At 41.6% G+C, this 119,031-nt stretch overlaps 1 protein-coding gene across 1 annotated transcript; it reads left to right on the forward strand.

Moving 5' to 3' along the window:
• Positions 1-2,673: 2,673 nt before the first annotated feature.
• On the forward strand, positions 2,674-117,513 carry TOP1 (DNA topoisomerase I). Its single transcript, XM_045980696.1, has 22 exons — positions 2,674-2,806; positions 20,313-20,615; positions 20,937-20,961; positions 55,298-55,400; positions 68,846-68,969; positions 70,796-70,851; positions 73,821-73,916; positions 74,862-74,937; positions 78,595-78,707; positions 86,995-87,110; positions 91,141-91,262; positions 92,196-92,318; positions 94,588-94,775; positions 95,055-95,199; positions 107,063-107,206; positions 108,001-108,186; positions 109,245-109,313; positions 109,865-109,979; positions 111,342-111,469; positions 114,422-114,516; positions 114,743-114,892; positions 116,216-117,513. The coding sequence occupies exons 1-22, from the start codon at positions 2,702-2,704 to the stop codon at positions 116,316-116,318; spliced, it is 2,685 nt and encodes an 894-aa protein (XP_045836652.1). The 5' UTR covers positions 2,674-2,701; the 3' UTR covers positions 116,319-117,513.
• Positions 117,514-119,031: the final 1,518 nt, after the last annotated feature.

Consider the following 119,031-nt stretch of genomic DNA (forward strand, 5'->3'; position numbering starts at 1 on the left):
TTCAGTGAAATTAAGTCCATTCACACTGTTGTGTAACTATCACCACCATCTATGTCTCTTTTTTAAAAAGATTTTATTTGATTATTTGAGAGAGAGAGAGTGTGTGTGTGTGTGTATGTGTGAGTGAGAGAGAGCAGGCGCAGGGAGGAGGGGCAGAGGCAGAGGGAGAAGCAACTCCCCTCAGAGCAAGGAGCCAAACACGTGGGGCTGGATCCCAGGACCCCGAGATGATGACCTGAGCCAAAGGCTGGGCCACCCAGGTGTCCCCACTACCATCTATTTCCAGAACTTTACTCATTCTTTTTTTTTTTTTAAGATTTTTTTATTTATTTGACAGATAGAGAGCACAAGTAGGCAGAGAGGCAGGCAGAGAAAGAGGGAAGCAGACTCCCTGCTGAGCAGAGAGCCCGACGCGGGGCTCGATCCCAGGACCCTGAGATCATGACCTGAGCCGAAGGCAGAGGTTTAACCCACTGAGCCACCCAGGTGCCCTGTTTGTTTGTTTTTTTTTTAAGTAGGTTCCAAGGCAGAGTTCGAACTCATGACCTGAGTCATGACATCAAGACCCGAGCTAAGATCGGGAGTCAGACATTTAACCAACAGAGCCCCCAGGTGCCCCATAACTCACTCCTTTTTTTATTGCTGAGTACTATTTTATCATATGCCTGGGTCACAGTTTGTTAATCCATTCACTTATTGAGAGATGATTTGTTTTTATATATATTTTTAAGATTTTATTTATTTATGTGCCAGAGAGAACGAACACATGAGCAGGGGGGAGCAGCAGGCAGAGGGAAAAGCAGGCTCCCTGCTGAGCTAGGAGCCCGATGCAGGACTCGATCCCAGGAACCCTCCAGGATCATGACCCGAGCCAAGGCAGATGCTTAACCCACTGAGCCACCCAGGCACCCTAAGAGATTATTTACTTTTAAATAAGACCACTGGGGGTGCCTGGGTGGCTCAGTGGGTTAAAGCCTCTGCCTTCAGCTTGGGTCGTGATCCCAGAGTCCTGGGATGGAGCCCCACATCGGGCTCTCTACTCCGCGGGGAGCCTGCTTCCTCCTCTCTCTCTGCCTGCCTCTCTGCCTACTTGTGATTTCTCTCTGTCAAATTAATAAAATATAAAAAATAAATAAATAAATAAATAAATAAATAAGACCACTGGTGGCACCTGGATGGCTTAGTCAGTTAAGCATCTGCCTTTGGCTTGGGTCGTGATCCCAGGGTCCTGGAATGGAGTCGCACGTAGGGCTCCATGCTCAGCGGGAAGCCTGCCTCTCCCTCTCCCTCTGCCACTCCCCCTTGCTCATGCTCGTTCTCTCTCTCTCTCTCTCTCTAATAAATAAATAAAATCTAAAAAAAAAAAAGATAATTAGAAAAATCACAAAATGTTTAAAATAAATAAGACCACTGGCTGCCATGCGGAGGGCTAAGAATGGGGGCAGGGAAGCTGGGGAAATGGTTAATGTTGTCGTCAGGGAGAAGGAGGAGTTAGGGATGAGGTCCTGCTTTCCAGCTTGGGTGACTGGTAGGAAAGGAGTAGTGTAGCTCACTGAGATAAGGAAATGAAAAAGGAAGGACGAGCTCGAGAGAAGACCGCAAGCTCAGCTTTGGAGCTGCTGTTTTGAGTTCCAAGTGTCTGCTAGATGTCCCAGTAGAAATGGGAAGTGGCGCATTGAACATATGGGTCTAGAGCTCAGACCTCTTCCCTCTTCTTACCAAACAATCCAGCCAACTGGCCTTAATTCTATTCCTGAAGAGGCCAAGTTTCCTCCAGCCTCATGCCCATGGTGTTGCTGTCCCCGCTGCCTGGGACACTTCCCCTGAGATGCTTTACACTTAGCTCCTTCTTAACATCCCTATCTCTGGTCAAGGATCACCTGATCAGAGAATCCTGCCTCAGAGCAGAGCTCAAGTCAGAGTAAGGAGTGGGCTAGAGATCCACATCATTGTAGGTTTTGCTGCAACAGTGCTCCACCAAAAACAACTACCAGGGACTCCATGCTTTCTTTTTTATTTTTTTAAGATTTTATTTATTTATTTGACAGAGAGAGAGGTCACAAGTAGGCAGAGAGGCAGGCAGAGAGAGAGGGGGAAGCAGGCTCCCCACTGAGCAGAGAGCCCGATGCGGGGCTCGATCCCAGGACCCTGAGATCATGACCTGAGCCGAAGGCAGAGGTTTAACCCACTGAGCCACCCAGGTGCCCCAAGACTCAATGCTTTCTGAGAAACATTCATTTCTCACCCAGGGGTCTGTGGGTCGGCTGGGGTTCATCAGAGCTCCCCAAGTTGAGCTGGGCTGGGCTCCAGGCTCCTTCACGTGTCTTCTCACTCTGAGTCTGGATTGGAGGAGACCCCACTGCCTGGAGCTCCTATTTCTCAGGGCCAACGACAGCTGCTCAAGATGGGTGAATGGAAACCCTCTGTGTCTCGGGGCTGGCCTCTTCCACGCATACTCCGTTAGCTAAAATAAGTCATGTGGCTAAGCCCAATATCAACAGAGTGCGGAAGTATATTCTTCCCACACTGAAGAGGGATGGAGGAAGTAAATATTTGCTGAATAATAACACAATCTACGTAGGACCCAACTCTTTATCTCCCTAGATGGCCATGTCTACTGAGTAATCCCCTCACACTCCTACAAAACAAGAGTGTGTATATATGAATGAACGACTTAATGGAAGAATGGATGAATGAATGAATGAGGAACTGTACCTTCCAACGCAGAAGATTCTCCTTCCTCAGTGAGGAACCTGAGGCTCAGAGAAGGGAAGTGATTTGCCCAAGGTCACAGAAACCACCTGTGGTAAGCCCAGCCTGGCTGGCTGCTTAGGCTCAGTTCCCCATACAGAGGGAGGTGCTATTCTCAGGGTGGGGTGGGTACCCCTTCTGTCCTGTTGCTGAGTCTTGCTTGACAGGCACATAATGAGGGGGCAAATACACCAGAGGGCCTTGCTGATTCAATCTCAATTCTCTCTCTGAAGCCAAGGAGGACCTTGATTCGTCATTTCCGGGTCCCAGAGTCCCGAATGGTAAATGCGTGCTGAGAGAATGAGTCATCGGTACGATGGTGGCGTTAATTGCTGATTAAGTGTTCCGTGAAATTCTGTGTCCCGCCCCAACTGTGCCCGCCCCTAAGGTACAGACAGTCATCTCCATTCTGCGGGGGCCCTGTAGTGTCTAACACGGAGTGGGCGCCCCAGCGGAACTCAAAAACTAGGTGTGGCCGTAGGAAAAGTCTGGAAGGCACCTCTTTTGAAGCAAGATTCCTTAGGACTTTCAACTCTTCTGCCTTATATCTTTATGTAACGTTTGGACAGGTCACAGTGAGAATAAGTTTCTTCTGTAATCGGAGAGAGGGGAAGAAAAGAGTCTGGAAATATTTTAAGTCCACACTAGCGTGCAAAAAGCCATCCCTTGCTGGTTGGTTGGGAAACTCCTAAAAACCATCTTCCTTCAGAATCCTAATCCCACACATTGTCAGAAGCCTGTTTTCAGAAACACTGAGTCAATTCCCAATCCCTCCGCCTGTTGGCAAACCCGTGGGCGCCTACCACACATGGAGGGCTGAGTGAGCCCCCAGGGTGACTGGTGACAGCCTGGGGAACAGGTGACAGCCAGAGTCAGCAAGCTCTGTGGTCATGCCTACCGTAGCTGCCACAGACAGAGCTGGCCCAGGGGCCAGGCACTGTGCTAAGTGTCCCACATGGATTAGCACGTTTAATCCGAGCAACAAGTCAATGGGGTAGGAGCTATTATTAACCTGTTTTACAGCTGTGGAAAGTAAAGTGCAGAGAGGCAAAGGAACTCACCCAAGGTCATATAACAAGCAGATGGTGGAACTGACATTTGATTCCAGAGCCTGTGCTCCAAAGAACTACCCCACACCGCCTCTCACTAGGAACCTGCCCAAATTCCTCGGACAGGAGGTGGCAGTCAGAATCCAAACCAATCAGGGTTCAGTCAGCCCCCGAAACATATGCTCTCTTTTTTTATTTTTTAAAGTTTATTTATTTAATGTTAAAGTTTAAAGTTTATTTATTGTGTAATCTCTACAGCCAATGTAGAGCTCTGACTCATGACCCCAAGATCAAGAAACCATCCTGAGCCATCCAGGTGCCCCAAAAGATACACTCTTAATTACTAGGATGGCCTTTCCTTCCTTCCACCTTTCCCCATTTCTGGATCCAACGCCAACATGCTGGTGACTTGGGTCACCTCCCTGAGCCTGGAAATGGGAAGAACATTGCTTACCCTGGGGAGCTGGAGAGGCTCGTGCAAGAGGACAGTTCCTCTTGTGGAACGTGGTAGGCACTCAGCTAAGATAAACCTGTGTCCTGCCTGCTTTCCAGGAGTTCTGTGCAGTTGGCCAAGTAAACATGGGAACAAGCCTGTCTTGTGAGCCCCATGACCAATGGATGCATAGGTGCTGTGGGGCCAGAGGCTGGGCACTGGATGAAAAGTCAAGGGTTACTGTGTGTCCAGAAAACTCAGCTGAGGAAAAACTGGAATAAACAAGCCCCACAAGGAGGGGGGTTTTTTCGTCATCCTTCCTGTTTTCCCAGCCTGGCCCAGTCCCAAAGCCTCTTCTTAATCTTGTCAGGATTTTGGCCCTTTGCCCCAGGAAGGAGCCGCCAGGAGGCCTACGGCGAGCCAAGTCTTCAAGGAAGTGATTATCTTCTGTGGGTCAAGAGAAGGAAAGAGGCTTTCTGGGAGCAAGAAGGCAGGGACAGAACCAGGGGAGGGTTCAGCTGATAGGCCTCTCCTTGAACCCATGAAGAGACTGAGGCTTAGCACAGAGCAAGGTTTATTGGTTTGCTGGGCAGGGCGGGAGCCAGGAGGCAGCGCAGTCTTCATTTCACACTACTGACTGCTCACTCCCTTTCAACTTTAGGGCCACCCAGGGAGGGAGAGACACCTTCACTCCCCCTGCCCACAGCTTTTTCCAGCAACAGCTCTCCATCGCTGTGAGGGAAACTTCATATACACAGGTGTGGGCCTGTGGATACTCGAGGACCAAACGGGAGGGGTGAAGATCCTGGGGGGTTGATCTCGTAGGAAATGGGCATGATAGACTCTCTGAAACAAAGAATCAGCCCTCTCTGACCACTTCCTGCGAGTTGGGAACGTGCAATGCCCGGCACATTCGACAGGCTACACCTCTCTGGGAAGTGCATCCCTTCCCCACTTTGCAGACCAGAAACCTGAGGCTCACAGGGGAGATGTTCCCTGTCAACCCTCCTTCACCATGGAACTCTTCTCTGAGCTCAGCCCTGGATATCCACTTTGCCTTGGACATCCCAAACTTCTCAAACTCCACTGGAATGATCCTAAACTCACCATCCTCCCTTTCCAAAGACTTCTGTGTTCCCATCCCAGCCTCACACCTCAGAAACTAGGGGATCAACCTTGACTCCACCCTCTCCCCTGGTCCCAACAGGTAGCAGCCTGGACCAGTGGTCCCCACTCTGAATCTATCTCCCAGACACTGAGTTTCTGCAATTTCAGGGTTTGCGGCACAATCCAAACCTTTTTCATCTCCCTCCTAGATAATTCCAGTAGCTTCAGAATCAGTCATTCTGCCTCCAATCTGTCTCTACACCCATCTATGTCCCCTCCTCACATCAGGGGGATCTTTTTAAAATGCAAATCTTCCTAGTCTCACCCAACCGAAAACCTTTCAGTGGCTTCTCAGTGTTCTCAAAAGAAACCCCTTACTACAGCTTCCCAGGTCCCCCAAATCTTGGCCCTTGCTGCCCTCTCTGGTCTCATGTTGGGTCCCTCCCTAGCCTCTTCCCGCATGCCTCAGGCATCCTGGAATACCCACAGTTCCTCTTTCACGTCAAGTTCTTGGCACATGCTATTTTTGCTGCCTTCCCCGGGCTAACTCCCTCTCATCTTTCAGGTCTCGGCTTAGTCACCACTTCCTGACCACCCCCCCACCCAGTTTCATGAGCTGCCCCTTCAATGAATTCCCACAGTTCCCCTGTACTTCCTCCATGACGCTACCAGCCCCTCCCCCACATGTGCCCCTGGGTAGGCCCAGGAAACCTTCCTGACCCGCAGCACTCTCCAGCGGAAATATAATGCACACTGCATGGATAACGATGCCGTTTCCAATAGTCACATTTTCCAAAGGAAAAAGAAACAGATTGAATTAATTTTAATAATACATTTCAACCTGATGTTTCAAAAAGAGTCTCATTCCCCTGTATACTCAATATAAAGTTATCGATGTTTTTATTTTCTTTTTTGTACAAGGACACTGAAATCTGGTGTATGTTGGACACTCCCAGCACATGTCAGTTTGGCCTAGCCACATGTCAGTATCCCCATGTGCAGGAGACTGCCAGGTTGGACAGGGCAGTCTTGGAGGAGGCTTAGAGCTCCCTGGCCTGTGTCCTATTCTGGGGGACACTGATCCTCAGAAATAGTCATAGGTATTCTATAGAAAAAGGATTCTAAGTCACGTAAGTCTTGAAGACACTGACCAAGTGAAATGGGGTTTTTATTCGCCAGGATCTCCCAGAGTCTTATCTGAGCTAAAGTAAGACATGATGCTAGAAACAGATCAGGGAGCATCTAGCATTTACCCAACTCATTTGAGCTCAGAGCTCCATTTTCATAAAGTATTTCTGAGGATTAGCATCCACTAGAATGTTCCTTGGTAAATGCCCTTGGTAAATGCCCTGACTCAGTAAATCCCAGGATCCCCACAGAAAGAACTCGGAGTGCTGGGAGCCCACCTCCTGTGCCCCTGAGCCTAGCACAGAGAGAGCACCCAAAACCTGATTACTGAATTGTTTAATTCTGGGAGGCTACAGAAAGCAGAGCTAGAATCCATGAGCAAAACCTGCAGTGTATTTGACCTCAAACAAGAAAGTTTTCCAGGTGTGTGTGTGTGTGTGTGTGTGTTTAAACAGTTTGAAACTAACTTGTCTGATCTGCCTGGAAAATGTAATAGTTAGTCTTTTGGGATCATGATTTCTCCACCACTAGGAGTGATCAAGGCTGGAGTTCTGGAGGACAGAGTGCTTTCTAGAGTCTCTAATTTCCCTCTTTCAGAACAAAACAGAAAAAAAGAAAAAGAGCAACAGTGGGCATGAGAACTTGAACTGCAGAGGAAGTGATCAGATGTGCATGCAGACATATGTGGAGAACACACTTGGAGGGGCCCCTCAGTGGCTCAGTCATTAAGCATCTGCCTTTGGGTCAGGTCATGATCCCCAGGGTCCTGGGATCGAGCCCCACATCAGGCTCAGTGGAGAGTCTGCCTTGGCCTCTGGCCCTCCCCCTGTTCATGCTCTGTCTCTCTCTCTCTCTCAAGTAAATAAATAAAAATCTTTAAAGAAAAATAAAAAAGAACATACTGAGATTTGGACCCCCTGTAGAGGGTCAGTTTTTAGCTAAAGCCCTTTGGAGTCCCTTGGTTCAATTCAGAAGTTCTTTTTTTTTTTTTTTTAAGATTGATTGATTGATTTCTTTAGGCAGGGAGGGGCAGAGTGAGAGGGAGAATCCCAAGCAAACTCCCCACTGAGTGCAGAGTCCAACGCGGGGGCTCCATCTCACGATGCTGAGATCATGCCCTGAGCTGGAATCACAAGTCCGATGCTTACCCGACCGAGCCACCCAGGCCCTCCTCAGTTCGTAACATTCTTGATCCATTTTGTATACAGTCAACATCTTGTCTGAATCCATCGGTCCTCAACCAATCAGAATGTATGCCTGGAGAGTGACCAAGAGGATGGCCCATTTCATTCATTCATTTTGCTTATTTTTATAGATTATTTATTTATTTGACAGCGAGAGAGAGAGAGAGAAGGAACAAAAGCAGGGGGAGTGGGAAAGGAGAAGCAGGCTTCTTACTGAGCAGGGAGTCCGACATGGGGGCTCCATACCAGAACCCTGAAATCATGACCTGAGCCAAAGGCAGATGCTTAATGACTGAGCCACCCAAGCGCCCCAGTCCCTTTCTTTTTTTTTTTTTTTTAATATTTTATTTATTTATTTAGCAGAGAGAGAGAGAGATCACAAGTAGGCAGAGAGGCCGGCAGAGAGAGGAGGAAGCAGGCTCCCCGATGAGCAGAGAGCCCGATGCGGGGATCAATCCCAGGATCCTGAGACCATGACCTGAGCCAAAGGCAGAGGCTTAACCCACTGAGCCACCCAGGCACCCCTGCCAGTCCCTTTCTTTTAAAAGTGCTTTTGTGTGGGGCAGCTGGGTGGCTCAGTCGGTTAAGTGTCCAACTCTTGATTCCGGGTGAGATCACGATTTCAGGGTTGTAGGCTCGAACCCCAATGTCTGGCCCAGTGTGGAGTCGGCTTGAGATTCTCTCCTTCTTCCACTGCCCAACCCCCCAACTCGAGCACGCTCTCACTCTCGAATCAGTAAATAAAATCCAAGAAATAAATAATACAATTGCTTTTGTGGACAAAACCAGGCAAGACAAATGTGTGCTGTTAGAAGTCATCAGGATAGTGGTTACCTTGGGGTAATGGCACCGGGAAGGAAGCACTAGGGGGGTGTGCGGTGCTGGCCAGCTCAGCTGCTTGATTAGGTGCAGGTTACACAGAGGTTCAGTCGGTGAAATTCATCAAACTGCATAGTTTTGATAGTTGTGCTTTTCTGTATGTACACTGGCCTTCGATAAATAGTTTTAGAAATTGCTTTTGTGATGATATACAACTTTATCACACTAAGAACAAAAGTGGGACTATGATTAACACAACTGAAATTATCCGGCTGGTCTGAGATTTGAGTTGAGGAGGAAGATGTTCATCAACAGCCAGGTGTTTCTCAGGTCGGGTTTGAGCAGCACTTTTGCTGGCCCAGCTGGCAGCTGGATGCTATCCATGCTGGAGAGAGACCCTTAACCCTCCAGAGGCAGGCAGCAGATGGACTGCGACCGATCATCTTAGAGCCTCCAGGTGTCGTTCGGTAGGATACCTGGCAGGATCTGGAAGCTGGGGCCTTTACAGGTTCTCTGTCCCCATGCCAAACATGGGCCTGCTACAAAGTCGTGATCAATCCACGTCCTCTCCCTTCCTCTTACCTGGATTTCAGGTGTGGCAGTCCCAAAATTTCCAAGGCCTTCTGCCAGAGTGGCTATGGTGCCCAATTGAGGGCCAGCAAGGATCACAGAGGCTGGCACAGCTGGGCTGAGAGTGGGAGGGGGAAATGAAACCTTTTTCATGGCTCACATGTGCTCAAGCAACTGCAAAGAAGCCACCTGTGGTCAGTTGAAGCCGTGGATGGGGGAGAGAGAGGGAGCTTCAGAGGGCTAAGGGAGGTGATTAAAAAAGGCGCATTTCAGGAGGTGAAGATGGGGAGGTTAAAAAAACACACACAGTAGTTAACAATAACATGCAAGGCACCATGGGGTCGGGAGTCGAGGCAGTCTTCACATGGTAGAGATGGGAAGGTCAAAGCAAACAGCAGTTCATAACAAACAGGCTACACACCATGGGGCAGAGAAAAGAAACCACGGACTTAGAGCTCTGTGGGAGCATGGCAAACCACGTGACCAGCAGTTCTTTCATCTGTAAAGATGGAACAATAATAGTTCCTTCCTCTTGGGGTTGTTGAGAGGGTGGAATCAGGTGATGCGTGAAAAATGTTCAAATCTTGTAGCTGCTGTTAATAACAATAACGGCATTGGTAATAATATGGTAGGGAGAAGTTTCTGCTTCCGTAAAGAGACCAGTTAGATTGATTCGGAAGTCAATGACAACCAGAAATCTAGAGTGGAGGGGACAAGGACAAGAGAGACTGTCTAGAGGAGTTGTTCTTAATTGGGGTGCACTCGAACACTTATACAAAATGCTGCATTTAGGAGTATCTGTGTTTTTTTGGAGGGAGAGGGCCCATAGCCCACATCAGGTTCTTAAAGGGGTCTATGACCCCTCCCGCACAGTTGTTTAAGAATTACTGATCTAGAGAAGGTGAAGCAGGTGGGGAAGAGGCCCACAATCCTCCATGGATGGACAACCCATTTCCATGAAGCTAAGCCGTGCGTTTAGGTGATGGAGAAGAATCTAGAAAGAAGCAAAGGAGAGACTCAGAGAACCTATTGAACTCACATTGGGGTGGGAGTGGGGTAGGCATTTGGCTCAGTTAACCACGTGGCCTGGAGAAGATTTGCAGAGGCTATTGGCTGAAGGCCAGTTGAGTGGATGAATGGGCAGGTAGCCCAACCCAGCAGTGATGTTGGGGGAAATAGTGGGGCAGACTACAGATGTGGGGTGTAGGAGGTGGAACCAAGAGACTTTGACTGTGCATGTGGGGAACTGCAGAGGGATTAAGTGGAGAAATACTTTCTATTTGCTTGGTGTGATGGGGAAAAACGATCAGCCCATGTACAGTGTTCTCCACCTGAAATATTTCCGGTTCTGTGGATAAGGATGTACAAGGCAGGCACTCTGCCATGGGAAGGGAACTTAGCTGTTCTGCAGCTCTCTTAGGGACAATCCAGGGTAGAGTCAGGGTGAACAGAGACCTTACCATCTAACAGTTGGTGGTTTGTGTCCTGATTTCATTCAGGCATGCAACAAATATTTCTTGAACATCTACTATGTGCCCAACGCTCTACTAGGTGCTGGAGATGCAAAAATCATTAAGAGATGGTCCTTGACCTCAAAAGTCTTACATCTACCTGGGTAAAATGGTCCATGACAATGCGGAATGAGAGGTACTGGGGACAAGTACAGGTTGCTATGGGAACAGAGAGGCAGGACACTCATACTTCTCCCAGCTTCTGTCTTCTCATCTGCAAAATGACAATGGTGTTGCTCACTACAAGGAATTTCGTGGCACATTCCAGGCCCCTGTTTGACACACGCCAGGAACTCATTGCAGCCAGGATTAATTAACTGATTCAACAAATATTAATTGGGTACCCTATGTATGCCAGGCACTGCTGTGGATGCTAGAGATTTAGCACTAAACTAAGCAAACAAAAATCCCTGCCTTCGTCAAGATTATATTCTAGAAGGAAGAAAAGAAATAATAAACAAATAAGTCAAATATTTGGTAGGTTAAAGGGTGACGAGTGTCTTGGTGGCAAATAAAGGAGAGATTAAAGGTCAGAAGTGATGAGGGGAGGGGGTTGCGATTTTAAACAGCAGTGGGAAAAAGCCTTACTGGAAAGGAGATATTTTAGTAAGGATCTGAAAGAGATGTCTGAGGGAAGGATGTTGCAAACAGATCCTCAAATGCAAAGGTACTGAAACGGGAGGGTGAGCTGTATGTGATAGGCACTGTAAACAGGCCAGTGTGGCTGGAGAGGGGCGGTCAAGATGAAGGGCACTACCGGATGACATCAAGGGGTCAGGGAAAGGGGCATGGCGGGGTTGGGGCCTTGGGGGCCAACCTAAGTTTCTCTGGTGTCTACCTAGAGTAACATGGGAGCCACTGGAGAAGTTTGAGCTGTGCAGAGACAGGCTCTCACATTTTAAGAGGATCAGTTGTGCTGAGGATGTCCCATGGAAAGATGATATGGAGACAAGGATATCAGTTAGAAGGCTCCTGACCTAAACCAGTGGAGGTGGTGAAGACTTGGCAGAGGGAACGAGGAGAGATGTGGAGCATCTGGATATCTGAAGGCAGTATCCACTCAATTGGCTAACAGATCGGAGATGGGGGTAGGCGGGCAATAGGAAGTCAAGGATGACTCTGAAGGCTTGGCCTGAACCATTAGCTGTGATGGGGGAGGCCCAGGGATGGGCAGGTTTGGGAAGAAAGGCAGAAGTTTGGTTTGAGGTATGTGTTTACAAAGCCCATTGGAAATCCAAACAGCGGGGCTGCGTCTGTTGCTGGATATACAAGTCCAAGGTGGCCAGGGTGGGGTGGGGTGGGAACCTGCAGGGAAGGTCCTGATTACAGATAGGAACTTAAGACTTCTCTGTATATAATTGCTATTTAAAGCCCCAGGAATGGGTGAGGCAGTGAATGAAGGGAATGAAGAAGTGTGAGGATTGAGCTCAGGGGCCTTCCAACAGCAAGCAAGGGTGGCCTCTCCTGCTCTTAATGTGGGGGTTCCAAGGCTAGGCTTGGACATTCTGAAAGGTTTTGTGCAAATATTTTCCCAATGTTCTGTCTCCCAGGTCTGAAGGCACAATGCTCACCAAAAATGAAAAAGTGTGCAGAGGAAAAAAAATCAATTTGGAAATAGATTGTGTTGCCATTTCTCCCAAAATAATAGGAAAGTCAGGGTCAGGGATGGTAGAGGCATTTCAAGTTTTCCACTTTCTGCCATCAAACCTTTGAGGCCAGGCTCCCACACAAGAGTTTGCAGCCCCAAGGGCCACCTCACAAAGCTCTCAGAGCACTGTCTCTGATGGACGCTTTACTGACACATCTTGTCTTCTGGACTGTGGTTCCTACAGTCCATCACAGCACCACCAGGGCCCAGCACCAAACAGGCATCAGGAAATGTTAGTAGAACTTGACAGCATCGGGGGGCCTGGGTGGCTCAGTGGGTTGGGGCCTCTGCTTTTGGCTCAGGTCATGATCCCAGGGTCCTGGGATCCAGCCCCACATTGGGCTCCCTGCTGAGCAGGGAGCTTGCTTACTCCTCTCTCGCTCTACCTGCCTCTCTGCCTACTTGTGATCTCTGTCTGTCAAATAAATAAATAAAGTCTTAAAAAAAAGAACCTGACAGCATCATCAGAGAATCTGAGGAGGAACGTCCATCCCCTGAACTGTGGGTCTATTTCTCCAGCTCATCACCAGAGCTGGTATCTGGCAGACCACTTCCTTAGCACCTGCAGTGGAGTCCTGGAAAGACAGAGACAGAGCCTGCACAACTGGGCTTTGGGAGGAGACGATCCCCAGGGGCCTGGGTGAGCCATCCTGAGAAACAAGTTCTCTGAGTTAATCCTCGAGTGAGTTCCGGTGGGAAAGTCTCCAGAATATTGGAGGTGAGGTTTGGAGCAGGTCCCTCCAAAGGGACCTGCCTCCTGATCTCACCTAGAAAGGTAAGGAGGCCTATCAGTTCAATTGTGCTAGTATTTTTTTTTTTTATCAAAGTGGTTGGGATGATTCAAAAGACCCTGAACTAGAAATCAACAGACTCTTTTGTTAGATATAAGTGTGCCTCGCCCATCATAAAACAGACAGACAGGGACGCCTGGGTGGCTCATTCAGTTAAGCGTCCAACTCTTGGTTCCAGCTCAGGTCACAATCTCAGGAGCCTGAGATTCATGTCAGGCTCTGGCTCAATGTGAAGCTGTCTTGAGATTCTCTGCTTCTCCGGTTCCTTGCCCCCAACCCTCACCCTGTTCCTCCTCCTGTGCTCTCTCAAACAAACAAATAAACAAACAAATTAAAAACCAACAAAACCCCTCTTAACCCCAGGTTATTCTAATTCCTGCATTATGTTCCTCCTCCTGTTTATAGCTAAATCTCTTGAACAACTTGCCTAAACTTGCTAAGTTCTACTTCCTCACCTGCTCTTCATTTCCTAACTTGGGCCTGTCTCTAAAATAAGGCTTTCCTTCCAGGCCCTTCCAGATGATCTCATCTAGTCTGATGACCTCAGGTATCACCCCTATGCTGACATTCCCCTGAACTCCAAACCCATATATCCAAATATATATATACATATATATATTTGTGTATATATAATGTGTATATATACACATATATATGTGTGTGTGTGTATTTATATATATATATCTCCAAGATGTCTACTAGACATCTTGACTTGGCTAACCTCAGAGTTAATGTACAGAGCTGAACTTACCACGTTTCCCCCCACCAGGTCACCCCCAAGTGTTCCCTGCCTTTGTGAATGACATCTTCATCCATATCCTTGACCTGCCCTTCCCCCTTTCTCTTACATGTATAGTCATTTGTTGATACATCAGCCATCTGTCCTGAATATCCCTCAAATGCATACACTTCTCTTTGTCTTCATGGTTTTTTGGATCAGAACCATTCTCACTATCATTTTTGCCTGGATGGCAATATCAACCTTCTTACTCATGGCTTAATAACTCTAATCTTGACTACTTCATATCCATTTCTTAATATTGTAGGTTATAGTCCCTAAAATGCATATTGACTATGAATCTCTATTGCCTAAAACTCATCAGTGGTTCCCTATCTCTCTCGGGATAAATTCCAAACTCCTTAACCAATACAAAACACCCTGCATTAGTTAGGCCTTGCTTAATTAACCCTCCAGTCTCATTTCTCACCACCCTGCCCTACTCTGCCCCTCAGCCATCCTGAATTGCTAAAACCTCCCCCCAGTGAACCATCCTCCGCCCGATTTCCAAGTCTTTGTTCATCTGATGTTCCTCGACCTCCAGTGCTCATCTCCACTTGCCTTCTTTATCCTCCCTAACCTTCACCTGGCCAACTTCTGGTCCCACTTTCAGGCCTCTGTTTAAATGTCATCTCCACTGAGAAGCCTTGCCTGTCTCCTCAATTCTGGGATGACAGCTCCTCTAACGGGCTCCCACAGCAAACATACTGTTTTATCCCCAATGCACTTATCATAGTAGATGGCAATTACTTGTCCTCTTGTCTGTCCCACTTACCAGGCCCTTGAGGGTCAGGACCACATTTGTCTAGTTCATGGCTAAATCCCTAGCACTAGGCAGAGTACCTGGCTTGTAGTTGGAGTGTGTGTCTGTGTGAAAGAGAGAGAGAGAGAGAAATCCAGTGAAGGGGTAGATGCCAAGAGAATCCTAGGGAGTGAGAAACAAATAATTACAGGTCTTGGCCAACTCTCAGAGGTTGTAGCATTAATAGGACGTGGAGGACAGGATCAACTCAAGAGGTTCCCAGGATTTGAGCCTATACAACTGGAAGCAGGTGGAGCTATTTCACCAAGCAGTGACCATAGAAGGGAAAGTTAAGTTCAGGGAAGAGTTGAACTCAGGGGCATGGGACCTGGAGGGGGGGGGCATCAAGCAGACATATACAATAGGCAGATGGGTAGATTTTTCTGTAGCTCCAAACAGAAGTCAAGATGAGAGACTCCCATTTGAGAGATTATCTACAGGAGTCAATATGGAATCTGTAAAACTTCCAGGAGGGTAGAGAGAGAAGAGATTGATGGCAGAAAACTTGGGGATGTTTGCAAAGTGCTGGGAGATGAGGAAGAGGGCAGAGAATGGCATTTGCAGAGGTAGGAGGAAAACCAAGAGAGTTCGTGGTCATTGGAGCCAAATGGAATGGGCCCAGAGAATGTGCCCATCCACATCACTGAGTGCTGCAAGGAGGTAGAGGAGAATAAGGGTGTTCTATTTTGAAAATAGGAAGTCTCTGATTAGAATGGAAGTCAGATCAACAGTATTTAAGGGATGGGAAATAAGACAGAAAGCAAATTTGATTTGGGGAGACGCTTGGGTGGCTCAGTCAGTTAAGCATACCACTCTTGATTTCAGCTCAGGTCATGATCTCAGGGTCGGTCGTGGGATTGAACCCTGCGCTGGGCTCTGTGCTCAGTGGGGAGTCTGCTCAAGACTCTCTTTCTCCTCCTCTCCCTCTGCCCCTCCCCCCCATGCAAACTCACTCACTCTCTCTTGCTCATAAACAAATAAATCTTAAAGAAAACAAACAAACAAATCATGGGTCCCCTCGGTGGCTCCGTCATTAAGCATCTGCCTCTGGCTTAGGTCATGATTCCAGGGTCCTGGGATTGAGCCCCACTCCGGCTCCCAGCTCAGGGAGAAGATTGCTTCTTCCTGAAGTACGTGAAAGTGGGCTCTCCGCCTTGCCCTGAGCCACATGGCCAGGCTCCTACATTCTTGTTGCTGTCCTATCATTCCATGGCTCAGGGGTTGCCACGTTTCCTGTTCTTTTCTTTTTATTCCACAAATGTCAACTTTGTTGTTTAATTACAGCGGCCAGAGGATGTTTCTGGTTGTTACTGGAATCGCTAATCTGAGTCTCCTTTCTGGGGTGTCCAAAACCTCAAAAGGGCAGCAGGTCCTTAGACAAGGTGCTACAGGCGGGGAGGACTTCCAGAAGCTACTGCTGCCCAAGAATTGGCAGAGTTGAGACCGTGCCAGCATCCAGGGTCAAAATGTAGGGAAGGGCATCCAGGTGCCCTAATATCAGGGGCCCAGAGCTGAGGCCAAAGGGTGACAGGCCTTGAAGAGTACCTAGGAGTCAGGTGTAGATTAGGACTGAGTATTACCCAGAGCTCCTGGTCTCAAGCAACCCACCGGAGTTTAATTGAGTAAAAGGGGGAATTCACTTAAAGGTACAGAAACAGGAGTGAAATAAGGCCTGAGTACATAGTAGGAACCAAAACCCTGAACTCCATCAAGGCCTTCTCTTCTCCTCCTCCTCCTTCTCTCCCCCTTCCCCAGTTTTCTCTGGCCCACCAGGGCAGCTCCCCAAGTGTACATACTCTAGATCCATCCACAGAACTGAAACTAAACCACTCTCTCCTTCCCAGTTCCAAAGTCTCAAGGAAGTTGATCTGAGTGACTCATCTTGAGTCAGCCTGGCCCAAACAACTGTAGCCGGAGGGACAGCAGCATCTTTGTACACATGTGTACAATGAGCAGAAGGGACAGTTCCCTGAAAAGCCAGAGCTTGTTTAGACAACCTTCTCGGTGTTCAGCTCTGGAAGCCAAGAGTTGGGCCAAGGTGATAAGAACAATCCTAACAGACTCAGAATCAAATGAATGCAGGCTGGTTCTTGGGTGACAACCTAGAGCAGGTGGCATGAGGTCTGGTCTTTCCACAGAGCCCCATCTCAAAAGGTAGTGTGGAAACAAGGCCTTCTGAGCGCGCATATGTTTCGGAGATGTTGCATGCCGTGTCCTTCTCTTTAAGATTCGTATATGTATTAGCGTATTCACAAATCTGAGAAGTCCTATGAGAAAAGACCTGTTTTGCTTTAAATCATAACAGTATGTGTGTGTACGGAGCCCTCCTTTTACTGGAATAGCTATAAATCATCCACCTTTCAGAGTACATACTTTGGAAACAGGCCTACAACATCAGCTGTCATCTGCTAGTTATTTTTACAGGGGCTGGGACAGTCCATGAGTGAGCAGCCTTGATTTAAAGAGAGTTTTCCCAAGCCTCGTTTATTTGCCTATGACCTTCCTGGAGTTTGTCTTATATGTTCCCTCTGCGATATTATTTGATATTTTTATTTAAATCAATCAACTAACTTTAACTTTTTTTATTTTTAAAAAGATTTTATTTATTTTTTTATTTGAGAGAGAGAGCAAGTGTGAGAGAGAGAGCACACAAATGGGGTGAGAGGCAGAAGGAGAAGCAGACTTTCCACTGAGCAGGGAGCCTGATGTAGGGCTTGATGTGGGGCTTGATCTCCAGGCTCCGGGATCATGACCCAAGCTGAAGGCAGATGCTTAGCTAATTGAACCACCCAGGCATCCCTCAACAAACCAATTTTTTAAAAAGATTTTATTTATTTATTTGCCAGAGAGAGAGCAAGCGCGCGAGCACACATGCAAAGCAGGGAGAGCAGTAGGCAGAGGCAGAGGGAGAAGCAGGCTCCCTGCTAAGCAAGGAGCCCGATTCAGGACTCGATCCCAGGACCCTGGGACCATGACCTGAGCTGAAGGCAGATGCTTAACCAACTGAGCCACCCAAGTGTCCCAATCAACCAACTTTTTAAAAGCCTCATTCTAAACAGTTATATCCTTAAAATCATGGATCTGATGTGGTGGCTAAATATTTTTATCTCATACACATGGAAATATACATTTAACAATTAAAGTAAAAGTATTTGTCTATGCACTATCTATAATTTTCTCAAGGGCTAGGGGACACTGGTATGAGGTGTTAAGAATCAGAGTGGCCATGTGAGCTTGGGTAAGCAAATCAACCTCTGTGTACTGCCAGGCATGCATGCTGGCAGAGAAATTCAACCTATGATAAGATGTCTATACACCTCCAGGTTTGGGCATGGGACCACACTTGCTATGCCATTTTGGAGTCTGTGATCTGTTTCTATGCCTACCCAGATCTTCCTTGGAGGGACCTGGAAATTAAATGCAGATTCTCGCTGGGCTTTGGGGACTGGAAGTAAAGCAGTCCTAGGAGGCCCTGTTATTCCCTAAGGCAGTCCTTGAATTCTCTTGGCCTAGCTGCAACAAACAGATAGAATCAAAATGCCTCACCTGTCGGCCTAGGATTGATCCTGAGGTGGGAAGTCTACCTAAAGACACCATTAGCAAGGTGAAACTGGTTCTGGCAGATTGCTTGAGAGAAAGAACAAAGCTTTGGAGTCAGGGAAACCCGAGTTTAAATCCAAAATTCAGTACCTACTAGCTGTGTGTTCTCGAGAAACTTTTTTTTTTTTGATAGTCGAATAAAATTCCACCATTATCATCATTGTCCAGAGAAGGAAACTGGGGCTCAGAGAAGTTAATCAACCTGCCTGAGGTTATACAATTAATAAACAGCAGAGCAGAATTCACAACTAGATTGACTTGACTTCCGTGTGTGTGCTCCTGACCACTGTATTACTCTGCTTTCATTCATTAGTGATAGCATGTCTCCTCTGTAGAATCTGTTGCTGGGTGCTGGAGATGAAGCATCAACCAAGAGTAACCTTGGTTCAGTAGGGGAGATAGACATAAAATCACTCATTACCCCCTTGAGTAACTTAATAACAATTGTGATAAGTATTACAAAGAAAAAGACACTCTAGGTGGGGCACTTGATCTGGGTGAGGAAAGACGGAGTCAGAGAATGTGGGAGGGGGGATCACTTTGAGAAAGTGATATTAAAGTTGAATTTTGAAGCATTCACAAGAATTAACCCCAAAGTGCTCACCACTAGATGCGATAAGAGACGATTTCAATGGTCCATGGATGGACACTTTTCGTATTTATCTATGAACAATTTCATAGCCATTATTATTTCATAGATATTATTATTTAGGAGGAAGCTAAGTAAAGAGGGGGATCAATTAAAATATTAAGTATAATAGTGGAAGTAGTTAATAGATTTGGCAAAATTCACAAAGGCCACACTTGAATGAAACAGGTTATAGAGTAGGCCCCTGGTGGCTACTTTAAGAATTCTGAACTTTATACCAGCGTGATGGGAAGTATTGTGGGAAGGGGATAAGTTAGATCCGCAAGTTGAAAAGTTGACTAAGGGGGAAAAAAAAAGAAAAAGAAAAGTTCACTTTTGCTACTGTTGGCTAGCAGCTTGTGAGAAGGCCACAGCCGAAGCAGGGACCCTTGTTAGGAGTATATATTATGATAATCCAAGCAGGAGATAATGCAGATTTTGACTGATGTGTGGGCAGAAGAGGTAGATGGGTTTAAGAGATGCAATCAGCTGGACTAATGAGAAAGGAAGGAGGAAGATGTCCAGGGTGGAGCTTTTCTAGCTGGGTGGAGGAAGATGGGGAATTCGGCCCTGGAGAAGCTTGTGAGGTATCCACTTATAGATGTCAGACAGGAGGTTGTAGGTCACTTATCTCTGACATAGTGTAATAAAATAGCCCCACAGAGCTACCCTGTAGATTCAGAGCAGAGAACACAGTAAGAGCTCTATAAAGGGCAATTCTTTGTCGTACTCATCTCACTTCTGCCCCATAGCGTGCCAAGAATACAGCCATGGACCGTGCCAGGTTCTGTTTACCCTGAGGTCCCATTGCATTTGGCCTTTTTGTATCAACCCCCTTTTCAGCACAGTTCCTGGCTCACAGTAGATGCTCGATGTTTGTGGAATGAACGAATGAAGTCAGCACTCCCGTGACCCAGGACTACATGTACCCGGCTGAAAACTGGAGCTAAACCAGACCTTTGGTTGGTTAAAAAATTAAAGTTAATTTTAAGAGGTGGAGAGAAACCATCCAGAATGTTGGAAGGCCTGGACAAAGACTAGGAGGGAGCTCCTGCCTCCAGGTGGCCTAAGGGTCCGTTTAGCGAGCGAAAAGGAGATGGTGAAAGGTCTGGGGTTCCTGCGGCCAAGGTATTTTCAGCTGCAAAGAGATGCAAAAGCCGGACAGCAGTTCAGCCCAGGGCTGCCGCAGTCCCGCCGCGGCCTTTAAAGGCCCACCACGTGGCCGCGCTGCCGGCCGGGGTCCGGGGGCGGTGTCCCGGCTGCGCCTGCGCACTGCCTGGCAGAGGAGTACGAGTTCCGAGAAAAGGCGCCGGGAGAGGAAGGCAAGGTTGCTCTGGGTGGGCGGACGTGGGAGGAGTCGGCTCCTTATGCAAATCACAGCGGCTAGCAAGGACTGGGGGGCGGGGCTTGCGATGCAAAGTCGGTCCCCCTTTGGAAGCGCGAGGTGGGCGGGCCCCGCAACCCTCGGCCTCTTTCCGCGAGTCCCTGACGTCGCCGACGTCTCGTTTAAAAGCGGCCGCGCAGGCGCAGTGAGCCGAAATGCGAACTTAGGCTGTTACACAACTGCTGGGGTCCGCTCTCGCCGCCCGCCCGGCAGTCAGTCAGCCTCGCCGCCGCTGTCGCCGTCGCAGCCGTTCCGGGAGTCTCAGGCCCGCAGCCGCCGCCGCCTACCCGCGCCTCCGGAAGCTTCCGGGAGCCCCCGTCCGCCCGCACAGGCCGGTCCCGACCGTCTGCGCCTCCTCGGGGCCCCTCGCCGCCTGCCGCGCTCGCAGCTCCGGCCGACATGAGTGGGGACCATCTCCACAACGATTCCCAGGTACGGCTCGGCCGAGTCCTCCCGGCGCCCCAGCCCCGCCCCGGCCCTCCGCGACCCCCGGCGCAGGCCCCAGCCCCGGCCCGGCCGCTTTGACAGGCCGGAGCCCCCGGCCAGAGGCGGCCGGCCGGCGGAGCTGAGCGCCCTAGGCCTCGGGCGTAAGCCGCGAAGTTACACACTGGGTGGATGTTGCCCCTTACGGCCGTTCCCGGGGTCCCCTTATCCCCGGGGCTCAGGGTGGGCTAGGCCCCCGGCCCCGCGCGCTCGCCTCCCGCGGGGTGAAAGGAGCCTGTTTGTTCATATTCCCTCGTTTTCTCTCTCCAGATTGAAGCGGATTTCCGATTGAATGGTGAGTGTGCCCCCCGCCCCGACCCCGGGTCCCCCAGCTGCCGGCCGCCTACCCCGCGCCCGGCCGGAGCCGGGCAGAGGACAGACATGGCGTCCCAGAGACTAAGTCCCGGCTCCTCGCTCACCGGCCCCATTGTTCCCATCGGGCCGCCTCTGGACCCCCTTTCCGGGCGCCCCAGCCCCCCCAGATCGCGGCCATCCCAAGAGGGGGCAACGGAGACCCGGCGTCGCCCGCCGCCGGGCTTCGGGCAGCCTTTCCCGGCCCGGATTCCTCCCGGGAAAGTCGCCTTGTCGACAGTCGGGACTTAGTCTCTGCGCCATTTTCTTTTTCTCTCTCCTCTCCTTTCTGTGCCTGTGTCTCTTTCTCTCCCTCCCTCGGCTCCTTCCTTGAGCTGCCCAGAAAGAGCTTTCTGCAGAGCAAAGCCGTATAAATCACAGACCTCACCAGAGAGGGAAGGGTGGGAGACGGGATTGTTACTATTTTTTCCAAGGAGAACTTTATTTGGGGGGTTATTCTCTTTCTGCTTCTTGTTTGTTTCCTTTTCTGTTTTCCAGAATGAAAGATACCTCTCGGCAACTGTTGATTTGTGGGGGGTTGAGGGGGTGGGGAGGGGGGGTGTAAGATGTTTATGGTGGGAATTACGGCTCTAAAACTAAAGCCACCCTTTGTGGAGTTTATCATATTTTGAGGTTGTTTTTCCCAAGTTGTGTTCTTTGCAAAGGTAGTAGTAGTACCTCCCTTCAGAAAGTTTGCAAGTTCTCTGTGGGCCCTCCAACGTGAATGTTTGACGCGGGCATATAGATTAAAAAAAAAAAAAAATTTAAAAGTATTCCTGACTAGAACTTTTCATGGTGGCTGAGGTTCCTAATGCACTGTTTTGTTTTTGTTTTTTTGTTTTGTTTTTTTTTTTTTAACCGCAGCTTAGTGTACTTGTCAGGAGGAAAGGTTGTTGAGCCTCTCATCTGGACCTGGTGTGTTGGCCTTTCTTTTGGGCTGTGGGGAAGAAAAAAAAAAAGATTTTATTTATTGAAACAGTAGCCAGCACCCACCCCTGTTTCCTGTTCTTTTTTAGAAGCCGCTGTTTTTCAGGAATCAAGAGCTAGCTTGCCTTTCCCAGATCTTTACGTTTTTGACCCCTTTTCGGCCAAATTAAGGCATTTATTCTTTGAGTATTTCCACTTCAGTTATTCAGTGAAGATTCCCCCAATAAAAAGCCCACCCTGTGGGCTTTTCAAGAGTCTTTTTGAAGGAGAAGGTATCCTCTGTAGTGTGCTGGGAATTCCCACTGATTCTGATGGTACATAATCCTGCTCAATTGAATTCGGGTTCCGGGAACCTCTCCAATGGGAGAAGCTGATGAGTAGGTTTTCTGATGTTGTAATCAGCAGTCTATCCTGTTAGCCTGCTCTACTGAGAGCAGCCCTGTGTTCAGATTTGTAGTGGGGCATCTAACAAGAGATGTGACTCTGCTAGGAAGAATTGTTAAAGCATAACATTTCTTGAGCACCTAATATGTGCCAAACTGTGTGTAGTGCTAGAGCTGAACCTTTGGTCACAGTGCTTCTCACCCTCAATCTAGTGTATTGGGAGAGACATAAATTAGTTAATTATAAGGTAGGTGCTGAGGTGTATGTATACCCAAAATGCTTTGAGAAACTAGGGGACTTAATTTTGTCTGCGGGTGGGGAAATTTCTCAGAGGAGGTGACTTCTGAGGTGAGTGTTGTGCAAGACTAGGTGCTGAGTGTCAGGAGTTGGAGTATTTCTTAACTATGTTTAGCTAACCTGTCAGGATTTTAAAAGGGTGATGAGTCCCCTGCAGTTGAGAAAACTGCAGAAAGTAATAGATGTTTCTTTGGGACGTGGGAGCAAAGAAAGGATGTGGCAGATGAGGATGCAAAGAGTCTTGCAAGACCTCTCTTGGAGAAAGGTAGGAGCTTAACCCATGAAAAGTGTTCTTTTGACTTTAAGATTCAGCTGAATTCGTCGTGTATTTAGTAAGGAAAAAAAGTTTAGTCCTTTCTCTTCAGAAAGTTAATCTCCATGGTTCTCACTTAAAATATGCAAAGGAATTATTGAATATGTGATGATTGTAGGCTGGGTAAATTATTGATCTTTGATGGCATTTTTACAGAAACCGAAGTAAACTGAGTATATTGACTTTTAGAATGTGATCATTTGTAATTGTAGTAATTGTTAATATTTATTGAATACTCAGTGTCTGCCTGGCACAATCTCCCAGTCTTTCCATGGGTTGCCTAATTTGATTTAATCCTCGAAGGACCCTATGAGTTAAGTACTATTAACTCTATTTTATAGATGAGGAAACTGAGGCTTAGGTATGTTTATTAGCTTGCTCACAGGCAGGTGAGTCTGGCATTCCAAAGCTCCCAAGCTTAGCCAGTATGCCATATATATATATATATATATATATATATATATGTATATATATATGATTGCAGTATGAGGAAATTAAAAGCTGCACATCTCTACTTTCTTACAAAGCTGATAAATATGAGAGGGAAGGATTTGTTATTTGCTTACTTTTTGACTAAAGCTACTCCTTCAAGAGAAAAAGCACTTTTAACTGCCTCTCCACCATCCTGAGTGTCTGACACTGGAATAGTGATCTTTTCAAATGTTGTCGAGAAGGATGTAGTGTTAGTAACTGTGTGCTTGCTCTATTAACTAATACCCTGGTAACCAGTGATTGATCTATGTAACTATGAAAGACAATTTTTAAAAAATAAAAATCAGTGTTTAATGATACTGAGACATGTCATTATTGATCTTTGTATTAAGAAGAGTTTGCTTAAGCATGATCTTAAGTGGACTTAACCAACTTACAGATTAACTGTATAAGTTTATATATACAAACATCCCTAATTCTGCCTGCCCTCATCCTTTAAGATCTAAAAGACTTTTTGCGGTTTGGAGCTCAGTCTTTTTTTTTTTTTGGAGCTCATTCTTTACAGCAATTAAAACTGTTGCTCTTCGTTTGGAATTTAGAAGGTTCTGACCCATACTCAACTGCTAGGAAAAATCTGTAACTTGTGAAGTGCGTTTGTATTTAAAGTATTGATGGTGAGCTTGGAGTTTTAGGAGCAGAAACTGTACATAATCTTTTACCTACCTCTTTCCTTTCTGAGTGTTGGTAGCACTAACCATAGTGGGGCTGAGTCATTATTATAGTACTGTGCAGATTGCCGAGCTGTCTGTGGAGTTGATAATAGTAACGTCATGTTAGGGTTTAGTGATCCTTCTGCTGTTTCAAGGACTTAAAGTTTTTGCCTCTCTACTGTGGATTTGTGGGGTTCCTCCCTCCCAGGGATGAGCAAAGTATAAGATTTAATTAAATTAGTGACTAGTTAGTCTAAGTAATGTTATATGGGATCATAGTTTGACATCCTGTTGTTTTGATTCTGGTTAGCTTAATGGATTCAGATTGTATGGAGGAATTAAATATAAATTGTTTCTGATGGTAACAAATAGTTGTATTTCCGTGCATTAGTTGCAGATTGAGGTGGGAAGATTGATGATGTGGCTATCTGGAAATTCCCATCACATTTATTTATTTATTTATTTGACAGCGAGAGAGAGAGATCACAAATAGGCAGAGAGGCAGGCAGAGAGAGAGGGAAGCAGGCTCCCTGCCAAGCAGAGAGCCCGATGTGGGACTCGATCCCAGGACCCTGAGACCATGACCTGAGCTGAAGGCAGCGGCTTAATCCACTGAGCCACCCAGGTGCCCTCCCATCACATTTTTAAAGTTGCAAACTGATGGTATCTTCAAATGAAATCTGGCACATCTTCCTGCCCAATCCAGAAACACTTAAAACATTGGGCTCTGGTGTTTTCTTTCCTTCTACAACCAAACTCCTTGGGGCACCTTTTCAGAATTAGTGCCTGATGTGGACTTTTTATACTACACTTAGACATGAAACAAAGTTGCTTGTCAACATGTGCTTTTTAGATTACTAGCATATCAGAGCTCTCAAACAAATTTTAGATTCTGATGTTTCTGGTAAAACTAGAATATCCAGGAGTTATTAAAGAAACAGAAATACCTCATAGTTTGAAAGGTGGAAACTAGGTGATATTGATGTCTCCAGCTCATACTTTTCTTTGGTAAGTAGATAAAATGGAAAGTAGAAATCCAGAGTCAGTTCCCAAATCTCATTTTAACCAATAGCAGCAAAAAAAAAAAAAAAAAAAGAATTGTCTGGCTTTTTTCTTTAACAAACATCAGCATAAAAATGAGGAATTGTGAGAGTTTGAAAGAGTGATTCATTAATTTGTTCTGGGTCTTAGTAAATTGGTATCCATTCATACAGTATACAAGAGCCAGGGATTCTTAACATGTCTTAAATCTTATATTCCAAAATTAGGCCATGGGGATTTTTTGATTGTTTCTTTTCAGCGTGAGGGACGGATGCGAAAACAGCCTTTTAAATCTAAATGTTTGAGAAAGGTTTGTGTGTATACTAATCATAGTAACAGTTATTCTCTACTGGTAAGGGTATGGAAAGTGATTCTTTTGTACTTTATGGATAGGTTTCATTTTAGGAGCCTTTGGATTATAATGAAATTGTGTGTATTATTTCATATTAGTTGGGTATGAATGCATATATATGTTATGAGTCTTTAACAAAATTTTGCTGTACTTGCAGTGCAAAATAAAATTAATTTTTTTGAAACCCAAAGTTCTTACCACAGAAGTATGTTTTTGTGAGGGGTTTCATACTTACCATGTGAAACTATGTTGAACTCCAGTAAAGTTCTGGCTTTATTTGGAAAAATGGATTAAAATGTAATTGTTTACTTTTGAATGAGGCAATGGAAATGTTTTAAATGAATATTTGATGTGGGACCCTGAGATTTAAAAAAAGCCCTTTTGAAAGAATGTTAAAATATAGTCAATTCATTGCATATGTATGGGGGAGAGTCATTTGAGTGACTTTTCTGTGTCCTGTGATTTAGATAATCTCCTTAATAATTTTGAACATTAACTTTGCATAATAAGGGCATTTGGGCAAACTGTTGAGAATATCGCTTTTTAAGGTAAAAAGGTTGGGATGGGAGAAGTTCCTAAATGGCCTTTAAGAAGTGAATGAGGTATTGTGTTTAAAAGGAAGTTTTCAGATTGTGTTTGAACTTTGAGTAGTAAGAGTTGGAACAAGTCTTTTCTCTGTATTTCCATGCCTTGTAAATGAATTTTGAGATACAGCCTTCCTTTCTGTGGCTCCAGGCCAGTTACTGATGTAGGAAATCTAACGAGGCAAGGAATAATTAGCATTTCACCAGCCCCTGCCCTTCCCCCCAACAACCTGCCTATCTTCGTGTGTGTTGTATGCTCTGAGTTGATAGCACCAATGCCTGGGTACTGTAGGGGGGGGATAAAGATTGGGGGTAGGGAGAGCTGGTATCTTGGTAGCCTAGGCTTTATTATTAAGTGGGAAAAAGCTTATAAAATATATTAGATATTAATGGTATTTTTGGTAAGGCTATAGGAAATGATAGTTTGCTGAAATTGTTGCAAATGGATATTGTTTAACGATTTTTATTCTGTATGTTCAAGAAAGAGTCTTAAGTATTTTTCATACTGGGAGAGAAGTGATTTTATTGATTATCTCAAGTATATCTTTATAGTTTGTAATACCATCAAGCTAGAACCCTGTTTATCTACCTTTATCTGTCATTTATTTAGTCTCTAAATTTTAGTAGAGAAACTAAGGGAGAAGAACAACTTAAGTTTTAAATTTCTTTTTTGGATGGCATTCATTTTCAATTTGTTGGCTTAAGTTTTTATATCTATTCAGTTATCTCCCTGCTGCCTTTACCTTTGTGTACTGTTATTAAGAGTTTTCCTGAAATTTATAGTAGATATTTTTATTTACATCTCCCTCATGCCCTCTCCATTAGATTTAGGGTAAAGATGTATCTCTACCAGGCTGTTAATTCCCCTCTGAGTCTTTGAAGTTAACTTTGTTTATGTAGACTTAAGGACCCAGAGAACTCCCATTCATTAGCATTCCTGAGATACACATAGATAGGCTCCAACAAAAGGTGTTAAAGCAGTCAGCATTATGGGGGTCTTTAATTCTCTTGGTCTTTCTTGTTGAGAACAAGTTTCATAGATCCCTGGGTATTCTGACATTTTCCTATGTTTTAAGAACAAAAATCTGCCAACTCTTGGACTCAGTAGTCTTTGTATTTTTTCTTAGCACAGTCTAGCAAAGACAGATGCCTGGGATCTTTTCTTGGAGGAGATATCCTTGGCTGTTTGGAGTTTATCCACCCCCCACCCCAGATGTTTTAAGTGAAGGTTAGTCCTACGATGGAGTACACTAGAAATGTACTCTTTTGCCGCTTCTTAAAAGTCCATATTTTAATCTTGTTGCTGTATATGAATGCCCAGATTGATAAAGGTTTATAAGCAGAATACCGGTTGGGCAGAAGACGTAAACTTGCAGGTTTCAGGATCAGTAAATTAGGGGATCTCACTGGCTAAGACCTTACTTTATCCAGCTCTCCTGTAAGGTAGCTTCTTCATTTGTACTCTGTTACCTGATCTCCTGCTACAGAGTAGAAGGGGAAGTGGGAGGAAAGGAACAAATTTTGAGAGCTTAGTAGACATCACATTTTTGTATTCATTAAATCTAAATTTAACGGGAATAGTACAGATTGCATAGGTTTATGGGCGAACCTGAGACCAAGAAAGGAAAACTTTGCCATTTACACCTTCTCAGCTCCCCTTTTTGGTAGCATACTGCCTGGTCTAGATTCCAGAAATCCCAGACTGTAATTGGTAAGCTTCTAGTGAGAGATGTCACAGCCTGCCCTTAATTATGTGCTGGTAGAGATAGTTAAGACCCCTGGCATCTGGGGAGCTAGGTCTTAAAAGAGATGCTTTGGAGTTAAGGCTGTGGAACCAGATTGATATTAAAGGGTAAAAGTGATGAAGAGGGAGGCTGTGGGAAGATAATGATCTTGAGCAGCTGTGGTAAGTAGAAAATTGGAGTAGAAAAATCTAAATAATTCCCTATTCTTAGTATGAAACTTAACCCTGGCTGCTAAAGCTTGTTTTGTCATGTATAGATGGGGATGATATTTCTATGCTTCACAAACTATTGAAATTTAATTAAGTATATAGAGAGCCTCTTTTTTTTTTTTTTTTTTTTAAAAGATTGTATTTATTTGACATCACAAGTAGGCAGAGAGAGAGGAGGAAGCAGGCTCCCCCACGAGCAGAGAGCCCGATGTGGGCTCCATCCCAGGACCCTGTGACCATGACCCGAGCCAAAGGCAGAGGCTTAACCCACTGAGCCACCCAGGTGCCCCTATAGAGAGCCTCTTTGCTCACATTTTTAAAATTTAAACTTCAGTCAGACAGCTTCTATTCTGAACTGGATCTTTATTTTGAATGTTCGGATTCAGGTACTGATGTTGGCTCCTTCCTTCACTAGTATTCCGTAATAACGTTTTAAATCTTCATAGTGTACAGTAGCATATAACTAGAGTTGGTTGAGTCTTTACCTCCATAAACTTCACAAGCATACACTGATCTCTTCTGATTATTAAACAACCACTATAAAAGGAAAGGTGGTGTTATCTGTATCTAGGTTTAGGCTAAGTAGGAGCCAAACGTGTACCTGGTTCCTACTTTTCTAAGAATAAGACAAGATTGTCATTGCTGAAAGAGCTTCTTTTTCAGAGGGGATGGACTTAGAAATGAAGAAACTATATTGCTGTGGCTAATTTCTCAGCCTTTTAATAGAACTATGGATTTTCTTTTAAAGAAACCCAGAACTTAAATGTGAATTATATCTCAATTTTTAAAAAGGTACCCAGAACTTTGTCTTTATTAGATGCATTTAGTAAGTGAAATGCCAAGTTCATTATTTGTAATTTTTTATTTAAACGACAGAACTCCGTATGTCTTGTGTCACCATGTTTTTTTAAAGGCCACTATTTTCTTCTCCCCGTAAAACATGTTTATTTTCCCCCCCTAAGACATTTTTTAAAGATTTTATTCATTCATTTATTATTTATTTATTTGACAGAGATCACAAGTAGGAAGAGAGGCAGGCGGGGGGGGGGGGGGGGTAGATGCAGGCTCCCTGTTGAGCAGAGAGCCTGACACAGGGAGGGCTCAGTCGCAGGACCCTGGAATTGTGACCTGAGCTGAAGGCAGAGGCTTACCCACTGAGCCACCCAGTGCCCCCCTCCAAAACATTTTTTTTCTTTTCAAAGATTTTATTTATTTATTTGACAGAGAGAGATCACAAGTAGGCAGAGAGGCAGGCAGAGAGAGAGGAGAAAGCAGGTCCCCTGCCGAGCAGAGAGCCCAACTCGGGGCTCAATCCCAGGACCCCGGGACCATGGCCCGAGCCGAAGGCAGAGGTCTTAACCCACTGAGCCACCCAGGCACCCCATCCTCCAAAACATTTTTAAACTGTGAAGACTCAAAGCATCTGAGAGTTACCTTAATTTTTCATTTATTTATATATTGCTTAAAGGGACCAACTCAACTTCCTGTGAAATAGTAATTCTTGGCAACAAGAATGCCTTAAGTAATAAAGCTTAGGAATAAGCATTTAAATGGGAAACTCCATGTTAGTAGTTATGCATGAGTATAAGGCATTTGGGAGATTTTGTGAAAAAATTTGGTAAGCAGAAATTTCAGTAATGGCTCATAAGTCTAGCTAATGGTGAGTGCTACTTAAAAGAAAAATAAGCCAAAATCATTTGTGGGATATGTTTACTAATGTCCATTAGATTAAGCGGGTGGATCTTAGTAGATACACCATTGATCAAAAGGATTATCATAGCAGCATCACAACAGGAGCAAACTTCTAACACAGTATTCACTTAAAGGTGGGCTAGTGAAAATAATTTCATAGGAGAGAAATTACAAAATTGGGTCTAATTTTAAAGAGTCTCCAAAGGTAAAGTTTTCAAAAGATAAACATCTCAGGAATATCTGGTTTGTAAAGTATACGGAGAAAAATATCTTGCAGGAAAGTGATTATTTAATACTGCATGGCTATATTGCCCTCATTGTATGAGAATGTCCAGAATTGAATTTAAAGTCTTCAGAACTTAGGCCTCTTTCTCATCTTTTTTTCTCTGATTCAGAATGTGAATGGTCGCATGCGTGTGCGTTTTTGTGTTGGTGTGTGTGTGTGTGTCCCTGTCCGTGTGTGTGTCCCAGCCAAACCAACCGTGATAGAGTGGAAGGGACAGATACTGAGTCAAGGGGATTTGAATTTGAGTTCTTGTGCTTCTGCTCAGTAGTGAGAAGTTAATCTCCAAGCCTTAGTTCTTTACCTGTAAACTAGGTCTAATACTTAACTCACAAGATTGAGGATTAAAGAGCATGTGAGGATCACTGTCGGAAAGGTGGAGCTTAGTACAGAATTTTGAGTTCCTTACCAGTCCTTAAAAAAAAAAACAAAACCAAAAACCTTATTCAGAGATTGCTTTTTTAGGGTTTTTTTTTTTTTTAATTTATTCATTTGACAGCACATGAAGGGGGAGCAGAGGGAGAGGGAGAAACAGGCTCCCTGCTCAGCAAGGACACAGGCTCGATCCCAGGACCCTGGGATTTTACCTGAGCTGAAGGCAGATGCTTAACTGACTGAGCCATCCAGGTGCCCTGCTTTTTTAGTCTTGTACAAAGGGAACAACTTTAATTTTTGAATTTATGTATTGTGAGATTTTACCCAAGGGAGAGGGTCACTAGGGAGCTTTGAATATGATAACTATTGCTGTGGATCCAGACAGGGGAGGCTCAAGATGGGTAAGACTTTGTGACTGTGTACAAACCACTCTGTTTCTCACAGTTAAATTACAGTTTAAGAGTCTTTGGCAGCCAGTAACTTTTCCCCGTTTGTGCTTGGGATGGTGTAATATTTATAGATCTACTCAGGAAAGTAAAAAATTTCATGTTTAATTGCAAATGGAAAATTTAAGCTGCCATATTTATTCATTCAAACATTGAGAAAGTAAATACCACTAACGACTAGATATAGATCAACAAGACAAGTCCATATGGTTCCCAGAACGAACATTTTGAAGTTAGTACTTGTAGGTCTATAACTCACTTCCTCTGTTGATATTACATATTTTTCATTGGGCATCAGTATAGAGGCTCCTGACATACCAGATTGAATAGAGATGGAAGGTTCTTTCTGGCAGTTAATACTTTACATCAGTGAAAGAGTGATGTCTCCATTCATTGCCAGTCTAAAACGTTTTTGGCTTGTTCCCCCTCCCCCCCTTGCAAAAATTGGAAGCCTAGGACCTTATTTTAATTCCAAAGATGTCCATTTCACCTGGAATAGAATTTTAAAGTACTGTGTATTTCCCATATCTTTCTGAATCAGCAGTATTACATAAGATTTAGAAAAGTAGTTTTCAGGTTTTCCTGAATAGGTAGATTTGTCAGTGACTAGAAATGTTCACATTCTGTTTGAGAAATCATGTGACAATAGCTAATTCAGGTATTTGCTTGAAATGGTTTAAATCCTTGAACTGAATTGCCTGAAATAGAGTATAAAATCACTATCTTCATAAATTTGAAGAACTAAAATCTTAGAGATTAGACTCAGTACTTAAAGTCCTGGGAAACTAATTTTGTGGAGCAGTTTAAATATATTAGTATTGTTACTGCTTCCAGTCCATGAAAGTGTCTTGATATGAAAGCTGTTAAACTCCTCAGAGAAAGGTTCAGAGTATGTAGTGGGATTACTTACAATGATTTGAATATGGAAAAGTGATCGAGACTAATGTTAGACTGAACATGCCTTACTATAATCAGTGCGTTTTCACAAGAATGAATGCAGTGTCACTAGTTCTTGCTGTTTAACATCAGAAATAAGGAAACAAGAATCTCTCAGGGAATTGATCATACCTCAGGATCTATTTCATAATTTTTCATGGTTCCAGTTAACCAGGAAAGAAAACAAAAGCAGGGACGAAGAACATGTGTTGTCTAGTCTTTGTAACTGCTGGCTTGTTACACGACTTCCAGGCAGAAAGCTCTCTAAGGCCAGATGCCCCCACCTCCCCTCCCCCCAGCGCCAGCTCTGAGAGGTCTCTGGGTTAGTGCCCTCTGTGCATGTTCAGCTGGTGGTGCTTTGACCATAATTACTGCTTTTTCCCCCCTTAAAAATCAAATCACCTCCCTTCTCCCTTGAATGCAGTGTGATCTAAAAATAGGAACTTCAGCAGAACTTTATAGTCCTTTACAAATGTTTACACCTTCCTAATCTCAGAATGTCGGGAAAGTTGTCTATTAGCAGAAGTAGTATGCTTGTTTGCTCTGTAGAAAATTGGGATTCTAGTTGGGCAAACAAGAAGCCAAAATTTTTCCTCTTTCCTGAAAATACTATAGAACTTCTTTAGGACTGGAGCTAATCTGTGGAATTTATGTCAGATAGTGTTTGTATTGAGCTCCAGTTTTTAGGGCAATAGTTTAAAGTTATAGTTCAGTATGATTCAGTTGGATCCGTAAGTGACTGAAAACAGTAGAAATGTTGGTATAAGACTACCAGAGTATTGGGATGCCTGGGTGGCTCAGTGGGTTAAGCCTCTGCCTTCAGCTCAGGTCATGATCTCAGGGTCCTGGGATCGAGCCCCGCATTAGGCTCTTCGCTCAGTGGGGAGCCTGCTCCCCCCTCTCTCTCTGCCTGCCTCTCTGCCTACTTGTGATCTCTCTCTCTGTCAAATAAATAAATAAAAATCTTTAAAAAAAAAAAAAAAAGGGTCCTTCTGCAGCAGCTCTATCTTCCAGGAATAAAGTTCAGTGTGTATTCTTCTCCCACAAGTCTGCAGTCCTGTTTTGCTCTGTTCAAGTATTCCTTTTTACTCTGGAATATCTCTTAGTCTTTAGAATTTGGTACAGTTTGCATAAGTATGCCTGGCACTTCTCCATTTTACGATTTATTTAGGAAGGCACTAAGTATTGTAAACTCCTTTAGGATTAGCAACAGCTCAGAGCCTGTTTCCACACTGAAGGCATAGTTATGGATATTCCCCTTCCATTTTCCTGAAATCTGTCTGCAATCATCATTAATCCCAAGTCAGAAGCAACCACTCTTCCTGGCTTTGAGCTTCTCTTGTCCTCTTCTTCCAATTTTTCATTCTGGACTGGAGAAATTTACATGTTTTGCTTATTTACTATGTATGAAGTGTAAAAGAACACTGTCTCATCCTGTATGGATAGTACAGATGCTTTCAACAAATGTTTAAATTATGGGATGGGAACCCCTCTCTCTTCTAGCTCATTAGCTGGTTGAAAATCAAGTGAGAAAAAGTGAGAGCTCTATCCTAAGTTTTCTTTCTTTTTAAGATTTTATTTTTAATTAGTCGTCTACACCCAGTATGGGGCTCCAGCTCACAACCCTGAGATCAAGAGTCACACACTCCACCAACAGCCAGTCAGGAGTCCCTACACTATTGTTTGCAAGCTAATATGCTTAAGAATCACCTGGGAGGGGCACCTGGGTGGCTCAGTGGGTTAAAGCCTCTGCCTTCGACTCAGGTCATGAACCCAGCGTCCTGGGATGGAGCCCCGCGTCGGGCTCTCTGCTCAGTGGAGAGCCTGCTTCCCTTCCTCTATCTCTCTGCCTGCCTCTCTGCCTGCTTGTGATCTCTGTCTGTCAAATAAATAAATAAAGTCTTTAAAAAAAAAAAAAAAGAATCACCTGGGAGCACTTGGTAAAAAGACCTATTCCTAGGACTCTTAAGTTGATTCCTTAGTGGCACAGGCTGAGTTTTTTGTTTTGTTTTGTTTTGTTTTAAAGAGTGAGAGCACTCCGGGATGGGGATGGCCAGAGGGGGACAGAATCTTAAGCAGGTTTCATGCTAGGTGTGGAGGAGCTTGATCTCATATCATGACCCATAGCCAAAGTCAGAAGAGTCAGACCCTCAACTGACTGAGCCACCCAGCTGCCCCAGAAATCTGCATTTTTAAATATTTATTTAACAGTCCTGGCTGATTCTGATTAATACAGCTGACCACAAATTATCTTTGGAGAAAATGAGCCATCTGGACTTCACTATCTTACTTGACAAAGATTCGTGTTTTGCTTTGTTTGGTTAAGGTACTCTGTTGGTTAAGCTATTCAGTTTATGGTTGGTTTTGTTTTTGTTTTTGAAGGACCAGAACAGTGGTTTTCAGTATGTTTATAGAAGCTTAATATTTATCCTCAATATCTTCTACCTTTCAGTGAGCATTTACCTAAATAGTAGAGATAGTTAACTGCTTTTGCAGCTGTTTTACTATGTATCTCATCAGAGTCCTAATCCTTTCTCCTCCTTCATGTTTAACAAGCCATTATTTGATCCTGATGTCATCTTTTAGAATTGGGTGACTAAACAGAGCACAAAGAGCAGCAAGAGGTTGTTTTCGTACTGATATCCCTAGAATGGCTAAGGCAGAGCATTAGCAGGTAAGTGGAGTTATTGGCACAGTTTAGTGGCATGCTGAAGATCTTATCTATGGTGGTCACTACCTGCAGAGATTAAATTAGGGGTCTTTAGATACTGATGGCACTGATTGACATGGGAGGATTTGAATGGAACAGTAGTTTTTATGTGTTTTCCTGATGAGCAGTCTGAGAACTTGTTGGAAATGCAAATTCTTGGGCTCATCCAGACTTACAGGCCCAAACTCTGAGTGGGGTCTTAGTTAGTGATGTTTTAACAAGTGAGCCAGGTGATGTGATGCACACTAATGTTTCAGAACCAGTGGAATAATGTAAGTTTTGAAGTTCACCTTTTCCTGTTGAGCGTCACATTTTTATTTTATTTTTTTAGTTTTAATTTTTTTTTGAGCCTCACATTTTTAGTAGGAAAAAAAGAAAGTGGACAAAAAGTCCACTTGCTTACCATTGAAATAGAGACTTCAGAGCTAGATAAACTTGGTTAGCTGGTGGCCCTAAGCAGGTTATAACTCTGATCCTAGTTTCTCATCTATAAAAGTAGAGGGATAATAGCTATCTCAGAGTCCTATAAAAGAGCACCTAATAGTACCTGGTACTACTATATCCCCAACATCAAATAATTGACAAAAATAAGATAAATTGATCAGAATAAGCTTCTGGTCAATTCTTTCGTCCTGACATACATATGAAACTTAGAACTAGTTTTGTAGTAATTCAACATCTCAAGCAGTTATTGCTTGTTTTGTTTTGTTGTTGTTTTATTTTTTTACAAGGCCCATGGCTAGACCTCAGTTCTTGTTCAATTACGTATTCTTCCTTACAGTTTTGAAGTTGGAGTAATTCATAATTGGAGCATAAAAAGGAGTCTGTTATATGACTAGGACGAGAAAGGCTTCTGAAGAACATATATGTGTTCAGGCTTACTCTTTCTCCAGCTAGTTGCCCCGGAAATGGCCTGTGCATTTCAAGTACCATCAGTAGTGATAACTCTAGGCAAAGAGGGCCCTTTAGTTGAATTGGTAATAGGATGCATGAGACAGTGCATCAACACCCTTGACTCCTGTCTGGCCAAACATGGTATAAACTTGGGGGCATTTTGAGGTCCAGGCTCTGTTGAAAACAAGGGCGACTTAGGTTGAGCTGTGGATGTCTGTGTAGCATAGACAGGAGATTTGTAGTCACTTTCACTGTTTCCCAGGTATTAAGGGCTCACTTAATAGAAGCAAAGGAGGACAAGCCTGCAGGAATGGGCCTGTCCTAATTGAGCTGGCCTGAGAAGGTACATTTTCAGGTTAGACAAGTCCTTTTTTCCTTTTAAGTTCTGCCTCCTGGGAAAGAAGTAGCATTTTCGCTCAGGGATGTCCTTCTGAAAATATGACTCACTGCTGAAGAGTATACGAAATGTAAATGTCCATTTTAAGGGTCTTGTAACAGGTTAATGACTCTGAGAGGCAGGAGTAAAACATTCTACCTTTGTCTTGTATTTAGAGAACAAAGTGAGTTCGTTGAATGGGATTTGTTTGCCATACTTGTTTTTTTCTTTTTTAAGATTTTATTTGAGAGAGAGCGAGAGACAGAGATAGAGAGTGCATGAGCAACTGGGGAGGAGAGAGAGAAGCATCCTCTCTGCTAAGCAGGGAGCCCGATTTGGGGCTTGATCCCAGGACCCTGAGATCATGACTTGAGCAGAAAACAGTTGCTTAACTGACTGAGCCACCCAGGCGCCTGTTTGCCATACTTGGGATGCTTAAAATAATTGCTCTATCTAGGTTTGACTTCTGCCTCAGTGGACTAATACCTTAGTTGAAATGTTCTCTGGGAAGCCCTCATTGAGGCTCTGATTTTCCAGGGACTCTGTGCAAGAGTGGCCTGCTTTTGAGATTGCCATTTTAGCCAGGAAAACTTTTGGCCGGCCTTAAGGAATTACACAGCATAGTGCCTTGCCATGTAGGGAAAAGGTCCTTGACTGGCTTCCAGCAGGGGAGTTGGTGGTGGAGTGGAGCGTCAGGACAAGGGAGTCTTACTCCTTGGTTTGCCAGTTGTGACCAGAATGAATCATATAACATAGTGCCTCATGCCCTCCCTACCAGTGAAAGGAAGATGTTGACCTGGATCCAAGCTTTTCAGTCAGTGCTGTCCTGGTAGAACCTTCTTTCATAATGAAAATGTTCTGTATCTGTGCTGTCCTATGTGGTAGCTACCAGCCAGATGAGAGTATTGAGCCCTTGAAATGTGGCTAGTGTGACCAAAGAACTTAAAATTTTTATTTTACTTAAAGTAGCTACATGTATAATTGGACAGCATACCTCTAGATTAAATTTAGATAAGAGCAGAGAGATTTAGGTTTAGATTTTGCTTGGAATATGTGTGGTTGGGATACTTGGAACTTAAAAAAAAAATCCAAAAGAGGTGTGAATTTGGTGAGTCTGAATAGTAGTCTTCCTTCTGTATAGTCCTGTATATTGTACATTGCCTTATCCTGCTAAGAGGACTTAGAACTGGTAGGCACAGTGGTGTTTTTAAGAGCAGGTGGAAGTTTTGACAGTTTTCCATTTTACTTGACCACTTTAGTATTGCACAGAGGTGAGCATGTAAGGTCCTTGGGCTTGAATAAATTCTCATTTCATCTCAGCAGCTCTGTGAGATAAATCATGTCTGTTCTGTAGTTGACAAAACAGATTAGCTTATATTTATGTACACCTTTATGGACTTTTATCCTTTAAGATGATTGGAATTTGTCTTCATTTGAAATTGCAAATTTTTAGCATGTTGCCATAACAAGATATTAATTTGTATTTGTTAAATAGTAGTCAATAATAAGTGAATATCTGACCATAAGTGGTAGAAAATCTGAAATTGTATAGGAAGCGGCACCTGGCTGGGGCAGTCAGTAAAGAATGTGACTCTTGATATACTGGGGTTGTAAGTTTGAACTCCACATTGGGGGTAGAGTTTACTTTAAAAAAAATTGTGAGGTGCCTGGGTGGCTCAGTGGGTTAGGCCTCTGCCTTCAGCTCAGGTCATGACCTCAGGGTCATGGGATTGAGCCCCACCTCAGGCTCTCCGCTCAGCGGGAAGCCTGCTTCCCCCTATCTCTCTGCCTGCCTCTCTGCCTACTTGTGATCTCTCTCTCTGTCAAATAAATAAATTAAATCTTTAAAAAAAAAAGTTGTATAGGTAGACAAATAACACCCGAGAGGTTAACTCATCTCAAAGTGTTGCTTACAGTAAAAGCAGATCAGAACTCATTTTCTACAACTTACGTGAGGTCCTCCTCTCATTTGCATATTTGCATGCTCATAGTGAATGTCGACTGCATCTCACTTATAAGTACTGTGGTCCACAGTTAGCTAGACAGTATTCGTCTAATGGCCTAAAATGGGACTGTAGCCTTGGCTACTGTGAGGACCACTGACATAGTGGACATGTGAAGTCTCAGAGAACAACTTGGGTGAATTGTTTAAAGGCCAGGAACAAATTCGTTTTTCTCCAGCTTTAGCTACAAATTGTGGTCATTTATTTTAGAGGTGGTAAGAGGCAGTGGACTAGGGATAAAATAAGGGGCGCCTGGGTGGCTCAGTGGGTTAAGCCTCTGCCTTCAGCTTGGGTCATGGCCTCAGGGTCCTGGGATCAAGCCACGCATCAGGCTTTCTGCTCATTGGGGAGCCTGCTTCCCCTCTCTTTGCCTGCCTCTCTGCCTACTTGTGATCTCTCTCTCTGTCAAATAAATAAATAAAATCTTAAAAAGAAAAAGATTTAGGGATAAACAAATAGCAGATATTTGAACATTTACTATTTCCACTTTACTTTTGAAGAAACTGAGACTCAAGGCTGTGTAGTTTGTATGAAAACCACAGACCTGGAAGACCAATCTAGGCCTATCTGATGCAACATCCTAAGTTCTTAAAGGTGACACAGGACAAGATAAAGGCAAACCTGGGTGATTCAGTTGCCTCTTGGGAATTGTGGGCTATAGCAGAGCTGCCCATATAGTATCAGACTAAAGGCTGTCAGAGCACTCACCTTCATTTACAGTGGATCTTTACCAGACTAGTAGGCTCTGCTGAAATTTATTTATTTATTTTTTAAGATTTTGTTTATTTATTTGTCAGAGGATACAAGCAGGGGGAGCGGCAGGCAGAGGGAGAAGCAGACTCCCTGCAGAGTAGGCAGCCTGATGATGGGACTCAGTTCCAGAACTCTGGGATCATGACCTGAGCCGAAGGCAGGCGCTTAACTGACTGAGCCACCCAGGCGCGCCCCTCTGTTGAAATTTAAACTAATATGTAATCCTTTCCCTATTAAGGGAAGTCTGACTGCCTGTGTAAAGACCCCAGAGTAATTTATTTTTTAGCAGTTCAACTTGTACTTGGAGCCACTTATTCCTGAAATCAGTAAAACCTCCTTTTATCTGAGTACTCAAGAAGAAGGATCTTGTTAACCAGGGATTAACTAGGCCCTCCCACCCTCTTGTTTTAGAAGGATCTCTGAAGTCTGCTTGTTTATTAAGGAATTTCATCAGCGTTGTTTAGCAGTATGTGAACAAGTACAATGTTGTTCCCACCTCAAGGGGGATAAATAATAAATTTAGCTAGCTTGCTAATTAAGAAGCTGAAATAGCAGTGGGCTCTGCATTGGCCTCCCCTTCAAATTTATCATTCATATGATTTACTTTATCTAGTTAGATTAGGAGTAAATTTTAACTACTTTTAAATTATGTTAATTAATGACCATTTGTGGGCTCTTTGAAGGAAGGAAAGTGGTGGGAGCTGGGCTTAGTGTGAATATCGTTTAGGAGAAAGCTTTGGAATGAAAGAGGAGCCATAGGAACAGGTAAAGCAGGGGGAATATTCTTCATTAACACACTGAGCTTGAGAATGACACCTGTCTTCACAGGGTACATTGGGGATAGTTTCAAAAAGAATGTTACTAAATACACCAGAAACTAATGTTATATGTCAGTTATACCTTGGTTTTAAAAGGAGGTTATTTCGGGGTTCCTGGGTGATCAGTGGGTTAAAACCTCTGCCTTTGGCTCAGGTCATGTTCTCAGGGTCTTGGGATCGAGCCCCTCATCCAGCTCCCTGCTCAGTGGGGAGCCTGCCTCCCCGCTGAGCCCCATCTCTCTGCCTGCCTCTCTGCCTACTTGTGATCTCTCTCTGTCAAATAAATAAATAAAATCTTAATCATGACACAGGAAAATTGCATGAAATTCAAATTTCAGTGTCCATAATTAAAATTTTACTGCAGTGTAGCCATGCTCATTCCTTTAAATATAATCTGTGGCTGCTTTTCTGCTACAGTGGCCGTTGAGTACCTGCTACAGAAATCGTATGGGCTGTAAAGCCTGAACTACTTACTACCTGTCCCTTTACGGAAAAATGTTGTTAACCCTTGAATTGGTAAGTAGTGCCAGGTGCTTACCTGACTGAGTGGCGCTTGTATCTGTCACAGGAAACTCACAAGACTCTCTTCATATTACTTGGTAGCCTGTAGCTCGCAAAGGAATCTGTATAAGAAAAATGCCAAAAGTTTAAGTTTGCAGTTTCATTGAGTCTTTAATCCATTTTTTTTTTTCTTATTCATTTTCCCAACAGAGTCCTACTGGCTGGACTCAAGTTACCTGTCTCTAAGCATGGCTCTGCCCACTGGATGTGCAAACAACAAAGAAAATTTATATTTGAAAGAACTTGACTGCCGTACTCCTTACTTAAACTATGTTACCTCTTACGTAGTTCTTCCTTCTTTCTCTCAAACAGGCTGTGAGAGAGCAGGTGAAAACAACCTCTTTACTTCCTCAATTGTAGAGACTTAGCATTCTCAGCTGTACGAAATAAATAAATATGTAAAGTCACCAGGGACTGACTCAGCACCTTGTGCCTGCCTTTTAAAGGAATGGAGACTCGGGGCGCCTGGGTGGCTCAGTGGGTTTAAAGCCTCTGCCTTCAGCTCAGGTCATGATCCCAGGGTCCTCGGATCGAACCCCACATCGGATCGAGCCCCACATCGGGCTCTCTGCTCAGCAAGGAGCCTGCTTCCTCCTCTCTCTCTGCCTGCCTCTCTGCCTGCTTGTGATCTCTGTCTGTCAAATAAAATCTTTAAAACTGGCGATTCACAGACCTGTACCCCTGGGGCTAAAAATACATTATATATTTATAAAAAAATAAGAAATAAATTAAAAATTTAAAAAAATTCTTTAAAAAAAATAAAGGAATGGAGACCCAATTGAGATAGAAACTGGAAATAAAATCAGTAGCATGTCCATTATTGCAGGTGGCTGGTATTTGGTATTAATTATTGCTCAGAGGATCAAGAAACAAGGTGGAGTCCAAAATACGATTCTGGACAATGTAGATTATGGTCACCTGGAGAGTTAAAATAGACATATCTAGGGTTGATCTAAGCCGCAGGTGTAAGGGAAGTTTCAGAACCACTAGTATCAAGGATTTAAATTTTTTTTTTTTTTTAATATTTTATTTATTTGACAGAGAGAAATCACAAGTAGGCAGAGAGACAGGCAGGGAGAGAGGAGGAAGCAGGTTCCCTGCAGAGCAGAGAGCCCGATGCGGGGCTCGATCCCAGGACCCTGGGATCATGACCCGAGCCGAAGGCAGAGGCTTTAACCCACTGAGCCACCCAGGCGCCCCTTTTTTTTTTTTTTTAACTTTAATCTGTTTTAACTCTGAATTAAAACAAGCTGGTTTTTTTTTCCTAGATTTTATTTGGTTGAGGGGAGGGAAGGGAGAGGAAGACTCCCCACTGAGCCCAGAACTCGAGGCAGGGCTCAAAGCAGGGCACCCCTAAGACAAAATTTTTAAAAAGATTTTATTTAATTTTTTGTAAGAATGAAAGCGAGATTGTGAACAGGGAGAGGGGCAGAGGGGGGAAGGAGAAGGCAAGAGATGCTGAAGCTGTCTCTGTGCTGAGGGTGGAGCTTGATGGAGGGCTGGATCCCACGATGTTGAGATCATGACCTGAGCTGAAACCAAGAGCCAGATGCTTAACCAACTGAGCCACCCAGGTGTCCCTGAGTAAACAATTTCTAAGGTCATAGGATTCTTTTGACTAGAAGTGTAGGTGTCAATAGAGGTAATCTTACAGATTGGAAAAAACAGACTAGATCAGAGAAATAAATTAACCAAATTCCCCATCAGGACTCTGCATAAAAGACTCAGTTGCTTTAAGGACTTGACTTAAAATATGTTGCTTAGTTCTGGGATGATAATATAACAGTGAACAGCCTGTTCTGGACCCTAATTGTGTCTACAAACTACAGCTCAAAAGACCTTATATTAAATTAGGTAACATATATTTTTTTGAAGACCATTTGGTGGTCCCATCACTGAAATCTGAGTTCTTTTTAAAAATTTTAATGTAATTAGGGGCGCCTGGGTGGCTCAGTGGATTAAGCCGCTGCCTTCGGCTCGGGTCATGATCTCAGGGTCCTGGGATCGAGCCCCGCATCGGGCTCTCTGCTCCGCAGGGAGCCTGCTTCCTCCTCTCTCTCTGCCTGCCTTTCTGCATACTTCTGATCTCTCTCTCTGTCAAATAAATAAATAAAATCTTCAAAAAAAAAAAATTTTAATGTAATTAATTAGTCCCTGGGAATGAGAACCAGAGGAAGATGAACTTGAATTTAAGGAGCATAATGGAAGGAGCAGGATGGGAGAGAAGGTTGTAAAGAAAGTTAACATAGGGTGCATAGACAGGAAGAGGCTGAAAAGACAGATTAAGGTAATTGTAGTGTTGTAAAAGCATAAAAGAAGTCCAAGAAATTGAAATGCGGAAGTAGACTGACTGGAAGAGAAAACCCTCTGACCATTTAACCCTTTTTTTGTGTGTGGGACTAAGACCTAAAGCAAACCAGCTGGCTGCTTCATTTGTGTCTTTCATGACAAGGTCCTTAAAGACAATGTCTGGTCACTCCTTTCACAGAGTTGCTGATGTGTAAGAACCATAGTAAGTTCTCGTAAGGATTTTTAAGTCAATTTGTACTGTCTCTCCTGAACTTGTAGACACTTTGGAAAAATGTGACCGTTGTTAGAAATTTGAAGTTGTGTTGCAAAGTTGATAAAAAAATTGGGGGGCGCCTGGGTGGCTCAGTGGGTTAAAGCCTCTGCCTTGCGCCCAGATCATGATCCCAGGGTCCTGGGATTGAGCCCCACATTGGGCTCTTTGCTCGGCGGGGAGCCTGCTTCCTCTCTCTCTCTGCCTGCCTCTCTGCCTAATTGTGATCTCTGTCTATCAAATACATTTAAAAAAAAAAAAAAAACAACTTGAAAAATTTTTTTGAAAATCCCAGGCTTCTGTCTTTGAGCAACTCTATGTTTTTCTAATGCAGTGTACTTATAAGTTTCTGATGTTGAAGTTTTTACCAAGTATTGAATTGAAGAGAAAGACTCAAGCAATTTGCAGAATAATTGGCAAGTTTCATTTGATTAAAGTTGACCCTTTCTTTTCCTTGGCCTCAATAACTTACTGTGAAGGTCGTCTCCAACTGTTAGGGAGACCCTTTTACCTCCTCCCTTTCCACAGTTACTCATTTAACAGCTACTGGTGTTGGGTGGAGTTAGGGTGGTTATTATGCCCTTTATGCAACTTTATGAGGGCAGAGACTTGGTATTGTTTGCTGCTCTATTTCCACACCTAGAACAATGTCTGACACAGAGTTGACCTTTGATATATATGCAAATGAATGAATACTGTGAACCCCAACTGCCTTAAGGAGGGAAGAAGAGATACACTTCCATCTGCCATCTTCTCAGCTGGAGTTGGTTTTTGTTTTATCAACTTGAGAATACTAGGTCCCTAATGGGAGAACCCCATTAGTTACAGTAATAAATGAGTCAGTGACAAGAGGTCTTTTTTATATATAGCACACATCTGGGGAGAACAAATGATAATTTTGACTTCAAAAATTAGAAATGTTACTAGTCCCTTCCCTCATTCTGGATTTTCTTTAGAGCTGAATCCTCCCAGCAGTTTTCTTTTAAATTCCAGAGCTCTTTGAGCTTTTAGCCAGGATACCATCTGTCCTGCTTGCTTTGAAAGGCTGTTAACTATGACCTGGAATTTTGGAAATATGGTTATTGAGAATCGCTGTAAAATAGTGATAAGGACTATTTGATGGGCTGCAGATTGAAATTGGCCGCCATTAGGATGCATCACAGTTTCCTAGATTGAAACCAGTCACATTTGGTAAAGTCCAAATTCAGACACCTGTGGTAGGGGAGAAGGAAGGGTAGAATTCTTGCATTCCTCAATCAATTTCTCGTCCACTTACGGGCTTTGAGCCTTCCTAACTGCTTTTTTTTTTTTTTAAAGATTTTATTTATTTATTTGACAGAGATCACAAGTAGGCAGAGAGGCAGGCAGAGAGAGAGGAGGAAGCAGGCTCCCCATGGAGCAGAGAGCCTGATGCGGGGCTCGATCCCAGGACCCTGAGATCATGACCTGAGCCGAAGGCAGCGGCTTAATCCACTGAGCCACCCAGGCGCCCCCCTAACTGCTTTTAGTTTGGCTTTGAATTCCTGGGGAGATTAACATAGCCCCGATACTGACCACACTCCCAGGTGCCAGTCTTTATCACCAAAACCAGCTTGTTATCTGTCCTAGACAAAAACAGTCTTAAAGTGTTAGAACCTACTGAGTATAGAGGGTTTTTTTTTGTTTGTTTTTGTTTTTTAAGATTTTATTTACTTGACAGAGACAGACACTGCAAGAGAGGGAACAGCATCCCTCCCACTGAGCAGGGGGCCCGATGCGGGGCTCGAACCCAGGACCCCGGGATCACGACCTGAGTTGCCCAACGATTGAGCCACCCAGGTGCCCCGGGTATAGAGTATTAAGTGTTGATTCTGTTCAGACTCCAGCTTCTGGGGATTTGGTATCCATGGGTTTGAAAGTCAGGGAGCAAGGATAAGATGCAAGGATTTATCCCAGTAAGCATTTAATAAATGAGCAGCAGGTGGTGAATATCTTCTTTAGAAAATTAATTTCTTCATCCAGGGCTTTTACCCAAATGATTCCCATGCCCACCTTCCTAATGCAGTGGTTGTATATTGATATTCAGAGATGAGCAGAGGTTATCTTTGACAAAGTTGCCTCCTTGGGGAAGACAGGCAGCTTTTGGTGGATAACTGTTCCTCACCCCCATCTTTCATAAACTTGATTATCTTTGGAGGAGCCCATCATATCATACAGCTGTTCTAAGTCTTAAAACTCGTCATCAGAGGTCACTGTAAATGAGGTCTGGCTCAAAACATGGCACAGAGCTCTTCTTTTATATCAGAAAAATCTCTACTTTTGTTTACACAGAAGCAGAGGATTCTTCTCTTCTGCCCTGATCTGATTACTCTAATAGTTTAGGAGAGTGATGGAGTGCCAAAATGCTTTAAGATCATGGAATAGTTGATAAAATAATCAGTAATCTTTGCCAGTTCCATAGCCTATTCTCAAAGTGTAAATGTTCATGCCGGGGTTAAATAGCAGTTGCATTAGAGACCCTGAGTAGAATAAGCTTGGCAGTACTATTAGCCACCTTGATTGCAGCTAACCTTATGCAAATATTTCTATGGGGATGGTGTTAACTGGTGTTATCAGTACATCCCTTAAAACTTGTAGGTAGGTTTTTTAGGCTTCTGGGTATAGGATTGTAGAGCAAGCCAGTTTCACTTACTTGTAAGTGCTTTTCTTTCCTGTATCTGTGGACAGGTAAGAAAATCAGATAGCCTTTTAACCATCATTGGCTTGTTGGGCAAGGTGAATTGGCTTGGTTGCTGTCTTAAGTGCATGTATAGAACCTGAGCTCTGAGTTATTTGGAGTTATTGGGTAGGCTTGATATAGTTTTATGTAAATTAGTCATGAAGAGGGATCAATAATAGTTGTACTTTATTGACAATTTGTAATTTTGTGGAGATAGCCAGGAATTCCATTACAACCATACACAAGGATTTTGACTGCATTTTGAAAGAAAATTCTTTAAGGTCACTTACATATTCTGAGCCCAGGTTTCTTCATCTGTAAGAGAGGTGAGCTTACTGAGGTCACAGGTATCTAAGTTGATGAACAGAGATTTGAAGCTCTGAATCACTGACCTGCACTGCTGCCTTATAGATCCAATAGTTAAGTGACTTCTAACCCAGTATCATACAGTAAGTGAACAAGGATTCGAGTCAGGTATTTTTTGCTCTGTTGCGCCAGAGTGAAACTTCCTTCGGCATCCTTCAGAAGTCTTTTCCACCTTCCCTGCTACTTTGTAATAATGTCTGTAATTGGCGTTAGGGTTTAGCCATGATATTTTGTGCTAACTGCATCATTCTTGAACATAATTTTAATTTTTTTTAAAGATTTTATTTATTTATTTGACAGACAGAGATCACAAGTAGTCAGAGAGGCAGGCAGAGAGGGAGCGAGGAGGAAGCAGGCTTGCTGCCAAGCAGAGAGCCCAATGCGGGACTCTATCCCAGGACCCTGAGATCATGACCTGAGCTCAAGGCAGAGGCTTTAAACCACTGAGCCACCCAGGTGCCCCTTTTGTTTTTAATTTTTAAAGATTTTATTTATTAAAATAAATTAAAATTAATTTTAATTAAAATCAAATTTAATTTAATAAATAAATTTAAATAAATAAATTTAATTAAAATTAAATAAATAAATTTAATAAATAAAATTTAATTAAAATTAATGTGAGACATTAAAATGTGTAGACAGCGTGAGCAGGGGAGAGGGAAAAGCAGAAGCAGACTCCCAGTTGAGCAGGGAACCCAGTGTGGGGCTTGATCCCAGGAACCCAGGATCACAATCTGAGCCAAAAGGAGCTGCATAACTGACTGAGCCACCTAGGCGCCCCCATTCTTGAGCATATTTAACAAAGTGTTTTCATATAGTGTGTGTGTGTGTGTGTGTGTATCTGGTTTCTGTGGTGGGGAGTGAACTCTTCATCTTATGCCTGGTTTGATACTGATTTGGCTACTTGGAGCTAACTCTGTAAGTGGTTACCAAACCTGCAGCTACATTGTGAGCCTGGGATTAGGCCAGCTTTCAGGGACTTGGTAACAGTTGGATTCAGTTTTGCTGGATTTATTTGATACTGGAGTTTCTTACTCCTAGGTATTTTGTTTCCCTTCTAAGTTGAGATTAAGACTCTAAATAAACAAGAAGTAGGAGTCCCATCTATATCTTTTTAAGAAACTGCTTTTGGTACACACGGCTTTAGAGAGGCAAATTAAATGTAATGCTAGGATTTTTTTTTCCTTCTTAGATTTATTTATTTGAGAGAAGGAGAGAGCATACGCAGGGGAAACAACAAGGAGAGGGAGAATCAGGGTTCCCACCCAGCAGGGAGCCGGACATGGGGCTCCATCTCAGGACCCCGAGATCATGATCTGAGCCAAAGGCAGACATTCAGTTGACTGAGCCACCCACGTGTGCCAGGATCTTGTTAATATGTCCCTTGCAAGAATCAAGTCCACCATTTCCTACCTGGCAGAAAGTGTATCTCACTGAGAGAAGATGAATTTTTAGCAAAAAAATCAAACAATAAATAATAGGACAGTTGACTTTAATTGCTCATCTGCCAAGAACGCCCTCTCCTACTTTGCTGACTCTTTTGCCTTTGGTAAGTCTTAGCTTAAACACTACCTCCTTCAGGGAGCCTGTGTTCACTCCTCACTGCCCTCTTGGACCAGGCTCTTTGTTTCTTGTTCTCTGGTGGAATCGGGCTGTTTCCCCTTACCGTTTTACTTTTTACTTTACAAAAGAGGTATTAAGCTTAGATTCAGTTATTTTTACTCTTAAGACTCTTTTAAAAAGTAACTGCTGTACTATCCTTTTGGAAAAATAGCAGGAAGGCAGAAAAATAGAAAAGAAAATTCTGCCCCTGTGTAAGAAATAGAGGTCCTAGCACCTGTATGTTTCATGTGAAGACAGTGGGGGAATATCTGTTACCATTATAAAAAGTGTGTGTAGTTTGCGAATATAGGAGCATCGTGATGCAATGAAAACCATTACTTTAATGTTAATCATTTGACATTCGAGATTTTGGGGTTAGGAAAGGAATTTTAATATATTTTCAGCAAGTCTCAAATTTAGAAAGGTTTCTTCTCTGTTGACTTAATTTTTCTCTGCCTTCACGTATGCATGGAGCTGCATAAATTTTCTGCCTTGGAAGTGTATCTTCACACTGAATTCCTACATATGGATTGGTGGGTCATGAAAAAAGATTGTGTTTGTTAGTTTTGTTAGACACTGCTAAAGTCCCTCTCTACTGGGGTTATATGAACTATATGAACTTTTTCAAGGTGTTAAAAGAGGCAGAAATGTGTCTCAGATTTGAAATTGGCACCACCCAGAGTTTTGGAAACCAGAGATGACCCATGAAGCATTACTACCTCAGACAGAGTACACACTTAGTAGGAGATAGCTATTACTGTTGTCTTTTGTGAAATGGTGATATTTCCTTATCATAAGAGTAGTAAGAACGTTGACTAAAACAGCATTTCTAAGTACTCTAGCATGGTTCTAGCACATAAATTAGTGCCCCATTTCTCTTGAGTGCCTTGAGCCATGACTCTTTGCCTTCATATCTTAATTTCCTTACTGGATTGTCAGCTCTGTGAGGGTTGAATTCTCATCTGATGAGTCTTTAGCAGGGCATTTTGGATTTAAGAAGATACTAAAAGTAGTTGTAAACTGAATTAACCCTAAGAATATAATTCTGAATCCCAGTAATAAGAGATACCTTTTCTTTTGCACGTTAACCATGAAGTCCTTATGTTACGCTAGCCAGCAGTTTTTCCTGAGAATATGTCCTGAGAGAATACAGATACTTTCTCTCTTGTCATTTGGAAGTATCTTTACTTAGAATCTTTATTAACCTAAAGGAATGCCTTGATAATAATAACAAAAGATGTTGATTCCATTTATCCTTATGGAGTAACTTCGTTAAGTTAGAGTGAAAGGAATTAGATGTTAAATGTCTTCTGTTTTCTCAGGGCTGCCTCATTTCAGGGGTGTTCTCCCATGTCTCCATCTCAGATTCTTTAATGCATGCATTTGGAACAGTTGTTGTCAGGTTATTAGGTGACCTGAATTCACAACGAATGAGATTTTCTGGTGATTTTACATGCAGTGGTTTGCATCTTCCATTTCTAATCTACCCGTCAAGTTCAACACACTTCTTTTTGCATTAACAGATGCTTGAAATGGCAAGATCCTTTGTCCAAAACATTTTAACAGTCTATTCTTAGATGAATTCCAGGTCAGGGGAAAAGGTACATACTTACTTGAAGTAATCTTTAAGGCCATTAGTCTACTGTCTATAAATATTTCTACCATGAGGGATATAGATAAGTTTGCTCTTATTGGCTTCCCTCTCTCACTTACTGGCTTTTTTTCTGACCAACATCTTTAGTCAGATGTTCTGCTGTTGCCTAAAGTACAATATATGACTTCAGTTAGCTTCATCATTTCTTTAGTCCCTTCCTCCTCCCCTCCCCATTTTGTCCTGCACAGCTTTCCTGTGTCTTCGAAAGCACCTTTTTCTGCTAATCACTTGGACCCAAAGATTTTGAAACTTCTTTGGTTCTTCCTCTGAATTTATTTATTATACACAGCCAGTTTATGGAGTTCCTGGTAGACTGCTTAAAAAACCGCTAGCTCATTATTTTGCTTTTACCTTTCTACCCACATTTCCCTTCAATTAAGTTTCCTTAAGTATGGGTTTTATTTTGTTCCTTTTCTGCTTGTGTAGTGGCTCCCTGTCATCGTTAGAGTAGGACACCCTTGCTCTTGGGTTAATGTTATCTATCAAACTTTACCTTTCTTTTACTGCTCCTTAATACAAATGCTCTCTTGGGCTAAGCTAGTTGTCATCTTGTTCTATCCTTACGTAATAAGAAAAAATAGGCATTGGAAGGGAAGAAGCTTAAAGATAGTGTTTAGCTTTTTGTTATTGAAAGTTTCAAACTTGAACAGCAGTAGAGAGAGTAGTATATAATGAACTCCCATGTGTCTTGTACCCCCACTTTTGTAACTGTCAACTTTTTGCAGTCTTGTTTTTTCTTTCCTCGTAGCGCCAGATTTTTTTTTTTTTTGGCCTGAGGGTATTTTATTTTATTTTAAATTTTTTATTTTTTTAATTTGTTTTAAAAGATTTTATTTATTTGACAGAGAGAGATCACAAGTAAGCAGGGAGGCAGGCAGAGAGGAGGAAGCAGGCGCCCCACTGAGCAGAGAACCGATGTGGGCTTGATCCCAGGACCCTGAGATCATGACCCGAGCCGAAGGCAGAGGTTTTAACCCACTGAGCCACCCGGGCACCCCAAAATTTTTTATTTTTTTAAATTTCTTTTCAGTGTACCAGAATTCATTGTTTATGCACCACACCCAGTGCACCATGCAATATGTGCCCTCCATAATACCCATCAACAGGCTCACCCAACTTCCCACCCCCCAACCCCTTCAAAACCCTTTGATTGTTTCTCAGAGTCCATAGTCTCTCACAGTTCATCTCCCCCTCCAATTTCCCCCACTCCCTTCTCCTCTCCATCTCCCCATTTCCTCCGTGTTATTTCTTATGCTCCACAAATAAGTGAAACCATATGATACTTGACTCTCTGTGCTTGACTTAATTTCACTCAGCATTATCTCTTCTAGTCCCATCCATGTTGATACAAAAGTTGGGTGTTCATCCTTTCTGATGGAGGCATAATACTCCATCGTGTATATGGACCACATCTTCCTTATCCATTTGTCTGTTGAAGGGCATCTTGGTTGTTTCCACAGTTTGGCGACTATATTTTAAAGATTTTATTTATTTATTTGACAGAGAGAGTGGGAGAGTGAGCAATGCAGGGGGAGCAGCAGGCAGAGGGAGAGGGTGAGGGAGAAGCAGGCTTACTGAGCAGGGAGGTTGTGGGGCTCAATCCCAGGACTGGGATCATGACCTGAGCGGAAGGCAGATGCATAATGACTGAGCCACTCGGGCCCCAGCCTGTGAGGGTATTTTAAAGTAAATTCCAGACATCATTCACCTGGAAGTACTTCAGTACGCATCTGTAGAGGTTATTTCTGTCAGTTGGTAATTTTTGTTTATCACATTATTGGTCTTCTGTAGGCACCCCATATTGTTTTTCTTATCATTTTTTCTTAGAGGACCCACCCTGCTGTGTGGAGCTGTACTACGGCCATTCAGATATTTGAAGTTGTCATATGTTAAACTTTTTGGTACCTCTCACACACATAGCACAGTTTGAGCATATGACAGACATGTACTAACTTTTAAAATTAAGGGCACTTGGGACTCAGATCTTTGACGTAGATCTTTTTTGTATTACTGGAATTCTTTAGCTACAGCCTTAAGTTTCTTACCAGATATTCTGGTTTTGAGTTTTTACATTAGCAATTGCTTTAAAAGACTTGGGAACCTAGCTCTAAAATCAGTTTTGAAGTTTTGTGCCCTTAAAAGATAATGTTTAAAAAAATAAAAGGTAATGTTATTGGCAGACTAGTTACCCGAAATCTACCTGGAATTACTTTCACTTCATCTTTTACTTAATTTCCTTTTTCTTTAAATTTAGTGCTTTTTAGTGAATTAAACTACCTTTTCCTCATGTACATGGGTATTTGCCAAATCTTTGATAAATCTTGGTTAATTTTTAAAAATAACTTATTTTTTATTATAAAAGTGATTCATCATGGGGGAAATGTTGGGAGACAAGGCAAAGTATACACACAAAATCTCAGGTTACTCATAAATTTACCACCCACAAATAACTACTTTTAACATTAGGGTATCTGTCTTCTAGTCTTTTTCATATTGTTTCTTTATGTGTTTGTTGGATTATGCACAAAGCAATTTTTAAAAAAAGGTATTATGTCCCTGTCATACTCAAGGGCCATAATAGCAGATCCTGATATTCTCTTTCTTATTTCTTAAATCTGACCTGTAAACAAATTCGAATAACACATATTTCATTCCAGTTTGTAGAGCTGGTGGCATGTTTTGTTGTTATTATGGTTAAGTCCTTAGTTTGGGGTCAGTTGTCATGTGGGGTTTTTTTTAAATGTTTTTATATTAATTATTTTTATTAACATATAATGTATTATTTGCCCCAGGGGTACAGGTCTGTGAATCATCAGGCTCACACACTTCACAGCGCTCATCATAGCACATACTGTCCCTAGTGTCCATAACCCACCCTCTCCACACCCCACTCCCGTCAGCAACCCTCAGGTTTTTTGGTGAGATTAAGAGTCTCTTCTGGGGCGCCTGGGTGGCTCAATGGTTTAAGCCGCTGCCTTCGGCTCAGGTCATGATCTCAGGGTCCTGGGATCGAGTCCCGCATCGGGCTCTCTGCTCAGCAGGGAGCCTGCTTCCCTCTCACTCTCTCTGCCTGCCTCTCTGCCTACTTGTGATCTCTCTCTGTCAAATAAATAAATAAAATCTTTAAAAAAAAAAAAAAAGAGTCTCTTCTGGTTTGTCTCCCTCCCGATCCCATCTTATTTCATTTTATTCTTCCCTACCCCTGAATTCCCCCCAGTCTGCCTCTCAAATTCCTCATATCAGAGAGATCTTATGATAATTGTCTTTCTCTGATTGACTTATTTCCCTGCTCAGTATAGTACTCTCTAGTTCCATCCGAGTCATTGCAAATGGCAAGATTTCAGTTCTTTTGATGGCTGCATAGTATTCCTCTGTGTGTGTGTGTGTACGTACACACCACATCTTCTTTATCCATTCATTTCTTAATGGACATCTAGGTTCTTTCCATAGTTTGGCTATTGTGGACACTGCTGTTATAAATATTCGGGTGCACATGCCCCTTCAGATCACTACATTTGTATCTTTTTTTGTTGTTGTTGTTAAAGATTTTATTTATTTATTTGACAGACAGAGATCACAGGCAGGCAGAGAGAGAGCAAGGGAGGGAAGCAGGCTCCCTGTTGAGCAGAGAGCCCGATGCGGGGCTTGATCCCAGGACCCTAGGATCATGACCTGAGCTGAAGGCAGAGGCTTTAACCCACTGAGCCACCCAGGCGCCCCACTACGTTTGTATCTTTAGGGTAAATATCCAGTAGTGCGATTGCTGGGTTGTAGGGTAGTTCTGTGTTCCACTTTTTGAGGAACCTCTATGCTGTTTTCCAGAGAGGCTGCACCAGCTTGCATTTTTGTGGGGTTTTACTACTGTCAAGTGAATAGGGGTCACCACCTTTGTGTTTTGGATTGACTCAGCATTTTAGAATTGTAGGCTTGAGACAAGTTAGAGGGTTCTGTTTGCTACATGGAAGATTGGGTTTAAGTCCTGCTTTTTTTTTTTGACACTATATGATTTTATTTTTCCCATTTCTGTGAGATGAGAACTTATTATAGCTAGGGACATGGCCATCAAATTTTTGTTTCCTTATGGCCTGGCACAGAATAAATGCTTAGTGGATTATATCAAATGTGACTTTTCTGCTGTGAGCCAGAAATTGGATGAGTATATACACTGTCTGTACATTTTCATTAGTTACCTATTTTTATACAAAACATGTTACTTCAAAGTTTACAGCTTAAAACAACAAACACTTGTTTTCTCATATAGCGTCTGTGAGCCAGGGATCCAGGAGCAGCTTCGCTGGGTGATTTTGGCTCAGGGTCTGTCATGAGATTGCAGTTGTCTGAAGACTTAACCTGAAACTGGAGGACCTACTTCCAAGACCATTTACGCACGTGGCAGTTTCTCACCACATGGGCCTCTCCCTAGGGCTGCTAGAGTGTCCTAACAATATGGCACCTGGCTTCCCCCAGAGCAAGGAGAAAGATCCAGTGCCTTTATGACCTGGTGGCAGAAGTCACCTACTGACATTTCCATCTTATCCTGTTTTTTTAGGAATGAGTTTCTAAGTCTAGCCTGTACTCAAGGAGCAGAAAATTAGGCCATACCCCTTGAACAGAGGAATATCAAAGAATCTGTTGGACTATTAGATTTTAAAACCCATCACACAGGTGTTGGGTACATAAACTTCCAATTGATTCATATTCAACATTGGGGTGACCTGACCTCAGTGAGCCACATTTTTAATAGACTCTTGGGATAATTCTTATACACAATAAAATTTGAGAGTCACTAACATAAATACATGGAGAGAGATACCATGTTCATGGATCAAAAGACATAAAAATGTTTTGATGTCATTTTTCTCCAAATTGTTCTATGAACACAAACTTCCCAGCTGACTTTTCTTCTTCTCCTTTTTGGAAATTGGCGAACTGAAACTAAAACTTCTATGAAATGCGGAAGACATAGAATAGCCACAACAGTTTTGAAAAAGAATAAGACTTAAGTACATTTATAACCTGATTTCAAAACTTGCTGTGGAAAAAAAAAAAAATTACTGTGAAGCTATAGGAATCAAAATAGTGTGTGTTTGTGTAAGGATAGAATAGAGTCCAGAAATAGACTTGGATTATATGGCCACTTCATTTTCAGTAAATAGGCCAGAGCAGTTCACTGGGGGAAAAGGGTCATCTTTTCAAAAAACGGTGCTACAACTGGACATCTTTGTAAATTAAAAAATGAACCCTGTCTTTTACTTCTGTAAAACTCACAACGTTTTCTGTGAAGAAAACTGACAATACATACATCTAACAAAAAAATTGTAATCTATAGGTATAAAGAACTTTTTTTAATATAAATAACTCTTACACAACTTAGTCATAAGACAGATATTTTTAAAATGAGTGAAAGATTGTGTATCAAAAAATTCATGTATCAAAAAAGATACATGAGTGGCCAGTAAGCAAATAAAAAGATGCGCATTATTTAATTAGGAAACTGGATTAAAACAACATTGAGATAACACTACATACCTGCTAGAATGGCTAAAATTGAAGATTGGTAATACTGAGTGTTAGAGAATTTATAGCAGTTGGAACTCCAATGCATTTTGGTTGGAATATATAATAGTACAATCACTTTCGAAAACAGTTTGGCAGTTTTGTATAAAGTTAAAGTTAACACTTACCAAATGACCCAGTGATTTCATTATTAAGTATGTACCCAAAAGAAATGAAAACCTGTCTACACAGACATGTATATGAATGTTTATAGCAGATTTATTTGTAATAACCTATGCCTGGAAACGACTCAATTGTATTTCAGCAAGTGAATGGATAAGTATAAATTGCATTGTATTCATAACAGTGGGATTCCACTTGCTGTAAAATCTTAACCAACTACTGTTAATATCCAGCAGCATGGATGAATGTCAAAAAGAACATATTAAGAAGGCAGACATAAGAGTAAATCCTGTATGATTTCATTTATATACAACTTTAGATACCATCTAATCTGTAGTGCTAGCAAATTATTGGTTACTTTAGGTTGGGATTGACTGGGGATGGGCATAAGGGAAACTTTCTTGGATGATGTATCTTTGAAATGTATATATTTTACTGCATAGAAATTATACTTTATCGTAGTTGGTTTTAAAACATCTCTCTTAAAAAAATATCTCGAGGCTTGGATTTTCCAGAACTTACATAGATAACCATTTGATCTGAGAGTCAGTGTTCAAGATTTATCCTTTTGTATCATTTATGATTTAGTCTCAATAGTACCAGATCTGGGAGAAGAATGCCAAGCAGTTGCTTCCTTTTACAGTAGAATTAATTCCCTTTTCCCTTTCATGTTCGTTAACACTTGTCTTGGTTTTAGAGGCAGGGTAATGGGATGCCTTGTCTATGTGGCTTTGTGAAATCCTTCCTTCCAGTGAATGTGCTGTTATGACTACCTTGTCATTTGAATCCTGTCATTGTGCTTCTTGACCAGCTTGTCAAGGTAGGTGAGGAGGAGATAGCTTATGGCTCTTCTTAACTGACTCATCTTTTATGGTTGCAGATTCTCATAAACACAAAGATAAACACAAAGATCGAGAACACCGGCACAAAGAGCACAAGAAAGATAAGGAGAAGGACCGAGAAAAGTCCAAACATAGCAACAGGTAAGGGTTAAACCAGCAAGTCCCTCATCATTTGTCAGTGGGGTGGCTGGCTTGGCTCACCTGGAATAGGCCTTAACTTGAGCCACAGGTAAGTCACATGGATAGCAGAGTAAACAAGAGACTATTTGATTCCAGAGTTGCTGAAGAGTATAACCTTGATAATTCATGACTTATGAATTAAAGGGATGCTATTGTTCGGATCAAGATGTACCATTTTCTTTCAATATGTAGCTCATTAAAAATAAAATTGGAGGGGGAGGCACCTGCATGGCTCAGTTGGTTAAGCATCTGCCTTTGGCTCAGATCATGATCTTGGGGTCCTGGGATCAAGCCCAGCGTCAGGCTCCCTGCGCACAGGGGAGTCTGCTTTTCCCTCTCCCTCTCCTCCTCTCCCCACTCATGCTCGCTCACTCACTCTTTTGCTCTCTGTCTCTCAGATAAATAACATTTTTAAAAAAGATAAGATTTGGGGGGCACCTGGGTGACTCATTTGGTTGATGGTCTGACACTTGATTTTGGCTTAGGTCTTGATCTCAGGATTGTGTGTTCGAGCCCTGCATTGGGCTCTGTGCTGGGCATGGAGCCTGCTTAAGATTCTCGCTCTCCTCCTCTCTCTGCCCCTCCCCCTCACCAAAAAATAAATAAGCTATGGATTGATTGTAATGATTGATATCCAGGGAACTTGCCTTGATAAAAGGTGACTGGATCAGTATTATGTATATATATTTTTATTCTTTCTGTACTTTAATGGGTATAAATCAAAAATTCTTACCTTGGCTTCTGTGGTATGTGAGCCCCTAAAATCATATGCAAAAGGTTGGGTATATGAGATTTTCCTGAAGAGAGCATTCTTAGTTTCATCAGAGTATCAAACATTTAGTTCTCACACAAGCCAGTGGCCACCAATATAAATGTAACTCAGTAATGGTGCCTTTGGATTCAAGCCTCAAAAAGATGTTTTTTGTTTTGATCCCGTTTTGGGGGTGTAGGAAAACAAGTGGTTAAACCCAAAGACTTAGAGTATCTTTGCATATGTGACCCCTTGTTGAAAATAAGGACTTACGCTTCCATTTTGAGTTAAAGGCAGTTGGGGAGAATGCTATCTGATATTCCCAGAGTGGCATAAGTTTTGTTAAAAGGGAATGTAGGGGCGCCTGGGTGACTCAGTGGGTTAAGCCGCTGCCTTTGGCTTAGGTCATGATCTCAGGGTCCTGGGATCAAGCCCCGCATGGGGCTCTCTGCCCAGCAGGGAACCTGCTTCCACCTCTCTCTGCCTGCCTCTCTGCCTACTTGTGATCTCTGTCAGTCAAATAAATAAAATCTTTTAAAAAGGGGGGGGGGATATAAAGACCACTTGTGCATTGGAACAGGTGCGTCCAGCCTTGAGTCTTTGGAACTGCTTTATTAGCTCGGCTTATTGTTTCCAGACAAGTTAAAAGTGAGAATTGCTTTCTAAGTCTGTTTTTTTAAATGGACCATTAAAAACTTTAAGATATTTCTAATGAATTCTTTTTATGAATAAGTCTTTATGAATCATTAAAATAACCAGATTTTCTCTAGTGGGGACATTATGTATCATCTACCACTCCTGTGGTCTTTTTTCCCTCACCACTCACTCATTTCTTACCACTTGATCGTCTAGTTTCCATTTTTGTTACTCTGGTGAATTTAATGCCATAGTTGATGAATTCAGTCTCAGTTCCCATGTATCTTCTTCAGTTTATAGTTGTTTAGCCCATATTGATTGGTTTCAACCAAAGTAGATTTGAGAGCAAAGAATATTGCCAAGAATAAAGAAGTTCATTTCATAAAGATAAAAAAGAACCAGTTGGAAGGACATAACAATTATACAGGTTTATATACTAATATCAGAGCCTTAAAATACATGAAGTAAAAACTGACAGAACTACAAAGAGAAATAGACCATTTATATTTATAGTCAAATATTACTGCTTCTTTCTCAGTTGGTAGTATAAGCAGAGAGAAAATCATTACGAGGTAGAAGACTTGAACATCACCAACTAACTTGATTTGATTGGAATTCATAGAGTATTCCATGCAACAACAGTAGAATGCAGATCTTTGGCACATGGCACAGTTGCCTAGATACTCCATATTCTGAGTCCAGCCCTCCTTTAAGACCACTTCCCTTTCATGCCTCTGCCCTTTTCCATCTTTCTGGCCACCTTTCTCATCTCCTCCTTCCCATGCATATAGCAATGCTCTGTCTTTGGCTGCCTGTGCTGCCTCTCTTGCCATTTGCCCCTTCTCTCATATTCCATATCCAGTCTGCTAGAACTTCTCAGTTCCTCAAACACAACATGTTTTCTGACACCTGTAGGCCTTTAAACATGCTGGTTCTGGAGTACTCTGTTGCCCACTTACTATCCTTTTTGTTGAAGCTTAGACTTCACTTGTTTCAGGCATCCTTTCAGCCCACCCCTTCATATGGAGTGCCACTTCTGTGTGTTCTCTGGTACCAATTCTCACTTGTATTATCATAGTAATTGCCAAGTTGCATTGCTGTTGCGATTGTCTCTTCTCTGTATTCCTCATTAGACTTTTAAGGTCTCTGAGAGCAGAGTTGATGTCTGTTTCTTTCGTTTTACATTCTCAAGGCTTAGTATAGTATCTGGCAGATAGCTGGCCTTAACTCATCTATATGTATTAAATCATTGAGTGCATGACCGATGGGTACGTCAGTTACCATCTTCTCTTCTTTTCACATAGTCTTAATCTTCTACAGGATTGTTCCCCTTGGCCATCCCATTTTTCAAACAAGTTTTTGCTTTTTGGTAAAATATGTATAACGTGTTTGCCAGAGATTTTGTTGTTTTGTTTTGCCATTTTGAAATGACTTTAAGTATATTCACAGTATTGTACAACCATCACCAGTGTCCATTTCCAGAAATTTTTCATCATCCCAAATAGTCTCCGAACCCATTAAATGATACCTTCCCGTTCTCCTCTCACACCCCTATCCCTTGGCACCTTCTAGTCTATTTTCTGTCTCTATGAATTTACCTATCCTAGTACCTCATATAAGTGGAATCACAAAATATTTATCCTTTTTGTGTCTCACTTATTTCCCTTAATCTAACATTTTCAAGGTTTATCCATAATTGTCTCATATCAGGATTCCATTCCTCTTTTATGGCTGAATAATACTCCCATTGTGTGTCTACACCACAGTTAAAAATCTCTTCCCGTATTGACGGATACGTAGGTTGTTTCCATCTTTTGACTATCATGAATAACGCTCCTGTGAACGTGGGTGTACAAGTATTTGAGTCCCTGCTTTCGATTCTTTCGATAAATACTTTGGAGTGGAATTGCTGGATCATGTCAAACAAGTATTTTTATTCTGTCTGCCGTGTTTATCCTGTGCTGGCTGATGTGAAGTACTGAAAAAACGAGGCAGTCTTTGACAATGAAGAACTTCATCACCTGAGGAAAATGCTAATATAAAGAAATGCTGATTTCTGTGTTACCATGAATCCATCCCCAAAAAACTTCAAAAAAATACAGGTTAATATTTAAAACATCAATTTTTAAAGATTGATCCCTTTTTCTCTGCCACATCTGATTTCACCAACCAAAATTTATCATTGTGGGAGAAAAGATTAAGTAGAAGTGGCATAAAAGGCTTTGGGACATCAGTTTGGCCCTCTCTGCTTTACCAAAATCTCCTTTTTTAAAAAATAAAGACTATGTGGGACGCTTAGGTGGCTCAGTCGGTTAAGCTGCTGCCCTTGGCTCAGGTCATGATCCCAGGGTCCTGGGATCAAGTCCCACATCGGGCTCCTTGCTCATCAGGGAGCCTGCTTCTTTCTAAGCCTCTGCCTGTCACTCTGCCTGCTTGTGCGCGTGCACGCCCGTCCTCTCACACACTCTCTTTGACAAATAAAATCTTTAAAAAGAAAAAAAAGAATATGGTTTTGGTGTCATTTTTCTTGGCAAGTCCATTGTAGTTCACCTTTGTCTAGAAGAAAACCTCATCCTGGTGCTTCAGCTTAGGGTCCACATGACTTTGATTAGGTTACGTGACCTTTCTCAACTTATCTTTTCAGGTCCTGCATATTAATACATGCTTCGGGGGGGACCTAGGGGAGTTAAATACAAAAGCTCTTTAACTTTGAACTGTTTCACAAATACGAGGAGGTGGTATTTTTTACCTCTCTATCAAGCATACTTCCCTAAAATGATGGCATAGGCAAATTCAGGAATTTGTTCTAACACAATTTTGTGCCTTTTAATATTTTCTTCATTTCTAATCAAAATACTTAAGAAATAACAGTCTGTTTGCCAAGAGGCATTGGAAAAACCTGGGTTGCTGTTTACAAATGACTAAGTCTAGCCCGGAATCTTAATTCACATGTAAGTTTAAGACAGTTTAACCAGATGATGCATTGTAAACAGACTTTTAAATACTTCCTGTTTTGATCTCTGCTGACACACTACCTCATTGCAACAAAGCTAGTGTATTGGTTACATATCTATATTTCGGTACAATCCTGTACACTGTGTTCCTTTTTTACGTGTCTTCTGATCTTTCTAGTAGTTTTGGGCTTCTTCATTTTCCTTCTGTAGCAGATTAAAGAAACTTGGATGATTGTTTATTTTATTTTTTTTTAAGATTTTTTTTTTAAATTTTATTTATTTGACAGAGAGAGAGAGAGATCACAAGTAGGCAGAGAGGCAGGCAGAGGGGGAGGGGGAAGCAGGCTCCCTGCTGAGCAGAAAGCACAATGTGGGGCTTGATCCCAGGACCCTGAGATCATGACATGAGCTGAAGGCAGAGGCTTAACCCACTGAGCCACCCAGGCGCCCCATGGGCAATTGTTTAGATCACCTCTGAGGAGCCCAGGATATTTAAGGTTTAATGTTTTCTCTTCAAAAATGCTTAATTTTAGGGGCACCTGGTTAGCTCAGTTAGGCATCTGCCATTGACTCAGGGCGTGATGCCAGAGTACCAGAATCAAGCACTGTGTCCGGCTCCCTGCTCAGAGGGAGTCTGCTTCTGCATCTCCCTCGGCTTCACCCCATACTCATGAACACTGTCTCCCTCTCTCTCAAATAAAATCTTAAAAAAGAAAATGCCTCATTTTATTATATCCATTTTATTCCAGTATTTGCTAATAAATTTGGCATGATTTTGTTGCTATTACAAGAAAACAGGTTTTATACTAATGTGTTTCTGTGTCTTTCCTCTTCTGCTAGATACTAGCATCAATCGTTTCTCATTTAGGACCCAGATCCCTCAAGAGATCTATCTTATTCATATACTTTCTGCTGTATTGTTCTTAAGGTACAAAATAAGGGAGAGGTTATTAAAAGATCATTCCATCTTATCTCTTTGTGTGGTCAGGAGTCTGAGGTGACATGCCCAAAGTCACATGATGGTGTATTAGCAGAGCAAAGATGAGCGACCAGGGCATCTGTGGATTTTTTTTCTCCACTGCATCATTCCTTTCAGTAAAAGAAAAAGATCTTTCCTAAGAAGGGTTTGTTGTGTGTAGCTAAACTGTGTAAATACAAGCACCTCCTTCTCATATGCATGTAGTTGGCATCTCAGATTTTAAAATGCTGGATCCTTTCAGGCACTGCCTCTTTCTCTTTGGGCCCCAAGTCCCTGAAGATTTTGTCAATAAAGGTGTTAATCTCGTTAAGTTATGACCCTGCGAAAACCCCATCTCCAACTATTGCCTTTTTGGCCTATAATATTGCAGGAAGAGTTTATGCCAAAGTTAAGTAAAAATAATTTCTTCTATTATTTGTCTCTGACATTGCTTCTTTCTGTTAGCATTAACATTTAGCACTTCAGGTCCTTTTAAAAATTATATAAATCCTCCCAAAAGAAGCAAAAGGAATATTCTTTCTAGATGCTTAAGAATCACTGCTTGTAGGGTCACACCAGATACTTTTGTTGAAAGTTGTGTCTTTAGTCATAAATTATCTTCCATACTAGACCTTATATAAACACTATTAAAAGCAGTTGTGGGGGGGTGGTTTTAGAAATAAAGGACTTCACATGTGAAAAGGTTCTTCCTGCTAGGTCCCCCCACCCCCACCCCTCCTGCTAGTTTTTGACTGTGTGTCTCTTGCCAATTGTAAGCCTGGCACTCAGGCTGGAGTGACAAATGTGTGGAAAACCAGGGAAGACAGAAAAGCACTGCTGTGAAATAGTAGGGGAAGTGCTTTTCCAGCCATGTTGGCAGTGCTAATCTGTACAGTAAATGCGAGCAACATCTGAGGATAAGGATGCTTTTGGTTTCTGCTTTTCCTGAGCTCCAAATTCTACCTGAATTAGAATTGAGAGAATGTAAGATCCTAGGCACTGGAATTAAGCAACCAGTTCTCAGGGGAAGTTTTTCTTAACAGAATCAAATTTAAAAGACATTTTTGCTCCCTAATCTGTGAACTGTTCGCTAAAGCCCTTCATTTATCTGCACATCCCTATATCAACGTGTCTGGGGGGAGAAGTGGACAGTTAACCTGAGTAGGTAGAGAAGTTTGGTGGTTTAGAAGAAGGAAACTGAAGTACCATCACCATTCACAGGGGACCCAGTAGTGAAAAGTACACAAAAATACAAGTCGAGAGGCCAGGTTCTATCATTTACTAATGGCGTCCTACATTTTACTAGTTGTGTGTCCTAATTGAAGCTCTTTTAGCTTCTGGGTCTGGTTTTCCGTTTTTGGTCAGGTGTTGATAGCATATTGGTCTGGTCAAGCTTTTAAGTTTGTTGGGGAGAATTCAGTGGAATTCTGCAGATGAAAGCTCTTTGGAAATAGTAACACACTAAGTAATTGACATGATGGTGTGGTGGTGATTACCATAAATCCTGGTGATTACCATAAATCCATATCATCCAGATAATTTTGGTAATCTTTGAATCTAATTTAATTTAAATTTGGTAATCTTTGTCAATTTTGGTAATCTTGGAATCTAATTTAGTAGTTAATTATTGATAACATCCAGTTTGGAGCCCTAGTTTTCAGTTATGTCTAGCTGTATTATAATGAACTGTAATCTTTTTTTTTTTTTAAGTTCATGGTAGAAAGGGTATTTGAGCTAGCCACTGAAAAATAGTTAAGTGGGGTGGGGGGCGCCTGGGTGGCTCAGTGGGTTGGGTCTCTGCCTTCAGCTCAGGTCATGATCTCAGGGTCCTGGGATAGAGCCCTGCATCGGGCTCTCTGCTCAGTGGGAAGCCTGCTTCCCCCTCTCTCTGCCTGCCTCTCTGCCTACTTGTGATCTCTCCCTGTCAAAAAAAATATATATATATTTTAAAGAGATCTTGACAAGGGAAGGTGATGGCTAGAAAGATGGCATCCAGACAGTGGGAAACCATTACAAAAACATGGACAGTCTGTCACGTACTTTGTTCTGGGAAGAATCCAGTTAGGTGGAACCCGGGTTAACAGAAGGTGGGATAGAAAATAGGGCCCAAAAAAGCAGCTTGAGGCAAAACTATTAAGCGTTATTTCACAAAGTTGGGACTTGAAGGGAGCAAGAAGCCATTGAAAATAATTGAGAAAGGGAGGACGCCTAGATGGCTCAGTTGCTTAAGCCACTGCCTTCGATCCTGGAGTCCTGGGATCGAGTCCCACATAGGGCTCCCAGCTCCGCAGGGAGTCTGCTTCTCCCTCAGATCTTCTCTTATGCTCTCTCACTCTCTTTCTCTCAAATAAATAAAATCTTTAAAAATATAATTGAGAAAGGGAGATAGAAGACTTAGCCACCAAATGCATGAGGGGTCTATAAATAATTTCTGAAATTCCATTCCACTCAGAGTTTTCATAATTCTTGTGATTTTGTTTAGTAACTTGTAATTGAGGACGTGCATTAGGAAATCTTCATTTCTTAGAGCCTTTCAGGAACTGACCGCTGCTTCCCAGAGACAACTTTAGAATTTACCTAGAATTTTTAATTTAGCAAATGTTACTTAAGCCTGGTTTCCTTGAAAGGGCTGTGAATATATCCTCCCTCCATAGCTTGGAAGCTCTTGAGGCTCTTCCATAGGAATTCCCTATGATTCCGTGGTTTGCACCCCGATGGGCTCTGCCGCCCTTAGGAGTGGGCCTATAGCAGGATGTATTTATTCTCTTAGCAATTAGTGGCTGAGTCTTTTTCTCAGAAGATAGGAAGCCATCTCCTATCTCCCTGGCAGTGTTTCTTTTTTGTTTTGTTGAGAAGTCATGTAAAAGAATGGTCAAGTGCATGATTTCCACATCTGTAAAATTGGGTACTAATACCTCAGAGTTTTGTCATGGGAATTTAAACTGTTCAGAAGAGTGTGTGGCCCTTAATCCTTTTCAGATATCTGTTAAATATTTTTATTGGTGATAGAGGACAGACCTTTTTTGTTTTCTTTAATAGATTTAAATGGTTTCCCACAGCCAAAATCCTAGCTTCCCAGAATGAGACACAGGTATGTTGTTGTTGTTCCCCTAGAAGGAAATACTTTTTCCTCCTAGCTTCCTACTGCCATCTCCCTACTTCTACACTTCTGTCTCAGTGTTTTACAGGAACCCTGATCAGCCTTCTTTGTTTGCTCAACCTCAGCAGAAGTCACAGACCAGAGGTTTCACTAAACCTATCATTTTAAAAATAGTGTAGGTTACATTTTTCCTTAGTGGAATTTAGCTAGTTGAAACATAAGACAAGCATGAACACTCTGAAGATGTGGCTTTGAATCTTTCCATTTGTTCTCTTTGGCATTGACTTTTGCTTGTCCAGGTTTTGCTAGTGTGGTGGATCTTATTCCCAGAGAGACATGAGTCCTGAGACAAGGAGTCAGCTTCTGAACCTGGCCAGTAATTGGTGTTTTCTCTCCCCGAGTTCTACCAGTGAAATTCATATTTCATCCAAAAATGTGACCATTACAGAGGTTCTAGGAATGCTAGCAACTATGTGTATTTTGGCCTTCGTTGTATCCCAGACTACACTCATTCTTAAAATGTATTTCTTCTTTTTTCTTTTTTTATTTTAAAATTTTATTTGAGCATGAGTGAGAGAGTGGAGGAGGGGAGAGGGAGAAGCCAATTCCCCGCAGAGCCCAGGGAGCGTGATGCTGGGCTTGATCCCAGGACTCTGAGATCATAACCTGAGCTGAAGGCAGATGCTTAACCAACTGAGCCATCCAGGCACCCCAAAATGTAGTTTTTCTTCAGATATTTGGGTTTCTTACTTTGGTCAGTAGTAAGCCTTTCTTTTGGTTTATTGTCTCCTTTCACCCCACTGAAGTTTTTCTAGTGCTTCAGTGATCTGTGCACTGCCTCTGAACTGGCCAGTATTGTAGCCTTCAGTTGTACTGAAGCATAGTCTATGACTTTGACATATTGTGTCTATTATGTATGGAAAAGTAGCAGGATCAATGTAAGGAAGAGAGTAACATCTCTTAAAACAGTCAACATGCAAACTCCTCTTCTACATTGGTCAGACTTTCTGTGAACTCATTATCAGTGGAAAAGATAAAGGTGTTCTTTAAGCCACCATGAAAGTCAAAACTAATTTTAAGCCTTTTGGAAAAAGAGATACGTGTTAGGACATCCTGAATGATGATTAGTCAGTCTAACTGATCCCAGGTTGGCTTTATTTTCTACCACTGGCCAAATCCTGCCTCTAACCTTCCAATATATTGTGCACAGCCTTAGATATGCTTTGCTATCACAGGACTTTGTCCCCCAAATGCATTTGCTTCTTACTTCAGGTAGATTTCCTAGGAAAGACTGACACTGGTTCTTGCTCTTTGCCAGCCCTCCTGCCACAATGGGAATTATGGATGAGGGGGTAGAACTCGCAGTACTCTGTGATCTGTTTCTGGAGGCAGGGACAGGAACACAATTGACAAGTAGACGTGTTAGTACCATGTTCAGGACTCCATATACCCAAATTTTTAAGTCTATAATGGGATGCCTTGTGCTGTAAGATGTCCTCAGTCTTGAATTGTCTGAGCTCACTTAGTATATAGAAATTCATACCTGCTCTCTTACACCTAAACAGTTGGGAATAGAGGAGAGTGGTTTCCTTTGGAAAGACATGTTGATAGTTCCATCTCATTCTGGTCTTTGATTAATTATGACCTATAAAAAGATTACTACTCTAGCAGGAACTTTGAATTTCCTGAATAGATTTCTCTTTGGTTAGTAGGCAGAGGAAGTATCATTGACTCTTTGCATTTTCCTAGGGGTGGCCTGGGGTACCGTCTCATAGATTTGTTGTTTGCTGACATCTCCCCATCTCTGTTTGGTGTGATAATGAACAGCAAAACTGGGAACTGGAGAGCTGTGTATACACTTACAGATGGGTGCCCCGGAAGGCCAGAAAGCCAGTTGCTAGTGAAGCAGACTAATGTTCTTTCTACGAATTGTCCCTAGGAATTGCTTTCATTGAGAAAGAGAGTGGGGGAAGGTAGAACATAGAGGAAGAGCGAGCATTCCTAAACTTAGATTCCTGAATCAACTATGTGTAGTTTCATGGGAAGACAAAATAAGGAGCAGCTATCCCAAAGGTTTTATCACTTTAGATATCCAAGATCTCTGTTCTAGAAAGTTTCTAGATGGTAAAATAAAGTTTTGACCTTATATATCAAGTCTCACACTGGCCATGCATTTGTCTCTACCACCAGTCTTCTTTAAGTGGTAGGTATCAAGTTCACGGACATGTGATAATCCTGATTTAGCAGAAAGTACTCTGAGTTTAGAGGTGGAAATACTGAGTTAAATCTAAATCTCAGCTAACCTTCTTTCTAACATTTAACTTTGAATTAGACCTTGAACCACAGTTTCTTTCTTTTTTTAATTTTTTAGAAAGATTTTATTTATTTATTTGACAGAGATCACAAGTAGGCAGAGAGGCGGGGAGTGGGGGAAGCAGGTCCCCCGCCGAGCAGAGAGCCCAATGTGGGGCCCAATCCCAGGACTCCGGGATTGTGACCTGAGCCAAAGGTAGAGCCCCTAACCCACTGAGCCACCCAGGCGCCCCTGAACCACTGTTTCTAAATCAGTCTAAGGGGACAATAATATCTTCCTCACAGGAGTGTTGTGAGGATTGAATGGAATAATGTATGTGAAAGCTCCAAGCAAGGAGGACAGGGGGACTAGAAGAAACAGGACTACAGGTTTAGGAAGATCCAGGAACTTATCAGATGGAAAGAAAACAATGACCACTTTCTCTTGTTTATGTACTCCTTCCTCTGTGTTGCTGTCATCAGGTTGTTATTTAGATATCCCACACAGTGAAGCAACAAGTTTCTCCATGAGCAGACTTTTAATTCACGAGGATTACGCCTAGTTCCAGTGTACATGGAGGCAACATGGTCACCAAGTTTCCTACCAGGCTTCTTGTTCTCAGCACAGTTACGATGTCACTCTCCACTCTGTGTGTTCTTGTAGTCTGTTTTTATCAAAATGCAGTTTTACCAAAAAATCCTGTACTTTGTACAGAAATGGCTCCCAGCTTGTTAGCACTCTATTTCCAGTTCTTATTAAGCTCTCCAGCTTCAGAATGGCTGGTGAAACAGCAAAGTTGCCAAGATTGCAATGGATTGATTCTTCAGGAGTTTACACATAGGAGATCATAGCTTACATGTATGAAATCCTATTACCAGCAAAGTATGTGAGCTTCCTATTCCATTATACAAGCACTGTAGTTTTAGAGCTTTTTAAACATTAATTGTAAGAGGAATTAATGTTCATCTACACAATTTAGAACAATTATATCCATAGTACTTATGGATACACACCTCCCCAAACAAAAAGTAAGAAAAACTCCCACTTTAATAAGAAAGCATTGTGCTTGGTGTTTTCACACATGTTATTATTATTATACATTATTTTAGCCCATTCGAAAGGATGTCTTCCTGCTTCTGGTTATTTATTACCCAAATGCCAATCTTGAATTGAGGCTCTTTGCGTGCAAAGATGTGTGTCACAAGATGCTTTTCTGATCTAGGTTCTGTGGCTCTCACCTAACTGGTTGCCATCATTTTTATTCTCCCTTTTTGGCCTTCGATGTACCCAAGTGTTCTGGTGAAATCTCTTTAGAACAAACTTCATGGGATAGACATAGTCTTATGAGCTCATTGCTGGTAATACCTACTTTTTCTGGGCTGAAGGCTAAATGTGACAGATGGGAAATGCAGTCTCTAGTGGCGGGAAAGGCAGGAACCGATGCTTACTATAGGCCTGTCTCTGTCAGCTGGGGTTGCTGCCAGCTGTCCTGCGTCTGGAGTGGGCTCCCCAGTTCATAGCACTTGAATTCAAGTCCCTTTTGTTAACTTACGGATTATATCAGTTGGTACAGTAAACAGGGTTCCTAAACTGCCTGCCCAGTGCACAGAAGAAAACAGTCCTCCAGTTTTCTGCCACCCTAAACCATAGTTTGTAAGTGTTGCTTATTGCCTCATGCAGTGTTTTTATATAGTTGCAGTCCCTTTAGATATTCCTGTCTATCTATATTCATAGGGCTCACAAACTACAGTGTAAGAGCTATAGTATTTGTAGTATTTGATACATCACAGGTTCCCCCTTTTGTTCCTTACCACGGTTGTATTTTCTTTCTTGTTGGTTTTCATTTGTTTGTTCTTACTTGATTTTTGTTATGGAAAACGTCAAACATCATTTATAATGTTATTTTCCAAAGAGAAATTTCCAGGAGGTAGATCCTAGAGTATGAACCCTTTCAGTGGCTCTTGCTCTCTCTGTCATATTTCTTTCTCCAGAGGAGCAGTGTCTTTACAGTGCTTACCAGTACTTCCACAAACCCTTTTAAAAGAGAGGCTTTTAAATGTTTAGTGCCGGACATGCCTTTGTTTTTAGCTAGGTCTTTTCTTACTGTGAAGGAAGGACCAAGCAGGGTTTTTAAGCCCCATCTAGAAGTGACTAGCTTTTCCTAGTTAAAGCTAGCAAGGAGCATCTACTGTGTTTTGGGGCTGTTTACTGCACAGAGCCACCAAATGCTTTTCTTTTCTTTTTTTCTTTTTTTCTTTTTTTTGGTGAATTGTTTTTACCTTCTCACATCAGATTTGAATGCTCAGTTTGGAGCACTCATCTGTCATAGTTTTTGCTCGTAGAATGTTGTAGAAACAGCAGGCTTGCTGTACATTCTTAGTCACTTAAAAAAAAAAAAAAGTCCTGGTATGTTTAGAATGACTACATTTCTCTATTTGGTTCCTTTGCTCCTTTGAAAAAATAAAAACATCAAACAAGAGAAAGTCCAGTTGCCAAGAGCGTCTACTTGAACTTTCTGTCAGGACTGTTTATTTAAGGCATCATAAGTTTCCATGGTTTCATGTTATCTCAGGATATCTTGTGAGTTGATCTTGTGAAATAAACCCTTGTGGTCCCTACTCTGGGCTAACTCTGTGTGTCTTTTTTTTTCTTTTCTTTTCTTTCCTTTTTTTTTTCTTTCTTTCTTTCTTTTTTTTTTTTTTTTTTTTTTACAGTGAACATAAAGATTCTGAAAAGAAACACAAAGAGAAGGAGAAAACCAAACACAAAGATGGAAGTTCAGAAAAGCATAAAGACAAACACAAAGACAGAGACAAGGAAAAACGAAAGGAGGAAAAGGTACAGAACTTTCCAGTGGGGAAGGAAGAGCTGGGGGTTGTACTTTTCATTTTCTTTATCTTTAAAAGCAGGTAATGAAAGTACCTTCACTGTGCAGTAAGATCCCACGGCCTTTGAGTGAAAAGTCTCTTGTCAGGAGACTTAAGCATCGGTCTCAATCTTAAACAACGAAAACCAAAGCCCTTTATCACTGAATTTCACAGGACCAGACCGATCCACATCATTATCTTACTTTAAATGGCAAACGGATAAATTAAGAATGTAGGGTTTCTGGAAATGCCTGTGTTCTTTCACGGGGAAAATTCTGGTTTTGGGAGAAGGTCTAGGGCCATGTTGTCTTCTGTTGAATGTGATCCTTCCTGAGTGAAAACAGTGATGCTTTTGTGGCTTTTGGTTCCATCATAATTAGCATAAGCTTCTCAGAATCTCTAGGCTCATCTGGCTGCAAATAAGGGTTACGGTGTATAGACTTTTTTAAAAAAATGTTTTGGGGCAACCTGGCTGGCTCAGTCAGAAGAACCTGTGTGATTTTTTTTTTTTTTTTAAGATTTTATTTATTTGTCAGAGAGAGACAGAGGGCAAAGTGGCAGGCAGAGGCAGAGAGAAGCAGGCTCCCCACTGAGCAAGGAGTCTGATGTGGGACTCAATCCCAGGACCCTGAGATCATGACCCAAGCGGAAGGCAGCGGCTTAACTGACTGAGCCACCCAGGCGTCCCAGGCCTGTGTGATTCTTGATCTAGGGTCATGAGTTTGAGCCCCCTGTTGGGTGTGGAGAATGCTCACATAAATTTTAAAAAACTTTTTTTTTTTAAGATTTTATTTTTATTTATTTGACAGAGAGCGAGCGATCATAAGTAGGTAGAGAGGTAGGGGTGGGGGGGGGCAGACTCCCTGCTGAGCAGAGAGCCTAATGTGGGGCTCGATCCCAGGACCCTGAGATCATGACCTGAGCTTAAGGCAGAGGCTTAACCAACTGAGCCACCCAGGTGCCCCAATAAAAAAACTTTAAAAATTTTTTTTATTTTAAGTAAAAAATAAAAAGTTTTTATTTTAGTTTCTGTTTGGAAAAAAGTAATTTTGGTACTTGCTTAATTCAGGCAATATGAAATAGGGAATGTAATGAAAATGACACCTTTCTTGGGGGCACCTGGGTGGCTCAGTTAAGCATCTGACTCTTGATCTCAGCGCAGGTCTTGATCTCAGGGTTGTGAGTTAATAAAAGAAAAGAAAAAAATATTACACCTTTCTTTCACCGCTTGCTCATTGTCCTTTATCCTTCTCTTTCTGGAGTCAGCTACTATACTTTTTTTTTTAATTCTTCCAGAGATACCATATTTGTGTGTGCACATGTGTGCATACATATGTGTGTGTATCCTTTAGTATGTCTGAAGATTTTTGAAACACCAAGTGTGTCTGGAAAAGGAGGGGGAATGTGAATATACTTTGCCTAAATCAGAGAAGGCAGGAAACAGACTGCTGCATTTTGTTTTGTTTTGTTTTTTATTTTCTCTGCACTGCCAAGGGCAAATCCTTGAGAGAGTGTAAGTGTTTATTGAGGAAGGGGCACCTGCCATTATTTAAAAGTTGAAAAGCTGCCATTTTGAGGGGAAACATTTCTTAGTAAATTGGATAATTCACCCTGAACTATAAAAAAACAGTCTTGGGAAAATGTCAAGACCTTTGCTTCACCTGTTCAGTTTTGCTAATAATAGTGAGTCTGCAGTCCAAGATGCTTCAAAAATTGAGGCCAAATGTTCTCAAATAAGAAAGAGGCTTTTTCAAATTTAGTCTCTTCAAGGTACTAATCAGTTACTATTGTTTTCAGGTTAGAGCCTCTGGGGATGCAAAAATAAAAAAGGAGAAAGAAAATGGCTTCTCTAGGTAAGACTTTTCTGGTACCTTGGCTGCTCTCTTGGCCAGCTCTTCATGTTGTAGTGTTGTCTGAACTTACCTAAAATGTACTGACGTGGCCACCTCTAGGTTTCCAAGGAGATTGACAGTGAGAGGACTTGGTGTAAGCTAATTTGAGCTCTCTGAAGTGTCATTTAGTGAAATTGACCACATTTTCTGGAAGGCTGTTTTGAGTGGAGAAGATTAACAGGAAGAAAATTCTAAAAATTCAGATACAATTTACATACCAGAAATTTCACCCTTTAAAAGTATACAGTTTTTTGGTTTTTAGTGAATTCACAAGGTTGTACAACCTCCCCCTGCCCCACTATCTTAACTTAAGAACATTTTCATCTCCCCCAAAGGAAACATCATATTCAGTCAGTTGTAATTGTGGAGTTTCCTGAAAAACCCTACTCTGAATTCCTCCTTAGTAATACAGTAGTCTTCCTCCCATCTGCCCTCTGCCCCCCCACCTTAATCCACAGTTTTGCTTTCTTTGGTTTCATTTAGTAATGGTCAGCCATGGTCATTCTGACATCGTCAGAAGGTCATTAGTACCGTAATGCTATGCCACATAGCCTGTGTCATTCACCTCACTTCATCTTACAACATAGGCATTTATTATGTATCATCACAAGAAGAAGGATTAGTATAGTACAGTAAGATACTTTGAGTGAGAAAGAGATCATGATCTCATAAATTTTATTATAGTGTATTATAATTGTTCTGTTTTTATTATTCTCTTGCTGTGCCTAATTTGTAAATTAAACTTTACCATAAGCATGTATGTATAGGAGTAATTGTGTGTATATATAGGGTTTAGTACTTATCATAGTTTCAGACCTCCACTGGAGGTCCTGGAATATACTCCCTGCAAAAGGAAGTGGACTGCTGTATTCTTAGGCTCATCTCTAGTTTATAGAACTATGCCTAGTTGGTCTACATTTTAAGGATAGGTATAGAGTTGAGTAGAAATATATTATCTCTTTTCAAGAAGAGGAAAATGCATACAATCTGAGGTTGGTTTTTCTGTACTATTTTTGCCATTTTGTTTGTTTTCCTCATCTGCCTCAACTCCCTAAAAAAAAATCTCCAGCTTTAAAAATAAGAAGCTTATGGTCATATATTCTTACTTGCTCCATTGAATGACAGAATGGATTTTCTAGGAGTTGTTGGAAGGGTTTGCATATTGACTAGAACAAAGTGTTGGGGAATTTTGCTTCCTTGAAACTCTGACCTTTCAGTTTCATCTGGGAACATTATTGAAAATTCTGCCATCTACTCTTGAGTCCCTTGACTGGGAGAAGTAGGTGCCCTCTTCAGGCATGTTTTGTAACTGTTCTAGGAATATGGAATAATACAATTCAAGAAGCATTAGAGCCGAAAACTACCCTAGGTGTTCTGATTTTTTAGATAAAGTGAGTACCAGGTGGCCATTTTCTGCCAAAAGACCACCTAGGACTTTTATAAACTAACACTAAGGTGTGACTAGACTCTCTGGACTTGGTGTGTAGTCCAGAATTCAGTTTCATACTTCCCATGTTAGATGATCAGCAACACCGTCGTCTTCCAGGCCTTGGTCTCTGTGTTCACCTTGCTGGACTGCTTGCTAGCTTGCATGTTTGTCTTTGTAGGTAATCCAGATGCTTTACTGGGTGGAGCACAGTTTTCTGATAAATTGTTTTAGAAGTTCTTGCTTCAGGCCTAGTAACCCTTCCCGCATGTTGTTAATTCCCACATGTTGTTAACTTCACCCATGACAGTACTAGGATCTAGCATTTACTTAACTAGTTGGGTCAGTAGCAGTTTTCTTTCCTTCTGGTACAAAGCATTTGGAAATGACTCTTGACTATGTTAGTGATTTCCATGGTGAGGGGAAGCAGCTATAGAGATTGGCATTTGAGGAATGTGCAGAAATAAGGAAGGAAAGCTAATCTCTTTAAACATTCAGATTCTGTCAAGCAGAGGGATCCAATATGCTTGGGGAGTTTGCGGTGGTAGCATTGAAACCCCACGAATATCTTGACCTTGGCAGCTGAATCTGGATGTTTATCTCTTGGACCCCTTAGAGATGGATGGTGGTTGGGTGGTGGTCTCTGTACTAAGTTATTTAGCTTCATATATGCTTCTGGCCATCACCAGTGAGGTTCTGCCCAGATGTGTTGGGCCAGGAAACATCTCAAGGCTGTGGTGATTGCTGGCCCCATGGGTTTTTGTTTTTGTCCTCCCCCAAATTGTTGCTTCCTCTTTCTAGTTCAAAATAGTTGTCTAACAGAATCATCTTTTTACATTCAGAAGGCAAAAAGTCTTAACAGAAATAGGACAAGGCACTCTTCTGTGTATAAAATAAGTAAACCAAGGGAGGAAGTTGAACAATGACTAGATTTGGTTTGGAATGGCTTTAGTTTGTTCACAGCCTCTTCTCTCATTTAGCAAATGCCCTTCTTTTGTTGTAATGTCAGCTTAGTTATTTTCCCATGTAACTAAGATTAGTTTCCATTAGAACTTTAAGGTTCAAGTTTGGGAAATAAATTTTTATTCCCTTCCTTGTAAAAGCTATATTCAGCTTTCGGAGTACTAGAATAATCAGTTTGCAGGATTTAGATACATAGTAGATCCCTCCTGCAAGGTGAGGGAACAATTTAAGTTTGTTCCTGTTGTGGTTTGGGTCATGCTGGCAAAGGCAGCTAAGATGCAGTAGAAAAGAATAGACTTAGATTCTGATCCCAGAACTTGATACTGCCTGTTCATCTGTAAAGTGAGGACAGTGCTATCTACTTCACAGGGTTGTAGTGAGATACTAAGTGAAAAGAAGTGCTTACAGGAAACCTTTACAACATATACAAATGCATGTTGTTAATCCTTGTATTAGCTACTTCTCAGCAAGGTGATTTGTTCCTACTGATTATTTAACATAATGTAGACATTCTCAGACTTACTAGTTTTTTTTTCTTTAGTCCACCACGAATTAAAGATGAACCTGAAGATGATGGCTATTTTGCTCCTCCTAAAGAGGATATAAAGCCATTAAAGAGACCTCGAGAAGAGGATGAGTGAGTATTTTTTTATTCTTTATTTTTTTAAAACAAAAAGGATTTGTTTAAAGGAGAAATGTGATATAGGTCTCTCCAGTCACAGAAAAACTATTAATTGACTTTAGTCATTTGGAATTTGTGATTAATGGTCTGGGCAACTTATTTATCTTGGAATTATGAGATGCAGGATTTGCTAAGCAAATAAGTAGTGTATCTATGGAAAATACATATTTTTATTATTTTTTCATATTAAAAAGGTAATGCTTGTTTAGTATATGAATTTCAAATAATACAGAATTGATAAAGAATATTTAAATTATTTAAGCTGCCCTTATTTTATTATTACCTGCCACAGATAATTTTTCACTGTTAAAGCAATTTTCCCTAGGATCTGTACCTGTCAGTGAATTCTAAGTGATGTTACAGTGTTTAGAGTTAATAAAATTGCTCTTAAAACAGTTATTTGAGGCTTATGTGTACCTCTTAGATTCCGTGAGGTTAAGTTCTATGTTCAGTCTTTTATAGCTTATTATGCTTCAGGAATCTACAGAGGATTTGTGGTACAAAGTGGCCAGAAAGGGAGGAGGGAAATACTTGGTGAACTCATTTGTATTCATTTAGAATGTATATAGTATTTCTTTCCCCTCCTTTCCAGCCAGATACTGCCTTGTGGTAGCCATTGTTGCCCTGGGCATTTGGTGTCTGTTGCCATAGGTAGCCCTCCACTCCCTTTTCTTTCAGGCCTATGTGTAGTATAAATTGTTTTGTTCTGTGTAGGACTGTAACTGTTGGTCCTTGGTCAGGCCTTCTTTCTTCATTCCTGTTCTGACTGTAGAATGTCCAGCTAAGAATAGTTATACCCGCATTGAAAGCCTCCAAGAGGAGTTTGGAGGTCCTGGTGCTCTTGGTGAGTACTACTATGTCAAAGTTGTGTTAATTGCATATTCATGTTCCCCTTTGTAGTGCTGATTATAAACCTAAGAAAATTAAAACAGAAGATATCAAGAAGGAGAAGAAACGAAAACTGGAGGAAGAAGAGGTTAGTAAAAGAGACTGTGGCCCTTGGAGGCTTGGGTTTGGAGTAGGGAGTTTTCCATAAAACAACCTTTTTTTTTTTTTTTTAAAGATTTTATTTATTTATTTATTTGACAGAGAGAAATCACAACTAGGCAGAGAGGCAGGCAAAGAGAGAGAGAGGGAAGCAGGCTCCCTGCCGAGCAGAGAGCCCGATGCGGGACTCGATCCCAGGACCCTGAGATCATGACCTGAGCCGAAGGCAGCAGCTTAACCCCCTGAGCCACCCAGGCGCCCCCATAAAACAACTTTTGAAGGCAGATGAATTTTAGGGAATGTATTGGTCTGTGGTAGAGGAAACACTGAGAAAAACTCATATATGTGTAATGGTGGCAGTGGTACTGTGAGTTTTAAGATCTCTCTTAGCCTTTCAAAGTGTCTACCTGTAGTGGGGCTGCCAACTGATGTTTTTGGAGAAACTGCACTATCTTCATACATGCAGAGGGAGTGTTAACAAATCATACTTTGGCTTTCGATCTCAAAGAGTTTTCCTTAAGATTGTTTTTTAGCACTCTCATATCTGACCTTGCTCATCACTCGCTTCGGGTAACTGTGTGTTTAAAGGCCTTTAATTGGGTGCCCCTTGGACATATGATGAAACCCAAGCTCTTTACCACAGCTCCTCCCAATTGGACCCCTGCATCTGGTGCCTGCCTTCATCTTTTTTGCCTCTTCTCTAATTTAGCTGGTTCCAGCCACACTGGCCTCCTTTGTTTCTTTTCCACACTGGATTCTTTTGTGCTTCAGAGCTTGATGTAGCACATGCTGTTCCCTGTCTGGAACACACATGCTCTTCCTCCCTCCTCCTCCTGCCTTATCACCTTCCTTAAAATCTCAGCTCAACTTAATTACTTAGGCTTGTGGCCAATTTAAAAATACTTTAATATGGTTCCTTTTGACACTTGTTGTTTCTTATACTAAAAACTTGTTAGCAAGTAATTCAAGAGAGGGATGTCAGAAGTTCACAGGAGTCTTAATCTTACACTTTCCTAAGAGAAGGGGTTGAGTGAGTTCTTAGCTCTTACGCTGCATTTGTGGTTAGCCATGGTCATGGGCAGAATGGATTCACAAGTATTAAGTCAGTAGCTTATGGAAGTATGAGCAGTAAAGATAGTGATAGTAGGGAGCAGTGAGTTTTAAGAGTGTAATCTATTGTAGTAGTAAGAATGATAATAAAAATAAAAATAAAATGTAATAGATGCTTACCATGAGCCAAACACGATTAATGCTTTATATGAATCATTTCAATTTAATCTTTATAATAGCCATTACGAGGCAAATATTGCTACTATCTATTCTCTGCATTTTACAGATGCAGAAACTGAGGTATAGAGACTGAGATTATTTGCCTGAAGTCACACAACTACTAAGTAGTTAAGTCAGGATTTGATCCCATGCAGTCTGATTCCAGAACCAGTGCACTAACCACCATGTTATTCTGTCTCCTGTGTGACTTTGCTGATTCTTTAAAGCCACAGGAATTAAGAAGGGCCTTTAATGAAATCACATTAAGAATATTAACAAAGGGGCGCCTGGGTGACTCAGTCAGTTGAGTGTCTGCCTTCAGCTCAGGTTATGACCCCAGGGTCCTGCGATCAAGCCCCATGTTGGGCTCCCTGCTCAGCAGGGAGCCTGCTTCTCCTTCTCTCTCTGCTGCTCCCCCTGCTTGTGCTTTCTCACTCCATTAAATAAATAAAATCTTTAAAAAATATATTAATGAGTAGGTGAGCCATAGAGAGATGATCAGGTGCTAGGTGTAGAGAACTGTGGTTTTTCTAACAACAGGTCTGTTTTTGGTTGTCAGGTTTATGAGCACCAACTCAAGGAGTGAAGAGTAAAATGTTGAGGGATTATGGCAGTCACTCCACTTTTATGTGGATGATCAGTATAGACTAGTTGGTGAAGAAGTGTAAAACTTTAGCTTTCCATGCTTTCTGTATTGCCTTTAGGTCTTTGTTGAGTTGTTGAATAATAACCTTTCTGTGAATTTGGAAGGAGTTAGTAATAACTATTTTAAACCATTTGGAAAAAAGGACACTTGACTTTTTTTTTTCTTTTTTTTTTTTTTTTTAAATCTTTTCAGTAGCCTTCTCCCTGCAGGGGGAAAAATGCAGGCTGAAAGACTTAGAATTAATACAGTCTTCTTATGGCTGGGACCCCAGATGGCAGGAACAGTCCTGAAACCTCACTCACTGGCTGTGGTTTTTTTCATTTCTGGGAATTGTTCTGAAGTTTCTCAGTGACTGATTATCCCATTTTGAGGCTTGAAAACATACAATGTAGCCAGTAGTTTCCTGATGGGACCATCTGTATGCCTGTTCAGAAGCTGTTCAGAGAATGTCTTTAACTGAAAATCATTTCCCTTTACTGTGCTGTGTTTCAGGCAAAATAGTAAACATTATCTGAATTAATATGATCCTCTAGTACTTCTCCCCAAAATACTTACATATTGTAATTCTCTATTCCTATTTTAAAATATGTCTAGTGTTTGTAGTCTTTCCTTTCCTTCTGTCCCAAAGATCATTTGCTTTAAAATCCGGAGTTTCTATAGATTGCTGTCCTATCATGTAGTCCTACAGTGTTTTTATATTCCATTCGTTCCCATGAGGCATGCTATGATTTTTCTGGTAAACCTGGGCTCTCATCATGGTTAGTAGCAACTATATGACATTGAACAGGTGAACAAACTTCCATTCCAGAATTTTCCTTGATTATAACTGCGTATGTCAAGTCAAATGGTCTATAAAGGTCTTCCAAACTCTACCATTCTGTAATTGATTTTAAGGTGACTCAAAACCGCTTTTCATAGCTATATAAAACTTGTTGAATAAAGATCTTAGATAGTTAAGACAAAGGAAAATATTCTTTTAAAGAGTTTAGATCCTGTGGAGCAGGACCCCATTTGTCAAATTGCACATTTTTGTCTGGATGTTTGTGTTTTGAGACTTATTTCCTGTTGTTACCAAATTATATTTGTTTATATTTGTGCCGCAGTGACAGCTCATGTGGGGTCATAGTTCAAAGAAGAGCCATAGAGAAATACTATTGTAGGAATTGGTTATTATTTTAGAACCCCTCAACACTTGTTTACTGCTTCCTGACTTTGTGTATGCAAGCAACAGTGATAAGGAGGTGTTCTCCCACAGCCCCTCTCAGATTCAATCAGGAATTTCCTTTCAAATTACATATTATTTAAATACAATGTCCCCTATTCCCATTATTGGATGGTGTTTGAAGAGGATTTTGAAGATGGTGTTTGAAGATGAGTAGAATTTGAAAACAGGTGGGGATAATACACTGGGACGACTCTCCATAGCAGTGCTTTCCCAAACAGTCCTCTGAGGGTAAAAAATATATATAATTTCCCAGACTCTTGCCATGCAAAATGAGTGTTTTTAACTACTTTCTCAGGTAATCATTTGTCAGGGAGTTTGGGGGAAATACTGCCCTAGAGAAAGAGACCAGTAAATTTTCACTCTGTCAAGTTTGAGAGCATTAGATTTTAAGAACTCCAGTTTTAATATTCTGTGATTCCAGTTTTACTTCCTAATGGTTCTTCAAAACTCTTTTTAAAATATGATTGGTACTTACTTAAGTGCTTTCTTACCATGTTTCTTTGTAGGATGGTAAATTGAAAAAACCCAAGAATAAAGAGAAAGATAAAGATAAAAAAGTTCCTGAACCAGATAGTAAGAAAAAGAAGCCGAAGAAAGAAGAGGAGCAGAAGTGGAAATGGTAACATCGCAGCACAGGGTTACAGTGTCAGCTCTCGGATTCCACAGCCTAATTAAGCAAGAGTGTTATTAAAATTTAATAGCCTGGTGTTTGGAGGAGGAGGAGGGAAGTACTTAAAAAAACTCTCCAGAATATCAACATTCTGAAATAAGTTTTCCAGATCCTAGTGAGAAGGCTAACTAGCTTTCAGCATATTGAATCTAAAAACTAGGTTCCACCCTGTTGAACAGAATGAACTATGAAAGTAGACCGTGTGTAGGGATTTGGCATATGAAGAAAGTTGCATTTAAAAATGATAGGGACAACAGTAGCCAAACTATGGAAAGAACCTAGATGTCCATCAACAGATGAATGGATAAAGAAGGTGTGTGTGTGTGTGTGTGTGTGTGTGTGTGATGGAATACTATGCAGCCATCAACCCCCCCCCCCCCCCAAAATCCTGCCATTTGCAACCATGTGGATGGAACTAGATGGTATTTTACTAAGCGAAATAAGACATTCAGAGAAAGACAATTTTCATACAATTGCTCTGATGTGAGGAATTTGAGAGGCAGGACAGGGGGTCTAGGTGGGTAGGGAAGGAGAGAATGAAACAAGATGGGACCAGGGAGAGAGACAAACCATAAGAGACTCTTAATCTCAGGAAACACACTGAGGGTTGCTGGGGGGTGGGAGGGGCGGGGAGGGGCGGGGTGGCTGGGTTATGGACATTGGGGAGGGCATGTGCTATGGTGAGTGCTATGAATTGTGTAAGACTGCTAATTCATCGACCTGGACCCCTGAAGCAAATAATACATTATATGTTAATAAAAAAATGGGAGGGACAAAATTTTAAAAACGATAGGGAAAAGATGGATTATTTTATAAATCATGTTCAGGAAACTACCTATTTTTTTCATTAAAAAAACCTCCACAAGAAAATCTCAATAAATATTTTTAAATTGTGGAGTAATGAAGATCTTTTGAGGAAGGACGTACGACCAGAGCCATAAGGAAAAGGTTTACAACATTGGTAAATCAAAATTAAAATGTTAAAAAAATTAAAGGAAATGTTGTATATGGTAAACAAACTCATGCCTTTAAAAGGGGAAATATTTGCACTACAAAGGGCTAAGATTCTTAATGTGAAAAAGGTGTTTTAAAAATGAAGGGAACAGTCTTAGAAGAGTGATCAGTAAACATCTAAAATATGGGCAAAGAAAAATTCCAAGAAAATGATGAATGATGAATCTTTTTGTGTAATGTCTCTCAAATTAGGAAACATTAATGAATATCAGAATATCTAGGATTGTGTCTGAGAAAACAGGTGTCCTCACTAGGAGTAAATTACGATTCAGTCTTTTTTAGAGGAGAATAGCAATAGCAGGTTACTTTTGAGATGTGTGTTTAGGTGGGAAATTTTATTTTTTATTTAACAAATTTTGGTGTTTGGAATTGTGAAATTAAGTATTTTTAATACTGGTACTTCTTAAAACTTTGTATGATTTAACTACTGTACCAATTATACATGATTTGTAGTTGTGTTGAAAAGAGTTAAATGATCCAGAGATGTGTAAGTTAGAAAAAAATAATTTCTTACCCCGATTCCCATTTTTCCTTTTTCAGCTTTGAGGTAACCACTTTTCATAGATTGTTATGTAGTGTTCCAGACCCATTTGTATGTGTTTACTCTAAGGTGCTTATAATTTAGAATAGTAATCTCCCTAGCACAACACGCCTAAGGAAAAGGGAGAGATAAGTGTGACCAGGGAGGTGTTTGAGAGCGGCAGAGCTATAGTGGCAGATATGCTCAGCACAGCTGTGTAATTGGCATTGTTGGTGTGAACACATAATGGGGTTAAAATGAAAGTGTGGAAAAGGAAGATCACAGAGCAAAGGAATTCTGGGCCTTTCCAAAGCCAGAACCAGGAAACAAAAGGATATGTGTGTTTTTTTTAATTCTTCTTCTTTTTTTCCCTCTCATTTTTTTCTTTGGAACTAATCAGAGTTTTTCAGAGATAGATATTCACCTTTATTATTATTTTTTTAAGATTTTATTTATTTGTCAGAGAGACAGAGAGTACAGGCAGGCAGAGTGGCAAGGAGAGGCAGAGGGAGAAGCAGGTTCCCTGTGGAGCAAGGAGCCCGATGCAAGACTCGATGCAAGACTCGATCGCAGGACGCTGGGATCATCATGACTGAGCAGAAGGCAGCCACTTAACCAACTGAGCCACCCAGGCATCCCAAATATTCACCTTTAATAAAAACAATTTTTAGGGTACCTGGGTGGCTCAGTTGGTTAAGCCGCTGCCTTTGGCTCAGGTCATGATCCCGGAGTCCCAGGATTGATTCCATCAGGCTCCTGGCTCCTCGGGGAGTCTGCTTCTCCCTCTGACCTTCTCCTCTCTCATGGTCTCTCTCACTCTCTCTCTCAAATAAATAAAATCTTTAAGAACGTTTTTCTTTTTAAAAATTTTTTTATTTGTAGAGAGAGAGCCAGGGGCAAGGGAGGGAGAGAATCTCAAGCAGGCCCCCACTGAGCAGAGCCTGACCCAAGGCCCGATCGCACAACTCTGAGATCATGGCCTAAACTGAAATCAAGAAGTCACATGCTCAACTGAGCCACACAGGCACCCCTAAAACATGGGACTTGGTGTTTTTGATGATAAAATGAAATACCCCCCAACCTTTTTTTTTTTTTTTTAAAGATTTTATTTATTTGACAGATCACAAGTAGGCAGAGAGGCAGGCAGAGAGAGAGGAGGAAGCAGGCTCCCTGCTGAGCAGAGAGCCCGATGCGGGGCTTGATCCCACCTGAGCCGAAGGCAGAGGCTTTAACCCGCTGAGCTACCCAGGCACCCCCCTTTTTTTGAGAAATAAAGAGGGAAAGAGCAAAACCAGAAGGTGAGAGAATCTTAAGCAGGTTCCATGCCCAGCAAGGAGTCTGTCATGGGGCTCCATTTCATGACCCTGAGATCCTGACCTTAAGCCAAAATCAAGATGCTTACCTGACTGAGCCACCTAGCCACCCTAAGATAAAATGAAACAATTATGTAAATTAGGGGTTATTAGGAGTTACGAGAATGGTGGGTTAATAATTCATTAGTCTTTTATGTCTGTCAGAATTCTGTTGTGGGTGCTCAATAAGTGTTCATTGAATGAACAAGATCATTTCCTTATCATCACTAGCTCCCTACTGTCTTCCCCCTTCCTTTGGAGCCTTGGCTCTCCTTGGATTCTGTAGCAGATACACTCTTATCCTGGTCTTGCCTTGTATGGAATTAGATACTCTGAAAGGGCCTAATAACCTAATTTTGCTTCTGTGGTTGAAATCCTTATCAGTGTTGCCACACATTAATTCTGAGAGACCTTAACCTTTGATTTTTATTTTATTTTGGTTTAAGTGGGATTGGTTAGTCTTCAACTAAAGATGATTGGTTTGGGGTAAGCAGTCTTTTCTACAGCCTCCAGTGCATGCCGTCCTTAAGTCTGATTGTTAAATTTTGTGCTTTCCTTAAGCACATTGCTTGATGGCACACTGCCAAGTTTTTGTAAGTAGAAAACAAAAATTATCAGCCTCTTAGCTGATAGCTTGCCCTTTCTTCCCATCATGGTAGGCTGCCTGCTGTACTCTGAAGTCAGTGGTCCGGTTCTCAGTGACTGCCACTGAGCAGATACTGGCTTTTTTTTCATTATTCCTCTTGCTCTGCCACTGAAAGACATATTTCATCAGTTTGGCAAACATGCAGACTTTTTGCTTTCTCCAAAGTCTGCAGATTTGTTAATGTTGCCAAAAAGAAACCAGCAAAACTTTGATCTTTATCTCCTCTTTGGTAATTGTGAAGAAGGGAAAATGGTTCAGATCCCTTCCGGGTTTCTTTATTGTATCACATTTTCCCCATAGAGACAATATTACAAGTGGTGCTGGTATCCTCAGGCTTGCGGGCAAACTTAATTAACTGAGATCCCCCTGTATTTAAGGGTTACCCATTATAGGTGTGCTGGGAGGTTCAGGTCTGCCTTGAGTTAAATACACTTTTTTATCAGGATTGACCTGTTATAAGTCCCATGTTTGTTCTTCACAAAAAAGACTTAGAAATTGGGGAATTCCTTGCTGGTGTTAGGTGACTTTTAAATAGAGGTTTCAGTTTCTTTTAGCAAAAGCAAAATGCTATAAGGGGTTAAGGTTATAATGTAAAGAATTAGTGTTCGGGTCATGGTCTCAGGGTCCTGGGATCGAGTCCCGCATCGGGCTCTCTGCTCGGCAGGGAGCCTGCTTCCCTCTCACTCTCTCTGCCTGCCTCTCTGCCTATTTGTGATCTCTCTCTGTCATAAATAAATAAAATCTTAAAAAAAAAAAAAAAAAAAAAATCTTTAAAAGACCAGGACTTGCAAATACAGTCAGTTATAGTGACAAGGTATTTATGGGATATGGATTGATCCTCTTCTCAAACCAGAGAAACTGTCCTTGATTCCACCTTCCCCTTTTCAAGTCTGTTTTACTGTCAAATGCATAACTGCCTTGAATTCATAAGCCTGTGTAGAGGAGTCATTTTGATGTCTAAGTGAAGTGCTTGTTTTTCTTAATTTTGTTGGTGAGCCGTTGGTACAGGCCTGCTGTTTTTATTTGTGTAGTAATAATTGTTGGTCCAGTGGTATTTTCAGCCTCCTGATGGATACTTTCTGTTTAAACTGAGGTTTAGTGTTGAATGATTGACTGAATCGGTTATTTTGCTTAAATGGTAAGTTACTGTGGGTCCTTGGGATGAACATATTGGAATGAGGAAGAATTATAAAAAGTTTGGAGTCTTAATTAAAAACCACTGGAGTTGATGAGAAGAAGGAACCAAGTCCTAGTATAAGGGAAATCAGGGTTCTCAGCATCTTCTCACAGTTACTCAGTGACTGCTTCATGTAAACTTCCTGGAGCACATACATGCCTGCATACATAATATATACATACATGTGAAGTTTCTCTTATTTGGAGAGTAATAGACTCTGAGATTTGGATGAGTGGGTCCCTGCACTCAGGCCATTCGATGCCAGTGTCTGGTTGGGAGATCTGCCAGTCATGTGTAGAGTGGCAGGTTGGACTGAGAATAGTGCTCCTTCTAGGTTTAAGATTTTGTTAAGTCTTGACTTGGAGATTTTTTAAAATTATTTCTAATTGTTGTAAACCAAAAATACAAAATTTAGCATATTAGCCATCTTTAAGTGTGTAAAGTGTATTAAGTACATTCGCATTGTTGTGTAACCCTTACCACTACCATCCGTCTTCATAATTCTCTTCATCTTATATCTACATCTACATCTCTACATCTCCCTCATTGCCCCTTTCCCCTGGACCCTGGTCCCATCCTGCTGCTTTTTGTGTCTGTGAATTTTATTACTTTATGTATCTCATGTAAGTGGAAATGCACAGTACATGGCCTTTTGGGGCTGGCTTATATTTCACTTATGAAAATGTCTTCCAGGTTCATCCATGTTGTGGCATGTGTCAGAATTTCCTTCTTTTCTAAGGCTAATTAATTCTTCATTGTATGGAGAGACCACATTTTGTTTATCTGTTCATCTACTGATGGACACTTAGGTTGTTTCAACCTTTTGGCAATTGTGAATAGTGCTACTGTGAACATTGGAGAACAGGTATTTAATACCTGCTTTCAGTTGTTTGGTTGTATTCCTAGGAGTGAGATTGCTAGATCATATGGTAGTTCTGTGTTGTACTTTCCAGCAGTCGTTCACAGTACACAATTGTGTACTGATTTCTACAGTGGCTAAATGGTTTGCGTTCTCACTGGAGGTGCATAAAGATTCTAATTCCTCCACATTGTTGTCAGCAATTTTTATTTCCTGGTTCTTGTTTTTATAATAGTCATCCTAATAGGTGTGAGTGGTATCTCCTAGCTTTGATTTATATTTCCTATTTATTTATATATTATATATATTTTATATATAATATACTTATATATCCTATTTATATATTTATATGTTCATTTATATATTTATATTATATTTCCTAATAATTGGTGATGTTGAACATTTTTTTTCAGATGCTAACTGGCCATTTGTGTATCTTTGGAGAAATGTATTTGAGTCCTTCGCCAGTTTTTCAAATTGGCTTGGTGGTGGTTTTGTGGCTGAGTTGTATTCTTTATTCTAGATGTTAATCCTTTATCAGATATATGCTTTGCAAATCTTTTCTCTCATTCGTGGGTTGCCTCATCACTCCTGTGTTCTTTGATGTACAGTTTTTAACTTTGTAGTCCAATTGATCTTTTTCTTTTGTTGCCTGTGCTTTTGGTGTCTTATCTAAGAAATCATTGCTGAATGCAAAGTCATGAAGCTTTTGCCTTGTGTTTTCGTTTAAGAGTTTTATAGTTTTAACCTTTGTGTGTGGGTCTCTGATCCATTTTGAGTTTATTTTTTTATATAGTATAAGATAAGGGGCCAACTTCATTCTTCTGCCAGTTCTTCTTCATTCATCTAGTTTTCCCAACACCATTTGTTGAAGAGATTTCCTTGCTCCATTGAATGGTCTTGGCACCCTTGTCAAAAATCACTTGACCACTGTGTTGACTTGGATTTTATAGTGATGCTCTTATTATAGCAGTTTGATATGTATAATTTTTATTTAATGTTTCTAAACTTTGTTTAAAACATTGGAGTTAGAAAAAAATACTGGAGTTAAAAGATGATCAGAAGTAATAGAATATGCATAATTAGCCTCTACAAGAACTCTGTAGAACTTTAGGGCTTTTAAAGTAGAAATAGTGAAGATTAAAATCTGTGAAGTTTTTTATTTGTTTGTTTGTTTTTAAAGAATTTATTTGACAGAGATCACAAGTAGGCAGAGAGAGAGGAGGAAGCAGGCTCCGTGCTAAGTAGAGACCCTGATGTAGGGCTCGATCCCAGGACCCTGGGATCATGACCTGAGCCGAAGGCAGAGGCTTTAACCCACTGAGCCACCTAGACACCCCCTAAATCTGTGAAAGCAGAGGTTTTAACCCACTGAGCCACCTAGACACCCCCTAAATCTGTGTCCATCTGTTAGGACAACTGACTGACTCAAACAAAATGGTGGTGATGGTAAGAAGCTATGTCTAATTCCAAAAAAGGACAGACTTAGAGACATTAACCAATTGCAGTGCACGATCCTTTATTGTATCCTGGCCTATAAAACACATTTTGGGGATGCCTGGGTGGCTCAGTCAGTTAAGCTGCTGCCTTCTGCTCAGGTCATGATCCAGGGTCCTGGGATCGAGTCCTGGATGGGGCTCCTTTCTCAGCGGGGAGCCTGCTTTTCTCTCCACCTCTGCCTGCTACTCTGCCTGCTTGTGCACAGTTGTGCATGCATACTTTCTCTCTCTCTCTCTCTCTCTCTGTCCGACAAATAAATAAATAAAATCCTTTCTAAAAAAACACATTTTGAATATATTTGGGGAGTTTTTAATATGGTCTAGGTATTAGATGCTAATTTTGTTAGATGTGATAATAGTATTGTGGTTTTGTGACAGCCTTATTTTTATGATGTTTGCTGAACTATTTAGAGGTGAGGTGTCATATCTGCAGAGTACACTGCTGAAAATGGTTCAGCAGAAGATAGGAAACAGCATAATATTAACAGTTGTTGAATATAAGTGATGGGTATATGGTATTTCTTTTATATTTGTTTTTCTGTATGTCTAAGCATTTTTAAAGTAAAAAGGCTTTTTATTTTGTCTTCATTTTTTAGTTTTTTGGTAAAAAGGTTTTTTAAAAGCTGTTTCCGCTAAACTTTACATTCACTTATCAGGGCCTCCTACACAGCTCTAGCTAACCCATAAATACCTTGACCTCAGTATACCCAACCAAACTATTATTTCCCAGTCTTCTGTTGTATTATGTACTTTCTTACAGAGTTGTTTTTCCCTCTACCTTGACCTGCCACCTCCTTCCCAGGAGGCCTTTTTCTGTGTATCAACAGCTAAGTAATACCTCTGCTATGTGTACCACTGCGGTAAAACAACCGTTTGCATTTCCATATCCTCCAGTTGTTGCCAGGCTCCTTGAGTGGGGATCCCTTGTACTCAGTCTTAAAACTAAACTGTGTTTTCCTGTGTTCACCTTAGTATTTCACTGTATTTGTTGTGAGTGTTGGCTTTTTCAAAGTGAAAATAATGGTTATTTTGATCCAGGCCTTGAATGTGGGGCCCAAAGTTACCGTCGAGCATCAGTCAATTGAGCAGATTGATTATTTGGGCATTTATTAGGTGATAATTTCTGTATTAGGTGATCACTGAATGAGGTTATGCTCTGTCATTTAAAGGTGGGAAGAAGAGCGCTACCCTGAAGGAATCAAGTGGAAATTCCTGGAACATAAAGGCCCTGTATTTGCTCCACCATATGAGCCTCTTCCAGAGAGTGTCAAGTTTTACTATGATGGTGAGTTCGAAGGTTATCTAATTCTTGGCCAAGAAAAGAGTCTGTTTCTATTTAGGAATAGAAAATGAGAAGAACCTTGTGCTATATAATCCTTTTCGTTTATTTCATTTTGTTTTATTGTCCTTGTGTGGTTTGGGGGAAGGGTCTTATTTAAATCCTAAAGGCCCATTTGGTGATGAAGAAGTGCCTTGAGAAAGAGGCTGTTAATGTCTCAACTACATGGTCCCCAAAATGTCCATCTACATAGGTCACAGCACTTGATCCCCAAAGTTAAATGTTTTTATCTGAACTTCATTTGTGAGGAGCTACTCTTTGTTAGACTTATTAGAAAAGCCTTACTTGTATGATAGTGTTTTACTTTAGAGATACAGTGTAAGCTGACAAGCTCTTCATGATGACCAAATAATACTAGTATTTGGTTGAAGATTAATTAGCCATCAGCCTCCAGGTAGGGCTGGTAAGTGTCTGTCATTAACTATATATGTAGCACAACACTATGCCTTTATGTGCGGTCAAATTTTATGGGTTGCTGTGAAAAGTGCCCTGCCTTGCTCTCTTAGAACACTCAGAATTGTCCATTAACTACCATTGGTATTTCTGTCCTTGAGTAGAAGAATTTAAGAGTCTGTCGTTGAAAAAAAAAAAAAGTCTGTCTTTGACACTCCTTCTGTTTGCAGCTTAGCACTATGCAGATGGGAATGCTCAACTGACTTCCCTCATTCCAAGAGTTCTATCCAGAAAGGGCTAGAACATTTTCCCCTCAAACCTCTATGTGCTTAAGATTCACCAGGTAGATCTGGGCTCATTTAATAGATGTAGAATAATAGTACTGGGTGCTTTTAAACCAAGTGGTGTGCTGACCAAACTTTGAGAAACACTGGGCAGGAACACTGCTGAGAGGCATAAGTGGTGAACAGTTGAGAGTTCTGGTGCATCTCTTTGTCCACTAGCAGGGACCTTAGAGCCACATACTTAGAGATAAAGGTAGTAGTTTATACTGGAAGGCTGGGTCTTGCAAGGGGACATATCAGACTTGCCAAGCTGGAATTCATTTTTTAAAACACAGTTTATTCAGTGTCCCTGTGTTAGACATTAAGACCCAGCAGTGGACAATATTGACTAATCCCTGATCATGTGTCCTCAGTGACAAATGCTTACATCAGATAAATATTCTGACTAATGTTTACCAGGGCACATGGGACAGAAATCTATTAGCTCTCATAGTTGGTCATTCCTGGAGATGCTCAAATATGACTCCACAGCCAAACACTGATGAGGAAAAAGAGCCTAGAACCTTGAAGAAGACAATCCTGAAAGTCGATGTATTCTGTAGCTCAAGTCTGGTCTTACCAAGAGCTTTAGAAAGCTCAACTAGTAAAGCCCCACTTTGAGATTCAGAGTGAGTTGAAAGAAAGCTAGATTCTGTAGTCTCTGGGTTCTCTCTCTCCCTTTCTCTATTTTTTTTTTTTTTTTTTTAAGATTTTTATTTGTTTTAGAGTGAGAGAAGAGGGAAGGGGCAAAGAGTCCCTGGCAGACTTCACACTGAGTGCAGAGCCTGACGCAAGGCTCAATTCTCATGACTCTGAGACCACAATCTGGGCTGAAACCAAGTCGGACACTTAACCAACTGAGCCACCCAGGTGTCCCCGGGTTTCTCTTTTCAAGATGAGAAGCCAAGGCCTGAATCAGGCATCACTGGTCACTATGGTCCCTTCCTCCATTTCCTGCCCAGTCCTCCATTATAGGAACTCCAGCTGTATCATTTTCTCATTTGGATTTCTGGCTGGGATTTCTTCCCTTTGATTGTGTAAACTCCCACTTTGTAGTAAGTCAGGATGTTGTATTAGAATTATTAGTCCTAATCAATACTGTAGTCCTGCCTGTTCTCTAGGGAAGAGAGTTCTCAGACTCCTTTGGACCTGCCAGGGAGGTAGGGCATAGGCTGGCTGAAGCAGTGACTTGCCTTTGCTGAGAACCTCCAGTTTTCAGCTCTGACTCAGCAGTTTCTTCTTCCTGGAGCTCAGCCTTTTCCACAAAGTGCTCCCACTGCCAGGAACCTTCAAGTCATCCTCCCACCACTCTGCTGCTGGGGGAGCTGTCATTTCCTCTTTTGAAGGCTCATCTAAAACTGGCATCAAAGTTTCTTCCTCTGTTGGTACAGAATTCAGTAAAATTGTCCAAAGGGTCTCCATTTTTTTGTTTTTCAAATATGTGTGGATACCAGGTTATGCCAAACAGACCCAAGAACAGTTAAATTCTTTCTTGCCTTTTATTTCATTTATTTTTAGTCATTTAAATGTTTTCCTTTATATTAGAAGCATGTTACAACTTTACTGGCAACTTTAGTCCAGACTTGAGTTGGGGAGATGCAAAGAAGTGCAGTAAGCCCTTGAAAGCTAATAAACCCTATCCCTTCCCCAAGTGTCTTGGAAAGGCAGGAGCTTATGGGGTGGTTTGAAAGGGGAAAGTGGCGCCACCTGTTGGCCATTGGGTTACGGATTTCAAGCAGGTTCTTCTCTGTCCTGACAATTTCAATTTTGTGCCACAGTTCCTTTCATCCCTGCAATTAGGGATGATACCTTCCCAGCCATCATGAAATGAGGTGTCTTCTGAGTTTGGGAATGAATGGATTTCTGGTTAAGTTTTAGTTTTCTATAATGAAAGTGAAAATCCTTGGTGAATTATTAGTACCTATGTAATAGGCAGTGGAATGGTGTTTAACCTCATTTTAGGAACAGTCGAATTATTGTGCCATGGATTAGTTCCATACGGTGTTGCAAAGTTGGAGAGTCAAGAAAAAAAATGGAAATTGGCCCTAAGAGTACTTGTTTAAAATACTGTATTTGAAAAGTAGATTAAACTCCCCAAGTACTTTCCTTTATTGCTTTATTACTTATTAGGTATACACAAAACCCCTAGGCCTCCTTCAGATTTATTTTACAAGTTAGCGGTTTTTATTGTGTAACATCAGGATTCCTTTAGAACAGCTTCTACTAACACGTCCACACTACTAAGAACCCCAGTCATCCCTTATGCTCTGAATAAGTCTTACTTCCCTGAAAGAGGCAACCTCATAGTGCCTATGTTCCAGAGCGGTCATCTAAACTCTACTATGCACCTGGGCCACCTGAAGTTCTCTTAAAATGCACTTGCTGAATCTGTAGATCTGGAGTGGGGCCTGAGAGTCTGCATTTCTTTTTTTTTTCTAAGATTTGTTTGTTTGTTTATTTGAGAGACTGAGAGCGTGGTGGGGAGGGGCAGTGGTAAGTCTTAAGCAGACTTCCCGCTGAGCATGGAGCCCAAGGCAGGACTCCATCTCATGACCCTAAGATCACGACCTGAGCTGAAACTGAGAGTCAAATGCAGTACTCAGGTGCTCCAGAGACTTGCATTTCTAACAGAACTCCCATGTGATGCCAGTGCTGCTGGTCTGTGAACCACACTTTGAGTACAAAAGTTTTAGAGGAAGGTCTTACTTAGATTTTCTTATGTGGGATATCTGGGCTTGCCTGCTATGGATATATATTATTTTATTCATATTCCACCCACCTAACTTTAAAGAAGAAAGATGCCTATTTCTTTTCCCCACAATTCCTTTCTTCCACTCCCTGCCCTATCCCTTCCTCCCCTTCTTGAACAGAGGCTGCTTAGCTTAGCAGTGGCAGGAGTCCCTCTGAGGATTTGATTTTTAAAAACCATTGAAGAGGTGTAAAGGACCCTGCTTGCTGAAAGGAAAAGGAAGAGTGGCTGGGCCTCCCCCAGCTCATCCCTGTCCTGAGCAGGCACCTGGGAACAGTTTACTGGCATAGTCTCCAGAGAATGACCCAGGTAAATATCTGCTAAAGAGAAGGAGAATTTATACAACTAGATATAAGTCAGTGTATTGTCATTGTTGTTGTTGTTACCATGTGTCACCAGACCTTTGTATACCTTGGGAAGGTAAACCATCAGAAGACTTCTTCAGAGTTCAGTATTTATACAGAAAACATGAATTATACCCCTCAATTTTTGGAACCGCTTTTTCCTCTAGGTAAAGTCATGAAGCTGAGCCCCAAAGCAGAAGAAGTAGCTACCTTCTTTGCAAAAATGCTCGACCATGAATATACTACTAAGGAAATATTTAGGAAAAATTTCTTTAAAGACTGGAGAAAGGTATTGTAGCCCATGTATTAATATCCTAGCACCTTGTAGAAGTATTAATCAAGTACTACATAAACTACATACTACTACATAAACTATAACTTTACAGAAAATTGTGTGGTGTAAAATTTGAGCTTTATGAATTTTATTGTATTTAAATATTTTCTTTTTTCCCTATTCATTCATTATATAGGGTTTCTATCCAACAAGAATACTTAATATTTCTTTCCTCTCATATTCATATGGCTGTAGGAGGGAGCCTCATATGGCTATGGGAGGGAGTTTATTAGGCCAAACAAAAAAACCTCAGAAGAAAGTTTATCTCTGCAGGACTGCAGGTCCTCTATCTGCTATTGCAAAGGAAAATGTTAATGTGATGTTCCATTCCCTTTTTATTCTTTCTTACTTGCTTTTAGTACTTTCTGCTCTTGATATCACATTTCCTACATCTGTCAAGGTGATTTTAAACAATTTCATTCTCAACTTGGATTATGTGGACAGAGGCTGAGCTGAAGCTTACCTTCTGAATAGCTCTGGAAATAACATTTAATAAGTGAGTAGAGCAGGGATAATGTTTCTAAGAGAGAATGAGTATGGAAATATTTCTCTCGTTACTAAAGCAAATGATATCTATTCATGTTTCTCCAACTGGGATACATATGCTTGCAGACAGACATAGCAGGGTGTAAGGAGCCCAAGAAATTACATAAGAGTTCTGTAACCTTCTTCAAGGAAAAAATCACGTAAGCATCTTTCTGTTTAATAGAATAGAACAAAGTAATAAGGTTATGTTTCTTTTTTTCAAAACTCATGAAATTAGACTACCTCTCTAGACACCTTCAGCTGAAAAAAATGGTGCTTTGCTGTAATCACAAAGAAACCTATGGGGTAAATGGTGTATTTACCTTCTACTTCTGTCTCCCCCACCTTTTTTTTTTTGACTAGGAAATGACTAATGAAGAGAAGAATATTATCACCAACCTAAGCAAATGTGATTTTACCCAGATGAGCCAGTATTTCAAAGCCCAGTCAGAAGCTCGGAAACAGATGAGCAAGGAAGAGAAACTGGTACTACAGAATTTCTTAAACCTCTGGAGAAGTTTGAAATAATGTTTAGTTCATCTAATTTTCTTCTTGGTTCTTAAAATACAGACAGGACTTCAGTAATTTCAGATGGCTCTGTACTAAAGCTTTAGGACTCTTGGCCTAATAAATGTTTAAAATTTTCTTAAGGGTTTTACATAGACTGAAAATTGTGAATAATAGGCACTTTATTTAATGGCTCAATGTAAGAACCTGGTGCTTTTGTGACCTAAAATCCACTCAGTTAACTCAGTAATACTGTATTTAAGGATGGGCAGACCTGCACAGTGGCTCCTGAATTTTAGGGTTTTAAGACAGCTACAGTAATACTGCCTGTGTACTTTCCTGTTCTTGATCTGTTTTACCCTGGAATCTAGCCATGCTCATCCATCTCCATGCCAAAAGGATCTTTCCAGTATCCAGTGGGATATCATTTGTTTTCTAGAGTACCTGTAGGCAAACTGTATAGGCTGCCTATTTTTATTAAAAAGTTTTGTTGGAACATGACCACATCTGCTTGTTTACATATGATCCATGGCTGCTTTCATGTGACAGTGTCAGAGTTGAGTAGTTTCAAAGAGAGACTGTATCGCCTTCAAATTTTTCTGTTGAGAAAGGTTTTTCTGTTGAGAAAAGGTTTGCCAACTCTTGATCTAGAGAAATCCAGGCTAGAGTTTCTTTTATCTTGTTTGCCGTTTCTTCCCAAGCTGGAGGTCCAGAAATTACAGATTTTAAGGAATTTCAAAACTTTATGGTTTCAGTATTTTAAGGGACTTGCACATTTATACAATGTAGGCATTTGTATTTTTTTTTTAAGATTTTATTTATTTGACAGAGAGAGAGATCATAAGGCAGAGAGGCAGGCAGAGACAGAGAAGGAAGCAGGCTCCCTGCCAAGCAGAGAGCCTGATGTGAGGCTCGATCCCAGGACCCTGAGATCATGACTTGAGTCGAAGGCAGAGGCTTTAACCCCCTGAGCCACCCAGGCGCCCATAGGCATTTGTATTTATTATCTAATTCATTGTTTAAGGTGCCTATTTGACCTTTAGTTTAAAAACTATGAATTACTGTAAGAATGATAATTGCTTCAGACTTTTCAGTCTCAGTCTTCTCAATATTCCAGATTAGTGAAACTTGGTTTACTTCAGGGGTGTTTTAAAAGTTAAAACTGCTTTGGAGCTTTGTTCTTGCAAATAGTGATCCAAAGATAGGGAGGTTTCACAAGTATCACCTTGTCAGAGCCCTGGCCAAGGACACCTGCTGCCAGCAAGTTCTGAATCTGTTCCCACCCACAAGGCAGCAGGACTTAGTAAGTTGAATTTCTAAATATAATATGAAGATAGAGTCAACAGAGGGTTCAGAGTCTCCATGTTCCACTCTCACACTCCTTTTTTGGAGCAAGGATCGTAAAGTATATGATGTATGTCCCCATATACCTAGGAAGGAATCTGTGACAGGTATGTGTGAGCTTGAAAAATCTTCTGAAATGCTGTTCAACTAAATGTGTCTGGAACCTATTACAAAACATGGAGATGTTCTTTATGAGGCCTATCTATCATAGACTCTTCCCGATCTGCCATTTTGACACTACTCAACAAAATGATGTTAGCTTTTAAAGTTATATTTAAAAATACCTAGGTAACATGTTCTCACACATAAATCCTTTAAAATAAGAAAATCAGTTTTAGGGGCACCTGGGTAGCTCAGTCGTTAGGCATCTGCCTTCTGCTCAGGTCATGATCCCAGGGTCCCGGAATTGAACCCAGTGTCGGGGTCCCTGCCCGGTGGGGAGCCTGCTTCTCCCTCTCCCACTGCTTGTGTTCCCTCTCTCGCTGTGTCTTTCTTTGTTAAATAAATAAAATCTTAAAAAAAAAATTAAAAAAAGAAATCTCTTTTGAATCTGTAGTTGGAATCAGTCCTCAAAGTAGATATTTTGGGGAATTTTACTGTACTTAAAAGTTTGAAAACTGTATTAGAGTTTATCCTTATTTGCATTCATATCACTTTAAAAAAAAATTTTTTTTTTAAGTTTTGTTTAATCTCTCTGCACCCAGTGTAGGGCTCAAACTCATGACCCTGGGATGAAGAGTCATATACGCTCTTGCTACTGAGTCAGCCAGGCACCCATGTTTGCATTTATTTGTTAGTGATTTTTAGACTTTCTCTATCTCAAACTATTCTCGAATAAGAGATAAAATATGAATAGGGAACAGCAATTTGAGCCCATTTTGATTACTTCCTTGCTGTGTTCCAGAAAATCAAAGAGGAGAATGAAAAATTACTGAAAGAATATGGCTTCTGTATTATGGATAACCATAGAGAAAGGATTGCAAACTTCAAGATAGAACCTCCTGGGCTTTTCCGTGGCCGTGGCAACCACCCGAAGATGGGCATGCTGAAGAGACGGATCATGCCAGAAGATATCATCATCAACTGTAGCAAGTGAGTGCAGTTCATTGTTTGGGCCAGAAATCAAGGTGAGGGGGGCCTTTGTTCTTGGGAGTACTTTGCTGGGATTGTTTCCCAGGCTGCATAGAACTGTTGGGAACAACATGGTATCTCCATGTACAGATCTCCAAGTACTTCGCAGTTACTGACGGGTGATGCAGAGGAAACATGGAAATAGATGCTCAGCAGAATTGTCCACTTTAGGTTACGAAAGGTCAGACTGTCCCTTGATTCTCCTCATTTCACTGCCCTCCTGCTTTGTTATTTCCACAGAGATGCCAAGGTTCCTTCTCCTCCTACAGGACATAAATGGAAAGAGGTCCGACATGATAACAAGGTTACTTGGCTGGTCTCCTGGACAGAGAACATCCAAGGTTCCATTAAATACATCATGCTAAACCCCAGTTCACGAATCAAGGTAAGGGGTAGCTAGGAGCTACACCAGTTAGTGGAGCTGATCTTTTTTGTTGAAATGTAGTGTTCTTGGTCTCCAGAATCACTGTGACAAATTGCAAACGCCACAAAATAAGGCAAATATCTTTGTGCTTAGCATTATCTGGTGACCTTCCTAAGAAATACCCATTTTTTGCATCACATTATAATCTGATTCATTTATTAATTCACAAATATTTATTGAGATTCCAGTATGTGCCTTGCACAGTGAATGCATGATGTTAGGAATTGTGTTGGTGAACAAAACAGATGTGGTCCCTGCCTTCATGTTGCTTACTGTCCAGTGGTTGAAATGTAATAAAAAGTACAATAAATGTGGGGCACCTCGGTGGCACAGTTGAGTGTCCAGCTCTTGGTTTCGGCTTGGTTTGTGTTCTCGGGGTCCTGGGGTGGAGCCCTCCGTCCAGTTCTGCGTGGAATCTGCTTGGGACCCTCTCCCTCTAAAATAAAATCTTCATTAAAATTTTTTTTTTTGTTTTGTTTAAAGAAAAGAATGCAGTAAAAATGTAAATTGGCTTCTGTGGCTTTCTTCCTCAACTTTCTTGGCTCTGAGGAAGGGAACATGATTGCTCTGAATTCAGAAAGAAGTTGTAAAATCTAGAGTTTAACATGTTTCTGGCTTCCTAGGGTTTCATCTGGGTAGGTTCTACTAGGACTAAGTGGGATCATGTATGTGAAAGCACATTGTAAATTATTGTATACCCATGTGTTGTTATTTGTTAATACTATTATTGAAAGGGGAAGGCTGTCTTGCAAGGGCAGTCAGGTTCTTATTAGCCTGCTAGACATATCCTGCTTGGGAGAGTCCCATGAACTTCTTACCTCCGATGTACTATGGAAATGTGCATAGCAACCTAAAAGAGGAATGAGTTCAAAAGAAAACAGCCAACAAACTAGTTCTTTCTAGACTATGCCTGTTAACATGCAGGGGACTGGGACTTAAAGACCTGCTTAATCATGGTTTATAGGTTATTAAACATCTCTTAAGACATGAAAGCCGTACCTCAAAAGGCTGTCTTGTTGACACACAACACTCTTAAGAGTTCTTTGTTCCAGTATGAAAAAGACCATCTCTGTATTTTCTGCCATTCAGTCAGAAATGTCACTTTTTCTAGTTTAGAGTAAGTATAGAATCAGAAAGAAAACCTTTACAAGCAGAAATCATCTAAAGAAATGTTCTCTTCTTCAGAAATAAACAAAGGTAATGAACAATGGTTTTAGCTCTCAAAGTACTCCTAGGCTAATGGGCAAATTGGGTCAGAATTCAAGTGTAATAGAAAGTAAGCATTAAGTGTTTTTAGGTAAATAACAACAATTATTCCCAGCACTTACAGACCAGGAATAAATTTGTGAAGGAAATTAGATTACAGTTAGGTCTTAAAAAGAGAGGTATTCCAAACAGCATTGTGTCATTACGGACACAGAGGGAGAAGTGTAAAAAGAAGTAGCAAGTGGTGATTTTTGCACAGGATTGTGAATGTGCTATAAATGTCACTAATGGTAACTTTTACATGTATTTTACACACAAAAACCCCCCAAAGTAATGAATATTAGATTACTTTTAAGTGTTTTCACGTAAGTTGACATTCGATTATCTTAGCAACCATATCAAATGTACTGTTGCCTTACAGAAAAATTTGGTCTCTGGGAAGCCAGAAAACTTGCCCACAATCCAGTAGTTAGTAACTCTGACTTAGATCTTTAGCTTCCTTATGCCTTCGTGTGATACCCTATTGCCAAATTGTGGCCAGCCTTAAGCGTCTTGCTAAAGAGACTGGCCCATATTCTGCGTCTGGTGGCGAACTGTTGAAGGGCTTTAACAGAGGAGTGTCTTAAACATAACCCCACTTAAGCAGAATTCACAGGCTTCATATGCAGTCATACCAGTAAACATAGACTCTTGTAAATGATGCAAAGGAAAAGTGCAGGGTACCATCTGAGAGTATACCAGGGCATCTGATTTGGCCTTGGGTTCAAAGAAGGCCTTTCTGAGGAAAAAACATTTAAGATAAGACTTACAAGATGAATAGGATTTATCCCTGGAAAGGAGAGGAGAATGGGTGTTCCAAAGAAAATAGCCTTTTGAAATCCCTGAGGTGAGAATGAGTTTGGTGGCCTTGGACTGAAAGAAGGGCAGCCTAGTTGAGGTACAGTGAACAAGAAAGGAACATGAGGAAGAGGTGTAGAAGGGGATGCAGGCCAGATCTTCAGGCTGTTCCTTAAAATTGTTTATATTATCCTAAATCCAATAGGAAGGAACTGGGTTCTAATAAGGGGAACAATACCAGGTTTGTGTTTTAGAAACCTGTGACATAACTGATCATTCTGAGTGTTAAAACTCTGTGGAGGGGTGCCTGGGTGGCTCAGTGGATTAAAGCCTCTGCCTTCGGCTCAGGTCCTGATCCCAGGGTCCTGGGATTGTGAGCCCCACGTCAGGCTCTCTGCTCAGCGGGGAGCCTGCTTCCTCCTCTCTCTCTGCCTTCCTCTCTGCCTACTTGTGATCTCTGTCTGTCAAATAAATAAATAAATTAAATCTTTAAAAAAAAAAAACCTCTGTGGAGATTGGATTGGACATGTACCAGTAGTAGGGATACCAATAGGATGCTGCTGTCGTCCTCCAGGCAATGAATGGTGATGGCTTGGACAGGATGATGCCGGTGTGAGTGGAGAGAGGTGAACAGATTCCAAATACATGTATACTGCATCCTCTTAAACCTGGGATTCAGCCTGATTGTAGGACAGCCTCCAAGGGTTGACATCTTTGTTTTTGATAGACTAGTTGGGGGACCTCCAGGGCTGAGAGGCACCAGTTTATTCCTGACAATATCCAGATCACCACCATATACAGTAGGGATTTGTGCAGGTTTCTGAATGATGGTTATGGTAGTGAGTCTAGAAGTCATCCACATGTAGGCCCAGCCTAGAATTTTATACCCAAGGCAGAGAACTTGCTCAGTTCAGTTGGGATCTAAGAGTCAGTGAAGATGGTTCAAGTCTTCGGAAGTCATACTTCCTGTTAAGAGAAAAAGAGATGTGATTTCTTCAGCTTTTACCGGTAGTTGTTGGCTGTTTCCCACTCAACAGAGCAGTAAGAACTTTAGAGGTCGGGATTTGACAGCACTTTGAATAGTCTTTAAATCCACTGCCAATCGGAGAAGCATTCTCTCGATAAAAATAGGGAGGTGCAAGCATTAGGGGTTTTATTTTTTATGAAATATTTCAAATATACAAGAATAGATAACAGTACAGTGAAAGCCCATGCCAACCATCTGGCTGTGTCAAACTTTAACATCATGTCCTATTTGTTCAATTACTTCGTTTTGTAAGAACATTCTGATAAACAGAGCTGAAGTCCCCTGTGTACTGTTTACCTCCTTCTCTGGAGATGACTATAACCAACTTAATGTTTTCATTCTTGTATATATTTTTGTATTTTTACAATATATTTCTCTGTGGGTAAACAATATGTACCATTGTTTTTACAAGGTATAATTTTAAATTAGGTATGTTATTGAGATCGTTCTGTAACTTACTTATTTCACTTGGCTTTGGTTTTGGTATTTTTACCTTGACATATACTTCTAATTTATCCATTTTATTTGCCAGATGGTGTTCTATTTTATAAAAAAAATAACTCTTTTCAAGAGACATTTAGGGTTGGGGGGGTGCCTCGGTGGCTTAGTCGTTAAGTCTCCGTCTTCACCTCAGGTCCTGATCCCAGGTCCTAGGATGAAGTCCCACATTTGGGTTCCCTGCTCCACGGGAAGCCTCCTTCTCCCTCTTGCACCCTTGTCTGCTTGTATTCCCTCTCTCACTGTCTCTCTGTCAAATAAATAAAATCTTTTTTTTTTTTTTTAAAAAGACATTTAGGGTTGTATATAATATTTTGTTATAAACAGGTGCTGGAATAAATACATCTTCCTTGTATATATGGATGAAAATTTGCCTTAAGGATTTTTCATTAGATTTTTTTTTTTTTTTAAGATTTTATTTATTTGACAGATCACAAGCAGGCAGAGAGGCAGGCAGAGAAGGTGGGGGAAGCAGACTCCTCGCTGAGCAGAGAGCCCGATGCGGGGCTCGATCCCAGAACCCTGGGATCATGACCTGAGCCAAAGGCAGAGGCTTTAACCCACCGAGCCACCCAGGCGCCCTTCATTAGATATTTTTAAATTGTTTTCTAAAGCGCCCAACCAGTTTACACCACCACCATTCCCCCAATAGTGCACACACATTTCTGTCTTCCATATCCTTGCCAACATTTCTTAAGTTCTGCTTTTTGCATTTGGATATTTGATCAACTAGAATATGTTTTTGTGTATAGTATGAGGTTGAGCTCTAATATATTTTTTCCAAATGAATAGCCAGTTTTTCCAGAACTATTTAGTTATTTTACCCTCCCTGTTTATATATCAAATTTCTACATATATGTTGGTCTGTTTATGGGCTCTCTGTCCTGTTTATTTCTTCATCAGTAGCATGCTATCCTAACTGTTCTAGCTTTACTGACTAGGACAGGTTCCTTCATCTTACTCTGCAGAATTGTCTGGGCTGTTCTTGGCTCTCTGCTGTTTTGCATTCATTTTGAGATAAATTTGTCATGTTCTAATGAAGACTATTGAGATTTTTATTGTATTGAACTTAGGATTAATGGGGAAATTTTGACATCATTGAGTCTTCCACTCTATGAACGTGTTACACTTCTCCATTAATTCATGTCTTAAGAGTACACCGTCTAGTATTGCTTTATAATTTTCTCCATAGTTTTACATATTCTTTTTTTTTTTAAGATTTTATTTATTTATTTGACAGACAGAGATCACAAGTAGGCAGAGGCAGAGAGAGAGAGAGGGAGGCAGGCTCCCTACTGAGCAGAGAGCCCGATGCGGGGCTCGATCCCAGGACCCTGGGATCATGACCTGAGCCAAAGACAGAGGCTTTAACCCACTGAGCCACACCCAGGCACCTCAGTTTTACGTATTCTTAAAACCCTTTTTTCTTAGAACTCTTTATTGTTCTTGGGTTTATATTGAATGTGACTTTTTTTCTACTACATTTCTGTTACTACTAGAGTGGTAATGCTGTTGATTTTCTTAATATTTTGTATCTGACAACATTGCTGAACTCTTATTCTAGAAGTGTCCCTGTCTTTTGAATTTTCCACATAGACGAGTAAATTACCTATGAATCATTTCTAGTACTCATACCTCATACCTTTTTTTTTTTTTAAGGGAGGGAGAGAGGTGGGAAGAGGGGCAGAGGAAGACGGAGAGAAAAATGTCAAGGAGTCTCCTCACTAAGCAAAGAGCCTGACATAGGGCTTAGTCTCAGGAATCTGACATCATATGACCTGAGCTGAAATCAAGAATTGGATGCTCAACCAACTGAGCCACCCAGGTGTCTCTATCTCATACTTCTTTTGCTTAAAGTGTTACTTTTTATTTTAAACCCACGGTCATCCTTAAAACCCTAATCCTATCTCCATTTAGCAGTTGTCAGAATGCGATATTTGGTTAATTTCTATACTCAATACCTTCCCTCTAGGTTTGCTTTTCTTACTGAAATACAGTGTTCACACTGTTTATTGAGGATCTATAGGTGGCAAATTCCCTTTGTTTCCCTGAAAAATTCATTTTCATCCTCATAATGTATCTTTTCTCCAGTAAAGAGTGTATCTTTGGGCACCTGGGTGGCTCAGTGGGTTAAGCCTCTGCCTTTAGTTCAAGTCATGATCCTCAGGTCAGGGATCCCAGGTCCTGGGATCGAGGCCCATGTCGGGCTCTCTGCTCAGCAGGGAGCTTGCTTCCCTCTCTCTCTGCCTGCTTCTCTACCTACGTGTGATCTCTCTGTCAAATCAACAAATAAAATCTTTTTTTAAAAAAAGTGTATATTATTCTTTTTTTTTTTTTTAATTTTTTTATTTATTTATTTGACAGATAGAGATCACAAGTAGGGAGAGAGGCAGGCGTAGAGAGAGAGAGAGAGGAGGAGGAGGAAGCAGGCCCCCCGCCAAGCAGAGAGCCCGATGCGGGGCTCGATCCCAGGATCCTGGGATCATGACCCGAGCGAAAGGCAGAGGCTTAACCCACTGAGCCACCCAGGCGCCCCGTATATTATTCTTTATCTCAATGTGGATATATTTGTATAGATATTTAGACTATGAGTGAGATAACTAATGTATTTTAACCTGTAAACTTTTGACTGGGAGATAGTTTTTGTCCATGTATCATTCCATTTTGCTCTTTGCTCTCCACTTCTCCGCTCCTTCTCCTAGGAGTCTTCTAGCTCAGCTCAGCCCAAGCTGACACAGGAGCCCTGACTTTAGCTCTCCCCATCTTGCTTGGAGCACTTTCATTGCTATATGTTTGGAACAACTTAAGGATTAAGGCATGATTTCACTTGCCTGCTCTGACCCAAACGTCCACAAAGATAAGTTTTTGTTGTAGAGAGTAAAGGGTAGTAATTGGTGACTTTACTTCCTCGTGAACTTTAGGTCCAAAACATGGGAGACAGCCATCATGGGGCTTTGTTCTGTACCTTTCCACTCAGCCTCCAGAGACTTCTCCTGTTAAAAGATTCTTTGTTTGCTTTTCTGTCTATATTTTACTTACTCACTTCCCCCATGTAATATTGTACCATTGCACCCCATCTCTCCTCCATTAAGAAGTTTAACTCAAGCATGATGTGACTTAGAGATTTTTGACAACTTAAAAAAATTGGGTAGTCAAGGGTTTAAAAAAAAAAAAGTACAGCTGAAGTGTGTCCCTTTAATATCCCCCTTTCTGGCAACTTGGATTGGTCTCCTTGCAGTTGGAGCCGGGGTTATAGTACAAATAGCCTCACAGATCATTGAAAGGATCAGGACGTTTGAGAGCCGTAGGAACGTGTGCTCCAGATGAAGAGTATCCTGAGCTCGTTCACATTTTTCTGTGCTCATCCTGATTTGTTCTGCTTTGTTCAGACATCTTGCAGGTATTTCCATTCCGTTCCTTTTCCACTACTGGTACCCACAGAATCTGAAATTGCAGGAAAAGGGCAGAGTCAGCCTCTTGAAACCAGTAGTTCGAGCAAAGCTCTCTTGATTCCAGGTAAACCATAGACCAAGAGGTTACAAAAGGACTGCTTGTCAAAGGTACTCAGTGCTAAGTCCAACCCACTGCCAAGGTTGGAAACATTACCTAGTCTCATAACCTGTAAAGTAACCCTTAGTAAAAGTGAGGTTCTTCAACCAGTCATAAATTTACAAACAAAATTTGTCATTTTTTTCTTCAAATGAAGTACAACAGACTTCAGAATCAGTTGTTGAACTGCATTCAATCCTATTAAAATATTCTTAGAGCAAAATACCCATTTCTGCCTTTTCTTTCTTTAGAGCTTATAATTCTGTGAGGTTTCCGAGATGTATATACCTGCAACCTTTTATTAAGGTTGTACTATATTTATTAAGGTTTTACTATTTTTTTTTGTAAAGATTTTATCTATTTATTCGACAGAGAGAGATCACAAGTAGGCAGAGAGGCAGGCAAAGAGAGAGAGAGGAGGAAGCAGGCTCCCCACCAAGGAGAGAGCCCGATGCGGGGCTCGATCCCAGGACTCTGGGATCATGACCTGAACCGAAGGCAGAGGCTTTAACCCTCTGAGCCACCCAGGTGCCCCACTATATTTTTATTTTATACTTTTTATTTATTTTATACTTTTATTAAGGTTGTACTATAACCCATCGGGGTGTTGAAAGGCTAGACTGAAGGAAAATGTCCTTATAAAACTTTATATGCTTAGGAAGCTCTTGATTTTGGTGTTTTATTAGAGAAAATAAGAGATACGCTTATTTTTTTAAAAATCCTAACTGACTCCTTTTGTAAAATTCGAAAGTATAAGAAGTAAGACACTAGAACTTCTAGATGATATCATGGGTAGAACATGTTAAGACCTTGGTGTAGATTTCCTAGGACACAAAGTAAACACTAATGATAAAAAAAATTTTGACAGAGTGGACTTCATTAAAATTAAAAACTTGGGTTTAACAGAGGACACTGTTAAACACAGACTGGGATAGAACATTGGCAGCATGTATATTTGACAGAAAATTTGTATCCAGAATACACAAAGAATTCTGTAACTCAATAATAAAAGACAAACAACCCCCATAAAACAAAAGATTTGAATAGATATTTACAAGATAGAGGAATGGCCAATAAATTAAGCACGTGAAGGAGTTCTCAATATCATTAATTATCAGTGGAATGCAAAATTAAACCACAATGAGAAACTAATTCCAGTTCTAGGTATTTTTGCCCCAAATTAAATTGAAAATTTAGGCCCACAAAAAGACATGTACAAGAATGCTTATAGCAGTACTGTATTTGTGCAGGTCTCAAACTGGAACATTATAAGGGGTTCATCAACAGAAAAAACACATGGTCTTGTCAGAGACATTAGGGTTAGTTACAGATTACACCATATATACCAGCAGTTGAAAGCATTGAATATTGATAAATGCAGCAACATGGATGACTTTTTTCTTTTTTTTTAAATTTTATTTCAGAGAGAGTGCTGGGGGAGGGGCAGTGGGTGAGGGAGAGCAAGAATCTCAAGCAGACTCTGCACTGAGTGTGGAGCCCGACATAGGGCTGAGTCTCACAACCGTGAGATCATGACCTGAACCTAAATCAAGAGTCAGATGCCCAACTAACTGAGCCACCCAGGCACCCCAACATGGATGAATCTAAAAACATGTTGAGAAGCCCAGACACACGAGTCTATACTGTACGATTCCATTTATATAATACTCTAAATTAGGCAAAATCAATCCATGATGGTAGAAATCACATTAAAGGACCAGTGGTTGTTTAGTTGGTGATTAACTGGGAAGGGGCATGAGGGAACTTTCTCGAATGATAGAAAATACTGTCTTGATGGGGTGTGGGTTACATGGGTTATATATTGTCAAAACTGATCAAACTATACACTTAAATCTGTATGACATAATCTTAAAAGATTTATTCAGAATGGAATAGTGGAATAAAATGCACAGCTTATATCTGGAAAAGAATTTGAATACCTCTGTATATCAGCAATAAAAAGACAAACTTTTTTTAAATGGGCATGTACAAAAAGCTGGTTGGATTTTCTCTTTGAACATAGTATTAATATATACAGCCAGTTTGTTGAGTCTTTTGTTTAAGTGATAGATGTTTGGAGTTCAGAATGCCAGTCACCCTTCTTTGGTGTTCTACAGAATGGCAAACTCATAGGGATCACCAACTACGTGTAAAGAACCACTTAAGGGGCGTCTGACTGACTTAGTCAGTGGAGCATGTGACTTGATCTTAGGGTTGTAAGTTCGAGCCCAGCGTGAGGTGTAGAGATTACTAAAAAAAAAAAAAAAACTTAATAAAAGAAAATAAGAGCCACTTAAGAATATTGGCAAATATTCCCCAAGTCAAATCTCTGAGAGAGGGTTAGAGAATGGGATTTAGCTCATCTCTCACTTTGTATCCTGAATCCAGATCCTCACCACATTTACCCACTGTGCCTAATGAGTAAGCAGTTACATTGGAAACAGAAAATATGGTAAGCCCACCAGTTGAAAGAAAAAAAATCACCCAAAGAATGTCCTGTATAACTGAACCAAATTAGATTCTTATCCAAGCCAGAAGTTTGACTGGCTAGGGGAGGATGGGAGGAGCTTGAAGGCAGTCCCCCTATAGTAGTCTCCTTGTTTTACTGAGATGGTTTTGATGACAGCCTTGTCTAGAAGATCGGAATGGGAATTTTTATCTTCTAGTAGTCTAAGAAAACTTGTTCAGGTGCATTTAACTATCTGGATTCTATTTCGAGAAACTGAAGGCAGCAGGGATATGTATGCTTCCTGGAGGCCAGACTTCCTCTAGACCTAGACCAGGTGGCTTCTGTCCCTACCCTCTTCTCTGTGTCCTTATTTGAGAGAATCCTGGATCCTTGTGTCACGAGCCCAGCCAGTCTATAAAGAAAAGTTGGTCTTGTGGTATCCTCTGTGAATGACTTCCTTGTTGGGTTTTCCTAAAACTCGTTCCAGTGGCATGACTAAGGAATGGTGCAAATATGAACCTATAGGACTTCGATGACTTGGAGTCAGGTTTTCGTCGCCCTTTGTGCTTTAGAGTGATGGCCAAGAGCCCACTCCTGAGCTGGAGACTGTACTGTTGAAGATTAGTTCTTGTCTAGTTGTATGTGTGTGAGAGAGGGAGACATGATTGTCATGGAAATTTATTATTGACTTACACATGAGGACAGCTGGTGTCACACCTTTTCCTTCACCCTCTTAAATATCAGTATGTACTTAGAAAAATCAGTGAGAAATTTTCAGCTTTCCATTGTCAGGAAATAGAAGTTAGATATTTCTTCTTAGATGTTGTATCACCAACTGCTAAATTGCCCACTCAAAACAAGTAGTTACTGAACCTCTTGTTTCGTAGCCAAACAAGTACATACGACTTGGCCACACACAGTTGTGGGAGAGTGCTGATGAATCCTTAGCACACCTGGGTAAGCTTGCATTTCTGAGCGTTGTTAAGGCTAGAAGTAGAAGGTATTTTTTGCTGCCACATAGCCCACTTTTCTGCATGCCCAGAAGGCTAGATACATTGACCACAGTTCTTACGCTTCAAGAACTACATGTCCCACGTCAGGTGGGAACTAGGCATTTGTCATTAGAAATTGCTACCCCTTTTTCTTGTTGTGGTTAGGGGTATTAAGACCTGAGATTCTTGGGTTCTTAAATTCCATCCTTCTCTTCATGTCATATAATCTGTTTCAGGCCTTAGAATACTCTCTGCCCTTCTTGGGATTTAATGTTTTGTTGTTTTGGTTTTTGAATAATGAATTTATTTCTTTGACAGAGCGAGACACAGTGAGAGAGGGAACACAAGCAGGAGGAGTGGGAGAGGGAGAAGCATGCTCCCTGCTGAACAGGGAGCCCCATGTAGGGCTCAATCCTAGGACGCTGAGATCAGGACCCAAGCCGAAGGCAGATACTTAACAACTGAGCCACCCAAGCACCCCAAGTTGTTTTGGGTTTTTTTTTTTTATTTCCCTTTCTTATCTTTCACACTTGACATTATCAGTCCTTGCTTATGAATGTTTCTATTCCACATGGTAGCAGAAATAATCTTCTGTCACTGTTGATTAGATTCAGTCTTTTCACACCCTTCTAAAAACACTTCATCGGCATTAGAGTCAATTTTTAAACCTTGTACCAAAAACACTAATGTTTAAAAAAAAAAATTTCCGCTCAATCTAATCAAGAATACTTAAATGCAAAAGTTAGAAAATGGTGAATAATTACCACTGTTCCTGGAAGTCTTTGTGTTCCTTAGTAATTATGTGTTGTCATCTTCGGTTCAGCTTTCCTTGACAGTCCATCAGACTGAATGGTTGTGTTGGATTTAATGAAATTCAGTCCTAGCAGAAAACTGCTGTTGAGTCTTAGACTCTGCCTCAGAATGGTGACACTGATGTGGGAATGGGGATGTTTCTACCCTTTGTATTGACGGAAGTCAGTTTTTGAGACATGCCATGGGGGCTTTTCCCAAGAACATAAACATTTTACGGAATGAAAGCTAGAAGCTTTCTTAGCAGTTAGGAGCCAGCTGGGCTCGACAGTGAAATGGAACAGCCTCAGTTCTCAGGTTAGATGCTCTACAGTTTCTCTTCAGTACTCTTCTTTTTCTGCCTTGCTTCAGCTCAGGTTCCTTCTCTTTGCTTCAGAGCACTGAACTTGGATATTCAAAGTCTATTTTTCCTCTGTCGTCCTTAAGCAATCCACATTTGGGGTTGGGTCTTTGCAGGGTGAGAAAGACTGGCAGAAATATGAGACTGCTCGGCGACTAAAGAAGTGTGTAGACAAGATCCGGAACCAATATCGAGAAGACTGGAAGTCCAAAGAGATGAAAGTCCGGCAGAGAGCTGTAGCTCTGTACTTCATCGACAAGGTGAGCGTCCTCCTGTCCAATTACCTAATGTGTTCAGCTTATCAAAGATGTGGGGGTTGTTCACTCCTCCAGGCCTTGTGTTAGACATTTTCAAACTCTTTGACTATAAGCCACCAAAAAAATGCTGTTTTTTACATCTCGACCCAACACACATAAATATATTTGTATTTGTGTGTAACTGAAACAAAAGTTTCACAAAACAATGTTTAGCCTTTCTATGAGTGGTGAATTCTGACATTTTAAATTCTGTTTATTGTTTTTCTATAAAGGATGGTTATAATCCTTAAAATTGGTTAAACAATGCATTAATGTATCACAACTACAGTTTGAAGGACCTTTCTCTAGCGGAGATCAGTTTGTCAGTACCTTTTTGAAGATTTGGGTTTTTTCCCAGTTTTGCTTTGCCAAGCACAAATTCTGAGTTGTCTCAGAAGCTGAGCAAAATTAAGAGACTCTTGAGTTTGATTACCCAGAATAGGAATACTCCTTCATGTGCTGCTTTATTTAAAACAACAACAAAAACAAAACAAAAAACCTTCCTTTCTTCCATCCCCATTGGAGAGAACAGAGTAAAGAGAAACTTGATTTTCTGAGAAAGAATAATATCACTATGATTCTCCATATTTCATCTTATAGAGGAAGAAGCAATGGTGTAGAATCCAGAATTCCCATGCCCTGCAGACTGTTGCTCTTTCTCCAAAGAGAGCTAGGAGACTTCTGATTTGAGTTTCCTAGAGACCCAAGAGATAGAAGTTTTTTCATTTGTTCTCATTTTTCCCTCTCACCCTGGACAGCTTGCTCTGAGAGCAGGCAATGAGAAGGAGGAAGGAGAAACAGCGGACACTGTGGGTTGCTGCTCGCTTCGTGTGGAGCATATCAATCTGCACCCAGAGTTGGATGGTCAGGAATACGTGGTAGAGTTTGACTTCCTTGGAAAGGATTCAATCAGATATTACAACAAAGTCCCTGTTGAGAAACGAGTAAGTTACTGTGGCCTGTGCTCTCTGGCCTTTTTTTCCTTCCATTCATTCATTCAGGAAGCATTTACTGAGTGCTTTTTGTATGCTCTTCACTTCACTGGCCACTAGGAAAATGGTTTGAGAGGGAAGAGGTGTTGGTGGGTGTCTGTGATACCTCCTTTTAGTCCCTTTCCCTCACTATCCCCCTGTGCTACACCTTCCTGGGGATGGGGGGCCATATTCTACAGTAATATTCAACAGAGCATGCTGTAGAGAATTGGCCCTCATAGCAGACATCAGTTTTAAGATTTAACTCACCTTACTGTAATGATGCAGCCACGTTTCAGTACCCCCTGGTCAGGTTGCACATCTGTCACGTTTGCAGCTTTACTTCAACCCCTCCCCACCTCTTGACTGAGCAGAACAGTAGCCCTTTAGTCCCCAAATCTCTGAGCCCAGGGCCGAAGAGGGCGCTGCAGCTCCATGTTTTCCCCCAAGTATTGGGCTTGAACGAGAGACCAGCAGGGTGCTGGGCCTCCATAATCCAGCCTTTTAACAGTCTGATGTTTAATCAGTTATTGGGCTCTGCTGGCTGTGGCAGTGGTCCATACTAAACAAGGTTAAAGAAACATGACCACTAAATGTAATACCTCACCTTAGATTGGGTTCCATCCTGGGGAGGTGGAGAACATCATTTAGGTAACTGACCAAATTGGAATACGAACTGTAGATTAAAGTATATATGCAGTCAATTGATGAAGCTGATACATACTGTACACATGTAAGGGAGTATCTCTAGCCATAGAAATTTTTAGGAAATACATGGAGCTATTGAGGGGTAAAGGGCTATATATACTATAAGTACCCATAAATGGTTAGGTATACACACACACGTAGAGAGAAGTGAGGCAAACATGCACTGTGCAAATGGTGAATGATGTGTAAAACGTTAATGGCTGGTGAATCTGGTAAAGGATGTGTGTGTGCCTTGGGCTTTTTTATTTTCCAAGTTTTTTTAGCTTGCAATTATTTCCAAAGTAAAAGCTTTTTAAATAACAGGTCCTACTTATTTCTTTTAGGTTTTTAAGAACTTACAGCTATTTATGGAGAACAAACAGCCTGAGGATGATCTTTTTGATAGACTCAATGTGAGTGGACAGAGTGCAGTGGATTAAAGGAGGCGCCCAGTCAGAGCCTCATTACAAGCTCCTAAAGGAGAAGTTTGCCTGGGGGTGACATGGACTCTACCTTCAGTCTGTCCTGTGGCATTCTATACACTCTTCCTCCTGTAGGCACACAGTGAATCCATGAGCAAAGCCCTGAGACAGGTGGACAAACCCTGCCTTTTATTCTCTTCTGGCTCTTGCAGTCTTCTCTTGGCTGGATGCTCAGCCACCTCTGGTGGAGACTGAAGGCCTATCTCTGATATCTTATCAGGGAAAATCTTAATAGGAAAGGATAACTTTGCTTTATTGGCCTGCTTAAGATTAAAGTACTTCATAGGGAGGTATCATGCAAACCTGTATTTTGGAATTTTCTCTCTCTCTCTCTCTCTCTCGTGATTTCCCACTGACAGGGCCATAAACTTGGCAAAATTGAGATTACACTGGCATAAATGTCCTAGAGCTTGCCAGAAGGGGCGGAGTGGTATGGCTTCTGCGTAAATCCCAATATCCTCTTCGTGCTTTGTCTCCTCTAGACTGGTATTCTAAATAAGCATCTTCAGGATCTCATGGAGGGCTTGACAGCCAAGGTATTCCGTACATACAATGCCTCCATCACGCTACAGCAGCAGCTAAAAGAACTCACAGCTCGTAAGTACTGCTTGGCCAGATGGGCCTGTACCCTTCCTGGTAGGTCTGTTGCCCTTGCTCAGCTAATTCCTAGATCCATTCTGCTTTTTCTCCTAACTTTATGACTAGAAACTTTTCCTTCTATAGCTCTACTAGCGAGCCAAGGCTTAGCTGTATAAACATAAAATCAGTGCAGTTTTCCCCTTCCTACCCCAGCTTCAAGATTAATTTTCATGGAATGCTGACAGGAACTTTCTGTCTGCTCTGAAAATGCTTGCATTTGATGTTTTATATGTATGTTATTTGAAAACTCACAGGGTGCTGTGATGTTTGATTAAATTGAAGAGAATAAGGTTATCATGGTTATTTTTTTAAAATAGCACATCCGGGGCGCCTGGGTGGCTCAGTGGGTTAAAGCCTCTACTCAGGTCATGATCCCAGGGTCCTGGGATCGAGCCCTGCATCGGGCACTCTGTTCAGCAGGGAGCCTGCTTCTCCCCCCTGCCCCCGCCAACTGCCTCTCTGTCTACTTGTGATCTCTGACTGACAAATAAATAAATAAATAAATAAAATAGCACATCCATGGGGTGCCTGGGTGGCTCAGTGGGTTAAGCCTCTGCCTTCGGCTCAGGTCAGGGTCTTAGGGTCCTGGGATTGAGCCCTGTATCGGGCTCTCTGCTTAGCGGGGAGCCTGCTTCCCCCTCTCTCCCTACCTTTCTGCCTACTTGTCATCTCTGTCAAATAAATAAAATCTTTTTTAAAAATTCTTAAAAAGTAAAATAGCACATCCTTCCCCTGAGGTTGCTGTCATTTTCCCCCTTAAGATGGTAGGCAGTATTCTCCTAAAAACTGGGTGTAGAAGACACAACCAAGATCCATAAGCTTTTTTTCCTAGAGCCCAGTCACTGCTAAATTCCCCTGTCCTCTGTAAGTATGTCAAATGGCCTTAGAATATGAGTTGGAAAATCCAAAGATATTTTGAGGGCTGGTATTTTAGGGTGGGAGAAAGGATGCCATGTGACATTAAATAAAATATTCCTCATGCTTTTAAGTTTTCTTTTTAAAACAGGTAACTGCTTTGTGGTTTTAAAATGTAAAGTTTGTGATTCTTTTGTCTTACCCTCCTCTACAGACCTTTTCTATCCCTTTTCTGTCCACATTTTCTTCAGGCTACATTGGGTGGTTAGGTGGGGGAGGCAGCCTTTGAGACAAATGGAAGATGACTTTTGACTCTTGGGTTTTAACTTTGTGTTTTGGGAGAACTTGATCATGAGAGTGAGATGAGGGCTGGCAAAGTCATGAGGAAGAAGAGCTGGGGAAGCATGTTGTGTGTTCTCATGTATGCATACTGACTGTTTTACCCTCCTGTTTCTTTCTTCACAGCCGATGAGAACATCCCAGCAAAGATCCTGTCATACAACCGTGCCAACCGAGCTGTTGCAATTCTTTGTAACCATCAGAGGGCACCACCCAAAACTTTTGAGAAGTCCATGATGAACTTGCAATCTAAGGTACTATAGGTCTGGATGGAGGGGTAGCAAAATTACAGGAACCCCATCTGTTGTGGATAGATAGTCTGCAAACAGGAGGCCTTCTGGGCTGGGATATGAGGCCAGTTCTAGGTCTGTTCTGAAAGAGGTCCATGCTAAGGATAAACAAATGGAAATATACTAGGAGTTACCCCTGATCAAGATACTGAGTATCAGGTACCCAGTTTAGGAAGTCTCCATTTTGCAAACAGAAATCCTGCAATGGCCACTTCCTGTTTTGAAAACCTAAGTTTGATGTACCTTTGAAATACTGCTAATTATTGTCCTTACTGTAAATGAAGGTAATGGATATACAGAGTGTCTTTACACTTCCTTGCCGTGGCCCAGAAATACAACTATTTTCAAATTAGATTGTTTCAAATTGAAAAGATGATGAAACAGTGATCTTTAATTGCCCCCTTATCCTAGCACAACTATTTTTATTTTTACACATTCCACATGAATCATATTTTTATGTAGCTCATCATCAAACATCTGTTGAATACTGGCTTTGTGCCAGGCTTGCTGCCCTAGAGGGAGAGACTGACATGCAAACAAGTAGATGCTCTTCCTCCTTCGTGTGCCTCTCCTCCCTATGATTCTGCCTGGTCCTGTGCTTGTAAGCCACAAGGCACTAAACATTTGGGTGGTTGACATTTCTGCATTAGCAATGTCTGCATAACTAACCTATTCTAGTGCACTAACTCGCAATAGAATTTGCAATATTTCACTCTAGAGCAGACACACGGGGTTACAATGGACCAATTATCTTGAAATAAACTTACCAAATAAATTTCAGTGTCTGTGATGTGCTTCCTTATTAAGTAAGATCTTAAGGTGGGTCTGATAATGACTGTAAATTTCAAGCGTAGTAATGAATGTGTAAATGATACTTAAGGTTTCTGCCGCAGTTACAGTGATAGGGAGATAACCGTACATATGTTGGTTGTGAAGTCCTAGGTATTACTGGTGTTACTGTGGTTTGTTGCCCACACTGATAATTGAAGAAGAAATGGTGAATTTCAGATAGAGGTTAGTGAACTTAGAGATGTAATTCTTTTCTGTCCGCATTCACAGAATTCTGTACAAGCAAAAATGGAGTTTAAAATGGCTACTATACAATGAGGCTACATACACATTTCCAGGTCCACCATATTTTCCTTCTACTGAAATTTCTTCTAAGATAAATACCCAGTAGTAGTACATCTGGATCAGAAAATATCCACAGCCTACAGTTGATGCTTACTGGAGCCATCTGGTTTTCCTGAAGGGATGCACATGTGCAGAGTAAACGAATATACATCCCTAGACCTTTCAGAGCCTTCGACCATGTGGTTGGCAGGCCAGGAGCCCTATAGACCACCCTTCCTAGCAGCTCCCATTTGCTGCCACTCTGTTAAATGATCATCTGGTTCATTTACTCTCCCCGTGTTATTATTCCAAGCCAGAAATTTAAAGCATGAATATTCAGGTGCTGTTTACCCAATTCAGGCTACCCCTCCCTAGAGCATGAGGAGTTATTTTGTCGATCTTACTCTGGAACCACTGTTTGGGCAGCCCAGGCTGCCTGCCAGACGAGCCCTCCAAGCCCAGGAACCCTCTCCTGTGTGCCCACAAAGCACACACACGCCCCTGTTTGCCAAGTGAATCAATGGAGTCTTTGATGCTTTGAGAGAATTTGAAACAGCTTGCCAATTTAGCATCCACAGAAATGGTTAAAAGATTGTGGTTTGTTACATTTCTAGCCCGAGAAGAATCTGGCTAGTGGTGTCTGTGATGCTTTTGTGTACAGAATCCGTTCCTTAAGCTTGACTTTGGACAACTTAGATGTTGGAAGTAAGCCATTTATAGTAAAATGCATTTAATGATTCTCTCACAATGGTGGCCTCTGTTTCTAGTCTTAGGCTGTCTGTGTATACCTAACAGACAATTCTAGGCTAAGAGTAACAGCCCAATGTGTGTTGAATCAGGCAAGTATTTATTTACTCTTCAGAGGTTCCCTTGACCTCGCAGGTTAGCAAGGCAATAGCACGTCTGAGGGTCTGCCCCCAGCAGCATGAGCTGAGTAGTTCAGGCTCTGGTTTTGTGGTGTTGTCTACTGCTGTCCTTAAGAAGGAACAGAGAACTTGGGTTTTCCAGAGGTATTCCAAGGGTTCTATAAGCAAGAAAGACTGGAATTGTCCTTGTTTTCTTCCGTTATAGAAAGTGCTCTATAGCTAAAAATGTTTTCAGACCTCTGTTTTTGAGTGATAACTACAGTTTCCTTGCCATCTTGGCTCTTTCTTCTTTTAAAAGCAGAATGCCAAAGCCAAGCCATGCCATGTATAGGTATGAACAGACTGGCTGAGCTATTTGCTTCCTGGGTATTTCAGTTGCCATTTTTAAGTCCCTTGGGTATTCCCTTCAGTGCATCCTTTTTTCTTGAGAAGCTCTCAGCTCCTTACCAGAATACCAGCAGAATCTGAGGAATGAGCTGGGTTCAACAGGTGCAAGGATCCTGTTTCCACTTCAAAAAGAGTTATCTCCTATAGTATTCTTAGAATGGAGGCTATATCCTAGCACAGGATGTCATCCTCCTGGGTGTCTAAAGCCAGAGTGTCCGAAGACTGAACGATTAGCACATTCCCAGTCCTGGCACGTTCCTTAACCTGAGCTTCTGGATTAAGGAGGGCCTGGGTCACTGTCTATACTTATTTCTTCACTTATTCTTGAAGGGTCAGTGAAGAACATAAATGGCCAAATAGCAGTTGAATTCAGCAGTCACTGTACATGTACTCTGTGCCTCAAGAAATCACTGCTGGGGGTTTTTACCTGGCACACCATTGACAGCCTGCCTACCTAGTGGAGACAGCTTTTAGATTTCATCTCTGGTGGAACCTGTCTTTTTTCTTTTGGGGCTGATTTTCTTAAACCTTCATGCTCTTCCTTACCTAGATTGATGCCAAGAAGGAACAGTTAGCAGATGCCCGGAGAGACTTGAAAAGTGCTAAGGCTGATGCCAAGGTCCTGAAGGATGCAAAGACCAAGAAGTATGTACCTGGTATTGTGCAGAGCTGGGGGGCTTGGTCAACAGAAAGGTGGGGACAATATCAGGCCCCCAGGGCCTCAGCCTTTCTAGGGTTTCTGAGTGGTATCTTTTGGAAATCTCTGTATTTAGGGCTTTCCTGCTTTTGCTGCCCCTGAATGGCAGGGTGGGGTTGTAGTGTTCTTCTCCAGAGGCTAGGGCTGGTTGTTGAATGACTTCCATTCTTCTAGGGTGGTAGAGTCAAAGAAGAAGGCTGTGCAGAGACTGGAGGAGCAGTTAATGAAGCTTGAAGTTCAGGCCACAGACCGAGAAGAGAATAAACAAATTGCTTTGGGAACCTCCAAACTCAATTATCTGGACCCGAGGATCACAGTGGCTTGGTAAGTACCGAGCCCTTCCTGAATTCCTGCTGCTGGCTCGAAAAGGATATTGAGGTGGTGGAGGGAGAGGAAGGGGGGTTCAAGAGCACTGTAGGCCTTCACACGCCATTCCTGCACTTCACACTTTAAATACTTTGGGAAACCCCTACCTTTTGACTATGCATGCTACAAATGTACTAGAACATCCTAATGGTCCTAAGTGGTCAATAATACTGCTGTACTGCCTTGGAATGTATTTATGTCTGTTTCTAATAGCCAGTTGCAGCCCCTACCTTTATGGAACTTTAGGACAAGAATGGGAATTCTTAGCCTTTATTAAAGGAAAACTATGAAAGAGCCAGTCTGTCTACACTTGAACAAAACTTTCCAATAAAATTTTTTTTTACAAGTGAAGGCAGAAAGGAACAAGCAGAAAAAAACAAAAATGAGAATATAGATCTCAGCAACCTACAGAAAGAGTTAGAGGAAGCTTATAACAAAGGCAGATAAATTCTCTATTATTTGTGTCCCCTCTTGTCCCACACAGTCATAAAATGACATCCAAAATAACTGGCTTTTATTTTTTTAAAGATGCTTATTGAATTGTTCTAAGCTTAAGTGGAAGAATCCATCTCTGTGCTCCTCTGGGCCAGGGGTTCCGCCCAGCTGTTGCACCCTTTTTGCCCTTTTTGCCCTGTTGGATGCTAGAGGTTCGGTTAGCTTGAGGGACAGTATGCGCAGTGGTTAAGAGCATGGACTCAAGCCAGACAGCTTGGGTTCAGTTTTCAGCTCCATGCTCTCTAGCTGCATGAGAATGTAAGCAAATTACTGAATTATCTCTCTCGGTTTTTTTTTTTTTCTTTTCTTTTTTCTCTTTCTCTCTTTCTTTCTCTTTCTCTCTCTCTCTCTCTGTCTCTCTTTCTCTTTCTCTCTCTCTTTCTTTCTTTGACAGAGAGTACAAGCAGGGGGAGCAGCAGGGAGAGGGAGAAGCAGACTCCCTGCTGAGCAAGGAGCCCGATGCGGGACTCGATCCCGGGACCCTGAGATCATGACCTGAGCCAAAGGCAGACGCTCAACCGACTGAGCCACCCAGGCGCCCTTTCTTAGTTTTTTCATATGTACCTTTTTGATTAGTACATCTGTAGTAGCAAGTAGCATCTACCTTAGAGGTCACTGTCATGATTTAAATGAGCTCATGATGCTCTTAGAACATGTCCGGCACACTTCTTAAAATTCATTCTCACCAGATGGGCATGAAGAAGGAGGTACATTCAAACCCCTTACCCTGGGTCTGGGCTGTTGCTCACTGAGACACTAATCCCTCTCTTTCTCCTTTGTGTGCAGGTGCAAGAAGTGGGGGGTCCCAATTGAGAAAATTTACAACAAAACCCAGCGGGAGAAGTTTGCTTGGGCTATCGACATGGCTGATGAGGACTACGAGTTCTAGCCAGTCTTGAGGGGCAGAGTTCTGTGAAAAGGAACAGCGTGGTTTGGGGAAGATGGATAAACTGTGAGCCTTGCTTACCCTCACACCTGAGGGAGAGAGGCAGCAAGTCTTAACAAACCAACATCTTTGAGAAAAGATAAACCTGGAGATATTATAAGGGAGAGCTGAGCCAGTTGTCCTATGGACAACTTATTTAAAAATATTTCAGATATCAAAATTCTAGCTGTATGATTTGTTTTGAATTTTGTTTTTATTTTCAAGAGAGCAAGTGGATGGGAATTTGTCAGAGTTCTGCCAGGCAAATTCACTGTTTCACTGAAGCATTTGGATTCTCTTAGCTACTGTATACGAAGTCCGATTATATTGGTGCGTTTTTACAGTTAGGGTTTTGCAATAACTTCTATATTTTAATAGAAATGAATTCCTAAACTCCCTCCCCTTTCCCCCATTTCAGGAATTTAAAATTAAGTAGAACAAAAACCCAGCGCACCTGTTAGTGAGAATTGTCACTATCTATTGTCATGGGAATCAATTTTCATTAAACTTGAAGCAGTCGTGACATCGGCAGTGTTTTGGTTCAGACACCTGTTCACAGAAAAGCATGATGGGAAAATATTTCCTGACTTGAGTGTTCCTTTTTAAATGTGAATTTTTATTTCTTTTTAATTATTTTAAAATATTTAAACCTTTTTCTTGATCTTAAAGATCGTGTAGATTGGGGTTGGGGAGGGATGAGGGGTTGAGTGAGTCTAAGGATAATGAAATAATCAGTGACTGAAACCATTTTCCCATCATCCTTTGTTCTGAGCATTCTCTGTACCCTTCAGATATCCATCTTTTTCATTTTAAACCCAGTCTTTCACTTGAAAGATTTTATTGTGTAAAAAGTTCCACAAGTCAATAATTTAGAGGAAAATGAGTATTTGGTCCAAAAAAGGAAAAATAATCAAGAATTTAGGGCTTTTATTTTTTTCTTTTGTAATTGTGTAAAAAATGGAAAAAAAAACATAAAAAGCAGAATTTTAATGTGAAGACATTTTTTGCTATAATCATTAGTTTTAGAGGCATTGTTAGTTTAGTGTGTGTGCAGAGTCCATTTCCCACATCTTTCCTCAAGTATCTTCTATTTTTATCATGAATTCCCTTTTAATCAACTGTAGGTTATTTAAAATAAATTCCTACAACTTAACGGAAACCTAGTGTCTGCCTCTTTGTTACCCAGGTCCCCGGCCTGACTGGGGCTACAGGACTGGGACTCCATGTAGGATGTGGTCTCACTGCTCAGCTCAGTAAGGGTGGCTCCCTCCCTCCCCAGGAGCTGGGGCTAGGCTGGGCCTGGAAGGGGCTGCACTTGTCCTGTGCTGTGGATGTGGGAGGCGAGCCCAAGTCCACATCCTTCAATAAAAAGCAAGCCCAGGAAGTGAGGGATGGTATAGAAAATCTCTAAGAATAACAACTATTTGGAGCCTAGGGTAGATAATATGTATTGAGCAAGATGTAATGAATGTATCTGGGAGGCAGACCTTCTGCTTTCTGTGTGTGCTGGCCACAAGCATCAGGGACCTTGTCTGGGTTTGCTTGTGTGGCTAAGCTTGCAGTCAGGATGGCAGGAATTAAGGGTACCAAGCCAATTTCAATCCAGTACTCGGTGGATCCCAGAGACCCAAATGTAGACTCCCTGTGTTGATTGGTTAATTACTTCCCAGAGCTCCTGTCCCCATGTTGGTAGGGTCCCTACAAAAATGGTTCAGGAAGAAGGATGAATTAATCCTGGCCAAACAGAGCAGGGAACAGGAAGGCCAGTGGTCAGAATTGGTCACTTAGCCCTACGCCCTCTGGCTTGCTAGCATGTACCAGATATATTCTGGGAGGAGAGCCATTTCCTTGACAGTCCCAACTCCCTGGGACCAAGGGCTGGGTTGGTGTTGGTGTTCACTGAAGAGAACCCTGGAAGATCTTTCTTGGCAGTCTGCATTTCACTGGCCAGTGAGGGAGGGAGCATTCACGCCAGGGAAGAAAGGAGGTTATGTGGCCATCAGTGCTTTGGAGCTGATTACAGCCAAGTTTTGTAAGTTCTGTGGTGTTGAGGTAGCTAAACCACTGAACATAAAGAATGGCAACACAGAGGCTCTTAAAATACTCAATGGTTGAGTATTTTAACCAATACACTTTCAACCAATACACTTCATGGTTGAGGGATAGGCAATAAGAATTTTGACCTGGGTTTGGGACTTGAGCAGGACTGTCCACAACCAGGGGACAAACCTTGGTCCAGAACTAGAAATTAGGGACAGGAGGCCTTGCACGCATAAAATTTTACTGATGAGGATAAACTCGTGCCTACCTTTCCCAGTAGGGATCGTCCTACAAGTCCTCTGAGGGCAGGTGCACAGCAACTAGATCCTGGTCAAGAACAATTGTGAAGGGCACCCTTGGTGACAGCAGGCTTGGAGGATGGAAGCTGATCTGGCCAGTGCGGATGAGGGAAGAGGTTGGACATGTGGGTGAGGGCCAGGTGGGACAGGCCCTGAAAAATGCTTGAGTCCAGAGTTGGGAGAAGACCCACCCCGTCGCTTATTCCTCCAGTAGGTTGCGTCCCTTCTCACACTTCCAGCCTTGTCCAGAAGCAGAAGCCTGATGTGCAGAGTCTGAAAAACTCCCTCCTAACAGGCTCTTCTGTGATGCTCGAGTCCAGCTATAGGCAAAGAGGGCT

The sequence above is a fragment of the Meles meles genome, chromosome 16 (assembly GCF_922984935.1).
Source record: "Meles meles chromosome 16, mMelMel3.1 paternal haplotype, whole genome shotgun sequence".
Lineage (NCBI taxonomy): Eukaryota > Metazoa > Chordata > Mammalia > Carnivora > Mustelidae > Meles > Meles meles.

What these genes read in the sequence shown, in the direction of transcription:
- TOP1 (XM_045980696.1), top strand. Translation starts at nt 2,702, where the DNA reads ATGAGGAACTGTACCTTCCAACGCAGAAGATTCTCCTTCCTCAGTGAG. An exon ending in AGCGGATTTCCGATTGAATG is followed by an intron (nt 20,962 to 55,297) that starts GTGAGTGTGCCC and finishes TTATGGTTGCAG; the next exon opens with ATTCTCATAAACACAAAGAT. An exon ending in TGTCAAGTTTTACTATGATG is followed by an intron (nt 87,111 to 91,140) that starts GTGAGTTCGAAG and finishes TTTTTCCTCTAG; the next exon opens with GTAAAGTCATGAAGCTGAGC.